This window comes from Hyperolius riggenbachi, chromosome 1 (assembly GCF_040937935.1).
Source record: "Hyperolius riggenbachi isolate aHypRig1 chromosome 1, aHypRig1.pri, whole genome shotgun sequence".
Lineage (NCBI taxonomy): Eukaryota > Metazoa > Chordata > Amphibia > Anura > Hyperoliidae > Hyperolius > Hyperolius riggenbachi.
The window spans coordinates 90376032-90520210 of NC_090646.1; the positions used below are offsets into that span (position 1 = coordinate 90376032).

General features: G+C 44.8%; 1 protein-coding gene across 1 annotated transcript; it reads right to left on the reverse strand.

Moving 5' to 3' along the window:
* Positions 1 to 24131: 24131 nt before the first annotated feature.
* LOC137545733 (G-protein coupled receptor 26-like) lies at positions 24132 to 104799 on the reverse strand. Its single transcript, XM_068267292.1, has 3 exons — positions 103665 to 104799; positions 80678 to 80791; positions 24132 to 24818 (listed from the first exon to the last, which is right to left on the reverse strand). The coding sequence occupies exons 1-3, from the start codon at positions 104330 to 104332 to the stop codon at positions 24581 to 24583; spliced, it is 1020 nt and encodes a 339-aa protein (XP_068123393.1). The 5' UTR covers positions 104333 to 104799; the 3' UTR covers positions 24132 to 24580.
* Positions 104800 to 144179: the final 39380 nt, after the last annotated feature.

A 144179-nucleotide genomic window follows, 5' to 3' on the forward strand; every position in this document is an offset into this window, starting at 1 on the left:
CATGGCTCTCAAAACGTGGTATGCCATGTGGGGTATTTTTGTTTAGCTGATACTTAGTCGAAAGTTGCCCATACACTTATAGATGACCACCAGATTCTCCTCCATCTATGTGTCCCCTCCCCCACCTGTCTGCTGTTGCGTGTCTTCTCTCCCCCAGGAGCGCCTCCTTTTGTCCTCTCTCCCGGGGTACCTGTGTCATATGATAAACATTAGACGCCAAACCACTAGAGGCACTATGGCATGTACTGTACCTTACCTGACCACTAGAGGTCTCTAGTGTTAGAAATCTAGCTGTACCACATGACACAAGCATCCAGGATGCGCCTGGCTGGGATGGAGAGAAGACTCGTGACAGCTGGTTAGCTAGTTGACCTGGCTAAACAAACACATAGCCCTAAGCAGTGAATTTCTTCAGCAACTATATGTGGAATAAAAACTTTTTATTGTGTGCTGTGCAAGAGTTTGTGTCCACTTTAAGAAACACTGATCTATAACATAAGGCAGAACCTTATTTAGGAATGTCCTTTTATTGCTTTGTATAACAGGCTGAACACAACAATACAGCAGGCCTGAAATCCAGTCTTTTCTGTTGTGTATTGCGATTGGATACAAGGGGTTGGTGGATATCCCAATGACTAGTAAGTTATTCTAAAAAAAAAAAAAAAAAAAAAAAAGGATTAGATGGGGTGGCCTGTAGACCTTACTGTGATGCATAATGAGTTTTCCCCTTGCTGCACTCGATCTTTTGAGGAAGTGCCATTAATTAGCATACTGCCCAACTTTTTGAGATGAGAAAGAAGTACATTTTAAGACACACCCCTGCCACACTCCTAACCACACCCCTAGCTACACATACCATTACAAATTCCTAGCAAAAGATGTAATTTTATAAGTAAAACCACACTGGTCCTTTCTATCATCATTATTTTTTCTTCATATTATCATTTGAAAATAAGAAATGTATCAATTTAAAGGATGGGAATAAAGAGTGGAGCCAATTAAACACATATTTACATAGAGCTGTACATTAGTCCTGAAAGAGGCACACATGAGGAGGAAAGAGGGACAGAGGGATTTGGTTCCCAAAGAGGCACGAAGCTCTGGATTAGTAGTGAAAATGTCTTGTAGAATACAAACAGAAAACAGTCCTATTTAATTTGACTTATTGTACTTTTAATAGGCCAGTCCATGGCATGGATGAAAGAGAAGCACAGGATTGGTTAATCATGTCTCACTTCTGCTTCCTCTGTAAATGGAGCACGCCCTTCTCCATAAACTCTCCATGCAGGATAAATTCTCAAAGGAGGATTGATTATCTCCAGTCACAGCTGTCCTTTGTATGAGGTCTCTTGATTAGAGTTAATGGCAGATGGCAAACTGTGTGCTCTAAGGGCTGGAGGAAGCAAACCATTTAAAGTCCACCTCTACTTTAAAGAGGAACCTTAGCCCAGGTTTGAACGTCATCCCAATCAGTAGCGGATATCCACTTTCCCATTAGAAATCTTTACCTTTTCTTGAATGGATCATCAGGGGGCTCTGTATGGCTGATATTGTGGTGAAACTCCTCCCAAAGTGTGATATCATGATCGTGGTCCTCGTTTCACTGTGGGAAATAATGGCTGTTTCCAAATGCCAAGCAAGCAATATCTTCTTTTGTGCATAGAACGCTCAACAAACAACAATTCTTACAGATCACCTGACAGGCAGTGGCGTAGCTACAAAACTCGGGCCCTGATGTCGAATCTGGACCCCCCCCCCCACACACACACACACATTAAATAATGAAATCTCCTCCCTCCCCAGTATGGTAGCTAGATGTGCCCCACTCCCTCACCCCCCATATGGTAGCCAGATATAGGTGTCTCTAGTATAAGTAGCCAGGTATAGGTGCCCCCAGTATATGTAGCCAGATATAGGTGTCTCTAGTATAAGTAGCCAGGTATAGGTGCCCCCAGTATATGTAGCCAGATATAGGTGGCCCCAGTATAGATAGCCTGGTATAGGTGTCTCCAGTATAGGTAGCCATGTATGGATGCCCCCAGTATAGGTAGCCTGGTGTAGGTGTCCCCAGTATAGGTAGCCTGGTATAGGTCTCCCAGTAAAGGTAGCCAGGTATAGGTGCCCCCAGTATAGGTAGCCAGGTATGAGTGCTCCCAGTATAGGTAGCCATATATGGATGCCCCCAGTATAGGTAGCCAGGTATAGGTGGCCCCAGTATAGGTAGCCAGGTATAGGTAGCCGGGGAGGGTGGGGGGGTTTCACAGGAGCAGGTGCATACAGAGCGGGTAATCACAGATACTCACATTGCCGGGATCCAGCGCTGCATTTACTTCTTACTCCCTGGTCCTGCGCTCCATCTCACAGTACCCGGGGCTCTGTTACTATGAGCTGGAATGCAGGACCAGGAAGTAAGTAGTATATACGGAGCTGGATCTCAGCAATGTGAGTATCTGTGAATGATTACAAAACGCTCTATGCACTCGCCTCTGCCCCCCCAAGCAGCACCGCCCCCCAAGCCTGGGCCCGGTCGCAGCAGGGAACACTGCAACCGGGGCCCCTGTGCCACTGCTGACAGGATTAAATATGTCGCCGCCTGTGATAAATTTCATAATGTAAATCGGGGTGAGGAAATATTTAACAGTTGGCAAACACTGACTAAATAATTTGGATGAATAGTGTAAAAAAAATAAGCAATTTTATTAATTACGTTATTTTCGCTACAGTCCTTTTTTAAGCCTCCACTGGAAAAATATGTGCAAGCAATTTCTTAATTTATAACAATATTTTATGGCGAGCTATCCACAAAGCGCTTCTGTCCCGCCATTGTCACAGCTGATTCAGTACAATCTACAGAGGAGGGAGTGAGATGATTGTGGTTAGAGGATAGTGCAGTGTAGAATGTCAGCCAATAACTCATCTTGGATGCTGATGAAATAAAGCAATGCTGATGAATTTATTTAAGTCGCCCAGCTAGTTAGACTTTGGCATGTGGTTTGGCAGCCGTCGCCGTAGCATTGGCAGAATCCGGGTTTTAATTCATTTCAAACTTGGCTGTTGAGTGTGAAAATTCTGTATGTTTCTTCCAAGTTCATCTCTTGATGATGGCAGAGCGGTCCGTCTCCTGCTGATTGCCTGCTCCCAGAACCATTTAACACATCTATGTTAAGCCATGAGAACACAATATGAGCTGGCAAGTGAATCAGGGAACAGCGTTTTTAGCTATTTTGTGCCCAAAGAATCACATGTATAATACATGCCACAAGACAAGATGGTCTCTAGCTTAACATGAAAAATTACAAAATGTACTTTTTCTTTTAATACTCCAAAAAGTGCAGAAAGGTGTATACAATATCTTCAATCACGTGGTAAAGTTCATATAATTGGTAGAAAAGGCCTTTTCTTTCCTACTCCAGGTTAGAGATGGCCCGAACGGTTCACATGCGAACTTATTCACGCAAACATTGGTGGTTCGCGTTCGCGATCGAATGCGAACTTTATGCGAGTTCGACCTGCCCCCTATACTACATCATTTGGGTCAACTTTGACCCTTTACATCACAGTCAGCAGACACAGGGTAGCCAGTCAGGCTACACTCCTGGAGCCCCCCCTCCCCTTATAAAACGCTAGCAGCATCAGCCATTTCACTCACTCGTGTGGGTGCAGTAATTAGAGAAGGGAGAGAACCTTGCTGCTGTCATAGGGAAAGCTTAGTTAGGCTCTTGTGTTAGGCTTGTTAGGTTGCTCCTTCTTGCTGATCTTATTGCTAAAAAGCACTCCTCATCCTCAACAGCTCTTTTGAGAGCTAATGTTGTTCTTGTGATCTATTTTTTTTTTTTTGTGTGTGTGCGTGTGTCACAGACACATGTGTTGTGTGTAACAGCTGCACATTTGTAATACCAATCACTGCATACCCACCTGTTCAGTGCACCTACCTACCGATGTGAACACACGCAGTGTTATTTACCACCAGTCACTGCACCTGTTGACGGTACCTGTGTGTGTGACAGCTGCACATTTGTAATACCTATCACTGCATACCCACCTGTTCAGTGCACCTACCTAACTACGTGAGCGCACGCAGTGTTATATACCAGTCAGTCGCTGCACCTGTTCACGGTACCTGTGTGTGTGTGTCAGCTGCACATTTGTATTACCAATCACTGCATACCCACCTGTTCAGTGCACCTACCTACCTACGTGAGTGCTCGCAGTGTTATACACCACCAGTCACTTCACCTGTTGACGGTACCTGTGTGTGTGACAGCTGCACATTTGTAATACCAATCACTGCATACCCACCTGTTCAGTGCACCTACCTAACTACGTGAGCGCACGCAGTGTTATATACCAGTCAGTTGCTGCACCTGTTCACGGTACCTGTGTGTGTGTGTCAGCAGCACATTTGTAATACCAATCACTGCATACCCACCTGTTCAGTGCACCTACCTACCTACGTGAGTGCACGCAGTGTTATATACCACCAGTCACTTCACCTGTTGATGGTACCTGTGTGTGTGACAGCTGCACATCTGTAATACCAATCACTGCATATCCACCTGTTCAGTGCACCTACCTACGTGACCGCAAGCAGTGTTATATACCAGTCACTGCACCTGTTCACGGTACCTGTGTGTGTGACAGCTGCAAATTTGTAATACTAGTCATTGCATAATCTTTCACAGTACCTGTGTGACCGCACGCTGTGTAATATACCAGTCTGTGCATACCTGTTAACTGCACCTGTGTGACATCACATTGTATTGTAATACCAATCACTGCATACCTTTCACTGCACCTGTGTGACTGCACATTGTATTAGTCAAGTCAGTGCATACCTTTTACTTCACCCTATCCCCCGATATGGACAAAACAACAGGCAGAGGCAGAGCCAGAGGCAGACCCTGAGGCAGGCCACCCTGCAGGTCTGTTCAAGGTCGTGCTGACATGATTTCGTGCGGCCCTGGCCAAAAGTATAGTGCTCAGAAGAAGGCACGTCCCATCAACTCCCAAGATTTTCAGGACGTGGTAGACTATTTAACACAGAACACCTCATCTTCCGCAGTCACCAGCACTACTACAAGCACCACATCCGCTGCATTTGACACTTCGCAGGAGTTATTTGGTGGGGAATTAACTGATTCACAGACATTATGAAGGCGCTTAGCAAGTTACACCACCTCATATGTCTGAGTTAGGCGACTTTATGGACGTAACGTGTGAGGAGGAGGATGATGAAGTACCTGCTGTTGGTGCAGTTTATGAGGTGTCTGAGGCAAGCGAAGCTGGGGAGGATGATTATGATGATATGGATGCCACGTGGGATCCTAAGAGACAAGATGACCAAGGGGACAGTTCAGAGGGGGAGTCAGAGAGGAGTAGGAGGAGAAAAGTTGCTGAAAGAAGCAGGGGGAGCTCGTCGTCAGAATCAGCTGGTGGCAGTGTCTGGTGCCATGTATCGCCACCTATGTATAGCCAGCCAACATGCCCTTCAACGCCAGCTGCTGATGTCACCATAGTGCCCACACCCCAGGGGGGCTCAGCGGTTTGGATATTTTTTTGTGTGTCTGCCTTAGATCAGAGCAATGCCATCTGTTCACTCTGCTGCCAAAAATTGAGCCATGGAAAGGCCAACAGCCACGTAGGGACAACTGCCTTACGAAGGCACATGGAGAAAAGGCACAAACTGCAATAGGAAGACCACCTGAGGAAAAGCAGCACACAAAAGCAAAGCCACCCTCCTTCTCCTCTTCCTCCTTCAGGTGCATCATCTTCAGCCGCTTTTTCCCTTGCACCTTCACAATCACCGCCACTCTCCTCCACTCCGCCTCTCACCTTGAGTGGTTCCTGCTCCTCTGCACACAGCAGAAGCCAGGTGTCCATGAGGGAAATCTTTGAGCGGAAGAAGTCAATGTCTGCCAGTCCCCCCCTTGCCCAGCATCTGACAGCTGGCTTGGCGGAACTTTTAGCTCGCCAGCTGTTACCATACCAGCTGGTGGACTCTGAGGCCTTCCGAAAATTTGTGTCCATTGGGATACCGCAGTGGAAGATACCAGGCCGCAATTATTTCTCAAAAAAGGCAATACCCAAACTGTACTATGAAGTTGAAAGGCAAGTGGTGTCATCTCTGGCACACAGCGTTGGGTCAAGGGTCCATCTGACCACGGATGCCTGGTCTGCCAAGCACGGTCAGGGCAGGTACTTTACTTACACAGCCCATTGGGTCAACCTGGTGACCGCTGGCAAGCAGGGAGTATGTGGCTGTGCAGTGCACCAACTTGTGACACCTCCACGGCTTGCAGGCAGGCCTGCTGCCACCGCCTCTCCTCCTGCTACATCCTCTTCGCTGTCGTCCTCCTCCTCCTCCTTGGCTGAGTGGCAGTTCAACTCTACTGGTGCTGCAATCTCCTCTCCAGCTACACAGCCCCAGCTCCCCAGGGCCTATGCTGCATGCCAGGTACAATGGTGTCACGCCATCTTAGACATGTCTTGCCTCAAAGCGGAGAGTCACACTGGAGCAGCTCTCCTGGCTGCTCTTAATAAACAGGTGGATCAGTGGCTGTCCCCGCACCAGCTGGAGATCGGCAACGTGGTGTGTGACAACGGTAGCAATCCCATTTCGGCTTTGAATTTGGGAAAGTTGACACATGTACCCTGCATGGCACATGTGCTGAATCTCATAATTCAGAGATTCGTGTCTAAGTACCCAGGCTTACAGGACGTCCTGAAGCAGTCCAGGAAGGTGTGTGGGCATTTCAGCAGCCGTACACGGCCATGGCACGCTTAGACGATATTCAGCTGAGAAACAAATTGCCGGTGAGATGCTTGATTTGCGATAGCCCGACTCGCTGGAATCCAATGCTCCTGATGTTCAACCGCCTGCTACAACAGGAGAAAGCAGTCAAACAGTATCTCTACAACTACAGTCAAAGGACACGCTCTGGGGAGATGGGGATGTTCTGGCCAATGTACTGGACACTCTTGCTAAATGCCTGCAGGCTCATGCGGCCGTTTAAGGAGGTGACAAACCTGGTGAGTCGCAGTGAAAGCGCCATCAGCAACTTGAACCCATATGCTTTCTTCCTGGAGCGTGCCATGCGTAGAGTGGTGGATCAAGCTGTGGAGAAGTGTGAACAGGAACAGGAACAGGAGGAAGAGTTGTGGGATCAATTCTCAGCAGAAGCAGATGATTCCTCAACACCTGCAGCAGCACAGAGGGGGAAGGAGGAGAAAGAGTCGTGTGGGGAAGAGGAGTCAGATGATGAGAAAGGTGGGGGGGGGGGTTTTGGAGGAGGAGGCGGCGGAAGAACAACCGCAGCAGGTGTCGCAGGGGGCTTGTGCTGCTCAACTTTCCTGTGGTATTGTTTGTGGCTGGGGGGAGGAGGAGAACTTAGCTGACATCACTGAGGAAAAACAAGAGGAGATGGATAGTACGTCTGCATCCAATTTTGTGCAGGTGGCATCTTTCATGCTGTCCGGCCTGTTGAGGGACCCCCATATAAAAAAAGCTCAAGGGGAATGAGCTGTACTGGGTGGCCACGCTACTAGACCCTCGATATAGGCACAAAGTGGCGGAGATGTTTCCAAATCACCAGAAGGATGCAGCACTTGCATAACAAGCTGGCAACTATCCTTTACAGTGCATTTAAGGGTGATGTCACAGCACAACGGAATAAAGGTACCACTGCCAGTAATCCTTCTACCATGTCCACGCAGGCAAGGACAGGATGCTCTAGCGATCTCATGGTGATGTCGGATATGCGGGCATTCTTTAGTCCAACGTCTCGCCTTAGCCCTTCCGGATCCACCCTCCACCAACACCTGGATCGGCAGGTAGCCGACTACCTGGCCTTAAGTGTGGATGTAGACACTGTGAGCAGCGATGAACCCTTGGACTACTGGGTGCACAGGCTTGACCTGTGGCCAGAGCTGTCGCAATTTGCCATCCAACTTCTGTCTTGCCCTGCCTCAAGCGTCCTGTCAGAAAGGACCTTCAGCGCAGCTAGTGGCATTGTCACTGAGAAGAGAAATCGCCTAGGTCACAAAAGTATTCAGTACCTCACCTTTATCAAAATGAATAAGGCATGGTTCCCGGAGGGCTACTGCCCGCCCCAAGACTAAGCCAGTCCCCACACACAGCATCTCTGCCCCATGATTAAGTTGCCTCCCACACAGCATCTCTGCCTGCAGGCCGCTTGACGGCCTTCTCCGCCACCACCAACAGGGTCCAGGACTCCAGGCAGATTCCTGAATTTTTAAGGCCGCTGATAGCAGCAGACGCTATAATAATTTTTCTGGTGCGTGTACATGCCTGCCTAATTTTTCTGGCTGCACTACAGCTGCAACATCAAAACAAAAGGCATGTACATGTGTCAATTCCCCTTTGTGATCGTTACCTTGCTGCAGTGAAGGGGCTTGCGTATCACAATGAAGCAATGACCGACGGCTATATCAGTGTCTGGGGGGGGGGGGGGGGCGGCACACCCAAGATAATAAGCTCATTGCTTCGTTGTGGACAGACCAAATTCAATCAGCTGGACAGTCATTGTTCTGTCATTGAGCTACCTTAGCCCGGTGACCATATGGGCTGGAAAGCCGCCATCACCTGCACTCTCGTCATGGTGCGCACCAGTCCAGCATGGCCATCACTACACAAACTGCTGTGTGTGGTGCATTACACTGTGAGTTTGGTCTGTCAGTGGGAAGCAGTACACTAATTACACTACCTGATTGATGTATACACATCCAAGATGTTTTAAAGCACTTTAGGCCTCCAATTTAGCATGCAATGTGATTTCTGCCCTTAAAACGCTGCTGTGTGTCAAATCCAGATTCCAGATCCCACTCCCCCATGCAAAAACTCAGATGTTAGATCCCTTGAAACATCTTTTCCATCACTTTTGTGGCCAGCATAAATGTTTCTAATTTTCAAAGTTCGCCTCCCCATTGAAGTCTATTGCGGTTCGCGGAAGCTCGCGCGAACAGAACTTTTTGTGGAAGTTCGAGTTCAAGGTTCGCGAACCGAAAATCGGAGGTTCGAACCATCTCTACTCCAGTTTTCTCTGTTCTTTCCCCTCCTGCTCAGCCCAGTCGGTGACCTCGGACCCGGACACACTATGCTGAGCATGCATCGCTGGGTCCCCAGTTTGAACCCCAGCCAAGGCACTATCTACATGGAGTTTGTATGTTCTCCCCGAGTCTGTGTGGGTTTTCTTTGGGCACTCCGGTTTCTCCCACATCCCAAAAAAATATACAGATAAGTTAATCGGCTTCCACCTAAATTGGCCTTAGGCTACAAGTGATCCCCCCCCCTTTTCCCCCCACCAACAGAGCTCTCTGTTGGTGGAGTCTGATCGCCCCCCCCCCCCCCCAGTTGTTTATTTTTTTTAATTAATATTAATTTATTTCTTTTTGTATAATTTTTTACAATTTATTAATTATTTTTTTTAACAACCTCCCCCTCCCTCCAGCCGGCTAATTCTGGCAATCCGCTGTCATAGGCTTCTGCCTATGAGAGCCGATCGCTCTCTAGTACTCAGGAGGACAGCCGTGCCACACGGCTGTCCCCAGTACAGCGCTGCCGTGGATCGCGGCCCTGAATTTAGTTAAAAGACGGTGAAGTCTAACAGTCTCCAACAGTCTCCAAACAGGAGTTTGAGGGTGGGGCAGAGCTCTGCCTCTCAAGCAGGAGATGTGCGCGCAGCCTGCGTGCGATCTCCTGCAGTAGCCGGCCCTAGGACCTGATGCCAATTGGCCCGTTAGGCTTCCTCCGCGGCCATGCCCATTGATGTGGGGCGGTCGCCAGGTAGTTAAAGAACTCTTTGCAAAATATAATTTGCAGCAAACTCATTGCAGTTTCAGAAAGACAGAATTCCCTTTACTTTAAAATATAATATATATAAATGTACTACAATATATACATTTTCTGTAAAATATTTTATATGATTATGGGATTGCTGAAAAAAATGGCTGGAATGGAATCTTCTGTAGTGAAAGGTTTTGACTTGCCTAGTACATAAGAGCAATTCTCAGATAAAAAGAGAAATCTAATGTTCTAGGGAAGGAATATCATTACAGAACAATAACAATCTTACCTAAATTCCAAAACCTAACAGCTGTTTTAGTCCTTTCCTTGTTGGTTGGTCTAAAAGTCACTAAAGCCAAAAGCAAACAATTGTCCTTTATGTGATATAGAAATAGCCACCTTCTGAACGAATAAGGGCACTAAACTGCATTACCCTTGGTGGTATGATTCCTTCCGGATTTTAGGATCTAAAAGCCAGGAAAAAATTCATGCTGCTAGGGAGATCTGCCGCAGCTCAGCACTCACTCACCTCCCTGGGATCCAGTGCTGCAGTTTTCCCTCTGTCCTCCAGGTGGTGCTGTAACCCTGTAGTGAGATCGACGTCTGTCGTCATGACGACAAACGGCGTTCTCACCAGAGAGATGCAGAGCCTCCGTGGAGAGGAAGAAGAATGGCGGCCGATGTCGGGATTCTCTGAAAGGTGAGTGAAAACGCCCGCTGCGCGTATTGCTCTGCATAGATCTCCCAGTGGCTACCACGAGTCCAGCTCCGGGTCACCACTCCTGGTTTGTTTTTTCCACCCCGAGCTGGACTCGTGATTACTGCTAAGGAGGTTAAAGGATACCCGAAGTGACATGAGACATGATGAGATAGACATGGGAATGTACAGTGCCAAGCACACAAATAACTATGCTGTGTTCCTTTTTTATTTATCTACCAGAAAGTGTTAAATATCAGGTATGTAAGTGGCTGACTCAGTACTGGCTCAGACAGGAAGTGACTGCAGTATGACCCTCACAGATAAGAAATTACAACTATAAAACACTTTCCTAGCAGAAAATGGCTCCTGAGAGCAGGAAAGAGGTAAAAAGGGGAACTTCTTATCAGTGGGGGTCACATTGTAGTCACTTTCTGTCAGGACTGAGTCAGCCACTTACATACCTGATATTTAACTCTTTCAGGCAGAGAAATAAAAAAAGGAACACAGCCTAGTTATTTGTGTGCTTGGCACTGTACATACCCATGTATATCTCATCATGTCACATGTCACCTCTGGTATCGTTTAAAAAATGCACATTGCCTGACAGTTTCTAGGCTAAAATGCATCCAGGGCGAGGGTGTAAAAATTGTGCCCACCCGCGGAGCCAGGTATAGGTGCCCGCAGTATAGGTTAGCCAGGACTAGTTGCACTCAGTATAGATTCCCCCAGTATAGGTGTAACGATTGTGGAACTTTCTCCGTGATCAGCGCACAACACGTGCGCTGACACGGCGGAAATCGTCCACAAGCGTATAATTGCAGGCACCCGGCAAAAGGTGCTACGCACCTGTAGAGGGAAATTCCTGTCGGCAGATGGTGCTGGGGAGTGCAGAGGAACCAATCCTCTGTACCTCCACAAATGCCAGACAGGAATTGTACGAAGCGCAGAACGCAATCGCAAGAGAGGCGATTGCGAATGAGACCGAGCAAAGGGACAGGTTGTATGTGTGTGCGCCAATCCAGTCGCCACCCCGCGACCACGCACACACAACAGATGATATGAAATAGGAACGCGATCGCGAGAGGTGCGATCGCCAGATGTGACACAAGGCAGATCAGAATAGAATACGAGGGTAGCAAAGGCACAGCAAATAATACAATGAGAAGATGCGGAAAATAACAAACGCTAGCTAACCGCGAACACCGCACTCATTCGCAACGGTGCACGCGGTTATGCACGGTCTCCACGTGATAAGCACAATAGAGACAAGCACGCCTAACTAACCATCGACAGACAAACATGAAACAGAGGACGCGAATGCTTGCTTAACGGTTACCTCACCGAGCCTCCAGCAAGCGGTCGTAGCAGACAAGACAGACACACGAAAACAGGGACAAGCGAGAGATAGGATCCACAGCACTAGCGAAAAGTGGCTAGCGCGATCCAGGTACAGCGTAGCAGAACAGAAGGATCCACAGCACCAGCGAAAAGTGGCCAGCGCGATCCCAGGAGACAGAACAGAAGGATCCACAGCGCTAGTGAAAAGTGGCTAGCGTGATCCCAGGAGACAGAACAGAAGGATCCACAGCGCTAGCGAAAAGTGGCTAGCGCGATCCCAGGAGACAGAACAGAAGGATCCACAGCGCTAGCGAAAAGTGACTAGCGCGATCCAGAGAGGCAGAACAGAAGAGATAGCTGGTAGCAACCGCTGCACCAGCTATGCTCCAAGAACAGAGATCAGAACGACTTCCTATCGACCACCGCTGGGACAGGACAATCGCAACAGACAAACAAAACAGATAAACAATCCTAACTGCACTATGGAAATCTGCCTAGCACAGTTTCCAGGAATTACTCTAAGCTGATCTTCAAACAGAGAGTAAGGCTGACATCCCACCAGGAGTGTTACATAGGACGAAATCCTTATGAACAGCCAAACATTGTAGGACACACATAGTACTTATAGTACACGCCTCCAATGAATGTGGCCAGGCAATTTGCATGACAACGTATGCAAATTCCTCAGCAAGCACAAGCTGCAAAACTGACAGAAGCTCTTCTTTCCAGAGTCCTGCAGCATGAAAACCTACACAATGGTCAAAAAGCTGCCTGCCTGCACAGGCAGCTGAGCAAATCATCACAATAGGTAGCCAGGAATAGGTACCCCAGTGTAGGTAGCCAGCTATAGGTCCCCCAGTATAGGTAGCCAGGCATAGGTGCCCCAGTATAGTTGTCCCCAGTATAGGTTAGCCAGGTAGGTGCCTCCAGTATAGGTAGCCAGTATAGTTGCCCCCAGTATAGGTTAGATAGGCAGGCGCCCCCAGTATAGGTTAGATAGGTAGGTGCCCCCAGTACAGGTTAACTAGGTAGGTGCTTCTAATAAAGGGTAGCCAGAATAGTTGCCCCCAGCATAGGTTAGATAGGTAGGTGCCCCAGTATAGGTTAGTTAGGTAGGTGCCTCCAATATAGATACCCAGTATAGTTGCCACCAGTATAGGTTAGATTGGTAGCTGCCCCCCAGTATAGGTTAGACTGGTAGCTGCCCCCCAGTATAGGTTAGATTGGGTAGGTGCCCCCCAGTATAGGTTAGATTAGGTAGGTGCCCCCCAGTATAGGTTAGATTAGGTAGCTGCCCCCCAGCATAGGTTAGATAAGTAGCTGCCCCCCAGTATAGGTTAGGTAGGTAGGTGCCCCCAGTATAGGTTAGGCAGGTAGGTGCCCCCCAGTATAGGTTAGGTAGGTAGGTGCCCCCCAGTATAGGTTAGATTAGGCAGGTGCCCCCCAGTATAGGTTAGATTAGGTACGTGCCCCCAAGTATAGGTTAGATAGGTAGCTGCCCCCCAGTATAGGTTAGATTAGGTAGCTGCCCCCCAGCATAGGTTAGATAAGTAGCTGCCCCCCAGTATAGGTTAGGTAGGTAGGTGCCCCCAGTATAGGTTAGGTAGGTAGGGGCCCCCCAGTATAGGTTAGATTAGGTAGGTGCCCCCCAGTATAGGTTAGATTAGGTACCTGCCCCCAAGTATAGGTTAGATAGGTAGCTGCCCCCCACTATAGGTTAGATTAGGTAGCTGCTCCCCAGTATCGGTTAGATAGGTAGCTGTCCCCCAGTATAGGTTAGTTAGGTAGGTGCCTCCAATATAGGTAGCCAGTATAGTTGCCACCAGTATATGCTAGCTAGGTAGGGGCCCCCAATACAGGTTAGATAAGTAGGTGCCCCCAGTATAGGTTAGATTGGTAGCTGCCCCCCAGTATAGGTTAGATTGTTAGTTGCCCCCCAGTATAGGTTAGATTAGATAGGTGCCCCCCAGTATAGGTTAGATTAGGTAGGTGCCCCCCCAGTATAGGTTAGATTAGGTAGGTGCCCACCAGTATAGGTTAGATAAGGTAGGTGCCCCCCAGTATAGGTTAGATTAGGTAGGTGCCCTTCAGTATAGGTTAGATTAGGTAGCTGCTCCCCAGTATAGGTTAGATAGGTAGCTGCCCCCCAGTATAGGTTAGGTAGGTAGGTAGGTGCCCTAGAAACGGGCCTGGCTTGACTGTCCTGCTGATCCTCTGCCTCTAATACTTTAAGCCATAGACCCAGCCTCCTTACACCACATGTGGCAATACTTACAATCTGGTCTCCTGTAGAGGGGCAGTATCAGCTTTCCGATCTGATTCAGGTAGAAATAGCCGAGCCCAACCTGGTCCGCTCTACTGCACAGGCATCCCATGCTTGTGCATTAGAGAGGACCCGGTCAAGCTTGGCTATTTCCACCTGAGTGCAATAGGAAAGCTGATACTGCGGCTGCGCAGGAGTGCAGATTGTAAATATTGCCGCGTGCTACTGCATCTGCGCACAATGTGTTGGAACTTGTTGGGGTATTTTTAGGGGAGCCATCACTGGATCCCGAGGCTTAAGAGGATGGGGGAGCCTCTTTAGGATCCTGAGGCTTCCCCCTTTCGAGGTAAGTACCCCATAGGCGCATTATTTTTTTTACAGATTTACTTTAAAGTGCTGGATTTTCTCAAATTAATACCATAAACTTGAATAGCTGTCTCTGGATTTCTGTAATTTCAAAATGAAGAGACAATACAACATACAGTATTTAAAACCTTCTGATAAACATTTTATTATTTTACAGAAATTATAGGACAGTTTGCATCACAAAAAAAACCAAAAAACATTTACAATATTTTAAAAATAACAGTTGGTTAGTGTCACACCGTACCCAAAGCCCTGCTATACATTATTGGAGAGGAAGGGATTATTTTTGAGGGGGTAAGGTTTATTAAAACACTTTTGGCACAAAAAAATTCCCAATCTAATACTGATTAATACATAGTTTCTTTCGACAAAAAAATACCCTAAACTGTTCCTGCAGTCCTTTTAATACATGTACATTCATAGATCCACATTCATACATACATACATACAGTAGATACAATTTCCAGCAATTGCACTGCTGGCAAATGTATGCCGATAAAACAATAACAGATGTAGGCCTGACCTATCAAAGAATGTCAAAGAAGAATGTTTTAGGGACGAAGGTATTCTAGTTGGGGAGAGGAAATGATGTGGAAAGGATGATTAATATTTATTGGGCCATGTATGAACAACCTTACAGTGAGCAGGAACGGTAGTTAATGCCATTTCCCTCAAGTTGTGGTACCTCAGCCTGCACTAGCCATGACACAATGAGCAAAAACGGTGGAGCTTACAGGAACCCTGTAAGTATTCATGCTATTAAGCAGCAGAATCCATAGAAACAGGAGTTTCCTGGTTTTAAACAAACTTATTCAATTATCCAATGACACTTTTTTATTCAAGAAAAGTTTAGATTTGTGCAAAATCAAACTGTTAAAGAATGGTTACTTTTATTGAACGGGAGAACCAGAAAGCTTAGATCTGACTGCATCAAATAGATTGATTTAGGTTCACGCATTCTGTTTTCAGTCTCATACACACTGTCAGTCAATGCCACCCTCAACAATCGTTACTGTACAACAGTACAAGAAGCAAGCACTATACAGACATGTGGTTAGCTACTATTGAGCAGCATGAACTGTTGACGAGGAAAGTGCTAGTAATCCCAAGAACACGAACAATAGGCTTATTCATCACATTTTGTTTGGCTAAACAATGTCAGCTGTACACACAACAGATTCTCATCCAAGTCAGGGCTGAAAACTTGCCTTGGCCAAGGGTCATCTAGTGTGTATCTAGTATACACAGCTTTACAGTCCTTTGTTACTGTTTTAAAATAGCTAGTTTAAAAAATTGGGTACCAATACATTTGGGTGTGGCCATCCATCAGGTGTTGGCTGTGATGGATACCCTGCCTGCTCCAGTATTACAGGACCCTCAGACTCATGGAGGGTTGGCATCTCAGTGCGGGTGGGGATGAAGGTAGTTTTGGATCCCAGGTTTAATTTACAGAAATGACATGGTTCTTATTTTAAAGGGAAACCTGAGATAAACTAAGCGTATTGATTTATACTTACCCTTAGCTTCCTCCAGCCCCCTGTAGCCCATCTGCTCGATCCCCTCCAATCTCCCACAGTGGAGTCCGTGACCCGGTCCAGTCGCTCTCCACTGTGCATACGCTGTTCAGGCTGTGCACATCCCCCGATTGCACACAGGTTGTTTTAGCAAACTGTACATGCGCAGAACGCTCCAAGCCAAGGAAGTGCGTTTGTAGGGACTGAGCATGCGCAGTGAAGCACAACTGGTTCAGTTGGGGAATTTACTGGGCCATACTGTGGGAAAAAGGAAGGTATCGGGAAAACGGTGATCAAGCAGATGGACTATAGGGGGCTGAAGGAAGCCCCAGGGAAGTATTAATCTACACACTTAATTTATCTCAAGTACACTTTAAACGCTTTGAATAATGAGACCTATTTTCTATAACTACTACAAACAATAACTGTAAGGGTCCCTCCTTTAGCGTGTTCTGTCCATTGCAGTGGGGCTGCAAACGGACAGTTCTGGCTTGTCAGCCTCCATTCGGTTGTGCATTTGCAATGGGTCTCATTGTCATTTGCAATCGCTCTGCAGTTCTGGGCAGCTCAGGATGCTGTCATCATTCCACCAATTGCTTGTTGCTGCTAAGCTGCGGCCAGATAGGCCCGGATTTCCTGCATGCATGTTGTTACATAATACTGCATGTATTTCTTATGGGGGTCCTTTGCATTCACAGCCAGCTAGCAAATGGTAATCAAGCCAGCTCAGGATTGAGTGATTACCATTCAGCTGTGTGGAGATTTGCATACCTGCATCCATTGGCTGATGCCAGCATAAAAGTCTGCCTCCCATTTCATACCCCGCCCGTCATAGTGGTCAGTACGCTGATCTGCTGGGCACCTTGTTACTCTGTATAGTTCTGTTATTGTAGTTCTATGCAACCTTATTACTTGTGCTTTAGCTAGTTCTTGATAAATATATATGCAGACTTGCTAATATATATTTATCCGTTAGTTGAGCCGTTTGTTATTTTTCTTATTATTGTCTATTGCCTAGTTCCATGCTTGATGGACGTTTGCTGCATCCGCGGTGGGTCAGTGAAGTCCATTATCCAGATAGCTTGGATTCTGCCATCACCACGTTGGTGACTGGTAGTATTCCTGCTACTCTAATTTCTGGAAACGTAACTATAGGCTGCAGTTGCTATTAGTTACGTTCTATCCTGTAGTTTTGCCTTGGTGGATGCTTGCTGGCGACTGTTGTTAGCCTGCTTGCTCTGCTTCTGTGGACGTGACTGTGAGCTGCGGCTGCTACTAGTTAAGCTCCAATCTATAGTTCTGTCTTGTACCTGTCTGAAAGCTTGCTATCGCTAAGGCAGCACAGTGTGAACTAAGGCAGCGCAACATTGCACTGCGCTGCCATTGTGTTTTATTTGTAGTGATATCAGAAGCCCAGAGCTGCAGTTGCTCTGGGCAGCCTGTGTAACCTCTTCCATTATCCAGCTCTTAGCCTTGTTGCGCTGGGTGGTCAGAAAGTATGACCCCCCAGCATTACAATAACTCTGTTTATTAGCATTAAAGCTATATTCCAAGCACAAACGTCGTCCTAGATTAGCGTACTCAGAGTTCATTTTTGTCTATGTACAAGCTCCATAAATACCACATGTCAAATAAATAACTTGTGTATTCCACAAAGGAGCGGCACCACACAGACTTTGTATAGCTCTTTAAGGTTTTATTGATGCAGACATGACTACAACAACAAACAGTTGTTTCGGCCTCCTCCGGCCTTTATCAAGTTGTTTAATGGTCATATGACCATTTAACAACTTGATAAAGGCCGGAGGAGGCCGAAACAACTGTTTGTTGTTGTAGTCATGTCTGCATCAATAAAACCTTAAAGAGCTATACATACTATGTGTGGTGCTGGTCCAGGGGCGTAACAATAGATCCTGCAAGGGATGCCTCCGCAGGGGGGCCCAGAAGCCACAGGGGGCCCGTGGAAGGAAAAGTTTGAGAGACTGACAGCTAAGGGCATGTAGAAAAAAAAACGTATTCTGCTCTCACACCCTTGTTATATTGACTGCATGTGTCCAGCACACAGATAAGGACTCATACACACTTTGGAATTTGTACACTGTCCCTGCTCCCTAGGGTTCGTAAAAAAATACCTGTCTCTGACTGCTGCAAAGTTCTGATGACTAGATTACAACTTTTTTTCAAAATGTGACTCCTTTGTTTGTAAGGTTGTACCACTTTCCCTTTTCAGCAAAAGGATTCCTAGATTCTTATCACACACAAGCTAATGACCTTATGGCCTCTAATTACTTTTACAACACAATGGAGAGGAGATTGATGTCTGACTGTTGCTGCCTCATTGAGAGCTTTTTGTCTCCCATGGAGTCCGAGATCCCCTAATAACAGTATCAATCAGTGACATTCTGAATGTTTTGCCAACGTTACAGTGGATAATATATCTTACGTTCAGCATGTCATTGTTGTTCCTACATATAGCATGTGCTCTCATGCAGTAAAATAATACAGCTGTGTGTGTATGTATATACTGGGAGCAGAGCTGCAACGAGGGACTTGTCGGCTGCAAGGGGCTGGAGGAAGCCCCGGGTAAGTAGATCTGGGGGTAGCATAGATTGCCTGACGTTTCCTTTAAGTCTAAATGTTTTTATCTGCATGGGGAAAACACATTGGTCCTCAGTTTTCCTGTGCAGAAAGCGAGGGGGGTGGGGGCCCCATCCAAGGTTTCGCAGGGGGGCCCAGTGATGTCTAGTTACGCCCCTGTCCGTTGTGGAATACTCATTACTGTGACCCCCAGGTACCGGGGTGAGGACCTTGGCACACCAGCTTTTAATTTTTGAGCCTTGTTTGGAGCTCCTGGACACTTGCAGTACAAAATAAATAACTTGTAAAATTATTTATCAGGAGCGCAGAATCTGGCCACTTCCTGCACAGACAGGCTGTGCAATAGGCTGCAGTCTTCTCAGACAAATACTGCCTGTGCCTTCCTATTTTCAGTCTGAACAGTAGGAATGAGGTAATTCAAGCAGCTGCAACCAAATAAATCTGCCTTGCTGAACTTCCTTCCTACCTTTGGAAATGTTATCAACATCAGCCAGTCTGTTCATCAGAAATTGGTATACCAGGGTATCCCAAAAGTACTTTTCTCCATGGTATTCAGGGCCCCCAGAAAGATTATTGAGGGCCACCCTGAAGACAGATCCAACCCCTCCTCCCACCCCCCTGTGGTAGGCAGTAGTCTTCCACCCCTCTTCCCTCCTATGCAGAGTAGTGCAGGGTGTAAGAGGGCACAGTCATATTTATTGAGTCCACGCTGTCTCTGGTCTCCTCTTCTTGCTGGGAGCCTCTATGCGGACATCCTGTGGCTCCTGATCATGTGATGCACATCGGGAGCCGGAGGATTTCAGCATACAGCGCAAGAAGAGGAGACCAGAGATGGGGTGGAGTCAGTAAATACGACAGTGCACCCTGTCCTACTCTGCACTAGATGGGGAGGGAGGAGAAGTGCATTCAATGGGAAGGATGGAGGTGCCCCCAATACCCCACAGGCCCCCATGATAGCTTGGGTTCTTAGGGCTATTATCACACCACTGAAAGGCTGAGCTGCTTACTTTCTAGGCCAAAGACATGTTTTAAAGCCCATTTTTAAAGAGAAACCGTAACCAAGAATTGAACTTCATCCCAATCAGTAGCTGATACCTCCTTTCCCACAAGAAATATTTAGCTATTCTCAAATGGATCATCAGGGGGCTTCGTATGGCTGATATTGCGGTGAAACCTCTCCCACAGTGTCCTGTGAGCACCAGGGTTCTGACATCACACTGTGGGAGCCTTGTTGTGTTGTGGGAAATAGCAGCTGTTTCCAACTGCCAAAAAAGCAAGCAGCATCTCCTTCCACTGACATCACCTGCCAGCTGTAAAAATGTCACCATATGATAATTGTCAGAATGTAAATCAGGGAGAGGAAAGATTTTACAGTGGGCAAACACTGACTAAATAATTTATGCATACATAATTATTGTACAAATTAAGCACTTTTTTTCATTATGTTTTTTTCACTGGAGTTCTTCTTTAAATCCTCTTTCAGTGTTAAAGTGGACCCAAATTAAAATTACCGGTGTCCGGCAAAGGATGAATTGCTAATGGCTGCCACCTTTATAACCCTAACTATGAAAAGAGAAGGGTGAAAAGCATGAACTGAAATGCTCATAGGCTGGAAGGAGTGTTTATTTATCTTTGTATGTGTCAGAGTGGTGCAACTAAATATTTTGATTTAAAAAAATGTTTAGTTTGGGTCCGCTTTAAGTGATGACAAGTAAAAAAGAAAATAAAAAATAGCATCATACCATAATTTGAAGTTGGCTCATTTCTTCAGCTTAACTTTATTGAAGAGGCAAGTTGAACACTCCATAAATATGACTGCCGTATATTCCAGCGTATAAGACGACTGGGCGTATAAGACGACCCCCCAATTTTTCCAGTTAAAATATAGAGTTTGGGATATACTCGCCGTATAAGACTACTCCCCTGTTCCAACGCACACCAAATTAAAATAAAAATTAAAAAAATCATGTACTAGTGCTGTGTATGAACAGATACCGGTGCTGTACTGTATATGTTACCCAGTATATAACAGTATATAGTCCATTGACTTGTTGCATTCGTCAACTCTCCTTAAGTAGACTGGTCAGCTCTCCTTGTCTACCTGTTCAGAGCGGTATGAAAGAATAGATTGCGCTCCCTCAGCAGGGAGATCTGAGAAGCGGTAACAGGATAGGGCGTATCACCCGGCATCAATGACACCCGGCGTATAAGACGACCCCCAACTTTTCAGAAGATTTTCAAGGGTTAAAAAGTAGTCTTATACGCAGGAATATACAGTACTTTAATTCAGAATTACATTAAAGTCATGACTGGATCAAGTGGGAGTGGGAGACTGAGCATACTCTAAAAACGAATACTACCTAGTTGGCCACTAACACAGGGCTTCAAAAAATAAAGGTATACTGGGAGGCTAGGTCCACTATAAGCTCTTAATATATACTTTAGTGCAAAATAAGATCTATATAAATAACAAATAATTAATTTGCTATACAATACAAAAGTTCTATAATGAATAGTATACACAAATTCCAAAAAAGTACAAATATCATATTAAATACAATAAAATGCAATGACAGTACATTCAATTTTACCGGATCTTTGAGAGAATAAATCGTTCTTTGGAGTCTGTATTTTGAACATGGAAAAGCCAGGATGGAGATACAGGGAAAGCCTGAGATACCGTCTTTTTCTCTAGATCTACTCAATAAAAGTAAGCTGCACGAAGGAAAACAGGAATGCTAGGGTGTTTTGCAGCCTATGAAGTAGAAAAAATAACGTACTCTGTTCTAATGTTATTCTATATTAATCATACACGACAAACACAGACACATTACTGTGTCCATCAAATCCTCTTGTTTTATAAATAAAGTACTGGCAGTTTAAAAGCCGTTGCTGATTTTCTTTACAAGGATCAGGTGGTCTTTTCCATGGATTGCTTTTTTGTTTACGTTGTATTTTACATAGTTACAAAAGTCCATCAAATTCACACATATATTTGGTGGTAATTTCACATCTGTCTTCAGGAGAATTCCATAGTTTGGTATTTTCTAACACAGCTCTAGTGACACTGCCCTACCCCCTATATTGTAAGCACCGCCTCATGCAATAAGTCCCACCCCTGCAGAACATGATCAGCTTTTCAAACACAAAGGCTACTTTGATTCTTTATTTAATACAACCCTGTCCTGTTTGAAAAATAAATGTAGTCCGGAGTACTTATAGCATGTTGATATCTTTATTTCAAATCACCCCTTTAGAGCACCACCTGAGAAAGGTTTCTTGTCATGTCTTATAATAAGAGAGGTTCTATCTGTGGGGTAGATTTATCAAAACCAGTGCAAGGAAAGTTGGCATAAAACAGGTTAAGCAGATACTCAGATCAAGGATTCTAATTGGTTGCTCTGAGCAGATACTTCATGTCTAGTGGCTTAATAGTGTACTGGTACACCGCCTCATCCTGGCTGAAGCCCGTACCAATTCAGTAAGGAGTCCTTGGGTAACACCACAGGTGGGCTACTGAGCGTACCCTTAGTGGCTGCAGCTCTCAAGTGCTTTGAGTCTGACAGGAGAAAGGCTGAATATGTTAGCATTATTATTCTACGCCTGCTTTGTTCCAGTTTTGATAAAGCTGATGACTGTGACTTGGATTGTTATCATCAGTGCTTCTCAACTCCAAACCAAATCACACACGAATGCAAATAAAACAGTATGATGGACAACTGCGGACCTCTCAGGAATTTTGATGATGGAAAGTGGTGGGAGAAAGATCTAAAAACATTTTAAACACCTGTCCAGCTAAAATGTTTATTAATCATATGGCTTCATCTCCCTTCCACTAGACTTGCTGTAATTGTGTAGCATGACAAAGAAACTCATAAAGGCCTCTATTTTTCTTCGAGAACTTCCTTGTCTAAACGCCACCCCCACTGCCTGCACCACTAATTTATCGTCTAAACTTCACCCCCACTGCCTGCACAATCTCCCACCACTGATACCTCCTACTTCCCGATTGGGAGAGCTGGTGAGTGGTAACTGGGACACATTTACCCTCCTATAAGGTAGCACGACCTGGAGGGCACAAGTTTTCACAGTTATAGAGCTTATGACTGGTGACTTCCACAGAGAGATTGCAAATTAATACTTCACACCTAGAACTGTTTTCCCCTTAGAATAGTTTTGATATTTTACATATGCTATTTATTCAGCAATAACTTTATCACTGCTTATAATACCTTAGTGATATATACATCTTTTGGGGGGCAAACTAGGCTTTCTTTGGGTGCTTTTTATTCCCGAGATTTATTTTATTTCCTATGCACTTTAAAGGGAAAGAGAAAAAATGAAAAAAATGCAGTCTCTCAGTTTTCACCTATTATGCTTTTAAAACAAATAATGCTACCATAGATAATAAACATTAACTACATTTGGCTATTTATACCATTTTTTATAAAACTTTACTTTTGTGGTTGGTACAATGTATGTTGAATATATTTCTTATTGAAATAAAGGTATTTTTGTACATGATGTCTCTTTTTTTCTAGTACTGCAGTGATAATAAAATCATGTCTAAAGGTAAATGGGTTAATAAAAGGTTTATAGAAAGTGCAATTAGATGCTTTAGTATGCAGGGTGTGGCTTCAAAATTGAGTGGGGTTATAGGAGGTAGCAAAACAGTATTTCCATAGTAATAATAATATTTTTATAGCGCTTTTCTCTATGGGGACTCAATAGCACTGCACTAGTGAGCTGTGGGTCCCTTCATCTTATTTAAAGCTTTATAGCTTACTCCAGGGACTTGTGGAGTTTCCCCTATTTATTTTTTTTGGGGGGGGGGGGGGGGGGGTAGTCTTTCCCTTTAAGGCAATTCCCTGGTAGCGTAGTGGTCCCCATTCCCTTTAAGGCATTCCCTGGTAATCTAATAACCGCACTTCTTTCCCAAAGCTGTCCCTGGTAATCTAGTGACACGCCACCGCCACAGTAGATTTCCCTGGTAGTCTAGTGGTCCTCCTACCTTCCTCTTGAAACCGCGGATTAGTTGACTTGTAAGGTATATCTTGAAGTGTTGTAACGTAAATTTGAAGCACTGAAGATGAGCTGTAGATGAGTAATGGTGCCCATACACTATACAATAAAAACATTAGATTTTCCCGTTTATGCGATCTAAATGATCGAATCGTATGAAAGCTGAAAATATTTTTTTTTTCCGATCAAGAAATTTGAACGATTATCCAGTTTTTTCGAGAAAAATCTGATCGAACATGCTGGAAAAATCTTTATATTCGATCTAACGGAATAATCAAACTAAATTATCTAATCGGAAAAAAATTTAAAAATTGTACCATGTATGGCCACCTTAAGAGTGACTTACGTTTCATTTTACATCTCACAAAATCATTAGAAGTACTGTATGAATCCTGCAATCTATCCTCTGTACAGATGCAAAATATAAAGTGGATATTGCTTAAAGCACGTCTGAACTGACCTTAAAAATCCTAAACAAAACAAGAGAACATGCCTATTATGGGGTCCTGATACTTATAGGTTCCTTTGATTCACCTGGCTCCCCTTTGTTGCACTGCTCTCCCCCTCATTCGTGCATGAGCGGCCCTTCTGCCTAGACATATAGGGATTGTGGAGTGGAGCAGAGCGTGCACCAGTCCTTTGGTTTCCTCTCAAACATCTTCAGTTGAGCCATGAATGGGGTGCCACTGAGGGGACCTGTTAAAACCAGGTGATCTGTAAGTATCAGAACCCCATAATTTACCATGTTATCTTAGGATTATTAGAGTCAGTTCAGTTGTCCTTTAAGACTTGGCTTGGTACCAATGGCAGAAGCATGGATTATTTCAATCATCCAAAATACCCTCCATCTTTGTAATTAAAACAGGTTAGGAATTCCCTACCCTCAAGCCTTATAATATTATTTTATCTAATGCCAAGGTGCTAAATATCCAACCCTCTGTCTAGTGCTGAGTTAGAGATGCCAGAACGATGTCTTCTTAATGTGCTCTGTGCAGACAATAGTCATTCTCAGTGTCCAGAGAGCTGTTGTAGCCAGACGAAGGATACAGTTCTCTTTTTAGAATCCTGTTGACCATGTTAAGAAGGACTTTCTTGTACTGCTGACGAAGGAGGGAATATACAAAAGGGTCAGCAGCAGCTTTACTGTATGCGAGGCACTTGCTTGCCATACCCCAGTAGTTATTAATTTTTATATATGGAAGAAGCTCAATCAACCTAGAAAGACAAAAACGAAGAAAGTAAGGAACATTGATAAAAAAACAAAAACATATATACTTTGTTTGCAGACAGATAATACAAAACATGACTGAACATATACAACAAGCAGCTAAAACACTAAAATTATTTCATTGCAATGGCAGCTATCAAGTGCTGTGATATATTGGATTGTAAGCTCATAAGGGTTGGGTTCTCTCCCTTTTGTGTCTTGTATATTTTGTTAAAGCAAGCCCGGGAGGTTCGTAATGCATATATATTGATACTTACCTCGGGTGAGGAAAGCATCTGGATCCTAAAAAGGCTTCCCCAGTCGCCTTCTGTAGACCCAGTCCACCACTGGGACCTCCAAAGTGTGGCCTCCGTGCACATGCGCACTACCACAGTGCCAGCTGGGCTCCAGCGGATATAGTCAAGCTGGATCGGATCCATGCTACTTCACAGGTGCAGACAGCCGCACCTGCTCAGTAGTGCCAAACCATAACTGGACCAGCTACTGCCAAAGAGTGCTGAATGAGACAGAGGTAGCGCACATGCATGAGGCTCCGACATGCGTTGACATGGAGACTTTTGGGGGTCTCACCATTGGAAGGGTACTGCTGAGGAGGATAAAGGAAGCCTTTTTAGGATCTAGAGGCTTCCCCCTTTTCGAGGTAAGTACCCTCTAAGGGCACTTTTTGCTACAGGTTCCCTTTAAATACTGTACAACTGTCACAATAAAGTATTATTGACTACCACCTCTGAATTATTTACCCGCATTTGTATTTATATGTATACCAATAAATTAATCAAAACAATAATAATAATAATAATAACTAGACAGCAAGTGAACCGTCAGGTCTTGGAGGTGATGTGTTGAAAGCAGGAAAATTGGCAGACATTAGGATTGAAGTTGCAAGGGTCTAGAAAACGGAAGGCCTTGTACCCCACACAATATGCATTGGTTAGTACCCACCAAAAGTAGTCCAAGGAAAGGGCAACCAGTGAACAACAGAATGGGGTATGGATGCACAAGGTTAGCTGATGCATGTAGAAAGCAAACAACACAACCTACAGTACCTAAAAAAACCTGCTGCCAATATCTTGATGTCAGATAATAGAGGACACCTTTAGCGGTCTTCTTGTGGACTTCACAAACTTACATGGGTCAGAAATACTTTGTTGGCATTAGGGGAACCTACACAATATTAGGCAGGCAGTTTTAGTGTTTTCTGCAATTACTATAAGTTTGTTAATATAGAACCTAGGTTCTCAACGTGTGGTACGCGTACCCCAGGGAGTACGTCTAATGGTTCCAGGGGGTACTCAGGCTTGATATATTTAACCAAGAATAACAAATTTAGAGTTTAAGAAAAAGATAAATCTTATTTAAACAACACAAAAATAAGTATTTTTGCTAATTAAAGGCAATAGTTAATGCTTAGAAATTGTTTAGAACCAATTATCATGTACTACGATTAAATATACATTTGTCAAGGGGTACTTGTGATAATGTTTGCTATGCTAGGGGGTACTTGGTGAGTACGGGGTCTTAAAAGGGGTACATACCAACAAAATGTTGAGAGACACTGATATAGAACATATAATTGACAGCGCACGGAGAGGAACAAGAACCAGTAGAATACAATTAGGCGACAGCAAAATGAACTACAGAGCAGCAGATAATAAAAATCATTATTGCCATGCCTTCTAGAGTCCACTTATTATAGCTATGGCTTTGGCTATATTTCAATGAATTTGCATACTAAAGAAATTCTATTAACCTAGAGAAAAAAGGGGAAGAAATTCTGGAGTTTTAATCAAAGAGATGCATTTTAGCTTAGGCAGTCAGCTTCAGCCAAATAAAATGAGAACTCCTTAACCATTCTTAGGATATGGAAATTGTGCCAGCATGAATCATTTCAGGCAAAGTTACACGTACTCAGCAGTGAAAGCAGTTTTTTATTTTAGCATTTCATAAAAAGCAAAGAGAATAACAGAAGGTGGCGGAGCACTTAAAAAATTGGTTCTTAACCCGCGTTTAAAGGGAATTATACCACATTATAAAATGCATGTTATTTTTTCTCTCTCTTTAAAGTCTATCCATCACTATGATTTACAACTCTTTGTCAGAAATAGAAACTGACAGCGACAAAATGAATCACTAAACCTTAAGTAGGTTCAAAATAATTTAGAGCATTCACAAATTTTACCTAACATTTTTTTTAAAGAAAAAAAAAATAGGTACTATAATGATAACAGAAAAAAAAGGAAAGCTTCAATTGCAATAATAATAATAATAATAATAATAATAATAATAATAATAATAATAATAATAATAATAATAATAATAAAGACCTCTAACATTGTTGACCAGTGCTAAAGGAAATGGAATATGGCCATTTTTGTTTCACCATCATTCTTGTGAAAGTGTGTATCTGGATGACACTTCTATTTACAAAAAAAATCTCTCTACTACCTTCTGAGTCTGAAGAATGCTTACTAGCTGAAAGCTTACCGTTTTTCTTTTAAAGTAGCCAATAAATGGTATTATCCTGATTCAAAACATCTTGGGCCATATGCAATTCCCTTTTTCACCTGAGTTTTCTCCTAGGTGATAATTTTAAACTTGTCAATAAAATGCCTTTTAAGCCACCAGCAAGGAAGAAAATACTCAAAATAATTTTGATAGCACTTTTTCACCTACTTTTTGCTATTATTTTAGTTGAAAAGTGCTGGAAAGTTATTTTAAATCGAAGATGAAAAATTATCTCCTAGGACAGAGGTTCCCAACCGGTGTGCCGTGACACATTTATGTGTCGCGGCAGCACTAGCTATGTGTCGCCGCTCTTTGCTCCCCCTGCTTGTCTCCCCCGCAGATCGCCTTATTATCTTAGCAGCGGCCGCTCTCCCCTCTCCAGCGCATGTATTTATTCAAGCAGCGTATCTCCCGGCTGCTCTGTGTGTGATGCGCAGGAAGCAGGGCTCGGTTACCATAGTAACGGCAATACATATTGCCGCTACAGGAAGCCGCTGCCCTGCATCCTGCGCATCACACACAGAGCAGCCGGGAGATACGCTGCTTGAATGAATACACGCGCCGGAGAGGGGAGAGCGGACACTGTTAAGGTAATAACAGCGGCGGGGACGGGCGGGGGGCACCACCTACCCATACTGGCTATACCGGGGCACTATACTGGCTATCCTGGGGCACTATACTAGCTATCCTGGGGCACTATACTGACTATCCTGGGGCACTATACTGGCTATACTGGGGCACTATTCTGGCTATACTGGGGCACTATTCTGGCTATACTGGGGCACTATTCTGGCTATACTGGGGCACTATACTGGCTATACTGGGGCACTATACCGGCTATACTGGGGCACTATACTGGCTATACTGGGGCACTATACTGGCTATACTGGGGCACTATACTGGCTATACTGGGGCACTATACTGGCTATCCTGGGGCACTATACTGGCTATCCTGGGGCACTATACTGGCTATCCTGGGGCACTATACTGGATATACTGGGGTGCTATACTGGCTATACTGGGGCACTATACTGGCTATACTGGGGTACTATACTAGCTATACTGGGGCACTATACTGGGGCACTATACTAGCTATACTGAGGCAACTAAACTCCCTATACTGGGGCAACTATGCTAGCTATGCCACTGCACTCATTGTGCCTGCAGCATCAGCAGTTTGTCACTGAGCCCCTCATTGTGCCTGCAGCATCAGCAGATTGTCACTGAGCCCCTCATTGTGCCTGCAGCATCAGCAGATTGTCACTGAGCCCCTCATTGTGCCTGAAGCATCAGCAGATTGTTACTGAGCCCCTCATTGTGCCTGCAGCACCAGCAGATTGTTACTGAGCCCCTCATTGTGCCTGCAGCATCAGCAGATTGTCACTGAGCCCCTCGTTGTGCCTGCAGCATCAGCAGATTGTCACTGAGCCCCTCATTGTGCCTGCAGCATCAGCAGATTGTCACTGAGCCCCTCATTGTGCCTGCAGCATCAGCAGATTGTCACTGAGCCCCTCGTTGTGCCTGCAGCATCAGCAGATTGTCACTGAGCCCCTCATTGTGCCTGCAGCATCAGCAGATTGTCACTGAGCCCCTCATTGTGCCTGCAGCATCAGCAGATTGTTACTGAGCTCCCCACCATTGTGCCTGCAGCATCAGCAGATTGTCACTGAGCCCCTCATTGTGCCTGAAGCATCAGCAGATTGTCACTGAGCCCCTCATTGTGCCTACAGCACCAGCAGCTTGTTACTGAGCCCCTCATTGTGCCTGCAGCATCAGCAGATTGTTACTGAGCCCCTCATTGTGCCTGCAGCATCAGCAGATTGTTACTGAGCCCCTCATTGTGCCTGCAGCATCAGCAGATTGTTACTGAGCCCCTCATTGTGCCTGCAGCATCAGCAGATTGTTACTGAGCCCCTCATTGTGCCTGCAGCATCAGCAGATTGTTACTGAGCCCCTCATTGTGCCTGCAGCATCAGCAGATTGTTACTGAGCCCCTCATTGTGCCTGCAGCATCAGCAGATTGTTACTGAGCCCCTCATTGTGCCTGCAGCATCAGCAGATTGTTACTGAGCCCCTCATTGTGCCTGCAGCATCAGCAGATTGTTACTGAGCCCCTCATTGTGCCTGCAGCATCAGCAGATTGTTACTGAGCCCCTCATTGTGCCTGCAGCATCAGCAGATTGTTACTGAGCCCCTCATTGTGCCTGCAGCATCAGCAGATTGTTACTCAACCCCTCATTGTGCCTGCAGCATCAGCAGATTGTTACTGAGCCCCTCATTGTGCCTGCAGCATCAGCAGATTGTTACTGAGCCCCTCATTGTGCCTGCAGCATCAGCAGATTGTTACTGAGCCCCTCATTGTGCCTGCAGCATCAGCAGATTGTCACTGAGCCCCTCCTTGTGCCTGCAGCATCAGCAGATTGTCACTGAGCCCCTCATTGTGCCTGCAGCATCAGCAGATTGTTACTGAGACCCTCATTGTGCCTGCAGTATCAGCAGATTATACTGAGCCCCTCATTGTGCCTGCAGCATCAGCAGATTGTTACTGAGCCCCTCTTTTCTATCATACGGGACGTGTCATGTATATCTGAATGTTTGGCATGATGTGACGTGTCACGGATATCTGAATGTTTGTCGTGATGTGTCACGACCTGGAAAAGGTTGGGAACCACTGTCCTAGGAGAAAGCTGTAGTCTGCAGCAATGCTTAGCTACTAAGATAAGGAATTACACACACAGGCCCATATGCAATTCACTTTTTCTCCTTAGTTTCCCCAAAGTTGATATTCTTACACCTTATCAATAAAATGCCTTTAACCACTTGAGGACTGCGGTGTTAAACCCCCCTAGTGACCAGGCCATTTTAACTTAATTGGGCCACTGCAGCTTTAAGGCAAAGCTGCAGGGCTGCACAACACAGCACACAAGTGATCCCCCCCCCTTTTCCTCCCACCAACAGAGCTCTCTGTTGGTGGGGTCTGATCGCTCCCCCTATGTTTATTTTTTTTAATGTAAATATTTTTATTATTATTTTTGAAACAAAAAAACATGTTCCTTTAAATGTTTTCCCTCCCTCCCTCCGTCCCCCAGTCAGCCAATCACTGCGATCGGCTGTGATAGGCTTCAGCCTATCACAGCCGATTGCTTCTGTGTCACCCAGGGGGACAGCCGTGTCACACGGCTGTCCCCAGTACAGCGCTGCTGCTAATCGCAGCACTGTACTACCTTATTAGACGGTGGTTTCCCCGACTAAGTCTTCCGATCGGCGATCGCCGCTCAGAGACTGAAGGCGGGGTGGAGCTCCGCCCCCAAGCAGGCGATCGCACACACAGAGTGCGTGCGATCTCCTGCTAGCCCCATAGACGGCCATTCACGCCAATGGGCGTGGAGCGGTCCTGGGGCTGCCACACTGCTCACGCCAATTGGTGTGGAGCAGTCGGCAAGTAGTTAAAACCCTCAGCAAGCAAGAAAATACTCCAAATAATTTCAACAGTACTTTTCAACTACATTTTGGTACTTTTTCAATTACAGAAGGCTAAAAAGAGAAGATGAAAAATTATCTCTTAGGAGAAAACTCAGGTAAAAAAGTGAGTGTTTCTCTCCCTCCTGCCTCTTCCCCTTGCTTGTAGAGTCATCAGACACAGGCTGGGGGTTCGATTGATTTGTCTGTGATTTGTCCACGCAGGAGCAGGTCTCTGGAAAAGAGACCTGTCTTTGCTTTGTAAGTTTCAGACCTGCTCTGCTGCTGAGGAATTTGCATACACTTGTCAGGCAAACTGCCTAGCTGCCTCATTTGAAGGCTTGCAGTATAAATACCATGTGCTCCCAGAATCCTTTGCTGGTCATGAAGGTTTGTTCCTGCAAAACACTCCTAGAGTGTCAGCCTTGCTGTCGTTTGCTAAGATTATCTTAGAGTAATTCCTGGGGATTGCACTAGGCATCCCTTCTAGTGCAGTCAGGTTGTATTATCTGTTTTGCCTAGTTCTGTCTCTCTGTCTCGATTGCCTTGTCACCAACGGCGGTCGACAGGGAATCGTTCTGTCTGTCTGGGAGTGTAGGCCAGAGCTGCGGTTGCTACTGGCTGCTCCATCTGTCTGGATTGCATTAGCCCTAGTGGTAGTGGCAGTGCTTCCTTCTGTATTCTGCCTTAGGGGTGCTAACCAGAGCAGCGGCTGCTACTGGTAGCCCCATCTGTTTGTCTGTCTGGATTGCATTAGCCCTAGTGGTAGTGGCAGTGCTTCCTTCTGTATTCTGCCTTAGGGGTGCTAACCAGAGCAGCGGTTGCTACTGGTAGCCCCATCTGTTTGTCTGTTTGGATCGCATTCGCTCTTTCGGTAGCAGCGATGGTTCCTTCTGAATTCTGTCTGGGAGTGTAGGCCAGAGCTGCGGTTGCTGCTGGCTGCTCCTTCTCTCTGTCTTGTCTTGTACGAACGCTTGCTGTAGGCTCGGTGAGCTAACCGTTTAGCAAGCGTTCGCGTTCTCTATTTCGTGTTTGTGTGTCATTGGTTAGTTAGGGTGGCACGCTTATCACTGGGTGCCTAACGTGCGGTGTTCGTGCTTAAATGCGTTCGCTGTTGCGGTGTTCGCGTTTAGTTAGCGTTTGTTATTTTCCTTATTGTTCTTGTTTGCTGTGCCTTTGCTACTCTCGTGCTCTGTCCTGCTCAGTCTTGTGTCACTTCTGGCAATCGCCTCTCTTGCGATTGCGTTCCCACTTTGTTTCCGCTGTTGTGTGTTCACCGTCGCTGGGTGTTCTGTCTCTGTGCTCTTTCTCTATTAGGGCTATCCAGCCCTACATTGCTTCAACTCGTGCAATTCCCATCTGGCATCTGTGGCAGTACAGAGGCTGAGTCCATCTGTACTCCACAGCTCCATCTGCCGGTGGGAATCTCCCTCTACAGGTGCATAGCACCATAGCTAGGTCCTATATAATTACACGCTTGTGGAGGTTTTCCGCAGTGTCAGTGCGCATTCTGTGCGCTGACCACGGAAATAAATCCCGCAAACGTTACAGAATGACCAGCCAAACCGAAAGCCCCAGTGTAGAGGGAATTTCCGATTTGTACGATTTTGTCGAATATGGTTCTCGTATCTTTTAAGAGGTTTAAGATACTGAACTCTGAAACCAGAGATGACTTTATATCAGAGTGTTCCAGATTCTTGGCGAATCCTGAATTCCAGGCCACTAAAATTTCCACTTGGAGTGCTCAGATTGCTTACAATCTTCTCCAAGGAGATCTGTTTGTGTGGGCTGCTGAGTATGCTAGACACAGGAATCTGAGACATAACCCTCGCAGATTTATTGCTCACCTGTTTTTTCGTAAGCTTGGAATTCCCATACCATCCTATTTCTATGAGTTTTTTCCTGCAGTGCAAGATGCTGATCAGTTTAGTTTATGCAACACCTCCCAGTCATTACCATATGCTAATCAGTTGCTGCTTGTAGCCCAGTCTGTTGAGTCAGTAATTTCCTGTAGATCTATTCAGCCCCAAGTTAAAGCATATGTGGATCCGGTGATTGGTGGGTGGCAGATGATTTTGGATGAATTGCACACACACCAACCAATTGACTCCAATAAAGAGACACCATTATCGGATGATTGTTCCTGCCTGTCTGGGGTAAAGCAAGTGAGTGCAGACGTTGTGCGATCTGAAATGAATGGGTGTACTACTGTTGACACCTGTGTGAATTCTGGTAGATTCTCGTCTGCTTGTGTGAACTTTGAGTCTGTGCGATCTGATGCCTGTTTCTCAGATGATCCTGCTATGGGGAAAATTCCTAAACTATGCAGCCTCAAGAGTAACGTTAAAATGACTAATAAAGTTGTTCCTGTTGTTGTCACAACTTCTACTGCAAATAAATCTATGTCTCACTCTGTTCACACTTGTAAAGGCACGTTGCCTGATGACAGTTGTTCCAGCGTTTCTGTCCTGAACACTTTGCAGTCTGGTCCACAGATTGCGGAGGTTTGCGCTCTGGAAGCGTCAGTTTCGCAACCTAAAGCGATCTTGGATTCGCAAATTTTGCGTTCTGACTCCTCGGATTCGACATTGTTAGCCGAGTCTAAGGGGGAGGCAGCGCTTTGGTTTTGCGAATCTGTTACTGGGGAATCTTTGCCTTGTCCAGAGAAGGTCTCTGTGAGCCTGCCCTGTACCATGAATAAAACCATGATGTCCACTCGCACTGACATTTGTGAGTCCCTTTCTTGCTCTAAAGATAGTTCTGACTCTCCACCTTGTACTCTGGATGAGTCAATATTACCTTGCATAAAATCTCCTGCAGTGACCCTAGAGGCTCGTCTAGGTATTGCTACTATTCTCACCTGTTTTTCTGCTATTCTTGCAGTCTAGTTTGACTACTATGCAGAATTCTGCGTGCAGTGAGATTGGAGTTAGAGAGTCAGTGTGTGTTCCAGTAGATATTCCTGTGCATCCTGTTCTTGATGATGAAATTCAGTCTCAGCATATGGTAGAACCATTCCTGGGACATCTGCCCTGTCTGCAGAAGGTATTTGTTATATGGCCCTGTAACATGGATAGTTCAGAATCCCTGTCAGAAAACTTGAAAACTGATATTTCTGAGGTCTTGTCTGATGTTTTGAAGGTTTCCAAGTTCCTCCCAAAGGGTGCAGAACTTTTAGGAGATGCCTCCTGCCCCCCAGATCCGTCTGAGGTATTGCCCACTTCAGTAGGCTTTGCCATTATGCTGACTACCTTGGCAGCTCTTGTGGAGCTTCAGTCATGCGCACTCAATGATGAGTTTTGGTTAGATACAATTATAGTCACAGAAACTTCTAAGTCTGAGTCCAAGCCTTCTTTTGGAAGACCAGTACCTGTGACCACTACTCGTGATGATTTTCTGCCCGGTCCTGGTTTTGGTCTTGTCGTGTCGGACTCTGAGGTTGGCAGTTCCCCGACATGTCCTGAGGTTTCTCCTGTGCTAGTGTACCCCGATGTGCTCTGTGACCCAGAAAGCCCAAGTGTGCCTCGGTTACCAGCATGCTCAGATGCTTCCTCGGTGGAGACATGTTCTGATATTGCATGCCTGCCTGCATGCCCAGAAGTGGTCCCTGACAGCCCTGATCTTGATGGTTGTCCTGGTAATCCGGAATAATCATAGGTTCCATATGGGTTCTTGGTAGTTTTCCATGTGAGCCTGGTGAGCGTTCTGGCCTCTTGGGATCTCTGCGGAGCTTCAAAGTGTTCTGGGAGATTCTGGGAGAATTTTTTCTTGGTGACCTGGATGGGATCAACAGTGGCTTCTCTGTTGAAAGGGACACTTCAAATAGGTATTGTGGCAGGTTTGGTGTTTTTGGATGCTCCCTGGAAGGTGGTGGGTATTGCCTGGAGGGTGTCGATGGCTTCTTCTCTGGCATTCACAGTTCTGATGGGTGTTGCGCTGAGACTTGTAGTACTGATGGGCATGTTTTGGTGGCTTCTGCTTCCGAGGAGGTCAGTTTCGAGAGGATTAACTCTGGAATTGGGCCTTGTCGGGCTGGCCTGATCTTCATAAGTCTTCAGTTAGATTTTTTTGGAAACGTCGGTTTTGAGAGATGTCTGGAATCCATCCCTAGAGGGGGGGGGGGGGGGGGTACTGTAACGATCTGCTCAGCTGTCTGCACGGGCAGACAGCTGTTTGTCCATTCCTTAAGTCTGAGGGCTGCAGGTCTCTGGAAAAGAGACCTGTCTTTGCTTTGCAAGTTTCAGACCTGCTCTGCTGCTGAGGAATTTGCATACACTTGTCAGGCAAACTGCCTAGCTGCCTCCTTTGAAGGCTTGCAGTATAAATACCATGTGCTCCCAGAATCCTTTGCTGGTCATGAAGGTTTGTTCCTGCAAAACGCTCCTAGAGTGTCAGCCTTGCTGTCGTTTGCTAAGATTATCTTAGAGTAATTCCTGGGGATTGCACTAGGCATCCCTTCTAGTGCAGTCAGGTTGTATTATCTGTTTTGCCTAGTTCTGTCTCTCTGTCTCGATTAATACAATAAACAAGGCCGGTATTCGTACAGGAAAAATGAATCATGCAACACGGGAGTCAAGATCTGACCTGTGACAACAAGGTGGTGTGAACTACGACAGCACTCGAGTACATTTGTAGGAACCTTGAGTCAGATATTGACTCCCGTGTTGCACGCTCTCTGTCTCGATTGCCTTGTCACCAGCGGCGGTCAACAGGGAATCGTTCTGTCTGTCTGGGAGTGTAGGCCAGAGCTGCGCTTGCTACTGGCTGCTCCATCTGTCTGGATTGCATTAGCCCTAGTGGTAGAGGCAGTGCTTCCTTCTGTATTCTGCCTTAGGGGTGCTAACCAGAGCAGCGGTTGCTACTGGTAGCCCCATCTGTTTGTCTGTCTGGATTGCATTAGCCCTAGTGGTAGTAGCAGTGCTTCCTTCTGTATTCTGCCTTAGGGGTGCTAACCAGAGCAGCGGTTGCTACTGGTAGCCCCATCTGTTTGTCTGTTTGGATCGCATTCGCTCTTTTGGTAGCAGCGATGGTTCCTTCTGAATTCTGTCTGGGAGTGTAGGCCAGAGCTGCGGTTGCTGCTGGCTGCTCCTTCTCTCTGTCTTGTCTTGTACGAACGCTTGCTGTAGGCTCGGTGAGGTAACCGTTTAGCAAGGGTTCGCATTCTCTATTTCGTGTTTGTGTGTCATTGGTTAGTTAGGGTGGCACGCTTATCACTGGGCACCTAACGCGTGGTGAGCATGCTTAAATGCGTTCGCTGTTGCGAATGAGTGCGGTGTTCACGTTTAGTTAGCGTTTGTTATTTTCCTTATTGTTCTTGCTTGCTGTGCCTTTGCTACTCTCGTGCTCTGTCCTGCTCAGTCTTGTGTCACTTCTGGCAATCTCTTCTCTTGCGATTGCATTCCCACTTTGTTTCACTGTTGTGTGTTCACTGTCGCTGGGTGGCGACTAGATTGGTGGACACACATTTATTCTGTCTCTGTGCTCTTTCTCTATTAGGGCTATCCAGCCCGACATTGCTTCAATTCGTGCAATTCCCATCTGGCATCTGTGGCAGTACAGAGGCTGAGTCCATCTGTACTCCACAGCTCCATCTGCTGGTGGGAATCTCCCTCTACAGGTGCATAGCACCATAGCTGGGTCCTATATAATTACATGCTTGTGGAGGTTTTCCGCAGTGTCAGAGCGCGTTCTGTGCGCTGACCACGGAAATAAATCCCGCAAACGTTACAGTAAGTAAGTAAGTGTTAAAGCATGCCAGCCCACTAGCCAAGTACATCAGTAGGTAACATTTCTTCCATAGTAGCACCATCATTTGAACAATCTGCTCTGATCAAAAGCCTCTGAGTTCTGTTTTTAATTGCTGAACTGGTTAGCGTTAATTTTATCACCTAAGTTAGGCAAAAATAGCTAAATCTCACCATACAAACATTGATTTTGCTCATCCAAATTGGCCCCAAATCGTGTTAGTAGAGAGAATCGTGTCAGTGTGGCCACGCTTGTCTTTGCATGGGCTGTCGCAAACTTTCGGGGTTCCAACAATTGCGTAACTACAATTTACAATCAAACTTTGATGGCCCCCCCAATGTTCCCACCCCTTCCCTTGCCTCCCCTTGGTGACCCTCACAGCCTGGGGCCCATCTCACAAGGGTCATAAAACAAGTGTAGCCATCATGATCTTCACACCCATAACAAGTAGCCACAAAACACCTGATCTGAAGTATAGTCCTCTGTATTAGTGGAAGGGAAGGTTAAGCTGAATACTCACCACCCTACGGAGGAACACAATGGGCGCGAACGGAAAGTCAAATGGTACTTTGGGTGGAGTCATCAGGGATCTTAAAGATTCGATCCACCATGGCGGTCATTATCGGCGCATGACGCTAAATGATGTTCGCATGATCGCACGCTTGTACCCGCGTCCTTTTGAAAAGGGTGCCTGGAAAAAAGTGCGTGTAACGATCGGTGTCAGCACACAGAGAGAATCTGATTATTGGTGATCTGCAGTATCACCAAGAATACAGATATATACTACATTATTGATGATCTGCAGAATCACCAATAATATAAGTATAACTAACCTCTGGATACCTATATAGTGTGAGTGTTTGGTGCAACAGTAATGACTTTGAGTGGGACCACCCGAGGAGCAGGTGGTTCTTGGCAGTATGAGAAATACCTCCCTCTGGGAAGTGCGAAGACCTTCCAACAGCCTGAGACTTCCAAAGGGGTGGAGCCCCAGGCTGAATAGCAGGAAGGCCCTGTGGCTAAGTGACACCTAGAAGGTGGGCGTCACAAGCAGGACTGGAGACTAATCACTCAATGGAGAGGGATAGCTCGCAAGGTCGGGCAGGCTAGGTCGGCAACACACGGGCAGATAAGGTACAGAGACAGAAGGCTGATTCGGTAACCAGGGACAGGCAGGGTTGGCAACAGGTAATCAGATATGCGTAGGTACCGAATCAGAAAGCAGAAGGATAGTCAGGCATGCAATAGGTCATAACAGATATCAAACAATGCCTAGTCTTGGGTGTGAGGTCCGTGGTCTCAACACCCTGGAACTAGTCTGAAGTATAACACAATGGTAACACAGTATCCCTAGTCTTGGGTGTGAGGTCCGTGGTCTCAACACCCTGGAACTAGTCTGAAGTATAATACAATGGTAACACAGTATCCCTAGTCTTGGGTGTGAGGTCCGTGGTCTCAACACCCTGGAACTAGTCTGAAGTATAACACAATAGTAACACAGTATCCCTAGTCTTGGGTGTGAGGTCCATGGTCTCAACACCCTGGAACTAGTCTGAAGTATAACACAATAGTAACACAGTATCCCTAGTCTTGGGTGTGAGGTCCGTGGTCTCAACACCCTGGAACTAGTCTGAAGTATAACACAATAGTAACACAGAAGTAATCTGGCTCAGTGTGAATTCCCAGGTCCTCCTGGTTCTAACACACTGTGGGATCTGACTATGGTCTGAGTGCTTTCACGTAAGTGTTCGCAACAGCAGACAACTTGAGACTGACCAGCAATAACTATATATAGAGCGGCGCTCCCCGGCGCCACCCATCGCTGATCAACCAATAGCCACTCGCTCTGAGATCAGCTGACCAACCTGGTCAGCTGATCCCTCCTCGTTTGTCATAAATTGTATACAATGAACAGAGGCGCCAAAAGTATAAGATTAGATTAAATGAGCTTAAAAACCAACTTAAATGGCAAAATTGAAGGAGGAAGTGGTGGTCTTACCTCCCTCAAGCAGACACGACAACGACTGCGATTCAGACAGTCAAACACATTTATTAGGAATTCCAAAAAGAAATGCAACGCGTTTCGCAGGTTCAACCCCGCTTCATCAGGCAATATAGGGAGGAGTATCAAACTGAAAATGCCAGAGACCAAAGTATGAATACACTCGTACAATCATAAATGTGTTATTATATATTATTCAAAAATAGTGATTTCAATATAATAAACTGAGTTCAAATGCAAAACTATGGATTAAATATATAAGGTAAGCCCATGATTTAATTAATTTCAGAATAAATGTATCTTGGAAAAACGCATTTACATAGCCCAACATGGCAATGCATATGGTTCCCTCAATTAACTCAATAAATTGAGTTCAAAGGCAAAACTATGGATTTTGTATATTCAGTATGTCAATAATAACACAAATCGCAGAACAAATGTATAGCCAAACATGGCAATGCAGAGAAATTGCAGCAAATGAGTGATTGTTTTATCTGATCTAATGCAACATCCATGTGCTGCATATGGATTGAAGTAGTAGGTGTTTAATAGTAAATAATAGTGTATTCAGTATCAGGTATTTGTCCTGGATAAGGAGTGACTAAACTAAAGGTAATAAACGTTTTGCTGGTATCACTCTAAGGATGTGTAAAGCATAATTATACAAACTAGGAGTCAAGATTCCAAAAGATGTAGCAAAGTGACTTACCAATCTGCACAAGGATTCAAATTAAGCACCTCTGTAATGAAAGAGCAAGCCATATCAGCTTAAATAGGTGTTGGGTGAGTATGGGCCAATCAGGGGCTGCCATGTGGACAGTGTGGACAGGCCAGTGATGTAACCAGTGATGTAATGCTGCTGGGCGGGGAAGGAAGAGGGAAAAAAAAAAAAAAAAAGGGGAATTGTGTTTGAAAAATTCTTAACTGAGGAATGGTAACCTCAGTGGTAAGCATGACCAGATCTGGTAATATAGTACTAAGGTCGGGGCTTCATTGCCTAATGTAGATATAGACACAACAACAACAACATTTGCATAGATCATCCAATAAATATCCAATAAAATTATATATAAGATAAAAAATATAAAAAGATATAAAATTAATTGATACATATATAAAAATGAATAGTTACCTAAATTAGAAAAGAATACCTAAAAAGAAGAAAAATGGGAGAGGGGGGGGGGGGGAAGGAAGGGGATTTTAGGGGGAAAGGGGGGGGGGACAAGAAGGGGGAGGAGAGGAGGGGGGAGGGTTTGGGAAATAAGGGAGTTGTTGACGGTCACCAGCTGTTTGGACTGACAATTTAGTATAAAGCCAATTATATGAACAAATTATATACAGTGCATATCATATAACATCATATAAAAATTATAAAAATGTAAATATAAAATATAGAAAGAATTAAGAGAGAGGACTAGTTAAAAAGTCTTAACGGAATGTGGATAGTAATAATTCAATAGATTTTTTCTAAAACTTCCTTGAGACCCTCAGGAACTATGATGCCAGGCTCATGGTCCTGCAGCCAGACCCGTTGCGCAGCATGTACATTTGTACTGAACACCTCCACTTTCATGTCCAATACTACTGGTATCCAATATAGTATAAAAAGACGTATATCTTGCCAATCCAAATTCATTATTTATCTGATCTTTTGTGCCTGCCGTCTCCAGTACGTAGGCAGAACCACACAGGAGGCACATAGCAGAATAGGCCAACACAAAAGAAATATTCTTAACAAATTCCCCCTGCACAGTGTTTCACGTCACTTCCACCAGATTCACCATGGGGACCCCAGCACCTTCACCATCACCCTAATAGATGAAATTAATGCAACAGAACCAGCGGCCTATGACAAACTGAAAAAATTGGAGATGTACTGGATCCAAACCCTCAGGACGCTAGTTCCTGAGGGTCTCAACGAAGTTTTAGAAAAAATCTATTGAATTATTACTATCCACATTCCGTTAAGACTTTTTAACTAGTCCTCTCTCTTAATTCTTTCTATATTTTATATTTACATTTTTATAATTTTTATATGATGTTATATGATATGCACTGTATATAATTTGTTCATATAATTGGCTTTATACTAAATTGTCAGTCCAAACAGCTGTTGACCGTCAACAACTCCCTTATTTCCCAAACCCTCCCCCCCTCCTCTCCTCCCCCTTCTTGTCCCCCCCCCCCTTTCCCCCTAAAATCCCCTTCCTCCCCCCCCCCCCCTCTCCCATTTTTCTTCTTTTTAGGTATTCTTTTCTAATTTAGGTAACTATTCATTTTTATATATGTATCAATTAATTTTATATCTTTTTATATTTTTTATCTTATATATAATTTTATTGGATATTTATTGGATGATCTATGCAAATGTTGTTGTTGTTGTTGTGTCTATATCTACATTAGGCAATGAAGCCCCGACCTTAGTACTATATTACCAGATCTGGTCATGCTTACCACTGAGGTTACCATTCCTCAGTTAAGAATTTTTCAAACACAATTCCCCCTTTTTTTTTCCCCCTCTTCCTTCCCCGCCCAGCAGCATTACATCACTGGTTACATCACTGGCCTGTCCACACTGTCCACATGGCAGCCCCTGATTGGCCCATACTCACCCAACACCTATTTAAGCTGCTATGGCTTGCTCTTTCAATACAGAGGCGCTTAATTAGAATCCTTGTGCAGATTGGTAAGTCACTTTGCTACATCTTTTGGAATCTTGACTCCTAGTTTGTATAATTATGCTTTACACATCCTTAGAGTGATACCAGCAAAACGTTTATTACTTTTAGTTTAGTCACTTCTTATCCAGGACAAATACCTGATACTGAATACACTATTATTTACTATTAAACACCTACTACTTCAATCCATATGCAGCACATGGATGTTGCATTAGATCAGTTAAAACAATCACTCATTTGCTGCAATTTCTCTGCATTGCCATGTTTGGCTACACAATTGTTCTGAGATTTGTTTTATTATTACTGAATATACAAAATCCATAGTTTTGCATTTGAACTCAATTTATTGAGTTAATTGAGGGAACCATATGCATTGCCATGTTGGGCTATGTATATGTGTTTTTCCAAGATACATTTATTCTGAAATTAATTAAATCATGGGCTTACCTTATATATTTAATCCATAGTTTTGCATTTGAACTCAGTTTATTATATTGCAATCACTATTTTTGAATAATATATAATAACACATTTATGATTGTACGAGTGTATTCATACTTTGGTCTCTGGCATTTTCAGTTTGATACTCCTCCCTATATTGCCTGATGAAGCGGGGTTGAACCTGCGAAACGCGTTGCATTTCTTTTTGGAGTTCTTAATAAATGTGTTTGACTGTCTGAATCGCAGTCGTTGTCGTGTCTGCTTGAGGGAGGTAAGACCACCACTTCCTCCTTCAATTTTGCCATTTAACCTCCCTGGCGGTAAGCCCGAGCTGAGCTCGGGCTATGCCGCGCAGGGGGAGATCTCAGCCCCTGGTGGGGCGATTTTCATTTTGTAAATTGCTGTGCGCGCAGCCAGCACTTTGCTAGCCGCGCGCACAGCTTGATCGCCGCCGCTCTGCGGCGTTCGGCCGCACGCAGCGGCTGAAGAGGGCCCCCCCCCGCCAGAGCCCTGCGCTGCCCGGATCAATGAGTTCCGGGCAGCGCTATGGGCTGGATCGTGTGTCCCTGACGTCAGGACGTCGGCTGACGTCCATGACGTCATCCCGATCGTCGCCATGGCGACAGGAGAAGCCAAACAGGGGAACGCGTTGTATACGCGTTCCCCTGTTTGCTATTGTTGCCGGCGGCGATCGGACTAGAGGGCCACATGCGCCCTCTAGTGGTGTTTCATGTAGCTACCACTCTGGTAGCTTTACATGAAACTTTAAAAAAAAAAATAAAAAAAATTGGAATTCTGCAATTTTTGCAGAAAAAATTAACCGCCAAGGAGGTTAAGTTGGTTTTTAAGCTCATTTAATCTAATCTTATACTTTTGGCGCCTCTGTTCATTGTATACAATTCTGAGTCCACCCTTGGTGGAGGGTTGCTACCCTTTCTTCCTGTCTACAGAGAGCGACTTCTTAATCCTGAGTGGGGTCAGGACAATCTCCCCACCTGCCTTTACAGTGGTTGCCTGCTGGTGACCCTGACTTGTGAGTATCTAGCAATACAAACTTATTGCCACCTTGTCCAGTACGAATTACACTATTGGGGCTCTTGGTGTTCCCTGTTTTTATCTCTTTGCTCGTTTGTCATAAAGGTTCTGCCTCTCAGCGCGCGCGCGTATTCCTCAATCTGTGTGCACTAACAGGCCCAGCCACATCAGACGCACGCTACCGCGTGCAAACCGCCGAGCTGGACGCGGAACCAGCCGCCTCGCTGCAGTCCGCGCAGCGGCTTTTCCGCAATCTATTACAGTGCGCCTGGTGTAGCCATATATGCCAAATTTGGCTACAAAGCGCTCCCGGTGTAGCCCATATATGCCAAATTCGGCTACAAAGGGCACCTGGTGTAGCCCATATATGCCAAATTCAGCTAAAAAAAGCATGCTATTATAGGCAAAATTTGTTGGGCTATAAAAAAGCTCTAGATATAGCTGAGAAAAGTGATTACTATGACCTAACTTCTCCCTACTCTCACACAGAACCCTCCCCTGATGGTGCCTAACCCTAACCCCCCTGGTGGTGCCTAACCATAACCCCTCCCTGGTGGTGCCTAACCCTAAGTCAGCCCCTGGTGATTACTATGACCTAAATTCTTCCTACTCTCCCACAGAACCCTCCCTGGTGGTGCCTAACACTAAGACCCCCCCCAGGTGGTGCCTAAACCCTAAGACCCCCCCCAGGTGGTGCCTAACTCTAAGACTCCCCTGGTGGTGCCTAACCCTAAGACTCCCTGGGTGGTGCCTAAAGGTGCGTAAAAAAATTCCCAATACAAGGATCGCACACACGTCGGTAGGTAGGCTGGTGCTGGACCCCCAGGCAATGTGCAAGTAATTTTCATGAAGGAGTCCGCACACAAACCGTAGAAGCAATAAACGTGAAGTATTTATTATCCCATCACATACATATGCAGACACGGTCTGACCTGCTTAGGTCGACGCAAGTTTCGGGGCCACGCAGGGTCCCCTTTGTCAAGACAGATAGCAGATAAGACATACACCTTGGTGTATGTAGGTGTATGTCTTATCTGCTATCTGTCTTGACAAAGGGGACCCTGCGTGGCCCCGAAACGTGCGTCGACCTAAGCAGATCAGACCGTGTCTGCACATGTATGTGATGGGAGAATAAATACTTCACGTTTATTTCTTCTACGGTTTGTGTGCGGACTCCTTCATGAAAATTAAAGGTGCGTACACACGCACTATTGTAACAAACGACGGGTCCATCAATCCCTCCTGTGGCGCGGTCGTTCTGCCGACAGTAGTACTTGTGTACAGGCTGTCGGCAGACTGATAAGACCGTTTTAGACTGAAAAGAAACAGTCTTATCAGTCTGCCGACCGCCTGCACTCACGTACTACTGTCGGCAGAACGACCGCGCCGTGGGAGGGTCTGATGGACTTGTCGTTTGTTACAATAGTGCGTGTGTATGCACCTTAACCCTAAGACCCCCCCAGGTGGTGCCTAACCCTAAGACCCCCCCAGGTGGTACCTAACCCTAAGACCCCCCCAGGTGGTGCCTAACCCTAAGATTCCCCTGGTGGTGCCTAACCCTAAGACCCCCCCAGGTGGTGCCTAACCCTAAGACCCCCCCAGGTGGTGCCTAACCCCCCTAGTGGTGCCTAACTCTAAAATACCACCCTGCTTGTGATGCCTAATCCTAATCCCCCCTGCACCCCCAAATCAAAAATCTCGGCTATAAAAAGGTGCCCTTTTGTAGCAGAATAAAAAACCTTGTAACCGAAAAAAAATGGGCTACAAAGGGGCACCCTTTTGTAGCAGAATCAAAAACCTTGTAGCCGAAAACCTTGTAGCCGAATAAAAAATATGGGCTACAGTAAGGCGTCCTTTTGTAGCCAAAAGCCTTGTAGCCAAATAAAAAATATGGTCTACAAAGGGGCGCCCTACTGTAGCCGAAAGTAGCCAAATAAAATATGGGCTACCAAGTGGCGCCCACGTAGCCTATATCAAAACTCGGGCGCCCTTTTTACCACCTTGTAGCTGATATTTGCAGAAATAACATTGACGTCTATGGAGGCGCCCTTTTCATACAGACATCTCAGGCACCTTTTTCAACTGATCCCCTAGTACCCACGTCATGACATAACCAAAACGATCACTTGTCGCTTAAAGTATCGCCAAACATCGGGAAAATCGCGTCATGGGTACGGGACTTTAGTAGTTGGGACCTCCCATGGCTCTGGGTCCCCGTGTGATTGCAGGGGCTGCTACCCTGTAGTTACATCCCTGGGTCCCATCGCTGGAATGGAGAAACGGAGGGGGATGGGGAAGCCTCTGAAGGATCAACGCTGTACTGTAAAAGCAGATAATAACAAGCTCTGCCGCTGAGGGACGACACAGGACTCGGGGAAGTCTTTTTCTTGCAATCAGCTGTTCTATTTTCTTTCACCTGCTGTGCCTGGGATTTACTTGTGTTCTCCCCGTCATTCCTAATTATGCTTTACCACAGGCCATTAGTGAAGTCACTGCAGCACCCATAATTATTCAGATGAAAAGATCTCCCTCCTTGCCTGGATTTACAACGCAAATTCCTCGCATACCACCAGCTGCAATGCCATCATTCTTAACATGTTTTCTAGACAAACAGTTCACAACACAGCGTTTAACATGCTAGTTAACTAATCAATATGCTAAATCCCTCATTAAAAAATCCCTGCAGATTTACAGCTTGAAATCAAAATAAAATGCCATTGAAATTATCTTGAGAAAAAAAGAAAAGCGCAGTACTGATGTAAAAAAAAAAGGAAAAATATGACAAACAAGGTAAATATATGCATGGCCTAGATTCAAGAGCGGTTGCAGAGGCGATTGTAGTATTTTAGACCTGCTGGAGAATTATTTCGGTGTTTCACTGTGAGTACCAGGTAAAAATAATCCTATTGTAATTCTGTACTCAGGCGAAGCTGACAGAAATGGGTGCCTCACACAATATTTACTTTATAGTGCTGTTTCTAAAAGCTGTCCCAAGGGACCACTAATTCGAGAAGGTCGGGATTTTCTGATATACAAGGGCTAACAGGTGAACTAATTAATCACAGCTTAGAGCTCTATTCCTGGAAAACGATAGCTCTGAACTGTGTGCAGATGGGTCAAAAGCACATAATAGTTTTTACTGAAATCTGCATTCCCACTGGAGAGATGTTCCTTCATTTCCATTGAAACCGGGCAGGAGACCACAGTGACTATGTGGCCAGACTTCAAAAGCCAGTGGAAGACTGAAGAGCTGTCCAAACTCCCCAGAATGATGTAATTGCTGGGTGCTGTAGGGGCCATCCTTTGTGTTAGGTGGAGGAGGATAGGAAAGATGGGGGAGAAACTGTAGATGGGCCCTAAAATACATTGATTTATAAATACCCGTATTTCGCGCCGTATAAGACGCTCCGGAATATAAGACGCACCCAGGTTTAGAGGGCAAAAACCAGAGGAAAAAAAAAAGTGTACTAAACCTGGTGTGTCTATATACTGGAGCGTCTTGTAGATGTTCTCCCCCAATTAATGTCCTCCATGTGACCTCAGGTGTCCCTCAGGTGTTCCCAGGGGTCCCCAGTGTGGTCCCCCTGTGTCCTTAGGTGTCCCCAGTGTGGTCCTCGTGTCCTTAGGTGTCCCCCATGTGTCCCTAGCTGTCCCCCATGCTAGCTGTCCCCCATGTGTCCCTAGTTGTCCCCATGTGTCCCTAGCTGTCCCCCATGTGTCCTCAGGTGCCCCCATGTGTCCATAGCTGTCCCCATGTGTCCCTAGCTGTCCCCCATGTGTCCGTAGCTGTCCCCCATGTGTCCTCAGGTGCCCCCTATGTGTCCTCAGGTGCCCCCCATGTGTCCATAGCTGTCCCCCATGTGTCCTCAGGTGCCCCCTATGTGTCCTCAGGTGCCCCCCATGTGTCCTCAGGTGCCCCCCATGTGTCCTCAGGTGCCCCCCATGTGTCCTCAGGTGCCCCCCATGTGTCCTCAGGTGCCCCCCATGTGTCCTCAGGTGCCCCCCATGTGTCCATAGCTGTCCCTCATGTGTCCCAGTTACCTGTGTGTTGTGTGATTGTGCTGCCCCTATGTGTTCCTGGTTCCCCCGTGTGGTCCGCTGACTCGTGCCCCTGCCTGCTTGTGTCCGCTCCCGCAAATGTGCTCTACCCTCCCCGCAATTATGCTCCAGCCCCCGCTCGTTTCAGCCAACCTCCCCGCAATTATGCTCTAGCCCCCCCCCGCTCGTTTCTGCCACCCTCCCCGATTGCGTGTACGCTGCCCCCGATATCCAAATAGCCGCCGCAGTCTTACTGTATCAGCGGCTCCCGGGATCGCAGCCCTGTGGTCTCCTGTCTCATCGCTCTAGTGATGGCTTCTGCTGATTACGCGCATTGCAGTAATCTTAACAGTAATCTAAGGGCCTAGTGGATGTTACCCCCCCTCCCCCCCACCAAATCTTAACCATTTCAGCACTTAGTTGTTTTTCACCTTATGCATCCTAATAATTTTAACCTCCCATTCATTCGCCAATAACTTTATCACTAATTATCGCAATGAATTGATCTATATCTTATTTTTTTCCGACACTAATCAGGCTTTCTTTGGGTGGTACATTTTGCTAAGAATTATTTTTTCTAAATGCATTGTAGCAGGAATATTAACAAAAAAAATGGAAAAAATTCATTATTTCTCAGTTTTCGGCTAGTATAGCTTTAAAATAATACATGCTACCATAATTAAAACCCATGTATTTTATTTGCCCATTTGTCCTGGTTATTACACCATTTAAATGATGTCCCTTTTACAATGTATGGTGACAATATTTTATTTGGAAATAAAGGTGCATTTTTTCAGTTTTGCGTCCACCACCATTTACAAGCCTATAATTTAAAAAATATCAGTAATACACCCTCTTCACATGCATAATAAAAAAGTTCACACCTTTAGGTAACTATTTATGGTTTTTTTTTTTCATTGTAATTTTTTTGTCATTAAAATTTTTTTGGGGGTAATTTTTGGTGTGGGAGGTAAACAGTTAATTTTAAATGTAATTATATGTGTTTATTTATTAAAAAAATGTACGTGGATGTAGTTTTACTATTTGGCCACAAGATGGCCACAGTAAAAAAAAAAATCCGTCTTGGAAGCGAGAGTATAGGGAGGATGGGAATTTTTTCTTTGATTCAGAATGATCGCAGCCTCTCAATGAAGCCGTCGGTCTTTCTGCCAGGGACTTAGATCAACGAATAGGAATGTTCCCATTCATTGATCTCTGGGCTAATGGGGGGGTGGGGGGTGGTACGAGAGTGCACGGGCAGGCGCGCTTGCATGGGCGGGAGCGCGCAAGTTGAATGGATGTGACAGTCACGTCCATTCGGCTAAAATGGTTAAAGGACACCTGAGGCGACAATAAACTAATGTAATAAACAATTGTATCTATCTTATTTCTCCTAAAAATGACTTTTTAAGATATTCCACGGTTTTATTTTATGTTTAAATCTACTTTTTAAGTTTTAACTGTTTTATTGTTTTTGCTCAATGATTCATTCATTGAAGTATGCCAGAGCTAAAATGTATGAACTATTGACCCTTGTTATCTCTTTCCTGCTCTCAGAAGACATTTTCTGCTAGGAAAGTGTTTTATAGTTGGAATTCCTTATCAATGAGGGTCACACTGTAGTCACTTCCTGTCTGAGTCAGGACTAAGTCAGCCACTTACATACCTGATATTTAACTCAGGCAGAGAAAGAAAAAAAGGAACACAGCATAGTTATTTGTGTGCTTGGCACTGTACATACCCATGTATATCTCATGATGTCACATGTCACCTCGGGTATCCTTTAATAAAGAAGCAAAGTAAGCATCAGCAGTGGGCAAAAACTGCTATTTTGCCTAGAGCCCCATTTCACCTTAACCTCCTTAGTAGTAACCCAGAGTCAGGCTTGGGCTAGAAATCCAGTAACCACGAGCCTGAGTCCTGGTAGCTGCCAGGAGGTATGTGCAGAGCCTGCACAGCAGGCTTTCATAATTCACCTCCCCGTGGATCCAGACGCTGGCAGCCATTCTTCTTTAAGTCCTCGAAAGGCTCTCATTCCCTCTGGTGAGATCGCCATCTGACGTCATGTCGACAGGTGGCGATTTTACTATAGGGGTACAGCATAGGACTGGTAGAGAGAATTGCAGTGCTGACCCAGGGGAGACAGTGAGTGACAGTTTGCGATAAGGTTTTACTGCTGGAAGGTTCAAAGGGTCATTAGCTCTGCTCTTTTTTAGCTTAAAATAGAGAATGTGGTTTGTAAACTGCAAATATGATAGAATAATGCATTGTTATATAGAAAAAAGCTGTATAAATGAAAATAAAAATATGAGACTCTTCTTTGCCCCTTATTTTCTATTTGTTATCCATTCTGAACATACAATTCATTATATCATAAGGTTTTTTTTGCTTCTGGTGTGCTTTAATGTTAGAAAGCCCTTTTCTTGCAAGCTATAAGCTAGGGAGCATCTTCAGAATTACAGTCTGTATAGGCAATTATATGATTGAATCGAGCAGAACAGAGACCTGCAGCTTAGGGCTGCTATTTCCCTGAATTTCTAGGATAGCATTACCATAACAATGTCTCCAGGTACTGCAAATGTCACAGCTACAACCCAAAGTGAATGCTTACAGAAAGTATACCTTGGTTTACCACTAAAACAGCTGTGCAGACCTTTAGCGTGAGACCCCCCCCCCCCCCCAGGCGAGAGTATCAGCAAAGCCTGATTACTGAGTGTCAGGGACTGTGCATTCTTCTGGGGATGACACACACCAATGTCATTATCAAGTGTTCCCATAACAGAAACGCCGTACAACTGTGCTCAGCAAGCTCTGCAAGGGTTTTAATTATTCCACAATAATACAGAAGTGTGCCTTCTTAAAACAGAAGGTATTTGCGATTATTTAGGTTGGAGTGAGCATATGATTTCTCCCCCAATCCATCACTGCTGAATATGCAAATTGTCCTTTTGATGTCCTTGATAGCTAAACACACCTCCAGAACCGATGGAATGCAATGATCAGGCCTGGATTTACATCACAGAAGCCTATAGGCACAGATGTCATGTCACTCTAGACTTCACCCTCCATGAACCTACAAATCCCCACCGAACAGGTGTCCTGTGGCATTAGGTAGGCAGAGGTACTCTCAATATTAATTAGCTAATGGTGCCCCCAACCGAAGGGAGATCTTGTCAGTGGAATGATGAGAGCTGGGTGAGTAACCTCTCATTTACTGCTCATCTGCTTGGGACTCTGCATAGAGTTGGAGGGAGGAGGAGGGGATGGAGGGAGGAGGAGGGGATGGAGGGGAGTGAGCCACCTTTCCATCATCAGGTGCCCGTAGGCATGTGCCTTTTGGTAAATCTGGTCCTGGCAAGTGGCAATGATACATCAGCTTGTTAATTGTACAGAGCCACAATAATCCAGCAGTTTCAGCCTGGTTGGTCCTCATCAGTGCATGGCATGGATTAATGTGGCTCTATGTGGTGTAACTTGTAACACCCAGAGTGACAGACTGCCCAGCAAGCTCATACCTTCTGTTGGAAGAAGGCAAACGTTTGTATTCCATAGTATTTTAGTAAGAGGGCTTTTTGTTTTTCTGTAGCCCCTCACACACTCCTAGGAGCAGGGATGGTCGTAGTCAGCCAACTTCGCTACGCTGGAAATACGCGTAGTTTTACGCAATTACGCTTCGCCAAACTACGGCTTCCAAAACAAATATTCGCTTCGTATGCATTTCGTAGAATACGCATTAGCGAAGCGTAGTGTATGCAGATACTTATGCCCGTATGCAGAAAATTGTACGCATTAATTTCTTTATATATGCATGTACTGGGAACCCTTCTATGCGTACATTCCCCTTTCCAATGCGTACATTTGTATGCATACAATCGCATGCAGAAAATTAGACACGAGTAACGCATTCGTAGTTCACTACGCAATACACATGTTAACTACGCATAGTGGGCGTAAGCTACGCGTAGCGGTACTTCGTTACGCGTAAATTCGTAAGCGTAGGTTTGAAACTTCGCCTATGAACTACGATGCGTAGATGCGAACTACGATGCGTAAATTCGCACTGGCGTAGTTTCTGCTCATACCTGCCTAGGAGTTCTGATTCACCATGAGCTTGCTGGGCAAGCTGCAACTCAAAATAATGCCCAACTCTAAGCACAAATGTTCACCTGGTCCTATGCAGGCAAAGCTTGTTATATCGGTCTATAGTCCTTCATCAACCACTTGAGGACCGCAGTGTTAAACCCCCCTAAAGACCAGGCCATTATTCTAGAAATAGTCCACTGCAGGTCTGCAGGGCCGCACATGTCAGCCGTTCACTTCTTACACAACAGAGGGGACAGCCGTGTTACACGGCTGTCCCCAGTACAGCGCTGCCTTACATCGCAGCGCTGTACAGCAGTAAAAGATGGCGGTTTCGCTGTCTAACAGTCTCCCAGCGGCAATCAATGTAAACATAAAAGTAGAAAAGAAATGGCCATAGCGACAGCCTGTTGTTTCAAGCTTGTTGCCCTTTATCAAGCCATATAGCCATACAGGTATGAGGAACAGGCTGTCCTTAAAGAGAAACTCCAACCTAGAATTGAACTTTATCCCAATCAGTAGCTGATACCCCCTTTTACTTGAGAAATATAATGCTTTTCACAAACAGACCATCAGGGGGCGCTGTATGACTGATTTTGTGCTGAAACCCCTCCCACAAGAAGTTCTGGGACCGCAGTACTTTTGGCAGTTTGTTACAATGTAACAAGGTTCACAGACAGGAAATAGCTGTTTACAGCTGTCTCTAACAGCCAAAACAGCTAGGAGCAGCTACATAACCTGCCCACAGTAAAAATGTCACCATGTAATAAATGTCAGAATGTAAATCGGGGAGAGGAAAGATTTTACAATGAGCAAACACTGACTAAATCATTTATACATAATTATGGTAAAAATGAAGCACTTTTTTACTACATTATTTTCACTGGAGTTCCTATTTAAAGTGGACCTGAACTCTTGCACAGGACAGAAGGAAAACATAGAAAAATGCACCCTGTATGTATTTAGATGATTTAGCCTGTCTAATTCCCCCTCATTTGTGTCTAATCACAAATTGTATCAAATGACTGCCATGGGCAGATGGCAGATAAGCCCATTTGAAAGCACTGGATGTTAACAATATGTCTGCTTCCATAAATCAGGAAGTAGAAACAGTGCAGATTTATTTTAGGATTTGTATCAGCTGTAACAAAAATGTTTTTAGTTTAAAAGGTGTTATGCTGTTGTGTATCTTTTAGAGCAGAGGACGTTCTGAGTTTAGGTCTGCTTTAAATAGTAATTACCATATATACTCGCAAGCAAGCCGAATTTTTGACCCCCACAAAGGGGGTCAAAAGTTGGGGGGTGGGCTTGCTTGCGAGTCATGTGATAAAGCCCCCGCTCCCCCCGCGGCCGCCGCTGCTATTACCTTGGCTCGGCGCCACTTCTATTCCCTTGTCCTGCTCGTATATGGTAATCCATTCCACAGCAGCGCGCCACACGGCGGCTGCTGTGTGATGACGGAGGAAACCATAGAGAGCGGTTCCCATAGTAACGGCGATACACATCGCCGTTACAGGAAGCCGCTCTCTATGGTTTCTTCCGTCATCACACAGCAGCCACCGTGGGGCGCGCTGCTGTGGAATGGATTACCGTATACCAGCAGGACAAGGGAATAGAAGCGGCGCCGAGCCAAGGTAATAGCAGCGGTGGCCGCGGGGGGAGGGGCACTATATTAGCTATGCTGGGGCCCTATATTAGCTATGCTGGGGCACTATACTAGCTATACTGGGGCACTACCTACCCATGCTGGGCACTATACTAGCTATACTGGGCACTATACTAACTATGCTGGGCACTATACCGTGTCTCCCCGAAAATAAGACACTGTCTTATATTAATTTTTGCTCCAAAAGATGTGCTAGGGCTTATTTTCAGAGGATGTCTTATTTGTGGGGAAACACTGGTAGTTTTCCTATACAAAATGTATATACTGCATGCCATGATGAAACACAAGCAGCATGCACAGAGCTTGTGATTTCCAGATATTGGCTCTCACTTAAGGCGGCCATACACTGGTCGATATGCCATCAGATCGACCAACAGATAGATCCCTCTCTGATCGAATCTGATCAGAGAGGGATCGTATGGCTGCCCTTACTGCAAACAGATTGTGAATCGATTTCACTATGAAACCGATTCACAATCTGTGGAGCTGCCGCCCCGCATACATTACATGATCTGGCCGGCACGAGTCCCCCGCTCTCCGCTGTCTCTTCTCTGCGCTCGGCTCTAGCTTCACTTTACTTCCTGCCAGGGGAAGTTTAAACAGTAGAGGGCGCTCTACTGTTTAAACTTCCTGTCGGGACAGGAAGTAAGTGAAGCCAGACGGAACCCAGTGCGGAGAAGGGACAGCGGGGACACGCGCCAGCGGAACAGGTAATGTATTGCCACTAGCGTCGGTCATTTGAACACCGCTATCGACGCATTCCCGACTCGGCGGCGATCGACGAAATCTTCCACACGGACGGATCGGCTGGAACGATCGATTTCAGATGGAAATCGATTGTTCGGTCAGCGTTTGCGCAACGATTTCACAGCAGATTCGATCACAGTGATCAAATCTGCTGTATATCGGTGGGAAAATCGTTAAGTGTATGGGCCCCTTTACAAGAAATTGATTCTGCTGATCATGTGGGTAAGAGTCTATTTATTGCAGGCAGAAAACTTTGTCAGGCTCCTCAGAGTTATAATAGGATAAGCTGTGTGTCCTGGGAAGAGGTGAAGTGCTGCTGATGCTTATCACGACAGATCAGGAGGGCTGGCTCCAACAAAAACACAAATTGCCTGACACATATACAGGACTGTAGAACTCACATTATACTGCTGCTCTCCTGTATCCAGGCTTTGTATTGAGCGTGACTTGCTGGTATCATGTGAGCTGCTCCTAGGGCTTACATTCGGGGGAGGTCTTATATTTCAAGCATGGTAGGAATTCCTGCTAGGGCTTATTCTCAGGGGATGTCTTACTTTAGGGGAAACACGGTACTAACTATACTGGGCACTATACTAGCTATACTGGGGCACTACCTACCCATACTGGGCACTATACTAGCTATACTGGGCACTATACTAACTATACTGGGCACTATACTAGCTATACTGGGCACTATACTACCTATACTGGGCACTATACTAGCTATACTGGGGCACTACCTTCCCATACTGGGCACTATACTAGCTATACTGGGCACTATACTAGCTATACTGGGCACTATACTAACTATACTGGGCACTATACTAGCTATGCTGGGGCACTATACTACCCATACTGGGCACTATACTAGCTATACCGGAACACACTGGGGGGATCACATGGACAGCATTTCCTACCCCCGGCTTATATGAGGGTCAATCATTTTTTCCTTGGTTTTCAGGTAAAAGTTGGGGGGTTGGCTTATATGCGGGTCAGCTTGCTTGCGAGTATATACGGTAGTACACATATCAACCAATTAATTTAAACTTTAAATTTCTGTGAGCCAATCACAACAATCACAGCACTCAAAAGGGGACGGATGGCTCTGGTCTTAAAGCTGCCAGAGCTCTCAGGTCCGTAAAAGGTTAACAAATCTTGACTATCTCCTTCTTGGAAAAAGAGTACTTTGATCTTGTCATTATTCTAGAAGTGTGATGATGCCACCATGGCTGTGTTGCTAGAGCCTAGCACCCGGGGCACGTGCCCTGAATCTGAGGCCAGGTGCCCTGGACCTCCAGCCACCAGCGTTGATCTTTGATACTATTACTTCTTTGTTGCTTTGTGTGCCTTGAGATGTTTTAACCACTTGCCGACCACGCACTCATAACGCGCGTCGGCAAAGTGGTAGCTGCAGGACCAGCGACGCACATCTGCGTCGCCGGCTGCAGGCTAATTAATCAGGAAACAGCCACTCACGCTTCCTGTCAATTCACGGCGGGAGACTCCGTGAATAGCCTGCGGGCTGCCGATCGCAGCTCGCAGGCTAAATGTAAACAAAAGCGGAAATAATCCGCTTTGTTTACATTTTTACAACGCTGCTAACAGTAGCAGCGTTGTACTAGATCAGCGATCCCCGGCCAATCAGCGGGCGGGGATCGCTGTCACATGACAGGTAGGAGCCTGTTAGAGGCTGCACAGGACAGATCCGTTCCTGTGCAGCCTCCGATCTCCAGGGCAGGGAGGGAGAAGAGGAGGAATCCTGCCGTGGAGGGGGCTTTGAGGTGCCCCCCCCTCGCAACCCACACGCATGCAGGAGCGATCAGACCCCCCAGCACATCATCCCCCTAGTGGGGAAAAAAGGGGGGCGATCTGGTCGCTCTGCCTGTTATTTGATCTGCCCACCCAGCACAGATCTTAGAAATCAGCGCTGGTCCTTAAAGGGGGGGGGGGGTAAAGGCTGAGTCCTGAAGTGGTTAACCATGTCCTACTTTCTCGTTATTGTGTGCCCAGAGGTGTCCCAGTATTTTTTTTAAGATGCCAGCAATTCTCTTGGTTATTATGTATACACAGAAACCAGCAATGGCAATAAACACCAGTTTAGCACCTGGATCATCACTGATCCACAGATAATTAGGGAACATCTGAACCTGAAATATCTGGGATGCATCTGAGCTCACGCAGGCTGATCCGCTAATCACTACTTGTAACTGTGCTTTCCTGAGGTTAAACAAACGGAACATGTTGCGGATTAGCGGCAGCATAAAATTCACACCCACTACTCCGTGCTTCTCTGAATCACACAGACTCATTAGCATTTACAAATACACAAAAGCCAATTTACGGTCAGTTCATGGCTTGTGGATTTTAATCAGCAAATCTGTTACGGTGGGGGCAGAGGAAACAGGAAATCTGTGTGCTCCCTGCATTGGCTTTTCAGAATAATCTTTCCTGCCTTGCTAGATTATAATGCTGCAGAGTATATGCAGCAGATTCAATGTGAGCCAGAAGGGAAAGAAAGTCATAGAACAAAGTGTAAAATCTAAACAAAGATTCTTCCAATGACTTGACATTTATAATGACATGGCATGGTTGTAACTTGATGGTTAGTTTCTAACATTCTAATATCTCTTTAGTTGTTTATTGTTCAGACCCTACTCAAATGTTTATCAACTGGAGTATTTCAGATAATCTTTCCTGTATTATATGCAATAAAGCGGATCCGCAATGAAAAAGTAACTATAACAAGTAACTTGTCTATATATCTTATCTAAAGTTTAGATAGTTTACACAGCAAATCTAGCTGCAAACAGCTTCAAAAGTGTATGATTATTTATTGCTGTGATACAATGAGGGCAGCCATGTTCTGTTTGTCACATTACACTGAGGCAAACTGATAGCATCTCCAGTCCTCAGCCTGTGGAAAATTTCACTCCCCCCCTCCTCCTCCCCCCTATCCCTCCCCCCTGCTTCTGAAATCTCTGACTAGTAACCTCCTCCCCCTCCTGCCCAGACTGAGCTCCCATAAGCCTTTGCTACCTGGGACTGAGTGCCAAGGCTCTCTGAAAAGCTGTGGGGGAGGCTTGTTTAGTTTATAGGGAATAAGAGTATTAAAACAAAACAAAAAAAGTATTTGGCTTGAGGAATGCCCTATAAACTATATGAAAGGAACACAATTATGCAGTGAGTAAAAGTTTATCTCGGATCCACTTTAAGTTTGGTTTTACATCTGAGTGGAGGGATGCATTGCCCCCCTTGCATTGTACCGCAACGCCAAAAAAAGATTAATCTGAATCTGTGGCAGAGTGTGCCGACAGGGTCATATGCATAACTCCGCCCCCACACACCCCTTACCCAGTGATGTACTCCCTGCGGGACAAGCTGTACGTCACTTGGATTCCTGGCTTCCCTGTCATATTTGTGTCATTTCATGCATGTACATGGGTGTCCGCACATATGGCAAAACTGGGCATCTGCCCGACCCTGGCCGCCCGCTGCCCCCCCCCCCCCTGGCCGCGTGCCCGTGCAGCCAGCAGGAGGGGAGCAGCGCAGAGAAGAGGGAGAGCTATGGGCACAGTGGGGAAGGGCGGACATCTCCACCCCCTTCCCTCACCTTCCCTCACCTTAGGGGTCTCTCCCTCCCTCCCTCGCTCTCCCCTCCAGAACGAAGTGTGCAGTGGCAGGGCAGCGGGCGGACCTTACCTCGTCTCGCTCCTGCGCCGAAAGTTCTGGTGCCGCACTCTGGTCCAGACCAGTCACCAGAGTAGCGGCTAATCCATCCGGCGCCTGCGACGAGACGAGGTAAGTTCCGCCCGCTGCCAGCCACTGCACACTTCGTTCCGGAGGGGAGAGCGAGGGAGGGAGAACCCCCTAAGGTGAGGGAAGGGCGGACGTCTCCCCCCCTTCCCTCACCTTAGGGGGTTCTCCCTCCCTCGCTCTCCCCTCCGGAACGAACTGTGCCCATAGCTTTCCCTCCTCTGCACTGCTCCCCTCCTGCTGGGGCACACCTGGCTACTTATTCTGGGACATATACCCCTGCCTACTGTTAGGAATATGGTCATGCCACTTCCTGCCTGCTGGTGGCAGCATCGTGTTGAACTCTGAACTTCCTTTATTCCACCAGCAGATGGCTCTAGAGACTTTGCAGGACCTGAACTTTCTTTGTTCCACCACTGGGTGGCTCTATGCTGGCTGGAGACAGCTCTGCCACTGCAAGGGTTGCTCTCTATGGACTTTGCTTGCCAATCATGCTGCAGGTGTGTCCTCCTTATTTAAGAGCCCTGCAAGGAGCAACCTTTGCCAGAACTTTGTGCTCGCTAGCTGGAGTATCTGGACAACCCTGGTTCTCTGGTATCCTGTATTTCTGTATCTGTTATCCTGTTACTGAACCTTGATTCTGTCTGACCTCGTTTACTGCCTGCTCCTTTTGTATCGTGATTGCTCGATTGTTGCCGACTTATGCTTTGTTCTGACTGTGATTTTGTGTCTGCCTTCTTGTACTGCGATTGGTGTATATATTGTATATATTTGTCCTGTGTATATGTGTATATATATCCTGTATATATTTAGTTAGATAGATAGATAGGGTTTTGGGGGTTTTGCACCTTGCTTTGGTTGTATGGTGTGTATGCATGTGGTGGTTGCGTTCTTGTATATAGTTGCCACCATATTCTCTGATTGCTGTACATAGTTGTTATGCATGCTGCTGCATTGAAATTGCATAATACTGTATGCACAACTGTAAATAAACCTTCCTGCATAGTATATTCCTGTCTCAGTGTCTGTGTTGCTGCAAACTGCAATCAATCCCAGTTTCTCCGTTCAGGCTCATGACAGAAGTTCTGGCCAATCACTGATTGCTGCAGCTACACTGTATACTGAGTTATCTGTCAGAATGAATCTACAAGATCTTGATTACTATGCATTTTTGGCTGAGGAATCTGAGCAAGAATGCCGCACTTTCTTTGCTGATTATCCTAGGGAAGATCTGCTGAAGTTAATTAGTCAGGTTTATGGACTTGTTAAGGATGGATCGTTTGACTCACAGGATTTTGAATGCATAATCAAAATCTGGTATGATCTTGCGTTCCCTACAGTTTCTGATGGGTATTTACCACCTTACAATTTGCATAAAATTGAAGCCTTGATTAATTTGTTAGAAGATGATCAAGTGGGTTTTTTTGATTATTTTAATAACAAGGATAAACAAACTGTGCAAACATGCATTAACTCTCTGCAATCCTTGATCAATCAAGGCCTATGCAAATCTGGAAAAGCTTCACTTCTATTGTCTGCTTGGCAGAAAGTGTTATCTCCCAGCTCCATATCTCATGCCCTGCCTGTAAGAAATAAATTTGAATTTAAATTTAATTCTGATCAAATTGAACATTTATTTGATTATTTGAGGAAGGATAGGCAGAGGTTTGTTGAATATTATGCCAATCAAGAAGAGGAATTTATAAGGGCCTGTATGTGTGCGACTCAGTCTCTGAATGTGCAAAGACTCTGCAAGTGTGAATCAGCTGCAAAGCTACTTGATGCCTGGTCTGAGATTCTGTCCTCTCATTTTCACTCTCTTCCTCCTGTTAACCCTTCATATACCTCGAACCATGTCCAATACTCACAGCCTGCAACAGTTAAACAATTTGTACCTACATTACCAGTAATAACTAAATCTGTGTATTATGACTTGCCTGTCTCTACTGACCAGAAGAAATGCGCTACTAAGCAAACGGCCATCAGATCTACACCTTGGTCCTCACAGTTGCCAGTATCTGCATTAAAGTCTGTCCCAGTGTTGAGGAAACCAAAACGCAAATACTTCCCTACAGCCTCTATTGCTCCTGTGCAGCCTCCATCCGCCTCATCTCCTGTGCAGCCTCCATCCGCCTCATCTCCTGTGCAGCCTCCATCCGCCTCATCTCCTGTGCAGCCTCCATCCGCCTCATCTCCTGTGCAGCCTCCAGTCGCTTCATCTCCTGTACAGCCTCCAGCCGATTCCAGTCGTGTGCAGCCTCCAGCCGATTCCAGTCGTGTGCAGACTCCATCCAAGTCGGTGCAGACTCCATGCAGCTCCATACAGACTCCAGTTGATTTTTGTCCTCAGCAATCTCCAGTCAGTCCTGAGCAGTTCCTCGCCTTTCCTTGTGGACTTTTTCATGGACTAGATTTGCTGACTATGGGTCAGCCCGACAGGCCTGCAGAGCCCCAGCATGTTCATCCTGCAGTATCCAGTTCTGCAATCCAGCCCGCAGAGTGTTGCATCCAGCCCGCAGAGTGTTGCATCCAGCCCGCAGAGTGTTGCATCCAGCCCGCAGAACTTTGCTCCTTGCCTGCAGAACTTTGCTCCTTGCCTGCAGAACTTTGCTCCTTGCCTGCAGAACTTTGCTCCTTGCCTGCAGAACTTTGCTCCTTGCCTGCAGAACTTTGCTCCTTGCCCGCACAGACTGTATTGGGATCTCAGCCAACGGCCCAGCCAAGCGCTCAGCCAACGGCCCAGCCAAGCGCTCAGCCAACGGCCCAGCCTTCACAGACTTTTGTTGCTGATGTTCCTGATGGTGCCCGGCCTGCTACTGTTCTTGCTTCTCCTGGTAGTGCCTGGCCTCCTGGACTACTTGAGGGCACCCAGTTTACCATCCAGCCTGTTGCTACCTTGTCTGAGACTATTCAGTCTGTTGCTAGTATGCCTGCAGCACTACCTGAAGTTTTCCAGTTTACTGCTCAGATGTCACAGACCTCTGCTGTTGCTTCCAAGTCTGGCGACTCTGCTGTTGCTTCCAAGTCTGGCGACTCTGCTGTTGCTTCCAAGTCTGGCGACTCTGCTGTTGCTTCCAAGTCTGGCGACTCTGCTGTTGCTTCCAAGTCTGGCGACTCTGCTGTTGCTTCCAAGTCTGGCGACTCTGCTGTTGCTTCCAAGTCTGGCGACTCTGCTGTTGCCTCCAAGTCTGCAGTTCCTGCTCCTGTTGCCTCCAAGTCTGCAGTTCCTGCTCCTGCTGCTGCTCAGCCACCACAGACTCCTGCTGCTGCTGAGCCACCACAGACTCCTGCTGCTGCTGAGCCACCACAGACTCCTGCTGCTGAGCCACCACAGACTCCTGCTGCTGAGCCACCACAGACTCCTGCTGCTCAGCCACCACAGACTCCTGCTGCTCAGCCACCACAGACTCCTGCTGCTCAGCCACCACAGACTCCTGCTGCTCAGCCACCACAGACTCCTGCTGCTCAGCCACCACAGACTCCTGCTGCTCAGCCACCACAGACTCCTGCTGCTCAGCCACCACAGACTCCTGCTGCTCAGCCACCACAGACTCCTGCTGCTCAGCCACCACAGACTCCTGCTGCTCAGCCACCACAGACTCCTGCTGCTCAGCCACCACAGACTCCTGCTGCTCAGCCACCACAGACTCCTGCTGCTCAGCCACCACAGACTCCTGCTGCTCAGCCACCACAGGCTGCTGCTGCTCAGCCACCACAGGCTGCTGCTGCTCAGCCACCACAGGCTGCTGCTGCTCAGCCACCACAGACTGCTGCTGCTGCTGCTGCTCAGCCACCACAGACTGCTGCTGCTGCTCAGCCACCACAGACTGCTGCTGCTGCTGCTGCTGCTCAGCCACCACAGACTGCTGCTGCTGCTGCTCAGCCACCACAGACTGCTGCTGCTGCTCAGCCACCACAGACTGCTGCTGCTGCTGCTGCTCAGCCACCACAGACTGCTGCTGCTGCTGCTCAGCCACCACAGACTGCTGCTGCTCAGCCACCACAGACTCCTCCTGCTGCTGCTGCTCAGCCACCACAGATTACTGCTGCTCAGCCACCACAGATTACTGCTGCTCAGCCACCACAGACTCTTCCTGCTGCTGCTGTTGTGGTCCAGCCATTACAGACTCCTGCTGCTGTGTTGGTCCAGCCACTACCAACTCCTACTGCTGCTGCTGTCCAGTTACCTCAATCTGTTGCTGATCTTCCTCCAGATGGTTTCCTGTCCATTGCCCCGATTGATGGTTTCCTGTCTTCTTTCCAGCCTGATGTCTGCCAGTCCACTGCCAAGCTACCTCCTGAACCTGCTCTTCCTCTTGATGGCACCCAGTCTACGGCTAATGCTTGCCACTTCACTGCCATGCCTAAGGTCTACCAGCCTGATATGTGCTTGAGTGAGGACCTGCCTATTGCCTGGCAGGGCACTTTCCTACCTGATGTTTACCAGACCACTGCTCTGCTTGGTGCTTTGTCTGATATATGCCAGTTTACCATGCTGTCTGATGCCTACCAGCCTGGTGTTCTTCTTGATGTCTTTTGTCTCCAGTTCCTAATTCAGCATCCTGAGATACAAAGTGAAAAATTAAATTTTCTGTTTCCCTCCCTGCCCACCCAGTGTTGGCAGAAATTGTCAACCTTCCTGTATGATTTCCTTTCTGCCGCCTCTTGGGATCCTGGCGGTAGTGGTATATGGTCTTGTTGGAGCGTCCTGAGGCCGCTCCTTAAGGGGGGGGTTATGTTAGGAATATGGTCATGCCACTTCCTGCCTGCTGGTGGCAGCATCGTGTTGAACTCTGAACTTCCTTTATTCCACCAGCAGATGGCTCTAGAGACTTTGCAGGACCTGAACTTTCTTTGTTCCACCACTGGGTGGCTCTATGCTGGCTGGAGACAGCTCTGCCACTGCAAGGGTTGCTCTCTATGGACTTTGCTTGCCAATCATGCTGCAGGTGTGTCCTCCTTATTTAAGAGCCCTGCAAGGAGCAACCTTTGCCAGAACTTTGTGCTCGCTAGCTGGAGTATCTGGACAACCCTGGTTCTCTGGTATCCTGTATTTCTGTATCTGTTATCCTGTTACTGAACCTTGATTCTGTCTGACCTCGTTTACTGCCTGCTCCTTTTGTACCGTGATTGCTCGATTGTTGCCGACTTATGCTTTGTTCTGACTGTGATTTTGTGTCTGCCTTCTTGTACTGCGATTGGTGTATATATTTGTCCTGTGTATATGTGTATATATATCCTGTATATATTTAGTTAGATAGATAGATAGGGTTTTGGGGGTTTTGCACCTTGCTTTGGTTGTATGGTGTGTATGCATGTGGTGGTTGCGTTCTTGTATATAGTTGCCACCATATTCTCTGATTGCTGTACATAGTTGTTATGCATGCTGCTGCATTGAAATTGCATAATACTGTATGCACAACTGTAAATAAACCTTCCTGCATAGTATATTCCTGTCTCAGTGTCTGTGTTGCTGCAAACTGCAATCAATCCCAGTTTCTCCGTTCAGGCTCATGACACCTACATATACTGGGCACATATACCCCTGGCTATATATACTGGGCACATATACCCCTGCCTACATATACTGTGCACATATACCCCTGCCTACATATATCCTGGGCACATATACCCCTGCCTACATATACTGGGACATATACACCTGCCTACATATACTGGGACATATACACCTGCCTACATATACTGGGACATATACACCTGCCTACATATACTGGGACATATACACCTGCCTACATATACTGGGACATATACACCTGCCTACATATACTGGGACATATACTCCTGTCTACATATACTGGGACATATACACCTGCCTACATATACTGGGCCATATACACCTGCCTACATATACTGGGCCATATACACCTGCCTACATATACTGGGCACATATCCCCCTGACTAAATATACTGGGCACCTATACCCCTGACTATATATACTGTGCACATATACCCCTGCCTACATATACTGGGCACATATACCTCTGGCTACATATACTGGGCACATATACCCCTGCCTACATATACTGGGAACCTATACCCCTGGCTACCTGTTCTGGGGACATCTCTACCCCTGGCTACCAGTTCTGGGAACATCTATACCGCTGGCCACCTATTCTGGGGACACCTATAGACCTGGGGCTACCTATTTTTGGGGAACCACTGCTGTCAGATTTAGTGTATTTTGGGGAATTGCTGCCAGGTGAAAGGTGTCTACCATATTAAGGGGGCATTCTGCCTATTTATGTGAAATGCTGTCTATTTATGTGCCTCATGACTGCTGAATTTGTCTTGTTGGGGGCCTCATGGTTACTGACTTTGTCTTGTTGGGGGCCTCATGATTTGTTGGGGGCCTCAAGATTGCAGAATTTGCCTTGTTGGGGGCCTCATGATTGCTGAATTTGTTTTGTTGGGAGCCTCATGATTGCTGAATTTGTCTTGTTGGGGGTCACATGATTGCTAACTGCGAGACTATGGAAAAAGCTGAATCCTCATCATATGAGACAATAGCATTAAATCTACTTTTTCCGCTTTTTAAAACAGAAAATGAAACTGTGATAAAAAGCAGAAAAAACTCCATGTTCCGGCAGCAAGGCGGCTGATTCCGCGTCTGATGCGGCGGTTTGTCCGCGTCAGCATGCGTCTGGTTTGTCTGGAGCTGGTGGTGCCCATGGGCAGAGTAGCGTGGGGGCAGCCGCATGTTCTGATGGCAAAGCGGCGGATTCCGCGTCCATTGCGGCGGGTTCCCCGCAACAACATGCGTCTGGGTTAGCTGGACCTAGTAGTGCACACAGATGGAGCGTGCGCTCCTCTAGACAGGCTCTTTATACCAATAGGAGGAAGATCAACTGATTGGGACGGTCAGCTGACTCCTGCTTGGCTATTGATTGGTTGATGGGAGCTGGGCGGCGCTGCTGGGTGCTTTACTATATATCTCGTGCTGTTCAGTTGCTGGTTGTCTGGCGTTGCGAATGCTTATGTGTTAGCACTCAGACCTTAGTCAGATCTCCATTGTGGTGGAACCAGGAGGACCTGGGAATCCACACTTAGCCAGTTACTATATATCATCTGTGTTATTCTCTAGCATAGTTCCAGGGTGTTGAGATCACGGCCCTCACACCCCAGACTAGGTATACTGTATATCATCTGTGTTATTCTCTAGCATAGTTCCAGGGTGTTGAGATCACGGCCCTCACACCCCAGACTAGGAATACTGTATATCATCTGTGTTATCCTCTAGCATAGTTCCAGGGTGTTGAGATCACGGTCCTCACACACAGGAATACTGTATATCATCTGTGTTATTCTCTAGCATAGTTCCAGGGTGTTGAGATCACAGCCCTCACACCCCAGACTAGGAATACTGTATACCATCTGTGTTATTCTCTAGCATAGTTCCAGGGTGTTGAGATCACGGCCCTCACACCCCAGACTAGGCCTTGTTCTGATATCTGTTATGACCTGTAGCTTTCCTGACTATTCTTCTGATCTCTGATTTGGTACTTTGCATATCTGATACTCTGTTGCCGACCCGGCCTGTCTGACCTTCTGGCTGCCACCCTCCGCAGGGTGTCCAGCCTTTCCGCAGGGGTCCACTGCTCTTCAGAGGGGACACTGCTCCTTATCAGTCAGGGACTCCCTCTCCAGGTGTCCTTGGCTGCAGTAGAGTCTTCTCTACTTATTGGACCACCTGCTACCCCGGTGGTCTAAAGGTTACTGTTGCACCAAAACACTTACATACTCAGGTGTCTAGAGGTTAGACATATTTGATTATTGGTGATTCTGCAGATCCCCAATAATCAGGTATATCTGTATTCTTGGGGATACTAAAGATCGCCAAGAATCAGATTCTCTCTCTGGTTGCTGACACCTATTGTTACAGAAACTGGGAGGTTCTAAAAAAATGAATACATTTTTCAGGAGTAGGATGGATGAAATTGTTTATCTTCACAGTTTATTTTCAACTTGGATTTTCCATAATGTTCATGTATGAGTTAAAACGTTTGTATTTAGTTTAAATTGCTGTTGGCACTTTGCGATAGTAAAGTCACTTTGCAGTTTGGACACTCGACCTCCAAAAGTCCTAATCTAATGTCCCACCATTGCTTAGTTCATGTAAACTTGTCCCCACCCACGACCACACCCACATTCTGGTTCATGACCACACCCATTTTTCTGACGTAGCCCCATTTTTTGCCACACAGCGCCACCCCACATATTCGCCGCGCTGTGCGCGCCGCCCCGCTGTTTCCTCCCCCCTTTTTGCCCCCCCCTGGAAAATTTTCTGCGGACGCCCATGTGCATGTATGTCGCACCACAGCCACCAACATTGACTTCAATGTAAACCAACCAGTTTCGACATCCTGCCATCATCAGAGGTATTGAGAGCGGGCAGGCAATCAACTATTATATATATAAAAATCATAATTACCACTCCTAGCGTCCAGACACACGTTGGCCGTCCGTTCGCCGTTTGGTACAGTGACTTCCGGCATCCAGCGGAAGTGACAGCATTCCACCGTGGCTCTGCACATTTCCGCTTCCGTCTATGCATTATGCGCTCCATTCATGCGCCCTTTACGTTGCATGCGTCCCACTGCTGATACTACAATAAATTTTGCACGCGGCCCATACGTCGCATACATCATGTCTATTGCGTGCCTGGATGCTACTACATCAATATTATCTCTGCGCACACGCAGTCCTTATAGTTTCCCCGCTGCTGCTATATAGCAAAGCTTTTGTCTGTGCGACTGTAAAGTCACACTAGTAAAAACAGAAAACCAAGGAGGAGGGACATACCTATCTTCCAAATCTATAAATAAATAAATAACATTCAATAAAAATATATATGACACATTCATGGCGGAAGTCACTGTACCGAACGGCGAACGGATGGCCAACGTGTGTCTGGATGTTAGGAGTGGTAATTATGATTTTTATATATATATATATATATATATATATATATATATATATAATGGTTGATTGCCCGCCCGCTCTCAATACCCCTGATGACGGCAGGATGCCGAAACCAGTTGGGTTGAGAGCGGGCAACGTTACTGTATATGTACTGTGTTTTACATTAAAGTTGGATCAAGATTGCTTGAAACTGAGGGAGTCCCTTGTTTTTCTCTGCTTTCTTCATGTTGTGAGTTATATACTGCAGGAAAGGAAGGAGGGGACATCCCAGTACCTATGTGGCATCTTGGAACTTCAGCACAGCAGTCTTGAGCTATTGGATTTGTTGAGACTTTTGGGAAAGGTCTAACTGCAGCAGCTGGCAAATTCAAGATTTTGGAGAGTCGCCTATTTCTCGTTGTCTACAATTTCTACTGTAGGTAATTTTGCTGAGCTTTGAAAAAAAAAGGTTTGCTTTGGAACACTTATACTTACTCTGGATAATCCACAGGCCCGTTCCAAGTCTGTCCCCTCCGCAATGCCGTAGACAAGCCCTTATCGATGACTCACACGTGTAGTAGCATAGACCCGATTGGGCTTTGGGTTTTTCCACTGAAGCCCGGGTGGGTGCATACTACTATGCAGGGGCAAAGCAGCCGCACTTTGGGGGCCTCAGCATTGAAACAAAACAATGGAGAAGAACGGGGGAAGCCTCTGGAGGATCCAGGGATTCCCTCTCCTGAGGTAAGTATTAGATTTTTTCATTTGCAAATCTCACAACCTGTCAAAGGTTGATATTTAATGACAATAAAAACATGTCTTGATTTACTTTATGAATTTTAGGTCCCAGCTGCAGTACTTGGGGTCTACAGCCAGAACTACTGGCTTACAGTTCGCCTTTAGCCTATAAATTCCACAGAGCCATATAACACAACTCGCAGGCAGCAATTTCAGGCTTCATTGACTCATATCAGAGCAAGGTATGAACTGATGTGGCTCTATGGTTCGACTTGATGAGAATGGTTGTACAAGGTACCCAGTTACATTATGGAAAACCAAACCTAAATGAATGTAAAATCCCCCCACCCCTGCTGAAAATGTCATACTAGGTATTATCTTTGTTTCTAAAACAAAAGGTGTTTAGCTTCATGAGGAAGAAGTAACCCCTAACCCTAACGCAGCTCGCAACAGCTGTCTACAAGTTGGACTTTATGGCTGTGTAAAATGAATAGGTTACAGGTGTGTATAAACCAAGGATTCTGGCTGTATGCCTTTCTTTTGCAGAAAAATAAAGGAATTCACAAATGCACGCACTATCCTGAAGTGATGCATTATGATGATTTCTTCTTATTTATGTGAAGCGGAACACTTGCAAATGCCTTATATTTTGCAGCTTTTCAGTAGGAGAGTTTGGGGTTCCGTTAGGTCCTACACAAAAACTAATTGTGTTGGTTCATCATAATGTAATATCAGTGCTGGGCCGAAATTACGCATGAGCGTAATTACGTATCGTAATTCAATGTAAATTTACGCGTAAGCGTTACGCGTAACTTACGGTCTTACGCGTAATTATTTACGCGTAAGACCGTAAGTGGTATCGTAATTACACTGTCTACCGTAATTGCTAGGCATGCATAATTTTACGAACACTTACGCGTAATTTTACACGTAATTACTAACGTAAAATCTCCCATTTTCTAAGAGTAGACAATCAGTCAACATCCTAAGCAACTAATAGTATCTTACCACAAAAGTAACCAATAGTATCTTCTCCCGCCCTTCAGTATAAGCGTACGTTTTGACGCATACGAATGATATGTACGCAATAACTGTCACATTGACGGCTATTGCGTACATATCGTCCGCATGCGTCAAAAAATACGCATTAATGGGTATTACGGCACTACGCGTAACATCGTAGTGTAAGCGCCTTCATTACGATATCCTTACGCGTAATTGCGTAAGTTTACGCGTAATTACAGTGATGTACCGTAGATAATTTCCTTCGCCATAACCGTAATTGCGTAATTGCGTAATGCGTAATAGCGTAAAATTACGCGTAATGATCCGTAAGCGTAGATTTTTCCATTACGAGCAGCACTGTGTAATATAACAATCGAAAGTCAGGTGGCGATAAGATGCTCAGGGTTGCTCCTCATGCAAGCAAGTACACTATCAGTGGCGTAGCTAAGGAGCCAGGGGCCCCAGTGTGAGTTTAAGATGGGGCCCCCAAGCGATATGGAACCTCAAAACTTACCAAAGATAGATAGCTTCAGTGTAACAGGTGCATTTGTTAATGATACGAGTATTCAGTGCACACATACAGGTGATCATTACCAGCAAAGCACCAATGAAAAGCTAAAAGGATGGATGAAGCAAGGCCCCTGGTTGGTCCCTCTGGTTCAGGCGCCCCGGTGCAGTTGCAACCTCTGCATCCCCTATTGCTACGCCGCTGTACACTATAATCACAAAGGAAAAGAAGTGCCAGAAAGGGAAACTTTCCCTGGACAGGTCTCACCTTTTAGGAATGCTGTCAAGGCAGCGGTGTAAGTGGCAGGGCCGCCATCAGGGGGAGACAACTAACACTGGAGTGAGGGGACCGGGTTCCGCAGTGCACCCCCCTCCCCATGCGCAGGCATTACCTCAGGCCCGGAACACCTTACGGAGCGGCGTGGGTGGGGCTGCAGTGGCAGAGGGAGAGCGGGCATAGCGCAGTAACTCACCTTACAGGATCCCCCACACTGTAGCTTCTTTCTACTTCCTCTCTCAGGTGTCCCTCGCTTTGGTAACAACTCCCCCTGTGATGACATAATGGCATGTCATCACAGGGGGTGCTGTTACTAATGCGCGGTATACCATTCACCAAATGCTACTGCACCAATGGATGTTGACGTGCTGGGCTCACCCCTTGAGTCACAGTGAAATATCCAAATCAGCCTTTCTCAACCAGGGTTCCTTGTGTACTCTGCAGGGGTTCTTTGGCATTTTCCACCATCGTGGGGGAAGTATAATGGAGCACATTATAATAGGTGGTACTTTAAAGAGAATCTGTATTGTTAAAATCGCTCAAAAGTAAACATACCAGTGCGTTAGGGGACATCTCCTATTCCCCTCTGTCACAATTTCGCCGCTCCTCGCCGCATTAAAAGTGGTTAAAAACAGTTTTAATAAGTTTGTTTGTAAACAAACAAAATGGCCACCAAAACAGGAAGTAGGTTGATGTACAGTATGTCCACACATAGAAAATACATCCATACACAAGCAGGCTGTATACAGCATTCCTTTTGAATCTCAAGAGATCATTTGTGTGTTTCTTTCACCCATGCACTGAAGTTTCAGGCTGCTCTTTTCTTCCTGCAAACAGCTTTGCCCTTGTTTGTAATTCCTCAGTATGTGAAAGCCCAGCCAGCTCAGAGGATGATTTATCCAGCTTGTAAAAGATAAGAGAGAAGAGAGAAGCTGCTCTAATCTAAATAACACACAGGCAGTGTGCAGAGAGGGGCCTGGAAGGGTGAGTTCATAGCAGAACCACAACACTGAAGAACTTGGCAGCCTTCCAGACACAGGCCGACAAGTCTGACAGGGGAAAGATACATTGATTTATTACAGAGACAGTGATAGTATAAAGTGCTGCAGTTAGCCAGAACACATTAGAATAGCTTTTGGAACTTGTAGGATGATAAAAAACAGGATGCAATTTTTGTTACGGAGTCTCTTTAAGAAGAAGCACTAAATTGGGGGCTCAGGAATAGAGATGGCTCGAACCTTCGATTTTCGCTTTGCGAACCTTGAGCGCAAACCTCCGCAAAAAGTTCGGTTTCGCCCGAACTTTTCGAACCGCAATAGACTTCAATGGGGAGGCGAACTTTGAAAACTAAAAATATTTATGCTGGCCACAAAAGTGATGGAAATGATGTTTCAAGGGATCTAACATTTGAGTTTTTGCATGGAGGAATGGAATAGACGCCAAAAGTCCCGGGGGGAAATCTGGATTTGACGCACAGCAGCGTTTTAAGGGCATAAATCACAATGAATGCTAAATTGGAGGCCTAAAGTGCTTTAAAACATCTTGCATGTGTATACATCAATTAGGTAGTGTAATTAGTGTACTGCTTCACACTGACAGACCAAACTCACTGTGTAACGCACCGCAAACAGCTGTTTGTGTAGTGACGGCCGTGCTGGACTGGTGCGCACCATGGCGAGAGTGCAGGCGATAGCGGTTTTCAAGCCCATATGGTCGCCAGGCTGAGGTAGCTCAATGACAGAACAACGGTGACTGTCCAGCTGATCAAATTTGGTCTGCCCACAATGAAGCAAGGACCTTATTATCTTGGGTGTGCTCCCCAACACACTCATATAGCCGTCGGTCATTGCTTCATTGTGATACGCAAGCCCCTTCACCGTGGCAAGGTAACGATCATGAAGGTGAATTGACACATGTACATGCCTTTTGTTTTGTTCTGGCAGCTGCAGTGCAGCCAGAAAAATTAGGCAGGCATGTACACACACCAGAAAAAAATGTCATTGGTTTTGTTAGCGGCCGCTGCTAGCATCCACCTGGAGTACTGGTCCCTGTAGGTGGTGGCGGAGAAGGCAGTAAAGTGGCCTACAGGCAGAGATGCTGTGTGGGGACCGACTTAATCATGGGGCAGGCAGTCACACGGCGTGCAGGCAGAGATGCTGTGTGTGGGACTGACTTAGTCTTCGGGCGGGCAGTAGCCCTCCGGGATCCATGCCTCATTCATTTTGATAAAGGTGAGGTACTGAACACTTTTGTGACCTAGGCAACTTCTCTTATCAGTGACAATGCCTCCAGCTGCGCTGAAGGTCCTTTCTGACAGGACGCTTGAGGCAGGGCAAGACAGAAGTTGGATGGCAAATTGTGACAGCTCTGGCCACAGGTCAAGCCTGCGCACCCAGTAGTCCAGGGGTTCATTGCTGCTCACAGTGTCTACATACACACTTAAGGCCAGGTAGTCGGCTACCTGCCAGTCCAGGTGTTGGTGGAGGGTGGATCCGGAAGGGCTAAGGCGAGACGTTGGACTATAGAATGTCCGCATGTCTGACATCCCATGAGATCGCTAGAGTGTCCTATCCTTGGACATGGGAGGAGGAGGATTACTGGCAGTGGCACCTTTATTCCGTTGTGCTGTGACATCACCCTTAAACGCACTGTAAAGCATAGTTGCCAGCTTGTTCTGCAAGTGCTGCATCCTTTCTGCTTTCTGGTGATTTGGAAACATCTCCGCCACTGTGTGCCTATACCGAGGGTCTAATAGCATGGCCACCCAGTACAGCTCATTCCCCTTGAGTTTTTTTATACGGTTGGGCCCTCAACAGGCTGGACAGCATGAAAGATGCCATCTGCACAAATTTGCATGCATATGTACTATCCATCTCCTCTTGTTCTTCCTCAGTGATGTCAGCTAAGTTCTCCTCCTCCCCCTAGCCACGAACAATACCACGGAAAAGTTAAGCAGCACAAACCCACTGCGACACCTGCTGAGGTTGTTCTTCCGCCTCCTCCTCCACCTCCAAAAAACACCTTCCTCATCATCTGACTCCTCTTCCCCACATGACTCTTCCTCCTCCTCCTACCCCCTCTGTGCTGCCGCAGGTGTTGAGGAATCATCTGCTTTTGCTGAGAATTGATCCCACAACTCTTCCTCCTGTTCCTGTTCCTGTTCACGCTCCTCCACAGCTTGATCCACCACTCTACGCATGGCACGCTCCAGTAAGAAAGCATATGGGATCAAGTAGCTGATGGCGCCTTCACTGCGACTCACCAGGTTTGTCACCTCCTCAAACGGCCGCATGAGCCTGCAGGCATTTCGCATGAGTGTCCAGTACTTCTACCAGAACATCCCCATCTCCCCAGAGCATGTCTTTTGACTGTAGTTGTAGAGATACTGTTTGACAGCTTTCTCCTGTTGTAGCAGGCGGTTGAACATCAGGAGCGTTGAATTCCAGCTAGTCGGGCTGTCACAAATCAAGCGTCTCACCGGCAAGTTGTTTCTCCTCTGAATATCGGCAAAGCGTGCCATGGCGGTGTAAGACTGCCTGAAATGTCCACACACCTTCCTGCACTGCTTCAGGATGTCCTGTAAGCCTGGGTACTTAGACACAAATCTCTGAATTATGAGATTCAGCACATGTGCCATGCAGGGTACATGTATCAACTTTCCCAAATTCAAAGCCGAAATTAGACTGCTGCCATTGTCACACACCATGTTGCCGATCTTCAGTTGGTGCGGGGTAAGCCACTGATCCACCTGTTTGTTCAGAGCAGCCAGGAGAGCTGCTTCAGTGTGACTCTCCGCTTTGAGGCAAGACATGTCTAAGATGGTGTGACACCGTCGTACCTGGCATACAGCATAGGCCCTGGGGAAATGGGGCTGTGTAGCTGAAGAGAAGATCGCAGCACCAGTAGAGTTGAACTGACACTCAGCCAAGGAGGAGGAGGAGGATGACAGCAAAGAGGATGTAGCAGGAGGAGAGGAGGTGGCAGCAGGCCTGCCTGCAAGCTGCGGTGGTGTCACAACACGGGCGCTGCACAGCCACATACTCCCTGCTTGCCAGCGGTCACCAGGTTGACCCAATCGGCTGTGTAAGTAATGTACCTGCCCTGACCGTGCTTGGCAGACCAGGCATCCGTGGTCAGATGGACCCTTGACCCACCGCTGTGTGCCAGAGATGACACCACTTGCCTTTCAACTTCATGGTACAGTTTGGGTATTGCCTTTTTTGAGAAATAATTGCGGCCTGGTATCTTCCACTGCGGTGTCCCAGTGGCCACACATTTTTGGAAGGCTTCAGAGTCCACCAGCTGGTATGGTAACAGCTGGCAAGCTAACAGTTCTGCCAAGCCAGCTGTCAGACGCCGGGCAAGGGGGTGACTGGCAGACATTGGCTTCTTCCGCTGAACGATTTCCCTCACGGACACCTGGCTTCTGCTGTGTGCAGAGGAGCAGGAACCGCTCAAGGTGAGAAGCGGAGGGAGGAGGGTGGCTGTGATTGTGAAGGTGCAAGGGAGAAAGCAGCTGAAGATGATGCACCTGAAGGAGGAAGAGGAGAAGGAGGGTGACTTTGCTTTTGTGTGCTGCTTTTCCTCAGGTGGTCTTCTCATTGCAGTTTGTGCCTTTTCTCCATGTGCCTTCGTAAGGCAGTTGTCCACTCCCTACGCGGCTGTTGGCCTTTCCACGGCTCAATTTTTGGTGGCAGAGAGAGCAGATGGCATTGCTCTGATCTGAGGCAGACTCACAAAAAATGTTCACACCGCTGAGCCCCCCTGGGGTGATGACATTATGGTGGCCTCAGCAGCTGACTTTGAAGGGCATGTTGGCTGGCTGTCCATAGGTGGCGATACATGTCCACCAGCTGTTTCTGACGACGAACTCCCCCTGCTTCTTTCAGGAACTCGTCTCCTCCTACTCCTCTCTGACTCCCCCTCTGAATTGTCCCCTTGTTCATCTTGTCTATTAAGCCGCATCTACACATGTAGATGCGGCCGCGATGCTCCTTATCAATCGAGCCGTTGAAGCGGCTCGATTGATAAGATCCAACAGGACGGATCTTGCTTCCGCCGATTCCCTGCTCGCTCCCCGCGAGGGGACAATGGCAGGGAATCGAGCGGAAGATAAGCAGTGCCGGTGGGGACGAGCGGGGAATCGAATGTGGCGCACGTGCGGCGAGTGGGGACGCAGCGGGCACGCGCGGGTACGCGGAAGAGGCGATCCGGCGGCTAATTGAGCCGCTGGATCGCAGCCTCATCTACGCGTGTAGATGAGGCTTTAGGATCCCATGTGGTATCTGTGAGGATTTATTGGAGTGAGGATGATATGTACGGTAATCTGCTGTGAAATACACTTTTAAAACTAGTTCCTCCCCTTCCCAATGAAGTCGCAGCGTATATCCCAGTATAAGAAGCAGGGCCAGATGCCTAAAAAATTGTAGCTCTCTGGAGATAGCAAGGACGCTAAGGGCTGCCCGACTACTGGTCGAAGCGGTGTTCTCCCACCAATGACGTTCAAACAACGCGGTAACCTTTATTTGTCCCTTTTATTTCGGCAACCTGTCTTGTGTGTATCTTTGTAAACTGTTAATTTTGTAACTTTTTACTTTGCTTTTGTAAATCTTTTGTGTATATTATTTTCTGTATTGTTCCACGTTGTCCTGGAATATTAAATCCTTATTTAATAAGCTTGACTTCTGCTGTACTAAACTAACACTCATAGCCTAGAAGAGACTGAAGTGTAACTAAGTTCATGCCTGATTGTATGATTGAGCGACACTACCGTATGAGATTGTAATTGCATTGTGTGTATGGGGCACTTCTGCGCTCGACAGCCGAGTGGGAAGTCTAACAGTATCGTTCGGAACGACTGTTAATGGTTTTGCTTCACTACAGTATAAGATTGCAACTGTGGGTGTGTGCGTTGCGTTCTCGTATTCGGCCTAAAGCGCAAAGCTGACCCAAATACGAAAACGCAGATTGCGTGTTGAGCACTCGACAGCTGAGTGGACGTGTCTAGCAACGGCTAGTGGTGGCAGTGGGAAGTGTTTGAGGGGTCCCAGCCTAGTTTGTAGCTTGAATAAGGCTGCTCCGCGCTTGATCTGGTCAAACCCGCAGTCGGGAACTGTATGCGCAGGCGTGCCGCGTGCCGGTTCCTGACAGCATCCGTAACATCATAATCATCCTGCCCAGCTTCACTTGCCTCAGACACCTCATAAACTGCACCAACAGCAGGTACTTCATCCTCCTCCTCCTCACACCTTACGTCCATAGTGTCGCCTAACTCAGACATATGAAGTGGTGTAACTTGCTTAGCACCTTCATCTTGTTGTAACAATAATGACTGTGAATCAGTGAATTCCCCACCAAATAACTCCTGCGAAGTGTCAAATGCAGTAGATGTGGTGCTTGTAGTAGCGCTGGTGACTGCGGAAGATGAGGTGTCCTGTGTTAAATAGTCAACCACGTCCTAACAATCTTGGTAGTTGATGGGACGTGCCTTCTTCTGAACACTATACTTTGGGCCAGGGCCACATGAAATCACGTCAGCACAACTTCGAACAGACCTGCCGGGTGGCCTGCCTCTTGGTCTGCCTCTTCCTGTTGTTTTGTCCATATGGGGGGGGGATGAAGTGAACGTTATGCACTGACTAGACTAATACAATGTGCAGTCACACAGGTGCAGTGAAAGTTATGCAGTGACTGGTATTACAATACAATGTGCAGCTGTCACACAGGTGCAGTTAACAGGTATGCACAGACTGGTATATTACACAGCGTGCGGTCACACAGGTACTGTGAACAATTATGCAATGACTAGTATTAGAAATTTGTAGCTGTCACACACACAGGTACCGTGAACAGGTGCAGTGACTGGTGGTATATAACACTGCATGCGCTCACATAGGTAGGTAGGTGCACTGAACAGGTGGGTATGCAGTGATTGGTATTACAAATTCGCAGCTGTCACACACACAGGTACCATCGGCAGGTGAAGTTACTGGTGGTGTATATAACACTGCGTGCGCTCACGAAGGTAGGTATGTGCACTGAACAGGTGGGTATGCAGTGATTGGTATTACAAATGTGCAGCTGTCACACACACAGGTACCGTGAACAGGTGCAGTGATTGGTTGTATATAACACTGTGTGCGCTCACGTAGGTAGGTAGGTGTACTGAACAGGTGGGTATGCAGTGATTGGTATTACAAATGTGCAGCTGTCACACACACAGGTACCGTCAACAGGTGCAGTGACTGGTGGTATATAACACTGCGTGCGCTCACGTGGGTAGGTAGGTGCACTGAACAGGTGGGTATGCAGTGATTGGTATTACAAATGTGCAGCTGTCACACACACAGGTACCTTGAACAGGTGCAGTGACTGTTGGTATAGAACACTGCATGCACTCACGTAGGTAGGTAGGTAGGTGCACTGAACAGGTGGGTATGCAGTGATTGGTATTACAAATGTGCAGCTGTCACACACACAGGTACCGTGAACAGGTGCAGTGACTGGTGGTATATAACACTGCGTGCAGTCACATAGGTAGGTAGGCGCACTAAACAGGTGGGTATGTAGTGATTGGTATTACAAATTTGCAGCCGTCACACACAGGTAGTCACTGAATGTGCTGGGCCTGGCAGTGGCACAGTAGGAATTACCAAGGGGCCAAGGACCAGCAGCTGCGACTAACTGCCAGGGCTGTATATGCAACACAAGTGTCTGTGGGACACACACACAAAAAAAATAGATCACAAGAACAACATTAGCTCTCAAAAGAGCTGTTGAGGATGAGGAGTGATTTTTAGCAATAAATATCAACAAGAAGGAACAACCTAACAAGCCTAACACAAGAGCCTAACTAAGCTTTTCTTATGTCCGCAGGTTCTCTCCCTTCTCCAATTACTGCAGCCACACGAGTGAGTGAAAAGGCTGACGCTGCCTGCGTTTTATAAGGTGGGGGGGGGGGGGGGGCTCCAGGAGGGAGTGTAGCCTGGTTGGCTACCCTGTGTCTGCTGACTGTGATGTAGAGGGTCAACGTTGACCCTAATGATGTAGTATAGGGGGCGTTTCGAACTCGCATATAGTTCGCGGTTCACTGCGAACGCGAACCACCGAAGTTCACGCGAATAAGTTTGTGGTCAAACCGTTTGGGCCATCTCTACTCAGGAGACCGTATACTGAGTGGCAGTGTAATAGGGGATAGTGAAATAAACAGCCACACATACTTTTTAAGTCCATGCCTCCTCCAAAATAACTGTAGCTGTTCCTCGAAATAAAAAATTGTTTGCAGGGGTTCCTTGAGATCCCAAAGTTATTTGCAGGTTCCACCAGGTAGAAAGGTTGAGAAAGGCTGATCCATATACTTTACAAGATCCGCACTGTCTAAAATCTTCTTTATTTATAGCTCTTTAAAACAGGGCAAACATTAAAGGCAGTGAAAACAGCATGTGCCGGATCTGATGACGGGATCAGGTATTTCTGGCATTATTGTCAGATCTGACAAGATTAGCTGCACGCTTGTTTCTGGTGTTATTCAGACACTACTGCATCCAAATAGATCAATAGGGCTGCCAGGCAACTGGTATTGTTTAAAAGGAAAAACATATGGCAGCCTTGACATTTTTCTCACTTCAGTTGTCCTTTAAAGTGACACTGAAGCGAAAAAAAAATATGATATGATGAATTGATTGTGTAGTACGGATAATTAGAACATTAGTAACAAAGAAAATATTCTCATATTTTTATTTTCAGGTGTAAAGTTTTTTTTTTATAACATTGCATCATTCTCTAATATTTGCAGTTTACACACTACACTCAGCACTCTAAATTGATTTCACAGAGCAGGCTAGTGAACCTTTGAACTGTCCTCTGCAGAAAAAACAAAATACAATGACAGACGCTTGAGATAATAAGTTTCCAAGCTCTCTGCCACTTTGAAAGTCGTGGAGATCAGTGACTCTTTTGCATAGATAACAACTGGAGTTTCTTAACTCTCTCTGTACTGCAAACAATATTAGACTCATATCTCTGCTGCTAATGTCACGTGTTATTAGTTGTTCCAACTTCAGATTCTCTTTAATCTGACCAATTTTACATTCTTCTACCAGCAGCACAGCAGATATGTATTGGACACAGGACTTGTTTTTATTTGGTCCAATACTTGCCAGTCCAGACTGCATTTTGGTATCTGAGGTTTCATTTGATTATTTCCATAACTCAAAAAATATTACACAGTGATGCTCTTTAGATGCTTCTTTCCCCGGGGACTGCAATCCAACTCAAACAATATACATTTCCATCACACAGGAGTTTGGTTTGGCAACAGATTCCCAGTTATAACTCCCCCATCAATATGTATTATTTATCAAAGTGACTAAATTAAACTCTATGTATTTCCTGTAACAACTGACCAGATCCACCATTTCAATTCAAACCTACTCTGAAAAAATGACCAATTGCAAACTGATTGGTTGCCAGGGGACAAACGGTTACTGTATTCCTTCACACACTGGTTAATGAGGTCCTGTGAGGACCCAGTATAACATATTGCTGGATGTGGCTACAGGACACTTCTTACACATTGATTAGGTGCAACCAGAGAACATAGCTTAGCTATTCTGGACTGCCACCTTACATCCATACATATGTAGTCATTGTAGAGACCAAAGGCGTAAAATGATACCCAGGTGTTTTTGAGGAAGCAGGTGGTTTGGGTGCCAGACGTTTGGACAGGGCACCAGCACTTACCTAAGCTACTTTCTTTTAGCAAAAGGGTAGTAGACTGGATGCCCAAAGTTGAAGAAAAAAATGCTTCCCCTGTGTGGTGCAGCACTTAGTACGATGACACAGTGATGGTGTATTTGACACACCAACACTGAACATGAAGGATGAAAACAATGAAAGATAGGTATCAATTATAGCAAGGAGCAAACTACGAGGGATAGGGTTTAGGGATGGTCAGAAATACTGATTTCTGATTCCGTGGTAATTCTGATTTCCATCAAAGCCAATTACTGAGTTAACTTATAAGTATTGGACAAATCAGATTTTACCGCAGTAATCGTAATGCCACTGACATTTTAGGGCAAACACAAGGCTTGGGAGTACTTGGTAGTATCCCAGTCTTGTGATTGGTCTAAAATTACAGTGGTAATCTGATTTTGGCGGAAAAAATCTGCATGCCCTGATTGGTCCAATGCTTCCGTGTGCTGTGATTGGGCTAAAATTACTGAGTTGCAGTAATCTGGTATTTCTGCCGATTCCCGAAATGCAGAAATTTCAATACCACAGAATCCGAATGAACATCTCTAATAGGGTTAAGGGGAAGTTATCCATCAGTTTTGGCATCAGGAATGGGCTTACTAGTAAGGAGAGGAAGTTAAAGTCAGTCATCAGGAATGAGGTTTTCATTGAGAGGGCATTTACAATTAGGTGTTGGGTGAGGGATTTCCTAAAGCCTCATCTACATGCGTAGATGAGGTTTCGATCCGGCGGCTCGATTAGCCACCGGATCGCCTCTTCCGCATACCCGCCGCGTCCCCGCTCGCCCGCGTGTACGCCGCATTCGATACCCGCTCGTCCCAGCGCCGCGCCGCTTATCTTCCGATCGATTCCCTGCCATTGTCCCCTCATGGGGAACGAGCAGGGAATCGGCGGTAGCAAGATCCGACCTGTCGGATCTTATCAATCGAGCCGCATCAGCGGCTCGATTGATAACACACATCGGAGCCTCATCTACGCGTGTATGAGGCTTTAAGGGGGAAGGTTTGAGTTAGGGACTGGAAGATGGTGCTCCTCTGAGGGAGAGGTTAGGATTAGACATTGAAAAGGGTTTTTTATCAATGGGGAAGGTTAGCATTTAGCATTGGGAAGGGGAATGCATTAGGGGGGAAGTTTGGGTTAGGGTAGTGAATGATGACAGAACAAACCCCAAAACCACAAATAAGGTGTTGCACAGATGAAACATGACATGATCTCTAACCATATACCCACAATGCAGCTGTGCCGCTCAAACCACTAGTATCAATTGTACATGTATGCATTTTGGAAATACCAGTTGTTTAATTCTGTGAATTCTGGACTAGGTGTCTGCAGTTCTCCCCACTCTGAGGTTCCTACTATCTCTCAATCAGAGCAATGAAGGGTGTTGCACAGAGAAAAGTCAACAGAGGGAAGCAAGCTCCTGTTTATAGTCTTCAGGCTGATTCAGTAACACAGTGCAAAGAGGCGTTGTACAAAGTGCAACGCCCAAAAGCACAAGATGTAGTTGGGAAACTTTCATGGATCAGACCCACTTCAAATTCACAATACTCTGGATTCTGCAAACACTGCAACAAACTTCACTTTAAAACAACTCCAACCTCCAATTCCTCTTCATGATTCCTTGACGTTTATGCTCTTCATAGCTACATAACATTATTTTGATAGTTATTAGTGTTATTTCAGTTTTCTGGCCAGAGCTGCAGGATCTGCTGTCTGGTTTGTGGGAGTGTCACTTTGCTTTATTCAGTGCGCGCAAAGGTTACTCAATACACACTGACAGCTGGTCCAGACACTGAAGGGTTACTGCTACTCCTAGCGCTCCCTGGCCAACACTTTGTTTACATTAGCGGGGAATAGCAGGGTTAAACTCTGCAGTGCTGCCCACTTTCACTCATTCGAGAGCATAAAAAGTAAATGTCCAACTAAATCGGAAAGGCAACTACTTGAAGGTAAACTAATTGCCCCAATCCCCACCACCAATTCGCAGTTTTTATGATAATTTTGGGGTGCCACCATAGATACCATTATAAAAAGTGGCTATAGTGTGAAATTTTCTATTTAACACACTAAGGGTTCGATTCACTAAACCGTGATAACTCATAGCATGGTCGTGCTAGCGTTTTCACGTGCCTTCGCTTAATTTTTGCGCACAATCGTGTACGTAAATACGCAATTGCGTGCAAAAACGCTAGAGCGGCCGTGCTATGAGTTATCACGGTTTAGTGAATCAAGCCCTATAGTCGCTATTTATAACGGCGCCCAAGTTTCTTACGATAGCGGAAGCCCACATTTCCAGCTTCGGTTAATATCTCCTTTACAAAACACTCTGAAACCTTCATAACTAAATAAAATAAGGCCACTACATGATCTGTGTGTCTCCTCTGCAGCACATAACATTTGCCAGAAACCCCAAGACAGTGATGACAGATGACTAGATCAATAAGTATCACTGCTGACATTGAGAACATATTGCATATATATACTGTACTGACCTTGTGATAACATACGGAGCGAAGCACACCACAAACGAGCCTATAAAAATACTGATCTTCTTCGTGGCACGTTGCCGTCTCCTCTTCTGCTCGCTCAGACACCTCTGCTTCACACTGAAAAGGCAGATGCTGAGTGTGATTACATGGCAATACATGGCAGGACAGACAGGGGACCCTAATACCATATCTCATCGAGACATACAGCCATATACAAAAGTACCGGTGAGAAAGCAACTATGGTATGGTAATCTGTAGATGTGACATGACATAGAATAAAGCTCCCACATCAGTGTTAAAAGCTTAATAAACTTAAAGCAAACCTGTTGCAAACATACATTTAGGAGATAATAAATTGTATGTGTAGTACAGCTGAGAAATAAAACATTATTAGCAAATAAGAGTCTCATATTGATTTCCAGTACAGGAAGAGTTAAAAAAAACTTCGATTGTTATCTATGCAAAAGAGCTTCTCTGTGCTGTTCGACCCACTGGGTCCAATGCAGTCCTGTTTTCTGAACAGCAAAGAAACATTGAGATAAGGTTTTACTGCAGGGAAATTTTAAAGGGCCGTTATTTCTGCTTTGTTTATTTAGTTTAAGTATTTATTTAGTTTAAAAGGCAGAGTGTAGCTTTCAAACAGCAATTGTGACATAATGATGCAATGTTATTAAAAAAGCTATTTAAGTGAAAATAAAAATTAGACTTTTTTCTTTGCTACTAATGTTCTATTCCTTACCCGCACTACGCATACAATTCATTATATCAGAGATCAACTGAATTTCCTGTTCGTTACACGCATGTGAAAAAAACCATTAGCGATTCAACACAGTAAAGATGCCAGCATCACTGATCAATAAGAACATAAATCAGGGTGAGGTAAAATACCACACTGGGCAAACATTAACTTAGGAATTTTATAAATGAATGTTGTGGGAAAAAATAATTTCATTATGTTCAATAAAGTTCATCTTTAGGTACCTGGGAAGAAGTTTATTGACTTGAGAACCTTAACTGAGTAAAAATAAAAAAAGTTTCACTTACCTGGGGCTTCCACCAGCCCCCTGCAGACATCCTGTGCCTATGCCAGGACAAACCACAGCCAGATAGTTTCGTTTTCAGTGACTGGCAGGCCATGCATCCTTGATCGCGCTCCTGTCACTGTGGCCATCCTGCGCATTTGCAGTTTGCGTACTATAAGTACACATGTACATAGTATGCGTACTGCGACAGGAGCACAATTGTGGCCATGCAGGCGCACTAGCCAGGCGACTGTATAGATGCTGAAAACAAAACTAGCTGACTGTGGGGTACCGGAGGATCGGTTTGTCCTGGCGTAGGCACAGAACGTCTGCAAGGGGCTGGTGGAAGCCCTAGGTAAGTACAACTTTTTTGTTTTTACTCAGTTAAGGTGCACTGTAAGTATGTGTAATCAAACATAAGAAAAAAAACCATTATATTGATTGATAACAAATGTCGAAGGACCCCTTCCCCTGTTTTGTTGTTCCATTCTGCCATAAGTGGACCTGATCCAATTCAAGTTTTTTCTTAGGTGATATTTTTACATTATAAGTAAAATACCTTTTAAAGAGAACCTGTACCGAGTAAAAATATTTAAAATAAACACATGAGGTAACTTCAAATGAACATTACATACTTACCTTGCCATCAGTTCCTCTCAGAAGCTCACCATTTTCTTCTGACAATGATCCCTTCCAGGTCTGACAATATTTTGTCAGAACTGAAATATATCAGTTGCTGTCAGTAAAATAGCAGTTGCTGTCAGTTATAGCTGAGAGGAAAACTGATGTACCAGGTAATGTCCAGGTTTCCCTATGGCTCAAGTGGGCATTGTTACAGTTTAACTGTGTGCGGACCAGAAAGCTGTTATGGGCAACGGCCTTTTTCAAAATGGAGGACGGAAAATTCCCTTGATCACAGTGAACAAACAGGACGCGGGACGGACAGGAGAAAGACACTGAGGAGTAGACTACATGGAAGGTAAGTATGACTTGTGTATGCTTATTTTGACTTTTAATTTTCAGTTCAGGTTTTCTTTAAGCCACCAGAAAGCAAGAAAATGCTCAGAATAATTTTAACTTTTTCATCTATTGTTTGTGCTTCTGCAATTGTAGAGTGCACAAGATATTTTAAACAGAAAATGAAAAATTATTCTCCTGAAAGAAAAAAAGATGAATTGGGTCAGGCTCAATGTCTTCTTTCACCCCTCTTGTGTCCCAGCTTAGTCTAAAGTGAGTAGTTAGTGGATTTCTTGTACTAATACAAGGGCCAAGGGATCGTCTTCACTCATTGCAGTTGAAGAAGTACTCTGCAGGATTTATGAAATATTCTCTAGGACAGAAAAAAATAGTCCAGTAAAGATATTTGAATTTCTTTGGTTATGGTTAAATCATAGGATCTACCATAAATACGAGTTTCTTTAAACTGAATCCAAAAATGAAAATGTGAAGAACAAGTGTAAAAGGAAAAATTGGAGGCCGAGGGCCATATGCAATTAACTTTATCTCCTGAGTTTTCTCCTAGGTGATATTTTTAAACTTGTCAATAAAATGCTTTTTTAAACCACCAGCAAGTAAGAAAATACTCAAAATAATTTTGATAGTGCTTTTTCATTTACTTTTTGGTACTTTTTTAGTTGAAAAGTTCTGGAAAGTTTTTTGAAATAGAAGATGAAAAACTATCTCCTAGGAGAAAACTCAGGTGAAAAAGCTAATTGCATATGGGCCCCAGGGTCTTGTACAAAAGTTACCAAAAAGTGGCTATAAACAATATTATAAAAGAATGGCTGCTTAGGAATCAGGAAGTGGGTGGGACCCCAGGAAACACATTCATTGGGAACTATTTCTACTCACCTTTCTGGTTCCTGCGGCCATTCAGGGGCGTAACTAGGAGCCACCGGGCCCCCCTGCAGAGATTCTGATGGCTCCTCCAACGGTGTTGTGTACAACGTTTCTGAAGGAATCTACAATCGATGTCTACCAGCTCTGATCAAACATTTATTGAATCTTTTTACAACATCAATTATATTCCATTGATCTAAAGAAAGCTTATACATATTTTTTTATATAATCACTTTTTATAAACATCAAAACCAAATAATGTGGTGATGTTTAGTTTGGCTACCTACCTTAAAGCTTGTCATTTCCATCACCAAAATACCGAATGCAGTATTTTACAGAATAAGATATTTTTTTACCAAACAACCCTTTGTGAATTTAGGCCAATCTGTATTTTTAACCTTTCAAATTGTCAGACTCAGACATTTTTTTAAATTGCTTTTCTCCCCATTTAAGTCCTACTTTTTGGCCTCTTTACAGCCCAATGTTGTTTTATCTGTTTAGATACAAAGTTCATGAACATGCAGTCTTGTCTATGCAGCAGTAGAACAGTAAAATTCCTAGCAAAGAGCTCACAGAACTTAGGACAGAGTGATGGACAGATACCCTGCCCTTCCATTTTTTCCAAGTTTCTTGCTTAAACGGAATATCAAACATGAACACAGAGTAAACAAAGCCTGAAGATCTGTGAAAGTGAATAAGGTAAAATAAGGTATGAAATTATGAATAACAATGACACAGTGTTTGAGGCATGCTCAGGGCTGGATTTAGGACAAGGCCACCTAGGCCATGGCCTAGGGCACCACAGGAGCAAGGGCACCAAAGCAGCAGGCTGATCTTATGCAGCATTAGCAAACTAGCAAATGCTGCAATGCAGGGAGATCATGCGAGCGCCTAACCACGGTACTCTGGTGCTAGCCACCTGTGCATCAGCCACCTTGCTCTCTGTACACATTTGCATTGTGGCCGGCGGCTATGGACTTGGGCAGCATTGGAGACAGAGGGGAAAAGGAAGCTTCTGCAGAGAAATGAGTGACACTGATGGCTGCTGCGGTGTGAAGGCGAGCTGGCTACCTATACTAAAAGGAGGGAAGTTGGAAAAGGAGGGATTAAGGGAGTCATCAGGTTACCTATACTGAAGGGAAAGGGGGAGGGGTCATCTGGCTACCTATACTTGAGGGGGTGGCTGGTGACAGCGGCCTTGGGCGGTAAAGAGTACAAATCCAGCCCTGGACATGCTTGCTCAAGAGCCAGTGTAGCTGCCCCTGAGCTTATGTAAGCCTACATGGGGCTCGATTCACAAAAGGGTGCTAACTCAGTTAGCACGCCCAAAGCCTTTATTGATGGCACACAAAGTTTAAGCGCTGTGCGGTGCGCACAAAACTAAACCAACGCACCGGGTGCGCCTAAAACATTGCACCAGGTGCGCTCGAAACGTCGCACAATGCGACGATTCAGGCGCACCCGGTGTGGTGGGTTAGACGCACCCAGTGTGACGTTTTAGTCGCACCCGGTGTGAAGTTTAGCATGCACCGCACAACGCTAAACCCTGCGCGTGCTAACTTAGCGCGCAAAACTTTGCATGTCCTAAAGGACTTTAGGCGTGCTAAGGGGCTTTTAGGTGTGCCAACTAAGTTAGCACCCATTTGTGAATCAAGCCCATGGTGTAACCACTACAATTAGTAAAGTGGTGTGAAACTCAGCATTTCTTCTTTTGCTCTAAAAGATTTTTTTACAGCCTTAAACCTGCTACCAGACAAAAATGGTAGTAGAACAGCATTTAAACAGTTAAACACAGCACTTTCTTCTTCAGTGAGGATGTTATTGCTGAAGTTAGATTAAAACTCAAGTGATACGATTATCTTGTTTATGTTTACCTAGCAGCTACACTGCCACTATAAGTAAACATTGCTGTGCAGTGATGTAGCTTGGACGGACAGCAGAAGGTAAAATCCGCAGAGAAATCTCACTGAGTACATTATAATATATAAATACAGCAGCTATGCAATTAAATGCAATGGCAGCTTTCAGAGCAGATAAACTGTACTTTGGGAACTTGTATTTTGTAAATGGACAAAATACTTGTGCACAAAAGCAAATATGATAACTGTATGGGTAATAAAAAGTGAGAAAACACATTTTTATTGAATATTATGTCAGCGTTTAATCCCACTTTAACCCTGGTCATCGTATCCATATACCATACAATACCATCCCATGCCACATACTATATACAGTATATCACTGTGCTACAATAAGAGTTTACATGTCAAAATACCACACACCCTTCACATGATAAAAGTACAGAATGGGAAAGCCTAAAGATTCCAATGGCAATTTGTTTCTGTACTGAATACAGGTAAACCAATTCTATCACAGAGATGTTCACCATGCTATTCAAATAAGCAATCCGCAATACTGAAGCCACATGGTCTATTAGAATGTAATAGAGGGGAGGGGGATGGTCTCCAGTGGGCACTCTGAAAACATCAGCTGTAATACCTGAAAGTGGCATCTCCCAGTGGCGGTTCATTCATGAAGCAAAGTGAAACATTTGCATCAGGCGCAGAGATTACAGGGGCAGCATGTTTGTACTGTCTTTACTCTAACAGCGTCCAGTCAGAGTTGGAGGAGAAGCGAGAGGAGAGCGAGGTGAATAGGTCATCATTAGGGAAAAGCCGCTTGTTGTGTTGTGTGAGGAGTCTGACAGTCAGTGAGGAGGGGGAGGCAGGAGAGCAGCAGGGTTTCATTTGACTTGTACAGCAGAAGGGACGAGGTGGCACTGCTGTCCTGACTGAGGAGGAATGGAGTTGCTGAGGTTTGTTTGTCAGACTCACAGCCAGCCAGTGTGCTATTGGGTTGAGTTGCAGCATGGCATTAAATGAAGCGGAGTAAATTGTCGGGTGCTGTGTGGTCATTCCAATTGGGGGGGGGGGGGGGGGAATTCTCACAAGTTTGCCTCAGGCAGCAAAAAGTCTAGAACTGGCCCTGATCTCTTTACTGATTTGCTCCTCTGGATAGGAAGGCAGTGTGATGTCATCTGCAGTATGGAAAGGTGCCAACGAAGAGCAGCAACCTGTGCTGTGTACTGTATTCCACAACTCCGATCACAGAAACCTGAAGTTACATGTGTATTGTGGGATACCCAAACAGCCTACAGCTGTCTCGCTTAAAAAGAATGCTTGTTTGCAGCTTTTGCTAGTAGTGGTTTGAACAGCAAAGATGCTGCGCTTTTAAATGCATGCCACAAATGTACACCTATATGACAGATCATAACGGGAGATGGAGAGTGTGCATGTATTTATAGATAAAACTAAAAAAAAGGCCATTGTCACTTAAAGTAAACCAGAGATCAAAAAAATCGAAAGAATTGATACTTACCCGGGGCTTCCTCCAGCCCCATCCTCCCACGGCCTGCTGTTCAGCCGCGATCAGCCCCGATAACTGGCTCAGTCATCTCAGTCTGGGTCTAATGCACGGGAGGTATGCGCATGCACAGAAGACCCAGACTGGACCCAACTGAGCCTGTTACTGGGGCTGATTACGGCTGAACAGCAGACGGCAGGAGGATGGTGAGGGACTCACACGTGCTTATGGGGCTGGTGGAAGGCCTGGGTAAGTATCGAATCTTTAGATCTTTTGATCTCTGGTACACTTTCAATATATTGTATTTCCCCTCTACCAGAAAATTAGCAACAGAAGAGAAAATTGTACACATGTGCACGAGCCACAAAATTACTTGCGTGTACATATGTCTGCAATGGCTGCCATCTCCATGGAAATGTCAAAGACCGCCGGTACAAACACAAGTATACAACAAAGATTCATTTTTTAATTTCTTTTAGTGATTGCTTATAATCATGCAGATTTAAAGCTCTGGAGGGCCACATAAAATGGTGTGGGGGGCCGGATTTGGCCCACGGGCCTTTCAGTTGACACCTGTGACCTAGATTAATTAACAAAGTCTGTAGCAACAACACCAGTCCAGGTTTGCAACACTCTTGGTCTAATGCACTGATACACAGGGCCTTATTCAATTAACTTTTTATCTGAAGTTTGCTACTAGGTGATATTTGCACGTCTAGTCAATGCCTTTTAATACCTTTTAAGCCACCAGCAGGCAAGAAAATAATCCGAATAATGTTCAACAGAACCTGTACTGAGTAAAATTATTTAAAATAAACACATGAGGTAACTTCAAATGAACATTACATAGTTACCTTGCCATCAGTTCCTCTCAGAAGCTCACCATTTTCTTCTGACAATAATCCCTTCCAGTTCTGACAATATTTTGTCAGATCTGAAATATATCAGTTGCTTTCAGTTATATATCAGTTGCTGTCAGTTACAGCTGAGAGGAGAACTGATGTGTCCATGTTTCCCTATGGCTCAAGTGGGCGATGTTACAGTTTAAAGGGATACTTAAGTCAAAAACAAAAAATGATTTTTACTCACCTGGGGCATCCCTCAGCCCCCTGAAGCAGTATGGTGCCCTCGCAGCCTCGCTCCGATCCTCCTGTCCCCGCCGGCGGCTACTTCCGGGTTCGGCGACAGCCGCTGACAGGCTGGGAACGCGAGTGATTCTCTGCGTTCCCAGCCGCTATATCACCCTCTATGCTGCTATAGCGTATAGGTTATACGCTATAGCAGCATAGAGGGTGATATAGCGGCTGGGAAAGCGGAGAATCAGCCGTGTTCCCAACCTGTCAGCGTCTGTCGCCGAACCCGGAAGTAGCCGCCGGCGGGGACAGGAGGATCGGAGCGAGGCTGCGAGGGCACCATACAGCTTTAGGGGGCTGAGGTATGCCCCAGGTGAGTAAAAATCATTTTTTGTTTTTGACTTAAGTATCCCTTTAACAGCATGCTGACCAGAAAGCTGTTATGGGGTAATGACCATTTTCAAAATGGAGGACGTATAATTCCATTGATCACAGTGCACAAACAAGACGCAGGAGAGGAAAAATAGATTGAGGAGTAGACTACACAGGAGGTAAGTATGACTTGTGTATGTTTATTTTGACTTAATTTTCAGTTCAGGTTTTCTTTAACAGTATTCAGTACTTTTTTTTACTTCCTTTTTTGGTACAGTTTCAATTGGAAAGTGCTGAAAAGTTATTTTAAACAAAAGATGAAAAACAATCTCCAAGGACAAAACTTCAGAGAACAAAGTGAATTGAATAGGGGCCAATGTGAATTGTATAATTAACTTTTTCTCCTGAGTTATCTCCCAGGAGATAATTTTCATATGGTTTTTAAAATATATTTTAAGCATTTTACAATTGAAAAAAGTACCCAAAAGTTGGTGAAAAAGTACTAACTTTTCATCTTTTCTTTAAAATAACTTCTCAGCACTCTGCAATTGAAAAAGTATCAAAAAAGTTGGTAAAAAAAAGTACTGTCAAATTTATTCTGAGTATTTTTCTGCTTGCTGGTGGCTTAAAGGGCATTTTGTTGTTAAGATGAAAATATCACCTAGGAGAAAACTTCCCATAAACAAAAAGAGACAAGCCCATACAAATAACTTACTCCTTTCCATGATTCGCTCTATGAATATGTTAGGTGAGTCAAAAGCAAAGTGCATAAAGAAATGGATTATGTGTAGCAACTTCCCCATTGGTTGCAAGGAAGGGGTCTTGGGGTAGCTGTGAAAAGCAGCACTCGCACAAGTGGCCGATAAAGAGTGCTGTAGTAGGAAATGAATATATTATGCAGACTTCAAATAATTCCAGTACTTGTATACCACTTTCCTCCTGTCAGACTCAAAGCACTTGCGAGACAGCCACTAGAGCGCACTCAATAGGTACTAGGAGTTTTAGGGAGTTTTAGGGAGTCTTGCCCAATAACTCCTAACTTAAAAGGTGCTGGTTTAAATAGGAAGAGCCGAGATTTGAACCCCAGTCACCTATGTCAGGGGCAGAGCCCTTAACCATTACAGTCACATTAAGTAAAATAATATAAGAGGTTAACTCACGACTACAAAAAGTTATCACTCCTGCTATAACAAGATTATCCAAATTGAATTTACTGGATGCAACTGTGGAAGTGAAAGAGGAACATGAAAGCCTAATGTGTTCCTGCTTTGGGTCCTTACATTGCTATCTGGCAGAGAAGCAGTATAAAACTATACTCAGCTCAGCTGCACAGTCACGCCCGTCTTCTACAGCTGACTAAGGGCCCCTTTATACCTTATGTGTTTTAATGCATTGCTATGCGTTGCATTGTGTTTTAATGCAGGTTTTCTTTCTCCATAGCAGTGCATTGTGAAAAAGCTTCAGTTTTCCTAATGTGAAAAAGTCTATAGGGGAACACGGACACTAGTCTACACATCAGTTGTCCTTTCAGTTACAACTGACGGCCACTGATATAATAGTGTAAAAGGGTAATTTTACACCTATTCAGTTGCTCTCCGTTATAACTGAAAGGACAACTGTTTTTTAAACTAATGCCCATGTTTGCCTATGGCTCAGTTCCCTCCATATGTGTTTTAACATCAGTTTTTCAGAGTCTAGTGTAAAAGAGGCCTTAGGGTTCTATTACACTATATTAGTTGCTGTCAATTGTAACTGAAAGGACAACTGATGTGCAGACCAGTGTTCATGTTTCCCTATAGCCTCTTTCACTCTATATGCTGGAGAACTGAAGCATTTTTTACAACACACTGCTATAGAGAAAAAAATGCATTAAAAATAAATGTAATGCAAAGTAAAGCATTTAACCACTTAACGACCACCTAACGCCGATAGGCGTCGGCGGGTCGTTAGTGGTATAGCATGGAAACCTTTCCATGCCAGTTCACGGAGGGTGTCTCCGTGAACAGTGTGCAAGCCGCAGATCGCGGCTCGCACACGTAATGCAAACACGCGGGGAAGAAATCCCCGCTGTTTACATCATACGGCGCTGCTGCGCAGCAGCGCCGTAAGCCAGATCGGCGATCTCCGGCCTCTGATTGGCCGGGGATCGCCGGCATATGATAGGCTGAAGCCTATCCTACAATGCGCAGGACGGATATCCGTCCTGCGCAATACATGGAAGAAGAGGTAGGGAGGGAGCGCAGAAAACGCTGCGGAGGGGGGCTTTGAAGAGCCCCCCCGCAAAACGCAGCAAGCCGGCGGCGATCAGACCCCCCCAGCAGGACATCCCCCTAGTGGGAAAAAAAGGGGGGAAGTCTGATCGCCCTGGCTATTTCCTGATCGGTGCTGCGGGCTGGAGAGTCCACGCAGCACCGATCAGAAGAAAATCCCCTGGTCCTTAATTAAACACATTGGGCCTGATTCACAAAGCGGTGCAAACTGTTTAGCATGTGTGTGCTAAACAGTTAGCACGTGAAGTGCCGTTTGCGGACTTTTGCGAGCGCAATTTGCCGCGATTTGCACGATCGCGGACTTTTGCAAAAGTCCGCAAACGGACTTCACGTGCTAACTGCTTAGCACACCCGTGCTAAACAGTTTGCACCACTTTGTGAATCAGGCCCATTAAGTGTAAAATGGCCCTTAGGCTTGGTTCACAAACAAAAAGGTGTCCTGTCCAGTTTTTGACAGTTGGCACTTGGCCTCAGTTTTGCATGTGTTTTTATGGACCACACATAAATCTGTACATTTCCGGTCATGTCTTGTCAGTTTTGAATCAGTTTTGTATGTGTTTCTACGAAGGCTGTATACTATATACAACCATACTGCCAGAAAGGAAAACAGCAACCTACTACAGTGTCACTTTAAAGAAGCATTCACTTGTTTTTATACATAATGCGCAGCAGAGAGAGTGCAGAAAGGGGCCAGCTGAGCAGTTAGCCTCTCGTGGAATCCTATATATCAGCCACCTCTCTGCTCAGAGATAAAGATAATGCACTGGAACAAATTTGTTAAAGCAGACCTGAACTCAGAACATCTACTCTGCTCTAAAAGACACACAACAGCATAATAACCTTTATACAAAAAACATTTCTTTGTTACAGCTGGTACAAATGCTAAAACAGATCTGCAGTATATCTACTTACTTATTCATGGAAGCAGACATATTGTTAACATCCTGTGCTTTCAAATGAGCTTATTTGCCATCTCTGCCTTGGCAGTCATGTGACACAGGGTAAAGATCAAATTACAAATCACAAATTGTGATTAAACACAATTGAGGGGGAATTACACAGGCTAAACTCTATAAGTGCAGTTCCTTATGTCCTGTGCAAGTGTTCAGGTCCACTTTAAGTACAGTAGATGGTACTGTGTTGTGTTAATTACACATCCAAAAAGAGACCTTTTTTTGGTAACATTTCTATAGGTAAAAATGAAATACTGCATATGATTATTTCATATATACCCACAGTTTCCAGCAGGTGGTGTGATCCTCCAGTGTTAAGGATGTTGAGATCTCCTTGTTTTGCTTCTCCTTACACAAAAGCAGAAGGTAGTTTTTTAACCTAATTAAGAGTAATTCATCAGTCTTTTAATTTAAGGTAATTGGATGTCACCACAAACCATAAATTGAGAAGAGTTTTTATTGAAAGTATCCGTTTATATCTCAATATGTTCGTAGCACACGATAAGCATGAACTATTCCTAGGCAATACTTATTCCAAGGTAGGCATGAGCGAGAACGTTCTCGCAAAAAAAACAAGATCGTCCTGCAGTATGGGGGAGGCAAAAGTGGTGTATGTGGGGGTTAACCTAAGACACCACCTCTCTTCCCGATGCATTCTATGCTGCATTCCATCTTCTTACACTTCCACCTTCTAAGCCGGAACTTCCACTCTGAATGCGAAAGCGTCAGAAGATGGAATGCAGCATAGAATGCATCGGAAGATAGGCGGTGGCTTAGGTGAGTAAGCTCCCCCCCCCCCCCCCATACACAGCTCTCGCACACACTTCAGAACCATCTTGCTTTGCACAAGAACGTTCATCACTACTGCAAAGCATAGTTAACTAGTTGAAGGAATCATATTTTTCAGTAGTTAATATAACAAATAAATACAAGGGACAATTTATATTCTCTTTTGAGGGATTTTTTTTTACAGGAAGCTTGTTAGATGGAGACACCAAGATTTTTTTTGCAGTGCTGAAGGCTGTCATCATTCATCTTCCAGAAGTAATGTTCAGGAACTGATATATCATTACGTGTGATACTGTAGAAATGAGGTATGATTGAGTCAGTGGTTTCACATCTGAGAATAGAGCTACTGATGAGAAAATCCAAACTGGGTGATTGCACTGTTATGGGTTACTGTAAATTCACTAGTGCATGAAAAGAATAAAGCTTGTAATGCTGGGGGGGGGGGGCATACTTTCTGAGTCAGCGTGTGTGCTCCAGACTATGTAGCTGGGTAATGGAAGAGGCTACACAGATGGACACAGGAGTAATGAACAAGGGAACAAGAATGCCCAGAGCAACTGTAGCTCTGGGCCGCCTATCAGGCTAGATGCTATGTGATACAATACACAACAGATGTAGTCGGTAACAGGCTAGGGTCATACATGTTAGATCAGATGGCAGTGGTACAGTGGACTAGGCGGAATCAGAGTCAGTAACAGGCTAAGGTCATACACGTTAATTCAGAAAAATAACAAACGGCTCAACTAACGGATAAATATATATTCTCAGATCTGCATATATATTTATCAAGAAACCAGCTAAAGCACAAGTAATAACAATTAACAAGAAGACAAACAACAGACAGACAGATGGAATGCTTTGCCAATCTAGTCGCTGCCCCAGGGACAGCAAACATTCACACTGACATAGACAAGACTAACAGGTAGGAACGTAACTAATGGCAACCACTGCTTTAGTTATGTCCTCAAGAACAAGGCAAGAAGGAATACTACCAGTCACCAACATGGTGCTGGCAGAATCCAAGCTATCAGGATCAGAAGGACTTTACTATCCCGTGGATACAGCAAACGTCCAAGCAAGTTAAACAATGCAATATACAATTCACATGAATGACCCAGCAACAACTCAGAGAGCTGAACGTTATGTCGGATGGGGTCTGAAATGGGAGGCAGACTTTTATGTGGACATCAGCCAATGGATGCAGACATGCAAATTCCCACACAGCTGAATGGTAATCACTCAATCCTGAGCTAGCTTGATTACAAGCTGCTAGCTGAAAGACTCTCATAACAAATACATGCAAAATTTTGCAACAACATGCATGTAGGAAATCCAGGGCTATCTGGCTGCAGTTCAACTGCAGCAAGCAATAGGAGGAGTCATGACAGCATCATGAGCTGCTCTGAACTGCAGAGTGATTGCAAATGACAATGAGACTTATTGCAAATGCGCAACCGAATGCAAGCAGATAAGTCAGAACTGCTCGGTTGCAGTTCCATTGCAACCGACAAAACATGCTACAGGAGAGATCCTGACAAAGCTATCCTATCGGTCATTTTAGGATGTATCCACAAAGCCCCAAGCAGCCTCTGGCCAATGTGGTTCCATTCACTGCAGCTAAAATGGATCTCCTCCAGCCCACTACTCAAAAATGCTGCTGGGCAAACCTTTGTTCTCTTTACAGGCCACACTGTATTATATTACAACACTGGCTTGAACATGCACATTGTCTGCAGCAGGGAAGCCCAATAAGCAGCAATTGAGGGACTCTACATGGTCATACGCATTGCTTGGCATCAGAGGTAGATTAAGGCAAAATTAGGCACTCACTTTCTGGAAAGTGGAAGTGAGACAGGGGGTCATCGAAGGTTTTATCCAGGCCCTAGGGATTTGCCTAGGCTGACTTGTCAGTAATCTGATTCTCCTCAGCAACATTTCTACTGTGAACAAACCCTTAAAAAGGTCCCAGCAGCTTAAAATATAAGTAATTTACTTACCTGGGGCTTCCTCCAGCCCCAGCACCTGCAATGTCCCTCACCGCAGCTCCGCACTCAGCCGCTGGAGGAAGTGGAGGAAGCCCCGGATAAGTAAATTACTTTTTTTAAGCTGCTCGGACCTTCTCTGTAAAGCGGACCTGAACTCAGAATGCCCTCTCTGCTCTAAACAATATGCAACAGCATAATAACCTTTAAACAAAAACATTTCCTTGTTAGAGCTGATACAAATCCTAAAATAAATCTGCACGGTTTATACTTCCTGATTCTTGGAAACAGACATATTTTTAACATTCTGTGCTTTCAAATGAGCTTATGTGCCGTCTCTGCCATGACTGTCATGTGACACAGGGAAGATATCAAATTACAGCTTGTGATTAGGCACAGATGAGGGGTAATTACACAGGCTAAACTCTCTAAATACATACAGGTTGCATTTCTCTAATTTTTACTTCTGTCCTGTGCAAGAGTTCAGGTCCTCTTTAAGTACAATGCTTTTTTATAGTGACAATTTGCAGTTTGCCATGACATTTAATAAAAGCCTGTTCCCTTAACCTATTTAGTTTCTACGTCCAGGAACCATGCTCGCTACCGTTCGCCCCCACGGCCGATCGCACGCGTGCACGCGCACTCCCGGCCGCAGATTCGTTAGCCAGGGAATCAATGTATCGGGCTATGGTGCCCGATCACTGATTCCTCTCCCCCGCTGAAAAAGCGACAGCTTCTCTCGGAAGCTGCGCCTTTTCTGGCCGTTCCCTCCCCGATGCGCCACTCTAAGCGTGTGTTACGCTTAGAGTGATGTCATGTAAACAAACTCATGGCCGCCATCTTGTGGCCAAAAAGTAATACTACAACTGAAAATAAAAATAAATTAAAATGAACACACATTTGCATTATAAATCTATTGTTTACCCCCCACCCTCCCAAAACTACCCAAATAAAATGTTTACTATATAAAAAAAAAACCATTACAATAAAAAAAAAAACATGTAAATATTTACCTAAGGGTCTAAACTTTTTAAATATCAATGTAAAGATGAAATATTTCTATATTTTTTTTATTTTAAACTTGTTAATAGTGATAGATGCAAAATGGAAAAAATGCACCTTTATTTCCAAATAAAATATTGTCGCCATACATTGTGATAGGGACATAATTTTAACGGTGTAATAACCGGGACATATGGGCAAATACAATACACGAGTTTTAATTATGGAGGCATGTATTATTTTAAAATTATAATGGCTGAAAACTGAGAAATAATGAATTTTTAAATTTTTTTCTTATTCTTCCTGTTAAAATGCGTTTACAGTAAAGTGGCTCTTAGCAAAATGTACCCCCCAAAGAAAGCCTAATTGGTGGCGGAAAAAACAAGATATAGATCAGTTCATTTTCATAAGTAGTGATAAAGTTATAGGCTAATGAATGGGAGGTGAACATTTCTCATGTGAAAACCACGGAACCTGAATGGGTTAATGTCTATTGTGCCTATAGTTTTGTCACCTCCCTTGATCCTAAGGTGACATCCCTCCTTCCCCCTAGAAGGACATTAGCACTGGAAGCTGCCATTGCATGCAGATGGTATGTCCAGTTCACTCAAAAAACACTACAGCAAGGAAAATGATCTCTCTTATCTTCAATAAATTAAGCTCTTTGCTTTGTTTGCAGTTGCCTTATCTCCTGCAATTAGTGATCAAAGAACAACCTGGGCCATCACTGCAGCCACCACAGCTAAATGCAGCACAGGAAAGTTGTTTACAGCAAAGTTGTTCTTATAAGTTATTAAAGCGTACCTGAGATGGTACACTGGCATTTATTTATACTTACCAGGGGTTTCCTCGAGCCCCATGATCCCTGTGGCTTCCCTTGCCGTCCTCTTCAGCCCCTCCGTTTACTCCTGGTAGTAATCTGGTCAGTCATTGACAGTTGTTGGCTTCTGCACATGCGGGACTCAGCTGCAGGACACCCCGTCACGCTCCCAGCCCCTGAAGCATTCTGCACCTGTGCAGTACTACTACCGGGAATCATAGTGGCACAACGGAGGGGCCGAGAGGACCGTGAGGGAGGCCATGGTGCTCATGGGGCTGGAGGATGCCCCGGGTAAGTATAAATAAACGCTAGTGTACCATCTCAGGTTCACTTTAAGGTGTGTCTTATCTGTTGGAATAGAAGTGAAATTCTGACTATAGACAGACATTAAACGTTTGACTGGTAAAATCAAGATAACAGTCACCTATATTGTTTGTTATGTCCTCCATAATCAAAGACAATTACTTGTCTTTAAATGCATAACTTATTAGTTATGCAATATACTGTACATGCTACTTTGATTTTAGCTCTACAGTATTTTCTATCACAGGACAAATGTGTACTCTGAACCTATCCTTCTAGTAAGCTGGCTGCAATGTATAACATTTAAAATGTACTTCTAACCCCCCACCCAGAGTATCCTCCCACTTCTCACTTGTCTCTTACATTCACCTTATTATTTCTATTCAGGATTTATCATCACATCAACATCAACAAACATTGATTACAGTGGAGCTACTCATTTGGGTAAAAGTGGCAGATTTCTGGCAACATTACAGGGCAGTTAATTGACTCAAATGGTAGCTGAACCAACCAGAGGGAATGCACTTTGGATTTGATCATTTCAAATAGACCAGATAATGTATCAAATGTACAGGTTCAAGAACCTTTGGGGAATAGTGATCACAGCATAACATTTCATCTGATGATTGATAGGTTGTGGTGCAACTAAAACTATGAATTTTAGAAAAGCACAGTTCAATCAACTCAGACATCAACTAAGTTCAGTGGACGGTAATAATACTGTATACTACAAGGGAAGGACACTGAAAGGAAATTGCAAACTTTTGAAAATTACTCTCAATGAATAGTGTTGTAAATATATCCCATTTGGAAACAAAACTTCTAGGAATAAAAAACAGGCCTCTATGAATGAATAGAAAGCTTAGAGATAAAATGAAGTGGAAAAATAGTGCATGTAAGGCCTTAAAACAGGAGGGGGTCGAGGTTGCATTAAGCAATAATAGGCTGTGCAAAAAAAATGAAGCTGGCAAAGACTAAAGCTGAAAATCAAATTGCTAGGTATATCAAATCAAATAAAATCCAAATACGTTTTACAAGTATATCAACAACAAAAAAAGAAAGTTGGACTGTACATTATTGTATTCCTAAAGGATGAGATAGGGAACTCAATGGTGAATGATGTAGTAAGGCGAACTATTGAAAGCTTGCTTTGCTTCACAAAGGAAACATCGTTGTTGCAAATTGCAGAAGCATCCCAATGTTCCAATTTTATTAATAAATACTTAACACAGGAAGTAGTCAAGGCAAGACTAAATAAAATCAATACTGATAAAGCACCTGGCCCAGATGGCATACATCCTCGGGTGCTAAGAGAATTAAATTCAGTTATTGATAAAACCCTTCATCTTATCTTTTGTGACTTTCAAGTGGGATGGCCCATGTTTTACCATTATTTAAGAATGGCAGAAAATCAGATATTGGAAATTCTAGACCTGCAAGCTTAACATAAGTTGTGTGCAAACAGAGGGATTCCTAAGAGATGGTATACAAGACTTTGTAGCACAGAATAATCTAATTTCCCAGCATCAACATGGGTTTACTAAGGAAAGGTCTTGTTTGACTAACATGCTCAGCTTTTATAAGGTAGTGAATGCTAGTGTGTGGATATTGGGAATACTGTAGATGTGATATACTTGGACTTTGTAGAGGCCTTCGATACTGTACCCCACAATAGTCTGGTGCAAAAGTTGAGGATGTGGAAGAATCTGTGTGCATGGATAGGGAACTGGCTAATGGACTGAAAGCAAGGAATTGTGGACAGTGGATCATATTAAAAATGGGTTACTGTTACCAGTGGTGTTCCACTGGGGTTGGTATTGGGTCCAGTATGCTTCAATTTATTTATGAATGACCTAGTAGATGAAGTAGAAAATAATGCGACTATTTTTGCGGATGACACAAATGATCAACTCTCGGGAAAATAGTGAAATATTGCAGAAGGATCTGGATAGGATAGCTATTTGGGCAGTTGGGCACATATATAGCAGATTAAATATAATGTAGAAAAATGTAAAGTCATGCATTTTGGTCATACCATGCAATGGTCTAGCACAGGGGTGTCAAACTAAAATACAAAGTGGGCCGAGATTGAACACTGGGACCAAGTCAAGGGCCAACCTCAATATCTACTGACCACTTTCCTGCCTTATAAAGTTCCCTGGTGTATAATGGCTCCCTCCAACCCTTATACAGTTCCCCAGTGTCTAGTGGACCTCCTTCCTACCTATACAGTTCCCTGGAGTCAAGTGGTCCTCACTCCCCATACAGTTCCCCAGTGTCTAGTGGCCCCCACCATACCCCATTTCTCACTGGAACCCTATTCTTTTTTGCAACCACACTTCCCTTCCCTGCGCTTGCACACAGAGGGGAGTGCAGCTGTGAGAGTTGCTTAGAGGGCCCCAGGGATGGATCGGTGAGGTCCAGGATAATGGCGGAAGCCTCGTGACTATTTAAAGGCTTCCCTCTGCTAAGGTAAGTATGTAACATTTACTCGAAATTTCACTTCAAGTTCACTTTCAACCAATATACCATTGCCATTATTATACATGCACACCTCACTCCTATTCAAGTCCTGGTTTTACATTGTGACACAGCAGTGAACTTAAATACATCCCATAAACGTCTTCTATATACAACTAATCTGATTTTATGCTATGTTAATTTTAAAGAACCAGGCAGCATCGGCCAGTGTGGTAATTCATTACATTTAAGATGGTTCCATTACTATAATTGACATAATTTTCCTCCTATCCTTATATATACAATATATATATACAGTGGCTTGCAAAAGTATTCAGCCCCCTTGAAGTTTTCCACATTTTGTCACATTACTGCCACAAATATGAATCAATTTTATTAGAATTCCACGTGAAAGACCAATACAAAGTGGTGTACACGTGAGAAGTGGAACGAAAATCATACATGATTCCAAACATTTTTTACAAATCAATAACTGCAAAGTGGGGTGTGCATAATTATTCAGCCCCCTTTGGTTTGAGTGTAGTCAGTTGCCCATAGACATTGCCTGATGAGTGCTAATGACTAAATAGAGTGCACCTGTGTGTAATCTAATGTCAGTACAAATACAGCTGCTCTGTGATGGCCTCAGAGGTTGTCTAAGAGAATATTGGGAGCAACAACACCATGAAGTCCAAAGAACACACCAGACAGGTCAGGGATAAAGTTATTGATACATTTAAAGCAGGCTTAGGCTACATAAAGATTTCCAAAGCCTTGAACATTCCACAGAGCACTGTTCAAGCAATCATTCAGAAATGGAAGGAGTATGGCACATCTGTTAACCTACCAAGACAAGGCCATCCACCTAAACTCACAGACCGAAGAAGGAGAGCGCTGATCAGAAATGCAGACAAGAGGCTCATAGAGACTCTGGATGAGCTGCAGAGATCTACAGCTCAGGTGGGGAATCTGTCCATAGGACAACTATTAGTCGTGCACTGCACAAAGTTGGCCTTTATGGAAGAGTGACAAGAAGAAAGCCATTGTTAACAGAAAAGCATAAGAAGTCCCGTTTGCAGTTTGCCACAAGCCATGTGGGAGACACAGCAAACATGTGGAAGAAGGTGCTCTGGTCAGATGAGACCAAAATGAAACTTTATGTGTGGCAGAAAACTAACACTGCACATCACTCTGAGCACACCATCCCCCCTGTCACATATGGTGGTGGCAGCATCATGCTCTGGGGGTGCTTCTCTTCAGCAGGGACAGGGAAGCTGGTCAGAATTGATGGGAAGATGGATGGAGCGAAATACAGGGCAATCTTGGAAGAAAACCTCTTGGAGTCTGCAAAACACTTGAGACTGGGGCCGAGGTTCACCTTCCAGCAGGACAATGACCCTAAACCTAAAGCCAAGGCAACAATGGAATGGTTTAAAACCAAACATATCCATGTGTTAGAACGGCCCAGTCAAAATCCAGATCTAAATCCAATCGAGAATCTGTGGCAAGTTCTGAAAACTGACGTTCACAAATGCTGCCTATCTAATCTGACTGAGCTGGAGCTGTTTAGCAAAGAAGAATGGGCAAGGATTTCAGTCTCTAGATGTGCAAAGCTGGTAGAGACATACCCTAAAAGACTGGCAGCTGTATTTGCAACAAAAGGTGGTTCTACAAATAGAGATGTGGCAAACTGTTCGCTTGGCGAACATCTCTGGGGGTTTTACTACTTCCGGGTCGCTCTGACTCGGAGTAGTATGCCTGCGCTGCCCGGTGGAGCGCGTCCTAGATCGCTCTCCTGTTGCCGGGCACTCTCTGCGCATGAGCGTGACGTCGTTCATGACGTCACGCACATGCGCAGAAAGTGCCCGGCAACAGGAGCGCGATCTAGGATGCACTCCGCCGGGCAGCGCAGGCGTACTACTCCGGGTCAGAGCGACCCGGAAGTAGTAAAACCCCCATGGATTCAGAGAAGTTCGCCGGCGAACGGTTCAGGAACTGTTCGCCACATCTCTATCTACAAAGTATTGACTCAGGGGGGCTGAATAATTATGCACTCCTCACTTTGCAGTTATTTATTTTTTTAAAAATGTTTGGAATCATGTATGATTTTCATTCCACTTCTCACGTGTACACCACTTTGTATTGGTCTGTCACGTGAAATTCCAATAAAATTGATTCATGTTTGTGGCAGTAATGTGACAAAATGTGGAAAACTTCAAGGGGGCCGAATACTTTTGCAAGCCACTGTATACTGTATATATCATATACTATAGCATAGTAATTGCAATGTTTCTTACCACAATCTGATCTATATAGTCCAAAAATCTGCCTCATCTGGTACACTGAGCATATGATTAATTGTACATCACAATTACCACCAGCATTTCTGCGAAATACGTTCCAATTGCATTGATTAGTAATTTGTGCTGGTAATATATGAGTCACTGCTGACCTTTATAATGCTGTTATTCACATTTTAGGCATTTACAATGTGCAATGCAAGTCATTTCTGCCAAGGCTAATTTGCATATCTACTCTATGGTGCCATCCATTAAGTTATGGCACTGGTACAGTTTGGATTTTAAGCAGTACGGTCCTGTGCTGCATATAGTAACCCATAGCAACCAATCAGTAACTTCATTTCTTTGTAATTGGCTGCCTTAAAGTGAACTAGATGGAAAAATAAAATGATGAGGTAAACAATTGTATCTATCCTCCTATGCCTAAAAATTACCTTTTTTTTTTTTTTTTACATATCCCACTGTTTTAAATTATGTTTAAAAATTTGTGTCATGTCTTATTGTCTTTGCTGACAAATGACATGGTCTTTCAAGTGTCCCAAAGCTAAAATATATGAACTATTGTCCCTTTTTATCTATCCCTTGCACTCCAAAGCTGTTCTCTGCCAGGAAAGAGTATTTTGGCCGTACAGTATGTCCTTATCAGTGGGGGTTACGCTGTAGTCAAACTTGGTCCTGATTGGAGAGAAGTTGTCATTTGCATACCTGAATGTTAACTCTTTCAGGGAGAAAAATAAAAAAGAAACACAGCCTAGTTATTAATATGCTCGGGACTGTACATAGACATGTTTATCCCATTGTTTTTTATGTCACCTTGGGTACACATTAAAGTTATAAAGTTTGAAATTTGCATATAAACTATTAAACTATTATGATAGTGAATGAACATCAGTACCCCTTGTTCCATTGCACTGTATTATGCATATAAAAGGACTATCAGACCTATTAAAACAATGTAAACCCTAGAGCAATTATGATAAACAAGGTATAGAAATCCATGATAGTCATTCAAGTTTTACATTTAAAAGTAGTACTCTGCCCAGTGCCCACACACATGCTTTCTCTAGGGGTAAAGGGGCCAAACCCAATGTAAGAAAACCATCACACTATCACAACTAAGTTTTATATTTCATCATCAGTTGATAAACTTGATGACATCTGTTTTAATTACCCTTTTATCTAGTGCCCTTATTTGTTGCGTTCTTTAGAGTACATTAAACTATTCCTGTTATTAGTTGTTCCTCAAAGGAGCTCACATTCTTGGTGGTAGTCTATAGTCCCTTTCAGAGGCTAGGGGAAATCTGGGTGATGACAGTCACCTTATCGCACAGTCAGTATGTAAAAACAGAAACCCACCCCCAAAAAGGAGACTTCTTGCTGTCCTGGATAAGATATGAATCTGGGACTGTAGTGCTGCGCAAGGCGGAAGTGCCACATCTATCTATCTATCTATCTATCTATCTATCTATCTATCTATCTATCTATCATCTACCTGCAAGTCTTAACTTATATTTTGTTTTATTCTTATGAGATAAAACTACTCGACATCTGATGACTGTTGTCTCCTGTAAGTGATCTCAATCACTTTGGGAAATGATCTGCAGCCCATGCACCAGCATGACTCCTCCCTGATCTCTCATCCTTGACCCCACTCAGGAGAAAATGATTAGCACAGTGGGATACTCCTGGCTGAATACTACTGTGTCCCCCACAACAGAACACCACCAGCCTCTCTCTTACCACCTCCATTCTTCACAGAAATACATATGAACACTTGTCTAAGCAAAACATACTTATTTATACAGTGATCATTACAAACATCTTTGGTAGGCTTATTCTGCATTGTTTCTAACAACAGCCATAGCATGCCTTTAACTAGATTAGTTTGGGAGGTTTTTCTGAACAACTACAACATAGAAGAGTGCAGAGGGAGAATTGGAGAGAAGACATTTTTGGTTAAGGCTAGATGGACACTAGGTGGACAGTAGCAGCAAAGAGTGATGGAGTTAGCATTGGAGGCATAATTTAAAAAACGAACTCTGTATTGAAGTTATTGCTTTTTTTGGATGATCATCTCTGCTAAAGGCACTGTTAGAAATGATATTCAAAAATGAGCAAAAGCGTAGCATGTAGTGTCTGCCAAACGTGACATTAATCTAACATTAATCAACTTTGTACAATACAGATCAGTGTCTTCAATTTTGCCTGTGTTACCCTGGAATGTACCCAGCCATAGGAACATGAGCTAAACCCTGGCATTAAATGCTAGTGTGAACTCACCCTAAGACATTTGTACTTTGGGTTTATGAAGGGTGCAGTTTATTAGATTGCCAGCTTGCAAATGTATGGATCCTCGACAACTGAATCTGCATTATGCATGCCTATCCTTGAAAATTCAGAGCAAGCATACAACTGTAATGAGGTAATTAGTGAAAAAGTTACCTGGGGTGTATGTCTACCAGCAACACAAGGGTTTGCATGGTGATAATGTCTATTCTCCTGCAATGGAAGCGTGCCACTTTCAGCACCTTTAAATAAGTAAAGCACAATATAACCAAGGAAAGCATGAAGCTAGCAGCGTGGAAAACGACGGTGAAAGCTATAAAGCGTTTTTTCTCCGGGGCTTCCTGCACGTGTAAGGTACAGGAGGCGTAAAGGCTGTTATAGTCTAACCAAGAGAGAAAGAGGGAAACCAGAGGAAAAGTGAGAGAGTGCAGCCAGGTGTACCCCATCATTATAGCAGCGTCCTTAAACCTCATCTTGCTGGTGTAACTCAGAGGGAAAACCACGGCAATCCATTTGTCTATGCTGAGAGCTGCCATGCTGAGCATGGTGTTAGAAGTCAGAAAAGTTTCCAGAAAGCCCAGAGCCTTGCAGAGGGAGTCACCGAACGGCTGCTGGTGACTTAGCACAGCCAGGAAAGTGGAGGGCATGTTTAGGATAGTCAGAAGGAGATTGCACAGAGACAGATTGACCAGAAAGATCCCAGACACCTGCTTCCTGATCTCGGCACTGTACAAGAAGCATATCAGCACCAGGAGGTTGGCCAGTAAGGACACCAGGAACACTATTATTAGTAAAACGGCCAGCAGAATCTCTGCCAAGTGCATTTCTCAGCAGGTATCCATCAATTAAAAACTAGATGGCTTTCTTACATGCTTGCCTCCTCGTATATAACTCCATGGCTTGGCATTGGACAAGACTTGCCCCTCGCTCACCCAGTGCTGTTCTCTTTGAGGCTGCTGTCCGAGGTGCTGAAGCCAGGCAGACTTACTCAGAGCTGTCCTCTATGAGGCTGCTGCCCAAAGTGCTGAAGCCAGGCAGACTCACTCAGTGTTGTTCTCTATAAGGCTGCTGTCCGAGGTGCTGAAGTCAGGCAGACTCACTCAGCGCTGTTCTCTATGAGGCTGCTGTCCGATGTGCTGAAATAAGGCAGACTCACCAAGCGCTGTTCTCTATGAGGCTGCTGTCCGAGGTGCTGAAGCCACACAGGCTGCAGTGCAGACAGTCCGCTTCCATCTCTCTGCACGGGGGACGTGTTGCTGTATGGGGGCATGCAGGGGAGAGTGCTTGCATTCCACTGTCACACCGCACTGATCCAGCAGCTCCAGGGCAGGTCTAGCTTAAGAAGCAGCACTATCTAGCACTTGTGCATTGTGAATGTGAGTGGCACACCTTCTCATCAGAGAGAAAGCCTGGAGAAGTGTGACTCATGCGCTGGGCAGAACCGCTGACAAAGGCAAGACAGGCAACATCAGCAGCCACTACTATGAACATCACTTGTCTGCTGCTTCATTACACCTAAACGTCTGTAACTATGAGAGATGATGTACAGAAAAAAAAACCTCTTCAGTCCAGCCACAGCTAATTACACATCTTAGCTTTTAAAGTGTTAGGGCACTTATACCTGCTTTTTTTCAATACAATAACATAAGTGTTTGCAGTTTGCATTATTATTATTATTATTATTATTATTTTTTTTTTGACACAAAAGACACAGAGACGTCACTCTTAGAGCAAAAATAATACTAACAGTATGTACAGTATGTGATTTCAGCTTTATACAGCCCCCTCCCCCCCCACACACACACACAATAAAACATTTTAATTGCACACACTATAGAACACTTTGCATATGATATAAACCATAAGCCATCAGAAAAGGATTAGTATGAAATGGTGCCCTGGGCAAGATAACACTTTTTGCCCTCCACTGATGGTCACCTGGCTTATTTAGTTAGACTTGGTGGGGGCTTGCATTCACCATGCCCCTAGACTCTTTCCAGGTCCCAGGCAGCTGCCTAGGTTTGCCTTATGGATGATAAAGCTCTGTATGTCATACAGCACATGCTGCCACTATGCACCTCAAAACCAGCACCCTGTACGATCTCGCCGCCTATGCCGGCAGAACGCTAAGATCCACGCTGAGGCGCAAGCCTCCGGATCTCGGCGAGGCTCTGATGTCAGTGGAGCGCAGATCGCTCAACTCCCATTGGCTAGACAGCGGACGAGTCCTCAGTACATGCTCCGCCACTGTAAACAGTGACAGCATGGTGCATGGCGTGTCAGCAGGTCAGCTGCCGCTTAGCTATTGGTTACTTTGGATTCCCTTTATGTTGATTGATTAGTCCTGGTATAGAAGTACGGTACCAAGTTGCCTGTCTTGCTGCCGACTTGTGTCTGTCTCTTAACTAGCTTCTTTCAGATTGCCTTATCGTTGCCGACCTCTGCCTGTCCCTGACCATGCTTCTCTATTGGATTACCCATTGCCGACTCAGCTAGTACCTAGATTCCCATGATTGCCACCCGGATGGATCCCTGCTTGTTAAAGGACTTGCATTAACTCTGCCTGGACTGACTATGGCCTGTTATTGACTATGCATCTGTTTAGTGATTTAATACAACAGCCTGCTATCTTTGCCATCATCTGGACTGCCTCAGCCTATAGGCCTCAGGTGACTATTAAGAATACTGTGTTTGCATTGCTCATTGCTGTGTTTGGTGATTGCTGTCTGCCAGATTGTATGCTACATCTGCCTGCATCGTACTGTAGTTTATATTAGGCAGGAGTCTTTGCAGGCATTAGGGCTGGGCTATAGGTCAGTCATATGGGCATACAACCTGACTTATAGCAGGTACCCAGACAAGCCTGACACATCCACGCTACAACTTCCGACATCATGTCCTCACAGAACAATTTCAGTGCTCATGTCCTTCACTTTTCAAGATTGGATTATGAAGCAAGACAGTCTTCATTTCGGAATACTTTTTCACAAACACTATGGGATAGGTAACATACTAATAAGTCGACTGCTTTCACCCAAAACAAATCTATAGCAAAAATATTAGACTATGACTATGGTAGGGATTAGATTGTGATCTCCTCTTAGGACAGTCAAAGACATGACTATGAGACCTGTAATGCGCTGCAGAAGATGTCAGTGCTATAAATACATAATAATAATATGGAGGAGCAATTGACTATGATTAGATTGTGAGCCCCTCAGAGGACAGCCAGTGACATGACTATGTACTTTGTAAAGTGCTGCGGAAGGTGTCAGTGCTATATAAATACATAATAATATTTTGGTAGGACATTGGACTATGACAATGGCGGCCCACAGAGTGTGATAAGTCCTTGTGTAAACTGTTGGGTGTACCTTCATCTATCTAATGTTAAAGTACATTTTGGTGCATAATGTAATGCCAGAAGCCATTACATTATGCACCATGCATTCCCCTATCCCTGTAGGAACAGTGTGCTTCACTATTGTATACCAGAACAATGCCTCTGTACAGCGCGCATTTCTTGCAGTGCTACTTGCAGTATCTAGCCATCAGCAGCACAGTGCAGCCCCGGTGTCCACTCTGCAGTCCTGCGCTCCTCCACCAGCCCACTCAGATCACTAGGCTCTGGAAGGCCCTAGAAGGACCTTCTTCGGGTCACAGCACCACCTGGTTCCAGTCAGAGCAGGGTGTATGCATTGTCCACACAGCAGACACATCTGAGAGCATACTGGTCATGTGCAGTTGGAAAACATTTGTGACCACATATGCCCAATACGCTCCCGGAGGTGGTTGCTAAACAGCCATGTGGGAGTGTGCATAAAGAGGGTGTGCAGAGTGGAAAGAATGGGTGCTACAGTGGCAGCAGGGTGAGAAGGCAAGAGGCAAGAAGGGGCCACAAAGTATCTGATGATATAAAGAATATACACAATTCTCACATTTTACCTTAAGAGCTTTAGAAGATGACTTCCCCAAGGGACAGAACCCTCAAAAGAACACAGGCCTGCCACACTCACAGCAATTCACTATGCAGACAACAGAGACCCACTGCTGGGGCACATGTCTCTCCTAGCTGTTACACCTGGGTCCTGATCTCACTATGCTGTCCTGTCCTGGGAGCACACTTGTCCGTTTGTGTGTTTTCTGCACAGGAGAAGCAATGTTAATCAGTCGGCTAGTGCACACTTGAATGTGTTTTCCCCATACAGATAAAAACTGACAGCAGTGATGCACTGCACATGTTTTCTCTATCAATTACATTAGATTCTGTCATACATTCTGCATTTTTTCACACATACAGACACACATGGTTTGCAGAAGAAACATACAGAAAAACTGACAGATGAGTGTGCTCCCAGTCCCTGCTTCTTATTACACTCACTTTGTCTACCTCTGATGGAGCAGAATTCCAGCTCTGCAGACTCCTCCAAGCTCACTACAGTACACAGCACCTGGGGTGGGGGTTGAGAGGCTGGGGGCAGTGTGCTGTACACAAGACCCCGCTGCACACTGAATAGTAACGGTCTACAAATCTTTGTCTACAAAACTTTGCATGATTCCTTATCAGTGGCTGAGCAGATGCAGTCAGTTAGAACAATTGTGCAGAGAGTAAAAAGCTTTTTCTCTCCGCACCCTTAGTTTTCAGTCTCTCAGGACAGAAAAAATAACTTTTTTTTCCTTTTCCTGGACTGCCAGAAAATTCTTCTGTGCTTCACAGACCACCTATAGTGCCTGTGGTTTGAATTGCCCCTGGCTTTATAGTAAAGGAAAAGAAGGGTATCACATGAGATCAGCTTAGGCTCTGAAGCTATTATGCCACCTAGTAGAGGGTTAAATTGCCTCTCCAATCTCATTTGGCATTTCTTCCTCGAAGCCTTGAAAACATCTGTAAATATTATAGTGTGCATGTTTTGCTCATCTTACTTCTGTAATGAAAGACATAAATAAGCTTGTATTATAGAACAAACGCAAATTCAGTAAAACAGGTACTATATTATTGATCAGCGTCTCATTATAATTTATTTTAAGCACTTAGGTATGAGTACACTAATACTTTGTAGTGGACCCATAAGTACTTTGTTTATTGAGCAATTACAGCTCCATATTAATGAGAGGGTAAGGTGGAAAGGGGGGGGGGGGGGGTTGGGGCAATATTTACATTGAAAATATGCATATTAAACCAGTGAAAGTCACAATTCTTACTAAGCTATAGTTAAAGATCTCTTTCGAAGTCTAGATCATGTTCACTGCTGTGTCTCCTCTTTCTGCTCATGGCACAGTGTTATGCAGGAGAACAGAGGCGCCAAAAGGATAAAAGGAAGCTAAATGAGCTTAAAAAAACAAATTCTTGGTAAATAGAGGAGGTAGTGGTGGACTTACCTCCTCCAAATAGACACATAACGACTGTAGTAAAGACAGTCAATATATTTTATTTATGAACTCCAAATATGCAACACGTTTCACCGGTTTGATCCTGCTTCATCAGGCAATAACAACATAACAATAACATATGTGGTCAGTAGAAGAGCAAGGCACAGAGGCATAATGGAAAGGACCCTAACGGAGGTGAACAGATCCTATGGTAATCAATGGGATCCGTTCACATTGCTCCATTCGAACAGATTCCTTTGGCCCATTCTGCCAAACAGGCCGCAAGTTTGGGTCTGTAGCGATTTCTCTGGATCGACGGATTTTTTGCATTGACCACAAACAGAATGGAGGGTCATGGATAACTGATGCCTTTAACCTCCCTGGCATTATGATTATTTCCAGATTTAGGGTCTAAAAGCAGTGACATATTTGTCACAAGCTTTTAGTCCCTAAAAACAAGAAAAAAAAAAACATATCACAGAGAGATCTGCAGCAGCGACAGCATATACCTCACTCAGGCTCGGGATTACCGCTCTGAGCTGCGGATTTCCATCCCAAGCCTGACTCGGGATTACCGCAAAGGAGATTAAAAATGGATCCCTTCCATGGATCAGTTTCCCATATGTGCCAGTGTAAACTGTCCCTTAATGTGACACAAATTGCAGTCCTATTTATATTATAATCCTTCTTATTGAAGTACAGCATCATATTTTTCTGTCATTTGCTGCAGCTCTGCCTCTTGTCACTATCTCCAGGAGCCCATCCCATGCAATTGCTTCATCTCACTCATAGGTACAGGGGGTGGTGTGTAAGTACACAAACTGTCTGGTCCTTCTGGCAGTTCCCCAGGGAAATGCACAAATTACTTAATCACATGTATGCAATCTATAATACACATACAATCTACTGTATTTACCATTTATAGTATTTCAGCAGCCAATCACATAAAGGTGAAATTCCAGCATTCAGACATTCCTTCCATCTTGCCAGCAATGTTTCTTTATTTCTTTTCAAGCAAGTGTTTTAAGAAGTGGTAAAGAGGCGCCCAATTTCTATAAAATACTCTAAAATCAATAAAATAACAAAAATGAGGTGGCTTACCTCACAGACGACAACTCACTTTGATAAGGAAGTTTAATTGGAGATTTAGCACAGGCAACGCGTTTCGTGGGACCAAGCCCACCTCCTCAGGCCAAATAAAGTGCTGTTGTGGTCTAATAACCGCATTTGGGGCGCTTCTGTTGTGGTGTTTTAAGAGTTTAGGTGAGGTCTCATGGTCCACATTTAGTACATGAAGAGTCTAATTCAGTTAAAATGATCACCTTCCTCCGACAGAGGATTATACTTCAGATCTGTTGTTTTTGTGGCTACACTTGTTATGGGTGTGATCATGATGGCCACACATTTTATGACCCTTGTGAGATGGGCCCCAAGGCTGTGAAGGGCACCAAGGGGAGGCAAGGGAAGGTGTTAAGGGGCCCCATCAAATGTTTTGCTGGGGGGGCCCATGAATAGTAGTAGTTACGCCACTGGCTGCCATATTTATTTTCTATAAGGGCTCGTTTCCACTATCGCGAATCTGCATGCGTCCAACGCATGCAGATTCGCACATGTAATGCAAGTGAATGGACCTGTTTCCACTGTAGCGTTTGCGTGGTGCGTTTTTATGAGCGGTGAAAAAACGCACAAAAGAGCCAACGAATTCGCCTGCTAGTGGAATGCATGCGAATCGCCGCTAATGTATTTAATAGGGAAATCGCATGCGTTTTTGTACGCGTTATTTTACGCGATTACGCATGCGATTCCGCATAGGAACCAATGTAAATTACACAGGCAGTGACATGGTTAAAAACGCACATAGCCTAACCTATGCAAAATCGCATGCGTAATCGCGTAAAATAACGCGTAAAAAAAAGCACCTGCATGCGATTTCTTCTGCGGTGGAATCCAGGCGATTCCGCACCGCTACAGTGGAAACGAGCCCTTATAGACATACGTTTAAATATTCCTATTTATAGACATACATTCAACTTTATACCTGAGTAGAGATGTAGCAAACGGTTCGCCGGCGAACGGTTCCAGGCGAACTTTGGTGGTTCGCGTTCGCCTGACAGCTGGTGTGGCAGAACTGTTAGCTCGCCAGCTATTACCATACAAGCTGGTGGAGTCGGAGGCTTTCCGTAAGTTTGTGGCCATTGGTACACCGCAGTGGAAGATACCAGGCCGCAATTATTTTTCACAAAAGGCCATACCCAAACTGTACCGTGCAGTTGAGAGGCAAGTGGTGTCATCTATTGCGAAGAGCGTTGGGTCAAGGGTCCACCTGACCACGGATGCCTGGTCTGCCAAGCACGGGCAGGGCCGCTACATTACGTACACAGCCCATTGGGTCAACCTGGTGATCGATGGCAGCAAGCAGGGAGTACGTGGCTGCGCAGCGGACCGACTTGTCACACCTCCATGGTTTGCAGGCAGGCCTCCAGCCACCTCCTCTCCGCCTGCTACCACCTCTTAGCTGTCGTCATCCTCCTCCTCCTCCTTGGCTGGTGCCGTGTTCTCCTCTCCAGCTACACAGCCCCCGCACCCCAGGGCCTATGCTGCATGCCAGGTACGACAGTGTCACGCAGTGTTAGACATGTCTTGCCTGAAAGCGGAGAGTCACACTGGAGCAGCTCTCCTGGCTGCTCTTAACAAACAGGTGTGGCTGACCCCGCACAAGCTTGAGATCGGCAACGTGGTGTGTGAGAACGGCAGCAATCTCATTTCTGCGTTGAATTTGGGAAAGCTGACACACGTACCCTGCATGGCACATGTGCTGAATCTGGTCGTGCAAAGATTTGTGTCCAAGTACCCAGGCTTAGAGGACATCCTGAAGCAGGCCAGGAAGTTGTGTGGGCATTTCAGGCGCTCTTACAAGGCCATGGCATGCTTTGCGGACATTAGGATAGAAACAACTTGCCGGTGAGACGCCTGATTTTCGATAACCCTGCTTATGTTCTCTCGCCTGCTAGACCAGGAGAAAGCCGTCACCCAGTACCTGTATCATTACAGTACAAGGACACAATCTGGGAGCATGGGGATGTTGTGGCCCAACAACTGGACACTGATGCGAAATGCATGCAGGGTCATGGAGCCCTTTGAGGAGGTGACCAAACTGGTGAGTCACGCTGAGGGCACCATCAGCGACTTGATCCCCTATGCCTACTTCCTGGAGCGTGCCGTGCGTAGAGTGGTGGATAAAGCTGTGGAGGAGCGTGAACGAGAACAGTTACAGCAGCAGGCGTCGTGGGAGCGATTTTTATCCGAACCCGATGTTTCCACAACACCTGCGGCAGCACAGAGGGGGAAGGAGGAGGAGTAAGAAGAGGAGTCGTGTGGGGAAGGAGAGGAGTCAGACTCTGATGATGATGATGAGGAAGGTGTTTCTGTGGAGGAGGAAGAGGTGGCAGAAGAAGAACAACCACGGCAGCCGTCACAGGGGGCTTCTGCTGCTCCACGTTCCCGTGGTATTGTTCGTGGCTGGGGGGAGGAAGAGGAGTTGCGTTCCATCACTGAGGAAGAGCAAGAGGTGATGGAGAGTACATCTGCATCCAGCTTTGTGCAGATGGCCTCTTTCATGTTGTCCAGCCTGTTGAGGGACCCCGTATCAAAAAAACTCAAGGCGAATGACCTGTACTGGGTGGCCACACTACTGGACCCTCGGTACAGGCACAAAGTGGCGGACCTGTTACCAACTCAACACAAGGCGGAGAGGATGCAGCACTTGCAGAACAAGATGTCGATGATGCTTTACAATGCGTTTAAGGGTGATGTGGCTGCACAACGCAATCAAGGTACCACTGGCAGTAACCCTCCTCCTCCCAAGTCCATGCAGGCGAGGATAGAATGCTCCAGCATTCTCAGGGTGATGTTGGACATGCGGACATTCTTTAGTCCAACTCCTCGCCATAGTCCTTCCGGATCCACCCTCCACCAACGCCTGGACCGGCAGGTAGCCGACTACCTGGCCTTGAGTGTGGATGTAGACACTGCGAGCAGCGGTGATGAACCCTTGGACTACTGGTTGCGCAGGCTTGACCTGTGGCCAGAGCTGTCCCAATTTGCCATACAACTTCTCTCTTGCCCTGCCGCAAGCGTCCTGTCAGAAAGGACCTTCAGTGCAGCTGGAGGCATAGTCACTGAGAAGAGAAGTCGCCTAAGTCACGACAGTGTTCAGTACCTGACCTTTATCAAAATGAATGAGGAATGGATCACTGAGAGCTACTGCACGACCGAAGACTAAGTCAGTCCCCACACACAGCATCTCTGCCTTCAGGCAGCTTGCCTTCTCCACCACCACCAACAGGGTCCAGGACTCTAGGCTGATTCCTGAATTTTTAAGGCCGCTACACTAATTTTTCTGGTGCGTGTACATGCCTGCCTAATTTTTCTGGCTGCACTGCATGTACATGTGCCCATTCTCCTTCGTGATCATTACCTTGCCATGGTGAAGGGGCTTGCGTATCACAATGAAGCAATGACCGCTGACTATTTGAGTGTCTCGGGTGGGGGTGGGACACAAAAGATAATAAGGTCATTGCTTCATTGTGGTCAGACCAAATTTGATCAGCTGGACAGTCACTGTTGTTCTATCATTGAGCTAACACAGCCCGGCGACCATACGGGCTTGAAAACTGCCAAGGCCTACACTTTCACCACGGTGCGCACCAGTTCACCACGGCCGTCACTATGCAAACAGCTGTTTGCGGTGCGTTACACAGTGAGTTTGGTGTGTCAGTGTGAAGCAGAACTCTAATTACACTCTCTGATTGATGTATACACATGCAAGATGTTTTAAAGCACTTTAGGCCTGCAATTTAGCATTCAATGTGATTTCTGCCCTTAAAATGCTGCTTTGCGTCACATCCAGATTTTTCCCCAGGACTTTGGCCATGTATCCCACTCCACCATGCCCCCCTCCAGGTGTTAGACCCCTTGAAACATCTTTTCCATCACTTTTGTGGCCAGCATAGTTTTTTATATTTTTCAAAGTTCGCATCCCCATTGAAGTCTATTGCGGTTCGCGAACTTTTCCGCAAACCGAACCTTCCGCGAAGGTTCGCGAACGGGGTTCGCGAAACGAAAATTGGAGGTTTTCGACATTTCTATACCTGAGTTTTCTCACAGGAGATGTTCTCACAGCATACCTTCTAAACCCCCAAAAGACAAGGAAATACTCCAAATATGTTTGAGGCCTCTTGCGCACTACATGCCATTTCGATTTGTTATTTTGATGCAATTTCACATCTGATGCCGATTTGCGATTTTTATTAATAGTGAGTGCTTTGTTTTTCCTGCGTTTTTCTTCTTGTTTTGATTGCATCCAGGGAAAATCGCAAATCGAAATCGCAAATCGGAATTGCAAATCGGATTTGCAGTGTGCAGGGAACTTGACTTTGCTTTTTGCCTGCTTTTTAGTACTTTTTCGATTGTTAAAGAAGATCTGTGCAGATCGAAAATGCCCCTGGGGAGTACTAACCTCGGGAGGGGGGAGCCTCTGGATCCTGTCGAAGCTTCTCCCATCCTCCTCCGTCCCACGGTAGCAGCGATAGAGCTCCCCGAATGGCTGGGTTGTAAATATTTACCTTCCCAGCTCCAGTGCAGGTGCAGTAGCGGCTCTCCGCTCAGAAATAGGCGGAAATTGCTGATCCCAGTTGGGTCTGCTCTACTGCGCAGGCGCAAGTCTCCTGCGCCTGCGCAGTATAGCGGACCCGGCTGAGATCGACTATTTCCGCCTATTTCCAAGTGGAGAGCCACAACAGCGCCCCCGCTGGAGCCAGAAAAGGTAAATATTGCATAGCCTGACAAATTGTTGGCTGTGCATTCAGTGGGCTGCAGTGAGACCACCGTGGGACAGAGGAGGACGAGGGAAGCCTCCATAGGATCCAGAGGCTTCCCCCTACTGAGGTGAGTACCTCCAGGGGAACTTTTTTTTATTACAGAGTCTATTTAAGGGCTCGTTTTCATATGCAGCACAGGAGCCATGCATTAGCGCAGCTCTGCGTTGCACGTGCCTACCCAGGGGCGGCACTTGTGATCCTATTCATTATAATAAATGGGACCACAGGCGCAATCACAAGATGCAGGCAACCATGTGCTGTGATTCAGTGGTGAATCGCAGTGCATGTATATGCAACATCAGACAGTGAGGATTATGCACTCTCTGATGTCCCTGCGATCGCGTTTCCATAAGCGCGGCTAAAATCACGCATATGGAAATGTGCCCTAAAGGTTAAAAGTGTTAACATAACATGAAAAATTTTACCTCTTGGGAGAAAACTCAGGTAAAAAGTTAATTAAACAGGCACCATTGCTCCTTGAAGTCAGCGTCTATCAATCTATGTATATTTCTGCATATCTGTCTATCTATCTAGATATAATTGGAGGTCTTGTTTAGAATAAAAGCTTACGGAGAATCATTTTATATTCCAGCTGTATAATTTATGTCCATAAACAATTCTAGTTGAAGAAAAAGAGGATGTCTTTAATAAAGACCTAAAAGTATGTTTAAGCATTTAGCAAACACCAATAGAATGTGTAGTGTTTAGAAGCAGTTGACTACACATAAAGAATCAATTACACATAAACTATTGATGGATATACAGTATGAAAGCAATGCATTTATTAATGAAACTCAGCAATAATAACATTGGTACTGAATAGATCCAAATGTGGCACAGCCACAATGCAAACGGAAAAGTGTGGTAAGCTCACTCTTATATCACTAATCACTAAGTGCTTTTTGAATATAACAAACACCCTGAGAACCCCCCATGAGGAGATGGGCTAGTTTAAAACCTGTTGGTTCTGTCAGATTTCTACTACCTATTGTAAGTGATAGCAACATAAGAGAAAAGGAATTTATGGCTCATTTTACACTGGAATAAACATACTTATTTGTTTGTGTTTACATGTATTTCAAATTTTACAATTTTCGCGGTAGTGGTCCTTTAATTTCTGTGTCTCCCACTCCAGCAAAGGGCCTCAATAACTGCTTTCCACCATTTCCTGTCCTGACTAATCTTGCTTATCTCAGTCCATGATGTCTTTACATTCTTTATTTCCTCCCCCCACTTCTTCCCCAAGTTGCATTTGACCTCCCGCTGATGTCACAGCTATGACTTTAGGTCTGCCTTAACCAGGGACTAATCTTTATTGCAGCCACAGGAGCAATGTGTAGACATTGCTGGTTGAACCAATATTTTAACATATGTTCATCCGGATTTGTATGTCTCCTTTATTTGAAATTCATCTTTTTTGCTACATACTGGCAGGTAACATACAGCACACGATGTGAGCAGTGTACTAACTACCGAAGCAATGAAAGATCGGAACCAATATGACTGATATTGAATTATGTCTGCAGGCTTTCCCATTTGCAACAGCAGAAGCATTCGATTTTGTGCAGTAAATCTGGATGGTGAGATATTTAGGCTACATCCAGGATATGTTCTATTACATATTTATTTTCGTATTTTCTGATAAATTCAGTAGGAAAAGACATTGTCACTTCACCTTTTCTTTATTAAATCAACTCCTGAGAATTCAAAAACAGGTCAGTAATATGTTTGTAAGGGTGTTCTACATACCCACTGCAATGTGAAAAGTGGCAGAAAGAGGGCAGTGCTGAACAAAGGGCAATGCTGATCTCATCATCACTAGCTCTGCTGTCTATATTCAAAGGAAAATTCTATTTTAGTCAAGGAAGAACCTAGTGTTTCTGCTTATATTTAAGTATTTAAAGTGTACTCGAGGCGACATGACATGATGCGATGAACATGTGTATGTACAGTACAAAACATATTAATAACCAGGCTGTTTTACTTTTTTTATTTTGCTGCGTAAAAGAGTTAATTTTTAGGCATGCAAGTGACAGCTTCTGTCCTGCTGGTACCTTGTGGGGAATATAGTAAACATCACTGATAAGCAAATAAAAGTTTTCCTGGCAAAATGCAATTTCTAGTAGAGGGAATTAGAAAAAGATCAAACGTTCATGTATTTTCTTTTAGAGACACTTAATAGGCTGCCACTGAGCAGAGAAAACAAAAAATTCATTCAGCTTTGTAAATATTTAAATATAAATAAAAAATGGGATAGCTAACAAAGTAATTTTTAGGAGTAGTAGGAAAAATTCAATTGTTTATCTCATCAGTTCCGTTTCACCTCGGGTTGACTTTAAGGGATAAATAGAACTAGAACCAGGTTTGCTGGCAGCCAAAGGTTTAGTGTATGTGTTGAAAATTAATAATGGTGGTTGGTGACAGCAGTTTGAGCCTACTGACAGTGCCAGGTCTGAAAATGTTTAGCTTGCTATAAATCATAATGGAAAGTAAGTTTTTAATATCATTACATTGCAACTAGCCTTGTGCATCACCCATTTCTATTCATCAATAGAGATGGCCCAAACAGTTCAGGCGGTGAGCAGTATTCTGCGAACATCGGCTGTTTGCATTTGCGGCAAACAGCAAACATTTGGCATGTTCGATTCGCCCCCTATACATTATCATTGAGCTAAACTTTGACCCCTTACCTCACATTCAGCAGACACATGGCAGCCAATCAGCTAGCACCCCTTCCTGGACCCCTCTCCCCCATCAAAAAGCAGTTGCAGAGGCCATATTGGATCAGTTCTCTGCTAGCTGCTGACTGTTAGTGAGATCAGGGTCAGACTTGCTGCAGATAGGTAGGGAAAGCATTAGCCAGGCCTGTGTCCTTGTTCTTCATGAGCTGTGAAACAGCCCTCTTGAGGGCTAGCACATTGGTCTTCTGTGTTTTTTTTGTGTGTGACACTCCACAGCCCACTGACACCCAGAGCTGTGCTGTGCACACTACTGCTGTTGCCCCATTAAGTTTCAGGCACAGAACCACTCCAGTGCATTATTATTTCACTGTATTCTGATAATACTATTGCATTTCTGTGTGTGAGACACTCCACAGCCCACTGACACCCAGAGCTGTGCTGTGCACACTACTGCTGTTGCCTCATTAAGTTTCAGGCACAGAACCACTCCAGTGCATTATTATTTCACTATATTCTGATAGTACTATTGCATTTCTGTATGTGAGACATAATGTGATTTCTGCCCTTTAGGGATTAAAACCTGTTTCTATGTCAATTCCGCAATTTTTGGTGGTACTTTTGGCATGGATCCCCCTCCGACATAAACCTGTCCAGGTGTTAGACCCTCTGAAACAAGTTTTCCATCACTTACTGTATGTGGCCAGGAACAGTCTTTGTATGTTTTAAAATTCACCTGCCCATTGAAGTCTATGACGGTTTGACAGATTCGCCTGTTCACGGACATTTTTTCCGGAAGTTCGCGTTTGCCACTCGCGAACTGAAAATTCTATGTTTGCGACATCTCTATTTATCACTATTTTATAATGAAAGTGGAATTTACAGAAGACTAAAAACATTTGATTTTCCCGCTTATTCAACCAAAATGATTGAATCAAATTAAAGTCGAAAAAAAATAATAATATATATATATATATATATATATATATATATATATACATATATACAGTATGCACAGAGGTAGATGCTGGTTTCTTGGCAGTTGGAAAGAGCTGTTATTTCCCACAATGCAACACTGTTCACAGACAGAAAACTGTCAAGACCATGGTTGTGACATCACACTGCAGGAGGGATTTCACCACAATATCTATTTGAGAAAAGGAAAATATTGCTCATGGGAAAGGGGGTATCAGCTACTGATTGGGATGAAGTTCAATCCGTGGTTACAGTTCCTCTTTAACAGCTTCGCTTTACACTGTCACCTTTACAGTATGCCCTCGGTTTGTAAAATATGCCTTGAAGCACTTTGCCTTTTAGAACTTAGTAACATATGGGAGGCCTAGACTCATTAATGCTTAAGGAATGTTTGATAGTTCAGTCCATCTCTTGCACTTAGTTCGTACATCATTATAATAATGACCACAGATATCTAATCTGATAACTACCTCCCAAGGCACCCAACGTACACTCATTAACTCCTCATTAAAACAGAAAGCTAAAGTAAAAGTTGATTCAACATGAAATGGCATCATAAAACATTTATAACTGTAATTTAATGGACTCCGCCATGAAATAATGTATGTAGACAAGTTACCTAAAGTTAAAGTTCTTAAAGAGATAAAGAAAATGTTCAGCCTTATTTCTTCTATCCTATAAGTTCCTATACCTTTTCTAATGTGGTCTGTCTTACTGCAGCCTTTCCTAGTTGTACAGTGGCTGTATTATCTCTGTTATATAATCTAATCTTCTTTCCTCTGATGGCTTTGTTGGGCTCAGGCACTCAGGCAGGAATGTGCTTCTCTGCTTGTGATAGGATAGAAGCTATACACACCCTCTCCACACCCCCTGCAGGCTCTGTGTGAGTCACAGACTGAGCTCCTCTCAGCCTATCACATGCCATGTCTTTTGTTTGTAAACACTGCCTAAAACTGGTAAGTACAAGCCAGGGTTGCAGCGGGGAGTTGCAGAAACAGCACAGAGGGGCCCAGGAGAACATAATGAATAGAATGGTATGCATTTTATTGTAAGAATTTTAGAGTACAGATTTTCTTTAAGAGCATGCAACAGTTATTATTGATAGCTAAGTGCTTAAAAGGAACCTTACCTGAGAGGAATATGGACGATTCCTTTTAAACAATACCAGTTGCCTGGCAGTCCTGCTGATCTCTTTGGCTGCAATAGTGGCTGAATCACACACCTGAAACACACCTAACTGAAGCTAGCCTAGCATGTACCATTTCTGCTCAATCCAAGAGAAACATTAAGTTGCTTAAAGGGAACCTTAACTGAGAGTGATATGGATGTTTCCTGTTAAACAATACCAGTTGCCTGGCAGTCCAGCTGATCTCTGTGGCTGCAATAGTGGCTGAATCACACCCTGAAACAAGCATGCAGCTAATCCAGTCTGACTTCAGTCAGAGCACCTGATCTGCATGCTTGTTGAGGGGCTGTGTCTAACAGTATTAGAGACACAGGATCAGCCGGAGAGTCAGGCAGCTGGTATTATTTTAAAAGGAAAAATCCACATCCTTCTCAGTTTAGGTTCTCTTTAAAGCTAAGGCAGCTAAAAAAAAGACATTTACTTACTCGGGTGCTTCCTCCAGCCCCTTGCAGCCCACATGTCCCTCGCAGCAGCTCCACTTCCAACTGCCGGCCTGGGATCCCCGCCGGTGCAGAGGCTGATAGCTCTTTAACTCTTCTAGTCATTACAAAGGGGTACGGTTTTACACTAGAAGGGAACGGGGAAGAGAGTATGAGCAGTCAGCTGAAATGTGTTGAAAAGTAAGGAAATTAATGAATTAGGGGAGCAGGGTTTTTTTTTTTTGTTTGTTTGTTTGTTTGTTTTTTTTCAAATTTCTCAAAAACGGTAACTTTCCCCCCCAAAACTTTAAGCACAATTAATTTAAAACAATATTCTATTAAATCCTTTTAAAAAAGAAACTGTTCCTGAACTTGGCACTTTAAATGGAATGTTTTCCCTTTCAGCTGTAGTGTAGAGTGTACAAATGGCCAGAACAAGATTTGCTAACTACTCCCACGTTACAGGTGCCTCCTATCAGGAGAAAGCAGCACAATACAAGCAAGTATTTTTAGAAGTGCAATTTAGTGATTGTGTGTTACAGTGGCAACATCTGACTGTGCTGACAATTAATGTGCACAGAAGTACGTGGACTGAACAGTGTTAAAGCCTCTGTGCTGTGGTCAGTGGAGGAGCAGACTGCGTCTCACATATTTACCCATTCCAAAGGATCACATTAAACTACAGTGATCTTTTGTGCCCCCCCACACACACGCATGCACACAAACACACGCACACGCACACACACACACAGTGGTGATATTAATCTCTTAAAACAGACAATGGCCTCAATTCACTAAGAGGAGATAATAAGGCAAGAGAAAACTTACCACCACACAGTGAGAGAGTTATCTTATCTCTTCATTCCGTTACCTCCCCTGTAGTTAATTTACCTCCTCTGTAGTTAAGTTACCTCCTCTGTAGTTCTTTTCACATGCAATTAATTAACAGCCGGTCTTTAACTTTAGATTTCTGAAATTATTTTAAGGATTGAAATGTCAACTTTAGAGATCTCTCCTTAACTTAAAGACAGAAGAGTTAACTTTAGGTTTGCCTGAGGTAAAATGTTTCTTGAATACTAAATGCCTTATCACCATGGTGATAACTCTAGAAATGTTATTAAAGACAGGAGATAAGCTTAGTGATTTGAGGCCAATGGCCTCAATTTAAAGTGAACCTCCAGACTAAAAATCTACTCAGCAGCACTGAAAAGGCTTGGTGTTTCTTTAACATTTTCACAGCATCAGAACTTTGTTTTTCTTATCAAAGCCTCATTTTTAGCTGCACAGAAGCTATGCTCTGCCCCATCAAAGAAATCTGCCCGGGCATTTTTACCTTATGCTGTGCAAAGGATGTTGGGATTTCTGGTGTTGTTGTTCTAGTTGCCTAGCGCGTGAAGCTGGGAGGGGTGATCAGGACACAGGACAGTTGGAACCATGTCTCATGCTCTCTGTCACCTCCTTTCAACCAAGGAGATGGCTGCCCCCTTGAAATCACAAACATTTGCCTGTTCTTTTAAAACAGGGTGGGCAAGAGATTATATTACCTATCTATTTTATTTAAGTTACATAACTAATGTAACTTAATGACAGTATGTTTGTTTAAGCTGAAGTTCCTCTTTAATGTTGATAAATGTAAAGTCATGCACCTTGGATGTACCAATGGTAGATCACCATATCAAATAAATGGCATACACCTGGAAACATCAGACTTAGAGAAGGACTTGGGAATACTGGTTGATAACTAGAGATGGGCCAACGGGTCTGCCAACAAATAGTTAGGGACAAACAAAGGGTGTTTGCATTCGGCCCCTCAGGCGATTGTTTGATTCGCCCCCTATACAGTACATTATAATAGAGCCAAATTTTGACCCCTCACCCCAGAGTCAGCAGACACATGGCAGCCAATCAGCTATCCCTCCCACCTGGTCCGCCCACCCACCTATCAGAAAGCCAGCACAGCAGCCATTTTGCAGTCTGTGTTTGGCTTCTGTGCTAGGCAGATCAGGTAGAGTGTGCTGCAGATAGGGAAAGTGTTATTAGGCCTGTGGTCTGTGTCCTCAGTGCAGATTCTTGCTGCTACCACATTGTCCTGAACAGCTAAGCCCTTCTTAGGCTGGTACATTGTTTTTCTTGCTTTCATATTGCTGTTGTGTGTCAGGTGCAGACTCTGCTGTTGGAGGTCTGCTGGTCCTAGTAGTGTACCGACCATAACCTAATAATCCTTCACCACCACTACTGGCATCTAGTATCCACTCCTGCCCCCTGTATAAGGCCTCAGTGCAGAATCAGTGTTTTTTTGGTCACTTACCTGTCAATAAACTACCTCAGCCTGAACATAAAGGCTGGAAAACTGTGATCGCCTGCACTCCCACAAAGGTGCGCACAAGCACGGCAGCCACTACACAAAGACTGCTGACAAGAGGACTAACATTTATATCCTGGATATGTCAACTAGTAAAAACAATGATTACTCACCTGACGTTATTACTAAAACTCTTTGTGGTTGTTTGCGGTGTGTTAAATGCGGCGTTTCATCTGTCAGTGTGAATCAGGCCTAACCCTTACACTACCTTATCGCATGCATGCCAGACGGTTTAAAGCACTTAATTGCACAAATTTAGCAATGTACTGTGATTTCTGACCTTTAGAGATTAAAACATGACTCTGCATCGACTATGTAATTTTTGGTGGGACTTTTGCAATGGATTCTTCTCCGGCATGCCACGGTCCAGGTGTTGGGTACCTTGAAACAACTTTTCCATCACTTTTGTGGCCAGAAACAGTCCCTTTACGTTTTAAAATTTGCCTGCCCATTGAGGTCAATGGCGGTTCGCAGATTCGCCAGATTCGTGAACTTTTGTGAAAATTTGCATTCGACATTTGCAAACCTAATATTTGATGTTCGTCCCATCTCTAGTTGATATTAACAAGTTAAAGTGGACCCAAATCAAACATTTTTTTTATTCAAAATATTTAGTTGCACCACTCTGACACATGCAAAGATAAATAAACACTCCTTCAAGCCTATGAGCATTTCAGTGCATGCTTTTCACCCTTCTCTTTGCATAACTAGGTTTATACAGGTGGAGCGATTAGCAATTCCTCCTTTGCCGGACACCACCTACTACACCAGTTTGCCAGATTCTGTCCCGGCAATATAAAAGGAAGGGGAGGGGTTCCTCCAATAAATTTAAAATATTTTATATTTGTCATCATGCAGCTGAAAAAAGGCTGCTATTTATTATTATAATTTAGAAACTAGATTTTATTTCTGAAATCGTGTATTTTTAATTTGAGTTCACTTTAAGTAACCATATACAATGCCAAGCAGCTGTAGCTGAAGCAAATAACATTCTGGGATGCATGAAACAGGAGATAAAATCTCAAGATGCTAGTATACTACAAATGAAACTTGAAAAATTAGAATATTGTGCAAAAGCCCATTTTTCAGTAATTCAACTTAAAAGGTGAAACTCATATATTATGAAATAGGAACCCTTTGCAGGTATTTTGGATTAATTAGCTGATTAGAGTCTGACACTTTGAGCCTAGAATACTGAACATTTTCATAATATTTTAATGATCTGAGATTTTGGTGTTTTCATAAGCTGTAAGCCATATCTCACATTGCATGCAGCACGGTGGCGTAGTGGTTAGCTCTCTCGCCTTGCAGCGCTGGGTCCCTGGTTCGAATCCCAGCCAGGGCACTATCTGCAAAGAGTTTGTATGTTCTCTCTGTGTCTGTGTGGGTTTCCTCCGGGCATTCCGGTTTCCTCCCACATTCCAAAAAAACATACGGATAAGTTAATTGGCTCCCCCTAAAATTGACCCTAGACTACAGTACTTACACTACATAATATATAGACATATGGCAATGGTAGGGATTAGATTGTGAGCTCCTTTGAGGGACAGTTAGTGACAAGATATATATATACATTGTACAGCGCTGCGTAATATGTCGGCGCTATATAAATACTAAATAATAATAATAAAAATGTATCTATTTCATAGCAACTGAAATAAGTGGACTTTTGTACACTATTCTAATTATTTCGAGTTTCACCTGTACTCCCTCTGTATAAATCCCTTGTCAGGCCACATCTGAAGTATGGAATACGGTTTTAGGCACCACACTATTGAAAGGACATTGACCTTCTGGAACGAGTACAAAGACAGGCAACTAAATTAATCAGAGGGATGGAAGATCTCACTTACCAAGAAAGGTTGGACAAACTGGGCTTATTTAGCTTAGAAAAAAAATGACTAAAAGGTGACCTGATTAACATTTATAAATACTGTACATCAGAGGGCAATACAAAAGCATGGCAGATGTGCTTTTTGTCCCTAGGGTTGTACAATGGACTGGGGGACATGATCTGCGTAGGAAGGAAAAAGGTTTTTGGCATCTATTTAGAAAGAGGTCCTTCACAGTGAGAGAGGTTAAAATCTGGAATGACCTCAGGAAGTAGTTATATATCTGCATTTAAATGCATATCTAAGAAGAGTGAGAGGTGTGTGCTTCTGACCAGTTTCACCTGACTTATATACTGGCTGCCTCAAGTCTAATGGCTCATTTGAATGTAAACTGACTCTCGTCTAATTAAAAATGGCAAAGCGTTGCAAACTGCACTCGCCTACCAGATGTTGCAGGATCTAAGGCTACCTCCCTGACATTCCTGCAGGAGTTGGCCCACGCAAATTCTTGCATCTCAACTTGGGCGCCGCGTGTAGGCTTCCTTGTACCCCCAAGACATGAGGGGCAGTGCAAACACCCCCACAAAGCATCCACTGCCCGGGAGCGCCGCAACTGCCTTTCAGGGGGGGGGGGGGAGCGAGAACACATGAACGGTGTACTCCCCAGACGGGCTGCCCCCCCCCCCCCCCTCCATAGGATAGATGCCCTACTCTTGTGTATTTTGCTTACCTGTAGTGCATATGCGCATCCTGGGAGCGAACACACCAACAATGGGGCGGGGGGGGGGGGGGGGTGTGAGCGCAGACATACCCCCCCCCCCCGGTGCAACACCACTGCCGGGGAACCTATCGGCAACCCCCCTTACAACACCCCCAAGAAAAAGAGCACATTACAATGCATATCTAAGGAGAGTGAATGGTGCGTGCTTCAGACCAGTTTCACCTGACTTATATACTGGCTGCCTCAAGTCTAATGACTCACTTGAATTTAAACTGACCTTTCACTCTCCTTAGATATGCATATCTGCATTTAAAGAGGGCTTGAAAGCCTTCCTTGCATTGAAGGGCATCAACAGCTATAATTACTAGGTAATTCCCGGGAGAGTTGATCCAGGGATTCATCTGACTGGCATCTGGAGTCAGGAAGGAATTTGTCCCTTTTAAGGCTAATTGGCCCAGGCCTTGTAAGGTTTTTCGTCTTTCCCTAGATCAACTGAGATATGTGAGGATTCAGGATGATGTGTTTTTTTATCCTTCTGGTTGAACTTGAAACTAACTGTATTACCATGTTACATCGCATGCCCCACTGTTAACCGGGCCTAAATGTTGTTTTTATCCTTCTGGGTTGATTCACAAAACTTATCTCCTGAATTATCTCCCCTTATTTATGAAGTTATGATTTATCTCTTTGTATCTGTTTATCTCATACATTATCTCTCATTATGTTTTTTTTTTCTCATGAATTAGCTCTCCTTTTATAGCTGAAGTGTAAATTAGGTAAGGTGAGAGAATTGAAGAGAAAAGCTTTGTGAATCAGCAACTTGGTGTGTCATAATCTGGACAGCTTTTAGAAAAGGCTAAAAACCCACCTCTTTTCTCGAGCCTTTGAGACTGTATAACGCAGGTCACATCGCTTCGAGTCTCCAGGGAGAAAAGCGCTATAAAAATGTTATTGTTATAATGTGCCACAGAATTTGCCATATTTATTGGCATTACTGTCTGCATTAAAGCAAACCAGTAATATTAAGTCACATACTTACCTTGGTAGAGGACAGCCTCTAGATCCTCCAGAGGTTTCCTCCAGCTCGCTCAACTTTGCCGTTCCAGGGCTGGGACCACCCAAAGCTTGTGGCTGTGCTCCTGTATGTAAACAAGCACAGCCGCATTGTGCGAGTGTAGGACAGCTCGCACCTGTTCAGTAGCACGGAGCCGTCACTGCGGCTTATTGGAAAAAGCCAAGCCCATTTTTCCCCCTGTTACTATGCCTGCGCATTGCAGCCATGCTCTGTCGACAAGGGCTTGTTAACAAGCATCGGGGGGTTGTCCTGGAGCTAGAAACGGAGGGGAGGAGTAGTGTTGGGCGAACACCTAGATGTTCGGGTTCGCGAACGTTCGCCGAACATCGCCGCGATGTTCGGGTGTTCGCGCCGAACTCCGAACATAATGGAAGTCAATGGGGACCCGAACTTTCGTGCTTTGTAAAGCTTCCTTACATGCTACATACCCCAAATTTGCAGGGTATGTGCACCTTGGGAGTGGGTACAAGAGGAAAAAAAATATTTGAAAAAGAGCTTATAGTTTTTGAGAAAATTGATAGTAAAGTTTCAAAGGAAAAACTGTCTTTTAAATGTGGAAAATGTCATGTTTCTTTGCACAGGTAACATGCTTTTTGTCGCCATGCAGTCATAAAGGTAATACAGATAAGAGGTTCCAGGAAAAGGGACCGGAAACGCTAACCCAGCACAAGCAGCAGCACACGTGATGGAACAGGAGGAGGAGGCGCAGGAGGAGAAGGCCACGCTTTTTGAGACACAACAACCCAGGCCTTGCATGAGGACAAGAAGCGTGCGGATAGCATGCTTTTTACCGCCATGCAGTCATAAATGTAATAAAGATGAGAGGTTCCATAAACAGGGACCGGCAACGCTAACCCAGCAGCAGCAGCAGCACACGTGATGGAACAGGAGGAGGCGCAGGAGGAGAAGGCCACGCTTTGAGACACAACAACCCAGGCCTTGCATGAGGACAAGAAGCGTGCGGATAGCATGCTTTGTACCGCCATGCAGTCATAAATGTAATAAAGATGAGAGGTTCCATAAACAGGGACCGGCAACGCTAACCCAGCAGCAGCAGCAGCACACGTGATGGAACAGGAGGAGGCGCAGGAGGAGAAGGCCACGCTTTGAGACACAACAACCCAGGCCTTGCATGAGGACAAGAAGCGTGCGGATAGCATGCTTTGTACCGCCATGCAGTCATAAATGTAATAAAGATGAGAGGTTCCATAAACAGGGACCGGCAACGCTAACCCAGCAGCAGCAGCAGCACACGTGATGGAACAGGAGGAGGCGCAGGAGGAGAAGGCCACGCTTTGATACACAACAACCCAGGCCTTGCATGAGGACAAGAAGCGTGCGGATAGCATGCTTTGTACCGCCATGCAGTCATAAATGTAATAAAGATAAGAGGTTCAATAAACAGGGACCGGGCGGCAACACTAACCCAGCAGCAGCAGACGTGATGGAACAGGAGGAGGCGCAGGAGGAGAAGGCCACGCTTTCAGGCGCAACTCAGGCCTTGCATGAGGACAAAAAAATGCATGCGCAAAGCAATGCAATGAGTAGTTTTCAGGACACAATGCGGTATTCGGAGGAGCTATTCCTACCCCCACAATCTTCTACCTGTGAAAGGTCAATGGAACAGCCACAAATGTTGTGCCCGGATTCACAACCTTTTTCTGTGGAAAATGCACCTCGCACTGAAATGCAAGGCGAGGCCGAGGATGAACATGACGTCAACAACTCAACATGACGCAAAATGGGGGCGGAACAGAAAGCTGCTTTCAATGTTTTGAAGGCCTTAAATGCCTCCGGTGGCCAGTTAGATGCATCATTCATCACACCCAAATCCCAGAGCAATGTGTGCAGGAATTTAAATAGCAGGAGGTGTACCGAGATCATCTGGACAAGTGACCAAGTGACCAAGTGACCAAGTGACAAGTGACAAAGTGAAAAGTGACAAAGTGACCAGTGACAAAGTGACAAAGTGACTGACAAAGTGACAAAATGACAAAGTGACAAAATGACAAAGTGACAAGTGACAAGTGACAAGTGACAAAGTGACAAGTGACAAAGTGACAAGTGACAAAGTGACAAGTGACAAAGTGACAAAGTGACAAAATGACAAATTGACAAAGTGACAAAGTGACCAGTGACAAAGTGACAAGTGAGAGGTTGTTCTGGGGAGCTCTACTCCACTGCACACAGTCACATATGAGGAGAGGTCTTGTCGGGACTGCTGATCCTCCTCAGCTTGCTCAAAGCCTTGAGGGTTCCTGAAGATCCTCTGCTTGGAGTTCGCCGGGGTTCAGCTTGGTGTCGGGATCGGCGGCGTCCTCCTCACTCCAACGTGGCAGATCTTCTGTTGAAGGAAAAAAAAAAAAAACATTTTTTAAAGTCCAGTACCGCTTCTGAAGGACTCACCAAGAGATGCAGGAGCGCTTCAATCTAGCGCACCATCGCTCGCTGGGTGATGTCCCTCCCTACGCGCTGGAATTCTACGCTGCACATGCTAGCACGCTTTTGCGCAGTGCCGAGGCGCATTCCAGCAGCTAGTAGCTACCAAGCTTCTGTGGATCTGATTGGGCCACCATGTTGGATCTCTGCCAAGTCCTCCAAAATTTTGAGCAATCCACGTTGCTTGTGACTGAGCAGTGACAACTCTACAGTCAGCATTACAATACCACTGCTGTGTTTACTGAAGAAATCAATGTTGAAGATGGGAAACCGCTGGCATGATGCAAGTGGGGGAATCTGAAGATGAAAACGATCAGCGTGATGATACCAACATCAGGCAACCTGCCTCAGGAAACGCTGGTCCCAGCTATGACAAAGAACAGGACGAGGAACAGCTGGAGTTGGAGCAGGAATTGGATGCCCCCACTGCCGAGGGACAGAGCGGTGCACGTTGGACTTCCACAATTTAGCAGGAATGGACAGCAGAAGAGGAAGAAAGTGATGCTGGTGACGAATATGGTGCATCACAACAATCACAACGCTCACAAGAACATGAAGACAGAGGAGTCTGGCACACATGGCTCAATTCATGCTAGACTGCATTGAATGCGGCCCGCGCATTATTCACTATTCATTATTTATTATTCTGGACAACACCAATTACTGGGTTTATACCCAGTTTATACAAACACAATGTTAAAAAACTGATTGAAGAAAGTGTCAGACAGGTCAAAAATGGAACAATTCCAGCAGGCCCTTGAGGATGGAGACTTTAGAGAGGAGATTGACATCCTCCTCCTTCTCTAGCCAGTTGTACGCCGACAGACTGACTTCAGCAAACCCAGGAGGACCAGGAGGGCAGCAAAGAACACAAGCTGCTGCTAGTGCCCAAAAGGGAATGGTATTGGCAGTGTCCTTGGAGTAGGAACATTTTCTGACACCCATGCAGCAGCCCACAGAACAGCAATCGGGCAGTTCCACGTCCTCCAACACCAATCGCCTGGAGAAGATGGTCAAGGACTACATGTCAGATGGCGTAGCTGTGTTGAACAATCCATCTGCAGACAGACGGTGAGTGTGACAGCACAGAAGGACCATGGCAACTCACTCATAGTACCACAGTTTGATAGTGCTGCCCAAAAAATTATATGTATCCGTGGACCCGGGCAGTACTGGGAAGTGGGAACGCAGATTTTAGTACTTAAACACACGATACAACATGTTTTCCGGGGTCGGACTCTGAGGCACATACAGATGGTCCCGATCATCATCCTCATCATACAACTCTTCTCCTGAGTCTGACCCACCCACCACCTCTGCCACCCCAACATCCCCAGACACAGACCCCTCATCGTCCTCAACATTAACTTGGGATGCTGGCCTGAGCCCGACCTCCTCCTCCACATCAGGCCCCATCATCTCCTCAATGGCAGCCCTCAATAATCGCTCTGGCGCCGGACAGATGGACACAACATTCTCCTCCGGGGAGGGCTGCTGCTGACCACTGGCTGCTGGGGTGGATGTTATAGCTTGCGTGGTGCGTTGGCTGTTGCTGTTGTTGGGAGTGCTGCTCACAGCGGAGGTCTCTGAGGAACTCATGGTGAGCTCATATAGTGGTTGACGTTGAGTGGAGTATTACTGATCCCAGCAATATACACACTGACTGGCAGAGTACGCAATGCTATATAGTGGTTGACGGTGAGTGAAGTACTACAGATCCCAGCAATATACACAGTGACTGGCAGTACAATGGTATGGGTGGGTGAGCAGAGTACTACAGATCCCAGCAATGCTATATAGTAATGGGGTGACTGAGTGAGCGGCAGTGTACTACTGTTCCCAGCAGACACAGAGTGGCAGTAAACACAACGCTATATAGTGTGGCTGAGCGAGCGGTGTACTACTGTTCCCAGCAGACACAGAGTGGCAGTAAACACAATGCTATATAGTGTGGTTGAGCAAGGTACACAGAGTGGCAGTAAACACAATGCTATATAGTGTGGCTGAGCGAGCGGTGTAGTACTGTTCCCAGCAGACACAGAGTGGCAGTAAACAGAATGCTATATAGTGTGGCTGAGCGAGCGGTGTAGTACTGTTCCCAGCAGACACAGAGTGGCAGTAAACACAATGCTATATAGTGTGGCTGAGCGAGGTACACAGAGTGGCAGTAAACACAATGCTATATAGTGTGGCTGAGCGAGCGGTGTACTACTATTCCCAGCAGACAAAAAGTGGCAGTAAACACAATGCTATATAGTGTGGCTGAGCGAGCGGTGTACTACTGTTCCCAGCAGACACAGAGTGGCAGTAAACACAATGCTATAAAGTGTGGCTGAGCGAGGTACACAGAGTGGCAGTAAACACAATGCTATATAGTGTGGCTGAGCGAGCGGTGTACTTCTATTCCCAGCAGACACAAAGCGGCAGTAAACACAATGGTGTATAGTGTGGCTGAGCGAGGTACACAGAGTGGTAGTAAACAGAATGCTATATAGTGTGGCTGAGCGAGCGGTGTACTACTATTCCCAGCAGACACAGAGTGGCAGTAAACACAATGCTATATAGTGTGGCTGAGCGAGGTACACAGAGTGGCAGTAAACAGAATGCTATATAGTGTGGCTGAGCGAGCGGTGTACTACTATTCCCAGCAGACACAGAGTGGCAGTAAACAGAATGCTATATAGTGTGGCTGAGCGAGGTACACAGAGTGGCAGTAAACAGAATGCTATATAGTGTGGCTGAGCGAGCGGTGTACTACTACTCCCAGCAGACACAGAGTGGCAGTAAACAGAATGCTATATAGTGTGGCTGAGCGAGGTACACAGAGTGGCAGTAAACACAATGCTATATAGTGTGGCTGAGCGAGCGGTGTACTACTATTCCCAGCAGACACAGAGTGGCAGTAAACAGAATGCTATATAGTGTGGCTGAGCGAGGTACACAGAGTGGCAGTAAACACAATGCTATATAGTGTGGCTGAGCGAGCGGTGTACTACTATTCCCAGCAGCGACACAATGACTGGGGGGACCCTGGCTAGCGTGGCTGGAGCGCGAACTACCCTGCCTGCCTACCCAAAGCTAAACCCACAGACAAATGGCGGAGATATGACGTGTTTCGGGTATTTATTTACCCGAACCACGTGACAGTTCGGCCAATCAGAGCGCGTTCGGGTCCGAACCACGTGACCCGTTCGGCCAATCACAGCGCTAGCCGAACGTTCAGGGAACGTTCGGCCATGCGCTCTTAGTTCGGCCATGTGGCCGAACGGTTTGGCCGAACACCATCAGGTGTTCGCCCGAACTCGAACATCACCCGAACAGGGTGATGTTCTGCAGAACCCGAACAGTGGCGAACACTGTTCGCCCAACACTAGGGAGGAGGAGGACAAGGAAAGCCTCTGCATTATCCAGAGGCTTACCTCTACCTAGGTAAGAACCCACATTTCACACTTTTTTTTCCCTTCAGGTACACTTTAAAACATGCAAATTGCACATGGCTCCTAACTTTATTTGTTTCAGTTTAGCATTGGCACTGGATCTGGACCTTGATGAAGAGAGCTCAGTGCACGAATGTTTCATTACAGCTATTTCCCATAGCCTTCCAACAGAACATTCAGTATCAGGAGGATAAAAGGCTTTACATCCTTGTCCGTACCTTCTATAGATTAAGATAATGGCAGGCAACAGCGCACTCTTTGCAGCTAGTAAATTTACAAAGCACATAGATAAACTTGCTTTTCAATGAGCATAATGGAATTTTCAGTTCACTATTCAGGTCACCATGTACCGCACTTCTGAGAAATGGAATACATTGAAGGAGCGTTTTCTGCGCTGTAATTTTTATGTGCCGCCACAGTAGACTGATGACATATCCCAAGGACACTACCAGTTTCAATGCTTAGTCTGTTTTTTTTTTTTTTTTTTCTACTAAGAGTTGGTGGGAGAGAATCAATGTCATATTATTACATAAAAAATAGATGCATTGTACCTGATATATCTGGGGTAAAAGAAATAAAATAATATTATTACGTATGAGGGAGATTGAGGATGATTCACTAAACAATGGTAAAATGTATTTGCAATTTTTCCGGTATTTAAGCAATTAGCATAGCGGATTTTGCGCTCACAGCTCAACCTGCGTTATATACACAACAGCGTGGTGTAAAGCATATTACCATAGCAACACACGTGTTACCCTGTGAATGCACGTGGCACTAACAGTTTAACGGGCGCTGCTCTCCTGGTGGTAGTACCAGTAAATTTGCCGTGTGCTGCCTGCGCACAGCAAATTTACCAGCCTTTCAAGCATCAGCCTCAAAAGAGATAAATAATGAATAAAGGCAGATAAGGAGAGATAAATCATGAGTAGAGACAGATAAGGTGAGATAAATCATGAGTAAAGACAGATAAGGAGAGATAAAGCATGAGTAAAGACAGATAAGGAGAGATAAATCATGAGTAAAGACAGATAAGGAGAGATAAATCATGAGTAAAGACAGATAAGGTGAGATAAATCATGAGTAAAGACGGATAAGGTGAGATAAATCATGAGTAAAGACAGATAAGGAGAGATAAATCATGAGTTAATAAATAAGGTAAGATGATTCATGAGACACAATTTGTAAATCAGCCCGGATGGAACTGAAAGATGTGCGTTGGTAAGGAAAGGATTACTTTGGCTGTTACCAATGCTCTAAAATGCTTTTCAGTGATGTCTTTTTCCTCTACAAGCTCCAGACCTGAGTAGGCCTTATATCATAGAGAAATTCAGCACAGAACACAGTATTTCCAGGCAATGGAATGTTCCCTGCCAAAACAAATTCTCCTGTAAATCTATGATGTTACTCTGCAGTGTAGGCCATCTGCATGGAATAGGCTGGCCAGATGTAGAAACTTACAACTATCCATATTCATGATGCTGCTCTCTCCTGCACAGTGAAATCATTAATAAGTAAAGCTGTAAAGAAGTGGGACAGTAGACATGGGATACTGCACTGGAGCAAACATACTAAACATACAATTAGGCAGTTACTTTTCTTGGTTGGGAGACAAGTGACCACCTCTCCCCTATTACCTCTAGCAGGGTCGGATCTAGACTTTCTGCTGCCTGAAGCAAACTCTGGAGGGTGTGTCACCCCCTCCTCCCCCCATGAAATGCTGATATTTATATATATATTCCCCCATCATATATACCTCATATCATATATCCCCCCCCCATACAAACCTCATCACCTGCAAGAGCTCACCATGGCCAGTCAGAGGGGAAGCTTTGGCATGTGACCAATCAGGCGGGAGTGCTGGCATCACAGCCGTCTGCTGCTACTTTTGCTAACTAGAGCGGATGGTCTTGCGGGGGCGGGACCATGGCACCATCATTGGGTGCCATGGTCTCGCACTCGATCAGTAGCAATGACCTATGAAATGTCACTGCTGCTGATCAAGTGATTAGCCCAATGACGGTGCCAATGATGGTGCCGTGGTCCGGTCCGCAAGACCATCAACCCCAGATGGCAAAAGGAGCAGCGGGGGCGGTAATTCACTAATTGATTGTCAGGTGCCACCACTCAAATGAGGATGGGGATTTGGGGATGCATGGATGAGGAGGGTAGTGTGTGTGCCAGAAAGGCGTGCAGGAGAACGGAAAAGAGGCAGGTGTCAGGTGAACCAAACAGTTTGTCCAAATGCGTTCCCTAGATTTTTTGAATATTAAAACTGCTGCCATTCTTACACTGTTAATGGCAGAGGCTTCAAACTTGCTACAGTCGGTCATTGGGTGACTGGGGTCCAAATTCACTAAAGGGGCGGGGCCACAAACAGCCAATCAGACTTTCTTGGTGGATAAACTGCTTCCATTCACACATTTTTGATGCCAGGAACCTGAAAGCTCACAAACTTGGTCTTTGAGTGACTGTGTGTCAAGGTTACAAAAAGTGGGCGGAGCCAAAAATAATAGGAAAATATAAACTGCAGCCATTCTTACACTGTTACTGGCAGGGTTCTCAAACTTTGCACAGTTGGTCACTGGGTGAATGGGATGAATATTGAAGAGAGTGGGTGGAGATTTTCAAAGGGAATATTTACATTTCTGCCATTCTTATCCTGGGTACACACGTTGCAATTTCCCGCTCGATCTGCAGGAACGATTAGATTATTTCCAACATGTTCGATCTGGTTTCGATGGATACAGCCATCGATTTTGCATATTAAGTATCCATCAAAACCCGATCAAACATGTTGGAAATAATCGAATCGATCCAATCAATCCCACGGATCGAGCGGGAAATCGCAACGTGTGTACCCAGCATTGCACAGTTAATAGCAAATGCTTCAAACCTGGTACTGTTAGTCACTGGGTGACTGGGGTTCAAATTCGGAAAGGGGGCGCAGCCACAAACAGCCAATCAGATTTTTTCTTATTTCAATGGGAATATGCAAATTATTGATACCAAAAGCCCAAAGCTCATAAACTTGGTCATTGAGTGACTGTATGTCAAGGTTAGAAAAAGTGGGCGGAGCCAACAACTACATTTTTTCCAAGGGAGAATATAATTTGCAGCCATTCTTACACTGTTAATGGCGGGGTTCCCAAACTTGGCATAGTGGGCCACTGGGTGACTGGGATTCATATTCAGAAATGTGGGTGGAGCCACCAACACCCAATTAAATTTCACTTTTTGATTTTTAAGGAGAATATTTACATTGCTACCATTCTTACACTGTTAATGGCAGAGGCCTCTTGCCTGATAGGTGACTGGGGTCCAAATTCACTAAAGGGGGTGGAGCCACAAACAGCCAGTCCAATTTGTTAGATTGATTTCAGCCATTCTGTTATTGGCAGGGCTCTCAAACGTGACACAGTTGGTCAATGGATGACTGGGATTAATATTCAGGAAAGTGGGTGAAAACTACAACAGCCAATCAAAATTCACCTATTGATTTTCAAGGGAAATATTGAAACTGCTGCCACTCTTACACTAATAATGGCAGAAGCCTCAAACCGGCTACAGTCGGTCATGAAGTGGCTGGGGTTCAAATCCACTAAAGGGGTGAAGCCACAAACAGCCAATCAGATTACTTTATTGGATAAACTGCTTCCATTCACACAATTTTGATGGCAGAAACCCGAAAGCTTAAAACTTGGTCACTGGGTGACTGGGATTAATATTCAGAAAAGTAGGTGGAGCCTAAAAAGAAAATCAAAATTCACCTGTTGATTTTCAAGGGGAATATTTAAATTGCTGCCATTCTTGCACTGTTAATGGTACAAGCCTCAAACCTGCTACAGTTGGTCATTGGGTCACTGGGGTTCAAATTCAGAGAAGGGGTGGAGCTCCAAACAGCCAATCCGATTTTTTTCATCTTACTGGTAAATTACAAATTGATGCCAAGGACACCAGAGCTCACAAACTTGGTCATTGAGTGACTGTGTGTCAAGGTTACAAAAAGTGGGCGGAGCCAAAAACAAATTTCACTAGGAAAAACTGCAGCCATTCTTACACTGTTACTGGCAGGGTTCTCTAAGTTTGCCCAGATGGTCACTGGGTGACTGAGATTAATATTATGGAAAGTGGGTGGAGCCTATAATAGCCAATAAAAATTCACTTGCTACAGTTGGTCATTGGGTGACTGGGGTTCAAATGCCGGAGAGGGGCAGAGCCACAAACAGCCAATCTGATTTGTTTAATTTCTATGGGAATATACAAATTATTGATGACAAAGACCCCAAAGCTCACAAACTTGATCATTGAGTATTTGTGTGTTAGGGTTAGAAAACGTGGCCGGAGCTAACACCAGCCAAATACATACCCGGGCAATGCCGATTCATCAGCTATTATTCATAAAAGTGGACAAAAGCCAATCAAAATTCACCTATTGATTTTCAAGGGGAATATTTCATTACTGCCATTCTTGCACTGTTAATGGCACAAGCCCCAAACTGGGTACAGTTATTTATTGGGTGACTGGGGTTCAAATTCAGAAAAGGGGTGGAGACACAAACAGCCCATCAGATTTGTTTCATTTCAATGCAAATTATTGATGCCAAAGACTGCAAAGCTCACAAATTTGGTCATTGAGTAATTAAGTAATTGTCTGTTACTGTTAGAAAAAGTGGGCATAGCCAACACCAGCCAAATACAAACCCAGGCAATGCTGGGTCATCAGTGGGCGGAGACAAATACAAATTTCGCTGGGAAAATGTAAACTGCAGCCATTCTTACACTGTTAACGGCAGGGTTCTCAAACTTTGCACAGTTGGTCACTGGGTGACTGGGATTAATATTCAGAAAAGTGGGTGGAGCCTACAAAAGCCAATTCAAATTCATTTATTGCTTTTCAAGGGGAATATTCAATTGCTACCATTCTTGCACTGTTAAGGACACAAGCTTAAAACCTGGTACAGTTGGTCATTGAGTGACTGGGGTTCAAATTCAGAAAAGAGGGTGGAGCCACAGCCAATCAGATTTGTTTCATTTCAATGCAAATTATTGATGCCAAACAATGCAAAGCTCACAAACTAGGTCATTGAGTCATTGTGTGTTAGGGTTTGGAAAAGTGGGCGGAGTCAACACCAGCCAAATACATACCCGGACAACGCCGGGCAATCAGCTAGTATAAGAATAAAACATTAAAAATGTAAAGGTAAAAACCTTCAACTACGACAAAAACACATAATCCAAAGCTAATACTACAAACTAAATATCAAATAATAGCCGTAATTCAAGACCCCCCTCCCCCCTTCTTCCCCCAACAAAGACAAGTACCTTCATTTATCCACCAAGCCTATTTTCTATAGTTTTCTAATATTGGCCATCTCCTCTAATACTACATGAAATGGAACACTGTCTATTATCGTAACTCTTAAATGGGCTATATTATGTTTACGTCACACAAAGTGTTTTGCTAGTGATTGTTCCATGTTTTCATGCCTAATGGCTGATTTGTGGAAAGCTAATCTATTTTCTAATATCTGTTCTGTCCTCCCCACATTGGACATGAGGCTACAGAGCATGATAAATGTGTTGTCAGATTATGAGATGGAACATGATGACCTAACAACAAAGATCTGGTAAGCAGGCCTTTGCCTTTGTTGTTTCCACATGCCCCAGCTGACAGATGAGAATGGGTTGATGCAGCTTCTACCTGATATACACTGCACAGGGACCTTGTTGTTTTGGGCTCCCTGCTTTCTCTTCCAGGATGTTACTGCTGTCCAGCTTCTCCATAGTCATCCACTGCTGGCCCATACCTTCACCCCACGATGGGACATCATTTCTCACTTCCGCTTCCTCTTCTTGTCCAGATATAATCTTATATTATGCAGCAGAGAAAGGAGAGGGAAAGCATTCACAGCTGTTATTTGCTTTATTCCAATGCGTGCATAAAACATGTGCTATTGCAGAAGTATAACATACCGGTACACGGTGGTGGCTGGTGGCGGTGGGTGCCGGGCTAAAGAATCCTGATGGCTGTTTTGTGCCATAATGTGCTTCTATGGAGGCTGTCTCCGTAGAAGTGCATTTTTTGCAAAATGGATTGCTTTCCATTCTCTTTTCTCTGCTGCATAGATGTCTAACCATGCCAGAGCACGCTGAATCTACATATTAAAGGTACAGAGTGGAACAGCTACACCCCTCTATCACACTGCCATTCACTGTAGTACCAACTCACCTCTACCACCTTGTGTATAATATTACATTAACTGCAGGAGAGGGCACTTGTTTTTCTACATCTTTGCTCTCTCTCTCTCTTCAGACATGACTGCAGACAACAGGAAATGTATACATTAAAGTCTCGGTTATCCGTTGCCAACCAGGATTGACTGATACTGGATAAGAGTGCTTTCTGGTTGCATGGGTCTCAATGTTAAAAATAGGCCTTGCTAATACAGTTTAATTACTCGACTCTATATATACACCATGAATTCTGTATAAAATGTAAAAAAAAAACAATAATTGAAAGTATATTAGCCTTGGAGGAGCCATGTAACCCCCAGGCTTTAAGCACAGCAGAGCCCCAAAAAAGCCTAAGATGTTGGCCTTCACCACTGTGAGAACTGGCGGTAATTTGTGATGGGTGGTTGAGACTTTTGGTTAGTGGAGTTCCAGAGATAACCAGCACTCTACTGTATATAAAAAGTGCAGCAACTTTACCCACACCCCGTTCTTTTTTTCGCTGTACTAAGTGTTAACGTTGCACTTCCCATGTTTCTCTCCTACATGGGCAACACGGTGGTGTAGTGGATAGCACTCTCGCCTCCTCGGTTCGTATCCCAGTCAGGGCACTATCTGCACAGAGTTTGTATGCTCTCCCCATGTCTGCATGGATTTCCTCTGATTTCCTCCCACATCCCAAAAGCATACAGAGAAGTTCTTTGGCTTCCCTCTAAAATGATCCTAGATTACGATACATACACAACACTACATAGACATATGACTGTGGTAGGGACTAGATTGTGAGCCCCTCTGAGGCACAATACAAGTCACAAGACAATATACTCTGTACAGTGCTGTGGAAGATGTTGACGCTATACAAATACTAAATAATAATACATATTCATGTATGTCCAGCCCACTGAGGCAGCTATGATAAAAGGCCTGCCTCGCCTTCTGCTTTACATGACACATATTGCTCTACCCTTTGCCAAGATCATATTAATGGAGCATAACTATGCTCTGTTCTTAAAGAGGAACTCGAACTCCAATGAAAATAATGTAATAAAAAGTGCTTCATTTTTACAATAATTATGTATAAATGATTTAGTCAGTGTTTGCCCATTGTAAAATATTTTAAATCCCTGATTTATTTTCTGACATTTATTACATGGTGACATTTTTACTGCTGGCAGGTGATGTAGCTGCTGCTTGCTATTTTGGCAGTTGGAAACAGCTGTAAACAGCTATTTCCCACAATGCAACAAGGTTCACAGACAGGAAACTGCCAGAAGTACCTCGGTACTCAGAGCTTCTTGTGGGAGGGGTTTCACCACAATATCAGTCATACAGCGCCCCCTGATGGTCTGTTTGTGAAAAGGAATAGATTTCTCATGTAAAAGGGAGTATCAGCTACTGATTGGGATAAAGTTCAATTCTTGGTCGGAGTTTCTCTTTAAGATTTGCCATCACCTCCTGCTTCTTTACTTCAAGGCTTACTGCTATCTTAAGAAATATGGGGTGTAACTAGGCCCCACTGGGCCCCCCTGCAGAATTTCATTGCGGGCCCCCCCCTCCCCTTCCTGGGGCCCGCTCAGGGCCGTTTTGTGGGGGCTGGAGGGGTGGCAGCATGAGGGGAAAGCCTTAGCCACAGTCGGCGGGGAGAGGGGAAGTTCCCCCCCTCTCCCTCACCTCGGGGCTCTCCCCTCTGCGCTCCCCTCCAGCTAGTTGCCGTGTGGGCAGCGGGCAGCGGCGGGCAGATACATACCTTCTTCCTTGCGTTCCACCGCATACACCAAGTGACGTCACTTCCGGAAGTGATGTCAGCCGCTAGAGTGAGGTGTATGCGGTGGAACGCAAGGAAGAAGATATGTATCTGCCCGCCGCTGCCCGCTGCCCACACGGCAACTAGCTGGAGGGGAGCACAGAGGGGAGAGCCCCAAGGTGAGGGAGAGGGGGGAACTTCCCCTCTCCCCACCGACTGTGGCCAAGGCTTTCCCCGAATGCTGCCACCCCTCCAGCCCCCACAAAACGGCCCTGAGCGGGCCCCGGGGAGGGGAGGGGGAGGGCCCGCAATGAAATTCTGCAGGGGGCCCCGTGTGGGCAGCGGGCAGTGGCGGGCAGATACATATCTTCTTCCTTGCGTTCCACCGCATACTCCTCGTTCTAGCGGCTGACGTCACTTCCGGAAGTGACATCCAGCCGCTAGAGCGAGGTGTATGCGGTGGAACACAAGGAAGAAGGTATGAATCTGCCCGCTGCTGCCCGCTGCAAACACGGTAACTAGCTGGAGGGGATCGCAGAGGGGAGAGCCCCGAGGTGAGGGAGAGGGGGGGGAACTTCCCCTCTCCCCGCCGACTGTGGCCAAGGCTTTCCCCTCATGCTGCCACCCCTCACAAAACGGAAGCAGGGCCTGCAGGGCCTATTGGTACGCCCATGCATGAATATCATTGTTGCTTGGTTCTCACCAAGTCCAGAAAGCAACACTCACATGCAACAGCCATTCGTTTTCATGGTCAGCTTTGGGGTGCAAAAAAATCCCCTCCTCTATGTGCAGCAATAGTCCCCAATCCATGGTCAGTCCCTAAGGTCTAACAGACTCCCTTACATTTCCATGTGTATCTCTCTCCTAATATCTGCAGCTCCCCTGTGCAGCAGAATGTGCCCGTTTGTTGTGCCAGTAAACAGTAACTAAAGCCAATTGCCAGTGGTTTCAGGGGGCCTTAAAAAAGTAATGGGTTGCCTGAATGATGGGTGGGCTTCACAGACAGTATCCATTAGCCTGGGCCTGGTGCATGGCGAGGTTCAGTCCCTTTTGGGGTCTTCTGGGGGCTGAAATATTGGATCATTCAAGTATAAAAAGTGCCTCCTGTTACCTGAACCTTCTTATATGACAAACTCAACACAAGTGGTGTAGCTGATGACTTATGTACTTTTGACCTCCAGGTCAAAGTTTATATGACAGTGAAAATCTAGGAGGACCCCACTTCTGAAATGGAGACTCTTCTATATGGATTTGTTCATTACGTAGCAGGAGGTTAAGGCAATCAAATCATAGTAGCTTGAGAGTTCCTGGCAAAACTAACTTTAATTTTGAATAATAAAGTAAACCTGAACTGAGAAGGATATGGAGGCGGCCATGTTTATTCACTTTTAAACAATACCAGTTGCCTGGCATCCTGCTGATTTCATTGGCTGTAGTCGTATCTAGATTACACACAAGAAACAAGCATGCAGCTAATCCAGTCAGACTTCAGTCAAAAACATCTGATCTACATGCTGGCTTAGGGTCTATGGCTATGAGTATAAGAGGCAGATGATCAGCAAGCATGATTCCAGGCAACTGGTACTGTTTAAAAGGAAATAACATTGCCTCCATATCAATCTCAATTTGTTCAGGTGTCCTTTAAAGGGAACCTGAAGTTAGAGGGATATGGAGGCTGCCATATTTATTTCCTTTTAAACAACACCAATTACAGTTTCCTGGCCGCCTTGTTGATCTCTTTGGCTGCAGTAGTGTCTAAATCACACACTTGAACATGCATGTAACTCATCTTTTTAGGTTTTGCCAAAAACATCTGACCTGCAGGCTTGTTCAGGGTCTATGGCTAAAATGATCTAAGGCAGAGGATCAGCAGGATAGCCAGGCAACTGGTATTGTTTAAAAGGAAATAAATATGTCAGCCTCCATATCCCTCTGAATTCAGGTTCCCTTTAAAGCTTATTCCTGCAGTTTGTCCTGGTTTCTAATAGCTGTAGGAGCTGCCATTTTCTCTCTTTCCCTTTCCTCTGCCCTTATTTGTCTGGGGGAAGAGGTGAATGTAATCAGGGCCGGTGCTACCATAGAGGCAAAGGGGGCAATTGTCCCAGGGCCCCAGAGCTTGTAGGGGCCCCCAGTGGCTACAAGAGGAAAAAAAATTCAAATCGACCTTATAGTTTTTGAGAAAATCGATTTTAAAGTTTCAATGGAAAAAAAATACACATTTAAAAACCTGCCGACATTAATGGTTAATAGCAAATCCACCTTAAATGCTAGAAACCCTAAATTTGCAGGATATGTTAAGGGGGTCATTGGGAATAAGAGGAAAAAACAATTTTTCAAAAAGACCTTATAGTTTTTGAGAAAATGGATTTTAAAATTTCAAAGGAAAAAAGTATACTTTTAAATGCGGTAAATGTCACTTTTAGTAGCAAACCTAACAGTAGTGTAATTTTACATGCATCAAAAGAAAGTGCAATACATTTCCTGATGGGGTTTCCAGGGGGTCTATACGCAGCCGCAGCGCTTTGGCCAGGGATCGATATACAGCCGCAATATGGCTGCATGAAGATCCCTGGCATTTTTTCCTATTTTCCCAAATTTTTTTTTATGTTTAGAGTGTGGGAATTTTTTTTTTTTTAATTATGTGGGGTCCCCCCTCCTGCAACTTTTTAACCCCTTGTCCCCCATGCAGGCTGGGGTAGCCAGAATGTGGAGCTCTGACCGATTGGGGCTTCACACCCTGACTATACCAGCTGCAAAAAAGGTCCCTTAATGCCGATTTTTGTTCCGGGTATCTGTTGGGGGGGCCCCCCAGGTTTATTTTGCCCTGGTGCCCCATTGTTGCATAAACCGGCCCTAAATGTAATCAAGTTTGGATTCTGTAATCTGTTTGAAGTACAGTGTCCTATGTCTCCTTACTACAGCTAATTACAGCAGTCCTTATATGCTTGCTCTTTCTATGGATGGCATGCCATAATGGAAGTAGGGCAATAAAAGCCTCTAACAAACATTTAAATGTAAAAAGAAGAGATAGAATTGATTTTTTTTAATAATGAACCACATTGTTAGTATGCATTTTTATGTGCTTTTGAGATGCCCTGGAGGCTAAACATGCCGCTTGGTTCACTTTAAGCAGGCTGTGGCAAAGGCAAAATGCATTTTTCCTAAAAAATGTCAACTTAATGCATGGAACACAAGACAAAACCTGTTCTCATGTCAACTAAAGGAACAGGAGTGAAAAAGAATTGTGTTTCTTGAGGTCTCAACTAATTTGACACTCTTGGTCACAGCAGGGTGTCTTATAATTAAAATAAGAGGTGACAAAGGGAACAGTCTGCTGGGTAATGAGAAGAACTAGTGAGTCATGGTTGAAAACCTCAGGCCAAAGAACTTTCTTATATATACCATATATAAAAAGTTCCTAGTTTCTTGAAAACACATACTGTATTTGTGTGAATAACACTATGCTTAAACAATAAGCTGTTATTAGCGTTACAAAACCTCAATATAGTGCATTGTTTCATTAGTTTATCAAGTTATGAATGGACAGAGATATATTTGGGACGTTTAAAAAAGGAATTGGTGCAATTTTTGTCATTAATAGAAAAATCAGTCAAACTGAAATTGTTTTTAGGCAGTCTTTTAATTCAGTCACCACTCTTTAGTGGTCTCAAAATTCCATCTCTCCTACAGTTAAAATAACCCTATAAGGAATACGCATTTTAAAGAGGAACTCCAGTGAAAATAATGTAATAAAAAAGTGCTTCATTTTTACAATAATTATGTATAAATGATTTAGTCAGTGTTTGCCCATTGTAAAATATTGTAAATCCCTGATTTATATTCTGACATTTATCACATGGTGACATTTTTAATGCTGGCAAGTGATGTAGCTGCTGCTTGCTGTTTTGGCAGTTGGAAACAGCTGTAAACAGCTATTTCCCACAATGCAACAGGGTTCACAGACAGGAAACTGCCAAGAGTACGTACTCAGAATTTCCTTGTGGGAGGGGTTTCACCACAATATCAGCCATACAGCGCCCCCTGATGGTCTGTTTGTGAAAAGGAATAGATTTCTCATGTAAAAGGGGGTATCAGCTACTGATTGGGATAAAGTTCAATTCTTGGTCGGAGTTTCTCTTATCTCTTTAAGCATATTATGCATTCGGAGGAATATGGAGGTTACCATATTTATTTCCACTTAACCATTTCAGGCTGTAGGTTGTTTTCACCTTATGGACGAGAGGAATTTTCACATTTCAGTGCTCCTCCCTTTCACTCCCCAATTACTTTATCACTGCTTATCACAACAAAATTATCTAT

Bases quoted from the DNA above. Each gene is read 5' to 3' on its own strand.
- LOC137545733 (XM_068267292.1), bottom strand. From the start codon at position 104,332: ATGCACTTGGCAGAGATTCTGCTGGCCGTTTTACTAATAATAGTGTTC. The intron at 80,792-103,664 runs GTAACTTTTTCA...CTGCCTTTTCAG, and splicing joins CTGGTAGACATACACCCCAG to TGTGAAGCAGAGGTGTCTGA. The intron at 24,819-80,677 runs GTCAGTACAGTA...TTGTCTTTCTAG, and splicing joins GCTCCGTATGTTATCACAAG to GTTGATTGAGCTTCTTCCAT.